At 41.3% G+C, this 101,623-nt stretch overlaps 4 protein-coding genes across 5 annotated transcripts; all 4 read right to left on the bottom strand.

The window, feature by feature from the left end:
* Nucleotides 1–406: 406 nt before the first annotated feature.
* nlk1 (nemo-like kinase, type 1) lies at nt 407–19,773 on the bottom strand. Its single transcript, XM_030057241.1, has 11 exons — nt 18,386–19,773; nt 17,982–18,111; nt 17,761–17,816; nt 17,164–17,270; nt 15,278–15,363; nt 13,931–14,140; nt 13,308–13,409; nt 8,897–8,983; nt 7,397–7,595; nt 6,476–6,569; nt 407–5,340 (listed from the first exon to the last, which is right to left on the bottom strand). The coding sequence occupies exons 1-11, from the start codon at nt 18,691–18,693 to the stop codon at nt 5,292–5,294; spliced, it is 1,428 nt and encodes a 475-aa protein (XP_029913101.1). The 5' UTR covers nt 18,694–19,773; the 3' UTR covers nt 407–5,291.
* Nucleotides 19,774–19,956: 183 nt separating this feature from the next.
* On the bottom strand, nt 19,957–38,797 carry maza (MYC-associated zinc finger protein a (purine-binding transcription factor)). The gene is made up of 8 exons (XM_030057240.1): nt 37,647–38,797; nt 33,606–33,756; nt 29,935–30,338; nt 27,417–27,691; nt 25,627–25,690; nt 24,587–24,758; nt 21,887–22,370; nt 19,957–20,874 (listed from the first exon to the last, which is right to left on the bottom strand). The coding sequence occupies exons 1-7, from the start codon at nt 37,677–37,679 to the stop codon at nt 22,042–22,044; spliced, it is 1,428 nt and encodes a 475-aa protein (XP_029913100.1). The 5' UTR covers nt 37,680–38,797; the 3' UTR covers nt 19,957–20,874; nt 21,887–22,041.
* Nucleotides 38,798–41,942: 3,145 nt separating this feature from the next.
* Nucleotides 41,943–46,867, bottom strand: cdipt (CDP-diacylglycerol--inositol 3-phosphatidyltransferase (phosphatidylinositol synthase)). Its single transcript, XM_030058540.1, has 6 exons — nt 46,688–46,867; nt 45,466–45,600; nt 44,711–44,864; nt 43,455–43,536; nt 43,050–43,131; nt 41,943–42,315 (listed from the first exon to the last, which is right to left on the bottom strand). The coding sequence occupies exons 1-6, from the start codon at nt 46,728–46,730 to the stop codon at nt 42,170–42,172; spliced, it is 642 nt and encodes a 213-aa protein (XP_029914400.1). The 5' UTR covers nt 46,731–46,867; the 3' UTR covers nt 41,943–42,169.
* Nucleotides 46,868–52,570: 5,703 nt separating this feature from the next.
* On the bottom strand, nt 52,571–98,035 carry taok2a (TAO kinase 2a). 2 transcript variants are annotated; one of them, XM_030057644.1, is made up of 20 exons: nt 97,550–98,035; nt 90,388–90,528; nt 83,244–83,315; nt 79,352–79,453; nt 78,618–78,663; nt 78,398–78,494; nt 74,609–74,722; nt 72,833–72,924; nt 72,039–72,132; nt 71,819–71,900; nt 70,996–71,166; nt 69,591–69,800; nt 67,956–68,084; nt 65,077–65,313; nt 64,201–64,329; nt 62,984–63,187; nt 60,705–60,944; nt 59,053–59,274; nt 57,934–58,116; nt 52,571–56,810 (listed from the first exon to the last, which is right to left on the bottom strand). In XM_030057644.1, exons 2-20 carry the CDS (start codon nt 90,517–90,519, stop codon nt 55,911–55,913), a joined length of 3,456 nt encoding a protein of 1,151 aa, XP_029913504.1. In that variant the 5' UTR covers nt 90,520–90,528; nt 97,550–98,035; the 3' UTR covers nt 52,571–55,910. The 2 variants fall into 2 exon arrangements, with proteins under 2 accessions (XP_029913504.1, XP_029913505.1); XM_030057645.1 differs by having other exon boundaries at nt 59,062–59,274.
* Between the last annotated feature and the right edge of the window lie 3,588 nt (nt 98,036–101,623).

Here is a 101,623-nt window from a genome sequence, read left to right as displayed (position 1 = left end):
CTGTTGTGTTGTGGTTAAAGCTAATATACCTCTCTCCAACTTTTGTATTTTTTTTTTTTAACTTAAACATAGCCTCACAAGACATTTGCTCTAGTAGTCACTGATCTAAACTTTATTTTTTAACAAAATTTTGGGTGATTTTTGTGCTCACTTTGTTCCTTTTCCTTCTAATTTTCTTGCAAATTTATTTACCGATAAAAGGTTAATTAAATCTTTGTTAATTCACAGCAAGGTTTGTGCTGCTGTTGCTAACACAAATTGTGACACTGCAATTTTCAAATTGACTGCAAAAGAATATGAGCATCCTAGATTACTAATAAGGCTTAGCCGTGGGAAAAAAAAAAAGGTGATGCTTCAGATGGCAAAGTGAAACATGTTCAAGTGATGACAACACAGAGCACAGGGATATTATCCAGTGTCTATTTATTTATCATTCACTACTTCAACTCTAAACATTTTAAGAAATTCAAGTATTTGTTGGGAACACAAGTCAAAAAAACAAAAAAACAAAAACTTTTGCTAAAATGTTATGACAAAAACAGAACTTTTTTTTTTTCCAAAACAACATTGGTTTCATATTCATAATAAACACATATCAAGTTTCTTTTTATATCTGGGAAAAAATGTCTAACCTCTATAGATGACCAGTTGTCTGTCCACCCTGCTCGGCTCTACACAGCTTCCACTTCAACGTCTAATGGCGATAAACACTGAACAGACAAGAGCTGAAGATGCAACAGAGATCCTAAATGCACTCAACTAATGTGTGAAGTAAGTGCAAGGGAGAAGGGAGGAAAGACCAAACACAGGCCATCTATTTACAACTTACCTAACCTGAAAGGCTCGCTACAAACAAACAAACAAACAAAAAAACAAAAGTTCTAAGATGGGATCACCCAACAGAAACTCCAGAATAAAACCACTTCCTAAAATGAATTAAATAAAATTAAAAACACAAAATTTACGTTTGCTGACAACTCAACCATTGCACGGCATTCAAACCCAAACGCTCTCTGTGGGATAATAAATATACACATGCACATATACAAAGTTCAGTATTCTTTCAAGTCCCTACAGTGTCATCTAGTGGTGGGATGACAACGCTGGCGCTGAACTGCTGACGAGGCCTCCGTCTTCCTAGAAGGTGGCAGGGTGAGGTTTTCAGGGTACAAGAGTCTGCTTCAGGAAGAGGGAACTCCAACCTCTCCAGTGCCTCCTGGTGCCAGGGCCCATGCTGGTTGGCTGAGGGGTCCGTGATGCTCAGCGGTTCTTCCTGTTGGGGTTTAAGGGATGCACTGCTACCGATTCTGAGTAGGGATTGACCGATTGCCGGTCCCGGCCAATATTCAGAATTGTTCAATAATAGATATCACAACTTTGATTTACATGATGTTGATATGACGGCCGCTTGGACGACGCCTTCCTCCAGAAAGATCCGCCTTACAGACGGATGGGTTGCAAAAATCTCATCCAACATCACTGCACTGATCTGACCTTTAAATATATCATTTTAATCATAAATATAGTTTTCTTCTGTTCATTGCTTTTTGTGCTAATCTTTTTTTGGTTTCTAATACAGCAGATTTTGACACTGCAAATATCAAATTTACTACAAAGGAATATCAATCCTAAATATTGGTTATTGTTGTGGATTACTAGTAATCAGCATCTATCTTGGGAAAAAAAAAACAAAAAAATAAATAAAAACAATTTTGGTCGATCCATAGCTCTATTAAACTGTGAAGCACTGTTGTGGTAAACAACAGACCAAAGGCTCAAAGTGCGGTCCAGGGACCAGCAGGGGTCCTTAAGGGGGTTTGAGGGGACTCCCAGCAATATGAGGAATGGTTAAACTTCACTATACATGAATTCAGTAGAAATGATCTCAGTTACAGAATATATCACTTTTATAATCATAGTTTCACTCTCACCACTATTGTCTACCTGTGTTCAGTGCAGAACAATTCAATAGCGCAGCAGGAATGGCCCCACAAGGGCCCCTTGGACTACATGTTAAACCTGGGGCTGTGGCCCTCATGTGTGCCTCTGCAGGGTCCATGAAAATGTCCAGAGCCCCTGACCCAAAGTGAAACTTCAGGCTGTTACCCATTTAGTGAGGTTTGCTGCTCAAGGGGAGTGAAATACACCCTCCAAGTTTGGCTCATGGGCACCTTTTTTGGCCAACGTTCTGGTATTTTATTCATTGATTTTTTTTTTTTTGGGCTAATTTGTGCATCACCTTTTTTGAAAGAAATCAAGTGAATCTGCTCACGCTACAACATAACAATATGGACGAGTGATGATTTGTAACATCATGCTTGGATCTCACCAAGACATCGGTACCAAAATCATGTAAAGTGGAGGTGTGGGGCTTAACGAGAGTCAACTTGGAGCAGAAATGAAGAAGCCTTGAAACAGCTGCCATATTCAACCTACAGCGCTCCTAAATGGACTGGGCTCCACCTTTGGATTGAAACTAGCGGAGCGCTGCTGCATGGTGATACAGCTACACATTTTGAAAGAAATTAATTTTGACAATTTGGGAGCAATGGGGCTGGAAAGAGTATCAATAATGATTTAGTGACCAACATATGATGTTGTGTATCCTTAGACATTTTTTTTGCTTTGCCTTTCTGAATCATGTTGCTTTGCAGTCCACCTCTACTTCATTTTGCAGCAGTGCACTCGTGGCGAAGCTCTTATTGAGTTTTTAGACCAAACTTGGTGGATGTATTACACAGCAGCCAATACCACTATATGGCTAAGAATCCAAATGATCACTTTAATGTATTTGTTTGGGGTCACTTGACAAAGCAAAAACAAATCAAAACAAAACAAAAACACTAGGTATAATCTATTTTGCACCAATAGAGAGAACCAACACTCTTCTATGGGTGCAACTGAAAGTCATCTGGTATCAGGTGAAATCCAATACCGCTCCATTAGCCGTTTCAAGCGAGCTATCGGCCTGATATTCCATACTGGGATCGATACTGGTGCATCCCTCGTGTGGGTTTGTACAATTCATAGTCTGCAATGGGACACCTGAGCCTTAAACTGAACAGGAACTAATACAACAACCAAAGAAAGAAAGAAAAAAAAAGACAGCAGCATTTCACCAACAAGCTCCCTACCATCTGCATTCAAAACCTTTTGTCTCCCCTTTGGCCAACACTCAACGGTGGAACAAAAAGACGAGGAGTGACTGAAGAGGTAAAGAACAGTCAGTGAATCCAAAGGAATGACGTTGCAGTACATGGTAGGAGGATTTCAGTCTATAGATATGCACGCATCCCACGCGCACTCCGGGGTCCACACCCCTCCTTTCCCACCCCTACTGGTTTTGAGGTAACAAGATCACTGTGGGCAGAGGGCCGTGTACGCCAACAAAATTAAAAAAAAAAAAAAAAAAAAGACACGCATTGGTGCACATACACTCTTCAGACAGACACTCAATAAATTAAGTAATAAAAATAGGACAAGCATGATCTGCATGACACTCCAAAGCTGCTTACTTTTCCTCCCCCCTGCCCGGTCAGCCCACCATCACTTGCTTTTTTTTTTTTCTCTTGCACATTGCTTGGGTTTGGTCAGAAAGGCATGGCTGAGGAGGTTGAGCTGGGGCTATGTTCAGCAGGGGAAAAAAAAAATCGAAGAAAATGAAATTTCAGTAAAATGGCGTTCAGTAAACACCTGTTAGGATTATCATTTGCTATTAGCTGGTAGGAACAAAGTAGACAAAGTTACAAACTTGCACATTCTGGCATTAAAGATAAATGAGCTGTCGGGTCTTGATTTGGCATCTTTCTGTTTTGCAGAATAGTCACTTAGGATACTTGGATAAGCACTCAAAAAGGAGTCAGAATTCCTATAGCTGTTAGCATTAAAAAACAGTCACCAATACACATCCTGATGACAGGGGACTCATGCTTTAGTGTCCATTTCCATGTGTTTGCCTGCTCAACTGTTATCCATTTCCAGAGTTCCCACCCTTTTCCCCCAAGTAATTTTCCAGGATTTTTCCAAGGACATATTCTGTGACTTCCATACATGTTCACTGTTGCTCACAGGTCACCTCAGCAGGATTCAAACTGGACAAGGTCGCCAAACAGCTCAAAACTGAACACGCTGAGAAGAGGCTGACAGCACACAAATATGTTGATTTTGCACAATTGTGTGTTTTTGACATGTGGCACTACAGTATGGTAAAAGATGGCTAGTTTTCCATGACTGGAAAACCAGTCCATTCCAGGTTTTCCAGGACACATGGGAACCCTGACTTCCCAGCATTTTCTCCTGCTGAACATGGCCCAAGTCTTGGGAAGAGAAACACTGAGGGCCAAGGTGGTCTACCAACACTGATCCATGGTCTCTGACATTATCAACTCAGATGCTCGGGGGATGGGATTACAAAAGTGGTGGATCAATGGCGGAGACGCACCTCAAAAAGGTTGACTACCGAGGTGAAAACTGCTACATCTCTGGAAAAATTGCATCATCATCAACGCAACACTGAGGTGTCTGACGGGGGAACCCGAGTTGTGAGAACACAGTGCCGTGCTTGAATAATGCGTGCAAATGCAGTTTTGTGCTGCGTGAATCTTGGGATGGGTGGTGTCTGGAGGTGGCACAAGGTCATGGTGGGGGTTCGTTTGAAACCGGTTGGCAAGAGAGCCCACAGAGTGTTAGGACTATGAGGGTGCTTACTGTTTACCCCAGGTCTCTATCATTTGTATTTTTTTCATTTTAAACCATATTGCACAGGGCTGGAATGACTTGGAAAAAAAAAATCAACCAAACAATTATTCTATCAAACAATTAAAATTATTATTCCTTGATGTCTCCACTAACCTAGATGGAAAACCCAATCTAGCACTGAGTTCAGGAATTTTCCTCATCTACGCCTATATATTTCTCTTCCATTTCCTTCCTCCAGAACTTCAGCAGCATATATTTTTGTTTTGTTTCAGCACCGAAAATGCCTGTAGCATCAAGCTGTTCAAGTCTTTAGTTTGAAGTGGTAGTTTTCACGGAACTTGTACAATTTGTAGATTTCATTTGTCGGAAACAAAGATGAGGAGGTTTTCAAAGGGGGGCACAGGTGGGTCGGCTCTTTTAACCACGTGGCTGGGGCGTTGTCACTTTCCCCTCTGCACCTCATCATTTAAAAAAAAGAAAAAGAAAAAAAAAAGAGAGACCCAAATTCTTTGCTCCAGCACTTTCAGATGCCACGGCCAATGTAATTCCTCTTTCAAACTGCCGTCGCTCCTCTGTGCAGAGAGGAGGATCCTTCATCTCTCTTCCTTCCTTGATACCTTGGAGGAGTGCCATGCAGTGGACCTGAGGAGGATAGAGCAAACAAATGTAGAAAAGGGAAGGAGGACAGGTCAGGGCAAGGGAAAGTAGGAGTCACCTTCACTGATCTAATGCAACATACCCATTAGGGCTTATAATCACACATCATGCATATTTTATTTGTATTTTCTGTATTTTCTAAAAACCTCCCAAAAAGGTCATATTTTTCCTTAATTTTGTAATATCTTGCCACATTTTATTATAAAAATCTTGGATGCAAAATGTTAGAAATTCCCGCATTTTGTAATAACTTATCATAATTGTTATTACACAGACTAATTGTATTATTCTGACAAACATGTAATGATTCAGTGCATTGTATAATAACCTGCCACAGATTCAATTTATGGTTACATTAAGTGCCACACCTTATTATAAACTTAAAGTTGCACCAAGCGATTTCTGATCTGTAGAGAGTGCTGAAAGGTCAAACTATGCTTGTTGGTAGAGTCATGCCTGCCTCTGGGGTCATGGTAGATTATTTGTACAAAACCAAAAGTTTAGGCAAGACCATTTGTTTTTGGGATGGAACTGAAAAATACATTTCCCTGTCACAAGGCTCTTGATGGAATACTTGAATTATTTTTCTCTGGCTTGCTGATTGCAGCGGCTTTTCCACCCTGACAAGATCATCTTTGCGGGGAAAACACAATACTTCAAAGTTATTGGTCACCAACATACATCAAATAAAAACTCAAAAGCTAGTGAACAGCAGCACAGAATATCAGACAGCTTATTAAAAACAGTAAACAATTGGACAACACAAAATATCTGAAGATAGTACGTTGAAAAGGAAAACTACAATAGTAGAAACTGGAACTTTTAGACAAAATGTTTGTTTTTTTTTTTATCATACACCCTAATCAGACATTAGGGGGTATGATAAACATGAATGCCATACTTTAAGCAAGAGGCAATTAGCAAACATGTAGAGAAAAAACAATGCATAACAATAACCTGAAAATTACCAAAAAATAAAAATAAAACTACAACAAAACTACCCTACAACAAAGCATTTAATAATCTACACACAGTTAAGGAGGCAAGTACCGTGCAGTTTGATGGTTAGATTTCAACCTATAACTGTAATATAGCTGACACCTCTGAACCTGTCCCTCACCTGATGAAGGTTTTGAAGGCGGCACTCTGCGGGTTGATGCACAGCGGCACTCGTTTGCCCTGCTGGTGCTCCGTTATGAAGCGATGGATTAACTCTGAGGTTGGGACGAAGAGAAGAGGGAGTTAGGTTGTTAAGGTGTTAGCGTTGCCATAAACCACCACATGAACAGAAAGTGAGGCAACAGCTGGGAAACGCTTCTATGTCCTGGCACTGCACTTTTAGGTCTACTGACAAGCATAAAATTGATTTATTCTGGTTTGCAAACCTAATTTTGAACAGTTTTGAGCAGTCTGACCAAAAACAAATTTCATCAGAACCCGAAAGGTTAGTTTGTAGCTGCAACCAAAAAAATAGTAGGAAGAAGAGGGAACTACGATAACAAGGGAAAGATGAAGATGGCAGAGATACCCAAGAGTGTGCAGTCTGCTGAAGAAACAACTATTGCCCTCAATTTGGACATCTGAATTTCAGGAAAAGATGGTAGGGAAGACAAGAAAAAGTACTTTGTATCTCAAAACTGCTGAAGAGTTGGTGAAGACTGGGTTCAGTATAACTCAGGACGGAATTATCAACAAGTTTAAAAATTCCAAAAGGACCTGGTGGAAAGTGGTGCTGGGCAGAGTAATATGGGGAGTATTATGAACTCTTGGATGGTGTCCTGGGTCATAGAGCAGCAAACCAACAGAATGAGGCTGAATTCAGACACAAAAATGTGGTGGTTAGTGGTTAACATCTTGGAGACGCCTCCATCATAATGGTTCCACTCCAAACCGCTTCAAACGTGGGCTGGTTCTGTAGTTAGCACCTTGGTTGCAAGAATCCCAAATGGAACTAGTTTAAGCACCAGAACTGTTTTGGGCTGAGGTACTGTCCCAGCCGCACTGGGAAGAATGTGACTATTCAGTGACCATGGTATCCTACCTTTGCCCTGCCACACAGATAGCAGGCTGTTCTCGTAGCTGTGGCTGAATGGTCGCTCAGCAGGCGGCTCAAAGTCTCGAGTGTAAACTCGCCCGCTGGGAACTGAGTAACAGCACTGACACATGCAGGTGTGGTAGCGAAGACGACCTTCATCCAGGTAAGGGTGGGACAGGGCGTCACTTCCAGAAATCCTTTTAGCCTGGATGTGAACAGTGGGCAAAAATCACTCAGTGGTTGGAAACTAGAACTGCACCAACACCAATGTTTTAAGGAACTCACTTGACTACAGATGTATGGAATACTGAATTTGCACTCATTCAAGCCACACAGCCATCTATTTTATCTATTTTACTCCTTTAAATCCAGCTATGCGAACTGGTCACACAGGCTAACGAGCTCTAAAAAACAGCTTATTCAAAATAGGGTTAAATGATAAAGACAAGTATGTTAGATTAAGCCCAATAGATAAAACATTTTTTTCCTCTCACTGATGTTTATTTTAGCTTTATATTGCATCAAAGTGCCTGCCATTTACAGTGATAGTTCAGCCTCTTATCCATATAGTTGTATTTGCTACTCTATGCGAACACAACACATCCACCAAGCTTTGACCATTAACACCTTCCCTGTCACAAGAATGGGAGCTTCTTCAGGAGTGTACTGCCAAAATGAATGAAGATACAGACCGGAAAACAATGTGATTATGTGTGGTGACACAAAGCTGATATATAGTTTAAGGATGCACAACAACACACTTGTTTGCTATTTTGGAACCTAGACCCTACAGATTATCTGGCATCATCCTCAGATACAGAGCCCATCGTTTCCCCAGTCACTTCAGTATTGAGCCTGGTATTGATGTACTACAGGTTCCTGCCCGGGTACAACAGTGGACAGTCGGACAATCGTACATGGCTTTGAAAAACTAAGCTAATGTAGCTTTGTTCACTGTTGTAGCTCCACATCCACATCCAAGGATGATGCCAGAAAATCTGCAAATACGGTCTAGGGTCCAAAATAGCAAACCTGTCCATCAAGTTTCATTTTCATCGCTCTTTTCAGTCACCTGGTTTCCAAAATGGCAGACCTTTTTTTTTTTTTTGCCATAGCACTGCTACTGTATCCAAATGCAGCAGTGCTGTGGCCCCTTATTCAGTGGCAGTGCAATGAAAGAGACAAAAAATGTTCTGCAATTTCGGAAACAAGCTGGCTAAAAAGAGCCATTAAAGTGAAACCAAAACAAGCGTGTGTTGTTGTGCATCATTCAAAACAATTCTTCAACTCAAAATGGTGTTGTTTTCCCCGGTCTATATCTACTTCATTCATTTTGGAGCAGTACACTTCTGCTGAAGCTCCTATTCGCATCACAGGGAAGAACTTAATGTTGGTGATGTATTACATTCACATAGAGCACCACAAACAGCTACATGGTGAGAAGCTGATCACTGTATCAATATGAAGACAGCTCCATCTGTTTGTGTCTGTGCCATGTGTACTCACTGGATCGAAGACCAACATCCGACACAGCAGGTGCACCGCCTCATGAGTCGCGCCATCAGAGAGCATGTAGAGTACAGAGAGCGATGGCTGGGGAGGAGGAAACATGAACCTTTGGTTGGTGCACTGTTACGGTAACATATAGTAGCTGCACAATGTACCTTGAGGCTACCAGCAATGTTTCCTACAGGTTAACAGTGGTGGTGGTGGTGGTAGAGAGGTAGTGTGCAACACCTGAGTCACTGCTAAGATTATTCCTTTTCACGACTGAAAACCCTCTGAACAATTAGACCATCATGGGATGCTAACAGTCACCAGCCATAGTAAAGCTCTTGCTGGTGGACTCAAAGCAAAATACAACTGTATTGTTTTTCCTGACATCTGATATATAAATATAAATAATACCAATAAATACATTCATTAACATGGGGTGGTCTAGACTATCAGGACTGACAAGCAGTATATCTAATTTCCCTAAAAGGCCAAAAAGATGTCTTATCCTTTAAGGAAGGCTGTGTTCATTTTTAGAGGCTTAGCTTACATTATGTTTTTCAAAAAAAAAAAAAAAAAAAAACTTACTGGAAGTAATGCTGTCATTCAGAAGCAGTTTCTGTTCATTTGTTGTTCAGTAATCAGTAATGCTGTGGCTGCATTCATCATACTTGTTAATTTGTCTTGCTCAGCTGCATGTGCCAACTTTTTCAATTAATGAAAAAAACAAAAAACAAAAACAAAACAAAAACACACAACCAACCTGGGAGCAAATCTAAATAGATTAAATAAATAAATAACTAAATAAATAACTAAATATATAACATATGATTGAAAATATGTCATTTAAATGATCATCTTTCATCATAAGCACTGTATATTGTGGGTGAAATTACAGGTGGTGCAGCACCTCTTCCGATACATGATTTAACCTGTACCCTATTGGCTTGGACTGTGATTATTTCATTACTCTGAGTACTTGCTTGTACCTTTTTTTGCCTGTAGTTTGTGCACAGGCAACAAACGAAGAAGAAAAGCTGCCATCTTGAATCCCTGGTCTGGCCAAGCCACATAAAGATGACATTTTAGACTGCAATTATTTCTAGCAACAGAGGTTCAAGGATATCAGAAATGTCTTGACTCTTGCAAATGTTGCTCAGGAAACCTTGCCCACATGCAGTCAAAGTGATGCAACAGGCCCCAGTAACCCCTGATTTTGGGTCGATTCATGTACATGCCAGTCGGTTAGAATAAGCAGGGCAAGCTAATGCCTTGATCATAAGAAATGTGGGCTATCATTGATAAAAACTAAAATGTTAGGTTGCTAAAAACATCATGCGTGTATCCCCTGAATAAGATTAGGAAGTTGTGCCAAGCCAGTTTTTGCTATAGCAACAAAAATTGATAGATGTGTTTTAACCATAAACCATGCCCACACCTAATACTGAGAAAAGAAATAACTCTAATTGTAGCCTCAGGAGTGTTCACAAGAAAATCTGTACATATGGGGCAATGTGTGACAATGGCAAAGCATGCCATAGCACCAATTATTGTCTGATGGATTTTTTTTTTAAATAGAAGAGATCAACTTTTCTAAGAGAGGACAAGAATTATGCATGTGAACAACTTGAATATTCCACCTGTTCACTCCCAACAATTACCTAATTACTGAAATTCCAGTTAAGGATAGAGACATGCATAAAAAATATGATTGTTCAGGTTTCACCAACTGAAAAAAGTTTGAGTGACAACATATCAAATCAGCCATTAAAAGGATCTCACCAGTAATTCGGCATGTTTAGTGTAACATCTACAAAATGTATAAACTTCACATTTCTGCAAATATTTTCCCAAAGCAAGCAGTGGTATTTTAGAACTCCAATATTCTTGATAGACCACTATTTTTCCTGCTTTTTATCCAGCCGCTGGTTTTAATTCATTTTACTACGATATGAAAACAATCTTTCAGAGACTTCAAACTTTCTTCACAGTAGTATTCCATCACTGTAATAAAGTCGTCCACATTAGTTGTCCTAAAAGCAGCAGCACTGTTGTGTTTTGATGATTTGAAATTGGGCAGAGTGCCATAGTCTCTCTGCTGGAAAATAGACCCCAGGGAAACGTTTACTTTACAATTATTAGCTCTGTGGTTTATGACTAACTTTGTTAGTCACATAAGTTTATTATTAGTTGGATGTTTCAACCAAAATTTGAAAATGGAAGGATTTTGACAATATGTTGTGAAATCTTTGGTATCCCTGCATGATTAGCAAAATATTTTGCTGCGATATCAAATTTGGGTAAGCTGTAGTGAATGGACCAAGCATTCAAAATCACTGGTATGGTCCTTTCAATCTCCCAGCTCTGAGAGGCAGACCCTGGAAATAAAAAAGAAAAGGTCCAATATGAAGGTTGGCACCAAGATGCACACTGCTGGGCAAAGACAAGTGACCGTGCCAGTGGAGTGGACGAGGGGCACTGAAGCTCTCTTCACTGGACACACATCTTGCCTCCATAGTTCAGTCAGTCCTAATTAGTGGTACTACAGCAGAAAAACAGTGACAGCATCACAGCGTTAAGAGTGAGATGTGGCTGCTGCGCGTGACCCACATATTCTGAATGTGCCTTTTGTTTCTGTGAAGAGTGAGCCATGCTTTCAACATTTCACACTGCTTTGATGTGATGGGGAAAATGCATCGCAGATTTAACAGGCTTGCTAATTTTTTTCTGTAATTTTCAGACTCAGTGTACCAGAGAATGGATGCAATCGGTGGTGAGAGGGTTAAAGATTCCACTGCAATGTCTCCAATGCAGCCAGTTTGCCACAAAGGCAGCCGTAACATCACTGTTAGAATTTTTATAACAATAGAACATTCAATCTAATTTCCTAACAGTTTGAATTTGAGTTTTTAAATGATCTGGGATGCAACTCCTGAGCCCATGATGGCAGTTTATTACAAACGGGGAAATGCTTTTTGGATTTACTTGGTTAGGTTTGAGCTGCAGATAAATTATTTAGGCCCAGATGTTTCCTCTGGGATGTCATTATTATACTCAGTCTATTTTTTATCTTATTTTATTTTTTGCATGGACAGTGGTAAAGCTATACCCAACTCAGTCAAGTAATATTTTGACTGTTCATTTGCTTTTATTTATTTCATTTATAGTGCATCTGGCAATCAGAAAATGCATTGACACGAGTTTCAGTGTTGACAGACCATGTTAAGGCAACAGAGTCATACAATTATCTCTGAACATTTATAAAATATCTAAAATTCATCAAGACAGCTGCATTAAGATTTTAATTGTTGTCAAAGCTGAATTACCATGTGGCTTTGTCAAAATAATACAACACACAGGTGTGATTTGAGCCAATAAACTGGTGAGATGTTGGCGTCTTGTCCTTGGTGGGCTGGGATTTGCTACCTTTTTGCACTTCTTACGTGTTGGATATTGGGTTTGGCACTCCATTAGGAGTCATTCTGTTGAGGCGCAACCTTCTGCTCTGACCAACACACAGGTGTGTCTATTTAAAGTACGCTCTTATACCATACTTTTTATTTTTAAAACAAAAGAATGTAAACAATACAATTATGAAATAGCTTATGGCTACATTCTGGTACATTCAGTGTTTCTCCTTTAACTTTTATCACGGTGACGTACAGCTTGCACAATTCAAAAGACGGGACACAACTGAATTATTACAGAACTATAGGAATGACTCAGGTGGCAGTGTGTGTGTGTGTGTGAGACCACATGTTGCTGTTTGTCACTGTGATCAGGAAGGAAACTCTTACCAAATATTGCCAACATTTGATCTATTTTACTGTTGTATTGTGATGCACAATCATTAACAGCTTTAAACCTAAATGTATCAACAAAAACCATGTGGGAGCTGTCAGCCTGCTCACTGGTCATGGTCAGACAAATACTGCAAGGGTGAAGCATGGAGAAAGGAAATTTTTACTTCTAGGATGTTTTTCTCCTCTTTCACTTGACAGTACCACCATACAGAGTAACGACCAGGACACATTGGCACAGAGCACCATCAGCAGCATGGGATTTCTTCATTATTGTGCTGATTGGACTATATACCAAGAGGGCAAAGAATATCCTTATTGATCCTCCAATCTGCTGCTTTTAGGAAACCTAATGTGGACAACTTGGTTACAGTGAAGGAATACTGGTATGAAGAAAGTTTAAAGTCTCTGAATGTTCATTTTCATATCGTAGTGGAATGAATGGAAACCAATGGCTTTGGGGAAAAATTCGCAGAAACATGAAGTCTATACAGATGTAGATATTACACTAAATGTGCAAAATCACTGGTATGGTCATTTAAAAGTGTTTTCTAGTGGATGGCCAACAGCCAGGTTGCTCTGGAGCAGCCACTATGAGCAGGCCACAGGTTTCTGTCACCTACCGGTTTGTGTGGCCCCCTCAGGATGTGGGCTCTGGCACCTTCGCAGGCCGAGGCCATGGCAGAGAGAGGAGGAGTTCCCAGCAGGTCTGTGATCAGATCCAACTGAAACACAGGACGGAAACCATGTTTAAGACAACCAGATGACAGTATAGGCGATTCTTGTTTCAAGCGGACAACAGCTAGCAAGAGGCAGAACTGCACAACAACAGCTAGCAAGAAATAGCAGAAACAAATCTACATACGCCGCACGTCATTCGGGGTGTACATCACATATTAATAATGCTTGAAATTAAAGCACATTTTCATGTGATTCATATCCTGCTTTTTCTTCTCAATACCATCAACTGTTATGCACACGCTCTTTTTGTAACTCAGTTTTTTTTCCCTATCTAAAATGTTCTTGAAATGTTGCAATTGCTGTGTTATGTTATCCATTTGAAAGCTGAGCAAATTCACATCATTCTTTGCTAAATCATGGGAAAATTGGTACAAATTTACCTAAAATTTAGGAGGGGTAAAAAAAAAAAAAATTGTGAAAATTTACAAGAAAACTATATTTATAATTACATATTCAAAATTCAATAACCATATAAATTATGAGTTTGAATTTCCCCAGATCTTACCTGCTGGATGGGACTCTGGGCCTGGAACAGTATGCGTCTACCCAGCAGCTCTGCAAAGATGCAGCCCACAGACCACACGTCAATGGCTGAGCCGTAGTGCCGGCTGCCCATCAGCACCTCAGGGGCACGGTAGTATTGTGTCACCACCTCCTGGGTCATGTGGCGAGATGGGTCTGGCTCCTCCACTCGCGCCAACCCAAAATCACAAATCTGCCCGCAGGTTTGGGGAAAGTGGAAAATGCATTTTCAAAGCTGCAGTTGTGTTTGCTTTGGTACAAAACAAAGGACAAGTTGGTGATTTACTGCATTTACAAATTGTTCCATTATGTTTCAGGCCACAAAAAACAGTAGGAACATTCAACTCAGTCTCAGTCTCATTGGTTTGGTCTTTAAAAAAAAAAAAAAAAAAGGCCGATATCTGTGTTCTCCTGAATCCAAATAAACCCAACTAATGGTGAAAGTTCTCCAAGATTGTTATATAATGATATAAATAACTTCTCTGGCCAAACTTTGTGTAAAAATCATAATGTGACAGTTATGAACAGATGACATCACCCCAAGACTGTTAAGTCCTGATTCAATTCATAAAAGACCAGCGTCTTGGCATTTAAGATTATCTCTTTGAATCCTGAACAGATTCACTCAATTTCTTGCCACAGGAGGGGGCTGAAGGCGAAGAAAAACTATACGTATTACTACATATTTAAAATCGAATTCATCAATAAAATTTGGCTAACATTATAAATTTACCCAAACCTTTATGTAAAAAAATTCCATAAAATTTGCAAATATATCATTTACAAAAATTCAGAAATAAATACTGAAATTAGTCCATTTTGTTCAGGTCATTTGCTTTTACAAGGTAGCTATAGTGAAGAGACAGGAGAGGTGGTAAACCCTTGACAAGTGAAGAGGGTCAATACCTTTTCCTTCTCTTTGTAATGCCGTCTTCCAGCACCTTTTCTACCTTTCCTGTTATGTGTAGTGCTTTCATTTCCTATAATCCTCCACAGACTTTAAAGTGCATGTGATGTGTTCAACTTCAAACACTTGAAACGAGTAGGCTGCCCAATTCAGAAAGATACAGCGTAGCAAGAAAAAAACCCCAAAAGATTCAGTCTCCAATTTCTTAATTCAAGCAGCGGCATGCAAAATGTCCATAATGCATCCTTATGCTTGAGAAAACAAATAGAACCTGAAGAACTAATCAGCACGGGTTGGTTTTAACTTGTTAATTCACCCTGGGAGTAAGGTGGTGGTAAACTGTCAACATATTTTCATGATTCAGTCTATAGCAAATAAAGAGATAGTAATTAATCAAGTAATGCACACAAGCACAAGGGTTACCTTGAGCAGGCAGTTACTGTTGACCAGAAGATTTCCAGGTTTGATGTCCCGGTGCAGGATCCCAGCAGAATGAAGGTACTTCAAACCTAGCCAAGAAAAGCAACAATTACATTTCTCCTCTTCCTCCTGTGCTCTCTCACACTGGAGCCATCATACATGTCAAACTGCCCTCCTGACATGTAAATCAAAACACTGTGGACACCATGCAAATGTCAACAAAGCAAGTGTATCACCCATATTTAAATGCAGGATAAATGAGTGCACTTTTCTTCCAGTTGGCAGGGTTCCTACTGTATAAGATACCCTTCAAAGTCATCGAAAATTTAGTTTGCCTGGACATTCTCTGACTATGTCCCATACCCGAGGGTGGTGGCCCCTTACAACAAAACTACAAGGGGTAGGGATTGACACCTTTATCTAGGAACTGGGATGCCACTACAGGCTATTTACTAATGCAACAATCATGGAAGAATTTGGGAATTTCTTTTTTTGCTTTGCTTGCCTCCTCCATCTATGACAATAAGGCTATGACGGTAGTGATTCCGATTACATAAGTTGTTAGTTTCTCTGTATAACTAAGGAGAAATGAGTCTGATTAAGGCTTTGTAAAGCATTCTGAAAATTTTCTTCCTCTGCTTGTTTTTGAATGTGCATCTGGAAATACACTGTTTTTGAGGGCCATCTGGAGGGCTAAATTACAACTAACCCTTCATCCCAAAAAGAAATGGGATGTTCTACCTTATGTGGGAACATGCAAAATGGTGGGACCAAGGGCGGTTATTGGGATGAAGCTTCTAAAAGTCTAAAAGTTTTCACCACTGAAATTTGGATATTGTAGTACCATTCTGGAAAAATAAAAATGTGCCTTGACAAAGCTCCTTATTTCCTCCAACTTATATTTTAACCAGATGGGAGGAATTTGGGGGGTTCTGTTTTTGCTTCCCTCCATCCTGCAGAATATAGGCTACAGTGGATGACAACAAAAAAAACAACATTAAGTGTCTTAGTAGGGTGTTGGACCACCATGAGCTACCAAAACAGCTTCAATGCTCCTTTGGAATAGAGTCCAAGTTTCTGGAACTCTACTGGATGGAGCTTCATTCCTCCAAAAGATTCTGTACATAGAGAGGGATATTGTAGGGCTGCAGTGCATAAAGCTCTCACTACAAAGACAATGGACACATTAGAGATTTGAGTGGCACTGCTCTACAGAGATGAGCAGAAAAGTGATGTAGTCAGAGGAGTCAGCCTTCATATTCTGGACTACAGAATGCTGCAGGCCTGAATACTGGACCCCTACTGTGAGGGGGTCCGCTGGCTCTGTTATGCTGTGGGGGACATTTTCCACTTATCCACTGAGAAGGCTCACTACAAATCAATACAAAGTAATTGTGACAAAACCTTTCTATCCTAATAGGAGTGCTCCCTTCCACGATGACAACACCCCTATCCACAGGGTATGAGGGGTCACTGAATGTTTTTTTTTTTTTTTTTTTTTTTTTTAAATAGCGCTCATGAAATGTTGAAACCAGTGTTCTCCGGCACAATCATCAAAACACCACATGTGGGAATATCTTTTTAAGAATGGAGCTCCACCCCTCCAGGAGAGTTCCAGTGACTTGGAGAATCTATGCCAAGGAGCGCTGAAGCTGTTCTGGTGGCTTGTGGTGGCCCAACACCTTACCAGGACACTTCATGCTGCTTTTTCCTGTCATTTGTCACCTACCTGGATTTCTCTAGGGAAAGTATGAGGGCAAAAAACAAGTGGCCGGTAGGTGGATGGACCAGGATTCAAGCCAGAGCAAGGCAAGGTGGTGAGGGCCAAGTGCCAGCTATAGGTTGCAAAACTATGCATACACTGATGTGTGTACTCATAGTCGACTCACCTCGCAGGATCTGATAGAGGAAGACCTTGATGTGGTCAGTGGTGAGAGGCTGAGGAGACACGATCACTTTGTGGAGGTCACTCTGCATCAGTTCTGTTATCACATAGCTGCGGCTGTCAAGGAAAAACTCTGGGACAGACACACTGACCTCCTGCCAACATCAACAGGCCTATCTCTGTACACCAATCATTTTTCAGTTGTCAAAACACATCTGGCTGCATAACAGTGGAGTCTGGACAACTTGTATGTGACCCCATTATATGCTTGTTTGTGTCTGCTGTTACAAAAACAAAAATGACAACTACCCTTATTCAAAATTCACCAGCGGCCAGCACAGTGATGTGCTGAATTTAGACTGGAGACAAGTGGCTATATTAAGTGAAGAGAATAAAAAGGAGGTCATGACAGGGACAATTAATGAAAAGAAACTGGGACAGAAGGTGTGAGGATGGAATTTACGTGGTGAAGCGTACAGAAGTACTAGAAATATATAGTGAGCACATCACATTACCACTAGACAGATGAAGACTGTGCTTTGAGATGTGAAAGCCAAACAGAGTGTCACACCAGATGTTACTGACTGTGTGTAAAGGATACATTTCCTCAAAGCAATCAATCTGCGGGGGCTGCAGAATATCCAGGGCTGACAACACCTTGGGTGGACAGAAAAGGGAAGATGTTAACATTTCAACTAAAAATCACAATCACTTCTGTGTCCTTACGTGCAAACAGTGAAACATCACCAGTCCTTTGTCCCGTCTATTACACCTAGTTCCACCTCCCTTCACCACATTTCCTTTTGTCTACTCCAGAATTACATTGTCATGCTTGAAGAAGCACAGCATCCTCAGCTCTCTGAAGACCCTCTTGCAGGAAACGAGGTTCTGGAAGACATTGGGCATCTTCTTCAAAGCCACCTTGCGACCGTCACGAGGATCTGTAACTGACCTGCAAAATTTAAATGAGAGAGAGGCAGCATTTTCATCCAAGTTCCAGTGAGCAGAGCAATACAGCCTATTGTGTGCACGTGTGCATGTAACTTGGCCCCAAAGTTTTGAATACATGCTAAAGCACAAGGTCTCCGGCAGTACCTTGGCAATTTTCGAACAGAATTCAAGTGATTTATTAATTTGATAGATAAGTAGATGCATAGTTAGAAACTCTATTGATCCCAGAGAAAAAATAGGAAGTGTGACACTGTTTTGTAGGGACGTTCACTTACCAGACAACACCAAATGCGCCATAGCCAATGGGGCGATCTGGCTCCATCTCAGCTGGGCTTGGCACCTCACTAGCCGGGTTGCTGTAGGGCTGAGGCACAGCAGCCCCGCCGCCGGTGCTTCCTCCAAGAGATGTGGGGTGGCGAGGCGTCCCCGCCGGGGCCGTAGGTCCGGTCAGACACGGTGTAGCGCTGAGGCCCGTGGAGGGAGCTCCAGAGGAAGAGTTGACGCAGAAATACTTGTGGCCCAACTCGGAGCCCGGAAACAAGTTGCCACACACTGTCTGTCGGCCTGCACCATGGAATGCCATCCTCTCTCCAACCCCGACAGTCCACTTTGTCTGAGAGCTTCGCCAAGCTACTGTTAACCCAGCTAGGAGCGAGGGACATCCAATTCTTCAGCGAGCATGACAAATCAGTTCCCTAAGCACACATACTAGGCAGACTGTGCCGAACATGACATGCAAACAGCCGAGCTCGACGACAAGATGAAGAAAAGCCAAGCCGCTACAAACACTGTGGCCAGACCACAGCTAAATTAAATGCACTGGATCATCAGACACATAAAAACTCAGAGGTGTGCTCGCAGAACTAAATGCATGAAGCTCAGCCCTAGTCGTGTCGCACACCTAACTCACATACCGTCGTCGAACTTGAGCGGAGTTACCTTTGTTTATTGCGAGCTTTATATTAGCTGGTTAGTTAAGTTGCTCGGTTAAGTGAGCTAACAGAAGAGGCTAGTCAACGACGACTTCAAAATATGATAGAATTAAATGTTGTGTTTAAGCCAAATGCAAACCCCTGACAGTCCAGCTGCAATGTGAACTTTACAACCACACGCGCGTGAATAAACGTATTCAAGTTCTTCCCGTATGAAATGCCTTAAAATTAAATTTCTGTTTTGTCAGGCTAAGAGCTATTCTGCTAACCAGCTGTTCCAGCCTGCTAATATGATGTCTATGACCCATATATCTATCGTTAGCCGGGTGCTGTGACCTATATATTTTAGTAAAAAACCTTTCCACAGACAGCAAAGTAAAACCAGCGTACAAACCAAACACAGCCAACTCGATGGTACCACGACTCAGAAACAAATGTGAGAGAAGTAAAATATGAAGTTAGCAGCTCATCGTTGTGTAGGAAGCTCCCGCAGCTAGCTGAGATGTTAGCTAGCTTTGTAACGTAGCGAACCAGCTAGCGCCAGCGAGCTTTTGATTGCTCGCTAGCTGGCCATCGCATCTTAATATCCAGTGTTGAAATGTCCTATAAAAGCAGGTTCTTCTGTCTTTTGGATGAAGTCTCATCAAGCAGGTGCTTTGCTCTCAGTGTTAGTTTTTGCCGGTTGGGCTTATAATCACCTTTACAGCGACAGTTACAGTGAGCTAGCTTTGTAGCTGATTCGGTAGGAGGAGTTGTTAAAGCCGGGTGGGGGAGGGTTGGTGCTTCTCAATCAGCGGTGTAAACAATGCTATAGTGCTGGAGAGCATACGACGACAAATGAGAGAAAAATGCACATACAGTATGCAGTGAGCAGTGATAGACTGATCAACATCACTCCAAACTGAATCCACACATGCATTTTTACTGCCTTTTAATACAGTAGTAACGAGGCGCTATGCACTATGCATCAAATACAGTCAATATGCACAGCCACAGAAAATGTGTCACCAAGGTAGCTACAAATTACATGGCAATTTACCTTTTCAAGAATTACAAATCAGCATCCAGAGTAAGAACAAATATCATATGAGGCAAATAAGTTATGCACATTCAATGTCCATGGGGAGTATACACAAACAACCATCTGTTTACCTTTATCAGTTATAGAAAAGTGTATTTACATGATGGCCCTTCCACACAGTTGATATTTCCAGGTCATAGTTGGATGGTTCCCTGCACTTAACAAAGTAAATTCTGACAAAGGCAAACTAGGAAACTGTTTAATACAAGTTGGGACAGAAACGGGGCAAGCCAAGTTATTGTATTTCATAGCATACTGGACGTTTTTTGGTTAATTTCCCATCAGAAACAAACACTGGTATAACATGGAAAAAAACATATCTAAAACAGCAACTGTTTTACAAAACCATGACAGGCTGTGTAAGTCAATTGAAAATTAAAACGATTTAATGGCAAGTGAAAATAACAAAGCTATATGAATAGAAATCCACATTAATTCATGAGAACATTCCCTTGTAGTTTAATCCATGGTTTCCCTTGGCTTTGACCCACTGAGCTTGGATCACAATATCAGTTTCCTCTGTAGGAAAGACCCTGCATGTATGTAATGAACGTACCACAGGTGTGTGTTCCCCAATGTGAGCTGTAGGTTTGCTCCTACCACTGACTGAGCCGGGACTCAATGACAAAACAAAAGTTCAAAAGAGACACTGTCCTCACAAGACTGTGAGCGAGGCTGACCAAAGCAAGCATTTCCATAGCAAATTCCCTCCTGGTCTGTGTCCGCTTGTGGCAGCTGATGAAGAAATCTTCTGCAAAAAGTGAAAATAAAGCAGATGTTGATAAAGTGTTGCATTAAGACACAATGCAAACAGGAAAACTACGGCTGGACTAAAGTGTCAGGCTAATACTGCCCTTTTATTTTACAGATATCAGCAAGTCAGTGTCATTGCCCTCCAACATGACAGATGTAATTAAGTCTGTTAATTTAATCTGAACATGCATGAGTATGTCATGAAGGGATTCATGAGTTTCGCTGGTGAGTTTTTGCCTTAATGCTCTTCAGAGGCTTTTCTTTCATGACAAGAATAAAAGTCTGAGGAAGCACTGCCAGCAGCTGATGTTTTGTGCCTTTATGGCTGAAAACATCGCCTGCTGGCACCTTCAATCCAAACTCACATCATGTGATACCAGTGATTCTGCATGTTTAGTGTAATATCTACTATTTTGCTCATCTTTTCCCAAAGCAAGTGTAAATGTACAATTGTAAATATATTTTGTAATTTTGTAAAATCTCAATATTGTTTTCCTCCCTTTTCTCCAGCCATTGGTTTCCAGTCATTCCACTATAATATGAAAATGAACTTTCAGAGAATTCAAACTTTCTTCACTCCAGTATTCCATCACTGTAATAAAGTCGTCCACATTAATTTACCTAAAAGCAGCAGCACTGTTGTGTTTTGCTGACTTGAAACTGGTTGGAGTGAAATGCTCCCTCCACCAGTGAAAAAAGTCCTCAGGAAACATATGCATCCTACAGCCAATTATCAGTTCTGTGGTTTATGAATGGTGATGACTTTGTTAGCAGAGGCAGAACACTATAAGGTGGGTGTTTCACTGAAAGAAAAGTGAAAATTGAGGTGTTTTGATTCTATGCTGTGAAATCTTTAGCACCACCACATGATTTGCAAAATGGTTTGTTGTAATCTAAAATGTGGAGAAACTGTAGTAAAGGGGTCAAAATTTCAAAATTACTGGTATGGTGCTTTAAACCTGAATTAAAACCCATACACAGACAAACACTACACACACACAAACACACACCTGGTTTGGCTGCTGTCTTGCCAGCCCTGCCCTTTATGCATCCACTCTCTTCGGTGCCATGATCGCCCTAAATCCCGTCTCCATACCCACCCCCACCTGTCCCGCATCCCACCCTCTACCCCTTGTCCCCACCCCCTCCCACCCTTCACAGGGTGCTAGCTGTGGGGCTGGGGGGCGATACTGGAGCAGTCAGTTACCAGCAGTCCAACTGTGCTAGCACTGGACACTGTGACGGCAACACTGGTAGTGCCCACGGGGCTCGTGCTTGTTGGGTTGGGGCTTGGGTCACCCTGAGGATTGGCGTGGGTGCCCATATGACCCTGGAGCTGTGTGGCTGTCTTGCACTGCACCCCGCACAGCTGGCACAGCAGTACCCCGCCGGCACCTGTCCCCCCAAAGCCCCCTCGCGCCCCGCCACTCTCCTTCCACTCTTGCCCGTGGTGCTTCTGGGCATGGACACGCAGGTAGGTCAGGGTGGTGAAACCTGAAAAATATGAGACACAACATTTCAGGGGGTGCTCAGACCAAGTTTGTTTTGTGACCCAATTTAGTGCAGGGTGATATGGACAAAATCAAATATCACAATATGTTTGATGAAATGCCTTGATATCAATATTGTGCAGATACTGTTGGGATGAATGTTAGTGCTTTCATAAGATATTTGCACACAAGAGATTTCTGATAAGCAATCATTAGTAACAGGGATATGATGACCAAGCAGGTAGAAGCAAATAACAGCAGGAAGAACAGTCTAATAAGTCCAGAAAATTATATTCCTTTACTATATGCAGCCTTAAGGACCATATGACTGATTTGCTATAATTTTCCCACATTTTGTATTGTAACAATTTTGCAATTCATGCAGGGGTACAAAAGATTTCACAACATATACTCAAAGTCTCTTGATTTTTAAATTACATTTTTTGGTTCAAACAGCCATCTTATAACGCTCCACTTCTGCAACTAACAAAATCGTCAACATTCCTAAACCACAGACTGATAATTGGCTGTTTCCCTGTGGACTATTTTCTAGCAGATGAAGCATTTCACTCCACCCAATTTCAAAACTGAATCATTGTTTTCCTAAAAACATAGCAGTGCTGCTGCTTTTAGGGAAACTAATGTGGAGGACTTATTACGGTGATGGAATACTGGCGTGGAGAAAGTTCTGAAGTCTCTCAAAGTTCATTTTCATATCGTAGTGGAATGAATGGAAACCAATGGCTGGATAAGCATTATTATGAGACACCAATTTAGGGCAAGATGTACCCACAAAGTTAAGGTTTGGGTTATGACTGAATGAGGGCTTGTCAATTCTGATTTAGTGAATGAGCAAGAGGCCAACACATTTTATGCTGGTGGGCATATCTTGCCCAGAACTCTGGTGGGATTCATAATAACACACTGGAAAACAGGTATGAAAAATGATGGAGTTTAAAACAAGATTAGCAAATAGTGAATATATAGTATATACATTTAGTAGACATTATGCTAAACATGCACTGGTCTAGTCTTTAAAACTGAGAAAGACAACACTTATTATGATATTGTGATATTCAAACTGCCAAATTACATCTCGCCCCATAGTGGCCCACTGTAGAAAAGCTAACTTTGTGGCATTTTGTATTTGGTGCCCTCTGTCTGCTTACAAGCATGGGCAGGAGTTTTTGTTGAGGGTGGGTACAACTGGCCGGCACAGTTACACTCTGATTTCGTTTCCATTGTTTACTTCACGAACCAGCGTCTGATGTTCTGAGTTCAGAACATTTGGTAAAGGGGCGGCAGCAACGGGCATTTACAAAACACATAACAGGTGATTGGATCAACCATCCGTCTATCATTAGCTAACTCGTCCAATCAGACAACCAAACCATATTATGAACTATGACAGCGCAGAAGCTAGACAAACCACGGCAACTGTGATGGTGAAAGTGAGCAAACATATTGGTGAGCATATTGCTAGCTTGCTGGCATGGTGGTATATGATTCTTGCTATTTTTGCGAGGAAAATCTATATTGATGTTCTATAGTATTTATTTTCAAATTCATTACAGTGTTGTGTCTTACTGTCATCATCACCTAAGTCATGCCTGTACTTCCTTGAAGGATGATTATTGGTCCCGCCTTTTTGTGGCTTCCAATAACACTTCAGTTGGGGTGTGTTTTTCAAGTCAATAAAAAATGAACTTGCAAAATCAGCTGACAGTGAAAGGTTAAGAAAAATTTAGCCATGCAATGTGTAATTGTGTTATTAATTCTCAAAATCTTTAGCTCAGTTTGTTTGGCCAGATGAAAATAATGTCATCAAAAACTGCTAGCACTTTCTGACCAAAACAGTTCTGGTTCTTGAACCACTTCTGTTTGGCTTCTTGGAACCAAGGTGTTAACTAGCAGCAACTGCACGCTCTCTGATTTCTCTGTTGTCTCTAACCTACCCTATAGAATAAGACACACTCCCTGTTGTTGTTGTCGTCACAGTTCCCACTTGAGGTCCTACAATTTTTGGGTTCCAACTAGAAACAAACTTTTCAGGTTCTTAACCAATTTATTTTTGGTTGAAATGTTCAGAACGGTTCAAAATTAGGTTTGCAAACTGGAACAGAACTGGTTCCTTGTTATTGAAATGCCCTGGATGCCTGAAAAGTTTCTGTCCTGAAAACAAACTGTAGTGCTCAGACACAGTGTCTCAGTGTCACTTACTGCGATTGCAAAGGTGGCAGGCGTGATGCTGGGACTGATTGTGCACCCTCATGTGGTCGGTGATGTAGGCAGCAGACAGCAGCTTGCCACAGATGTGACATGGCACCTTCTCCTCGTGACGGATCAGATGGGCGCGAAGACGATCCCGTGTGGCAAACGCAGATGTACAGGTCTGTGAAAGCCATGACCATGTGCATATATATGCATATACACAAACAAACAAATGTTATTATTTTCCCTTGTACAATATTAAGTATACATGGAATGACTACCTGAAGGTACATTTAGGTCCAAAAGTATTTGGACAGTGACACTATATTCATAATTTTGGCCTTGGACACCACCACAGTGGATTTGAAATGGAGTAATCAAGACGTGATTGAAGTGCAGACATCCTTGGCTGTCTATGACTGCCTGAAGTAGAAATACTTAAGGACCTAGCTGTATATAGACAGGTAGATGGATATGAGGGAGTTAGCTAAAATTGGCCTTTTATGAAAAATCTGATCAGTCACTTTTGTCTTCCTTTGATAGACGACAGACGACAGTTTTTGATTACAACAGTATTTATTGTAGAACTGATTAATACTTCTCTGGTTGTCTATAAGAAGCGGTTTCCTGAACGGGTGCTTTTAAAATACTTGGATCTTATTCAACTTCAACAGAGCTTTAGTAGCACTGAGCAGCACTGTTGTGTTTTGATGGCGGTGCCCTGTGTGGCTGCGGCAGCACTGGCTCGGAACCTTTATCGCACTTTTATGTTTGACAATTGTACTTTTTAACTGCTGTTTTCAGCCAGTTGCAATGAAATTTCGATTACACGTGTCCTTGAAATGACAATAAAGTTATCTATCTAGTATCCTGTCATGTTCATGTCCTGTTTAAGATGATGCAAGAACAGAATTTTGACACTGAGTATTTGCATCTGATTGGCCTGAAAGTACTCAATATTAAGACACTGACCTACAGCACAAAATATTGGCCACTAGCCTTCGAAAACCTGCATCAGCTGAACCCCTGTAAGTAGATGTGGACATTACCGTGCACTTGAAGGGTCTCTCTGTAGAGTGCACCTGTCGTACATGACTGTTGAGGTGGTCTGGTCTGAAACAAACCCCAAAAAACATTAAAATTAAAGATTAAACAGCACAAAATATTTTAATGTTTACAATAGCTTATACTCACAAATCTGAAACGGACTGTCCACAATCAAATTCACTGAATTTTGGTTTTGAAATATGCCATTCTGATACACGAGAAAAAGATTGGCACTGATGGAGAGCAGGATATTTGTTAAAATTGCACAATTACCTGGATTTTAACAGAGCATCTTGCTAAATAAAGTAATAATAATAAAGTTTAGATGATGATGATTTTCTTGCTGACATGTGCTTAGATTTAACTGCTTTTATATAAAAAGTATTATGGATGGGATAAAAACAAACAAACAAACAAACAAAAAACAATGATTCATTTACAAATTCTGATTTTTTTTTTTTTTGGTTCAACAATTTTCATGTCATCATGCTGACCCTGAATTAATATGTTGTCATTAATTTAAATCAAATTAAACAAATTAATTAAATAATTAGAATTAAATTTCAAGTACTGGGAATCATGCCGATTCCCATCCCTAAAGGATATACATCTGATAAGAACTTGAATAACTTCATTCCTACCCCTAACTGTATATTCACTTCTGTCTCCCAGTTTACACATGTGGGAGGAGTTTGTCTGTCAGCTTTGCAGTGGCACTCAGCTCCACAGAGAATTAACAGGGAAGGATGGAGAATGTGACTGGATGGTATCTGGTGTGGAAATGACAGCACTACTAAAATAGAAAGTCCTTAGGATGTTGGAGTTCAGATGAATATTGTATGAGTGCGCAAAATCTGTCTCCTGTTCACTGTTAATAGAGCATGTGTAGCTTGTACATCAGGATTTCAGCACAGCTTTTTGGTGTTGTGGTTTCCAGTTTTGGCAGAAAGGCATTTATGCTCCTGAATCCTGATTTCACTATCCAAAACCACGAGTTGCCATGTGAGCTGGTGCATTCAGCGGGAATATCCTTAAATAATAGGCACATAAATGATGTCTGTGACGTCACTAAAGGGGAAAAACATGTTGGAGGTGTTTTTTTCCATGAGGATTTCACTCCTCCAACAATCTGCTGTTGCCATAAAGCAATCCAGCACATTTGCCTCAAAATCTGACCCAATGTAAACACAGTGAGGCTGTGTAGAGGCTGCCAACCTTCCTGCTGAAGGCCTTTTTGTTAATGGGAATTTGCTTATGTCTTAAATTTCATGGTTTCATGTTTGTCGGTGTTAAAGTGATAAAGTGAGGGCTGTATTCTTACCTGTATAGTGGTATTTGCTGCTCCATGTGAGCGTAATATATGATGCCCACAAAGATAAACATCACCTACTATAACTAGTTCGTGAAAAAGAAGAAAAATCTATTAAAATCATGAATCGTAACAAAGTTTGAATTTTTTTTTTTTTTTTTGACCGTATCACATTGCCCTATTTCCAAGTTCCAAGGCGATATAGTGCGAATTCTGGGGCAGAAACCAGTGCTGCCATTTTTGAAGCCAAGGGGCTGGAAAGAGCTCTGAAATGAAACCACATCAAGTGTGTGCTGTTGTGCATCCTTCAAAACTATTTTTCAGCTTCTGCTCCAAAAAACTTGCCACAGGGAAGGAGGTGTCTTGGTGGTCTTGGTGGATGTATTACACTTGCATGGAGCAATAAATACCACTATATAGGTAAGGATCCAAACTATAACTTTAACTTGCACTTTTAAAGTTTCATCCAATCTTCTGGTATACCTGGAGAAAGCCTTGGCACAGTGAGGACAGATGTAGGGTTTCTCCACTCCGCCTTGGTGTGAACGGACATGATAGCTCATTCTGTCTTTCCTCTTGAAGCGCTGTTGGCAGATGGGACAAGAGTAGGGCTTCTCGTCCGAGTGGGACAGGCGATGACGATTGAGGTGGTAGACATCTCTGAAGGCCTTTCCACAAGCCTCACACGCATGGTTCTTCCTCACCTGGTTGGAATTGGGGTTGGGGTTGGGGATGGGGTTGGGATTGGGATTGGGATTCTGCGGGACAGAAGCACAGGGGTTGTGAACCTTTGTACAAGTCCCTAGTTGAACTGTCTGAGTGTTTCACTGTGTTCAGTGGCAAAGGTAATGCTGCTACTGACACAGGTATCAGATATTACATGGATAACAAGCTAGTACAGAGGTATCAGAGGATTTTTCCCCCTACAAAAATCCAATATCAACAGCTAAATGTAATTTAACCCAATCAGACAAATCAGGTATTATGTCAGTGCTGGATACCGACTGGATGCTCCAAATGCTAACTGTTAGCCTCCTGCCATTGAGGTGGAGTTTCCCCGGCTAACATTCTTAACCTTCTGTTAACTTCAAATTTACTAACATTTTTCAATCATTTGGGGTTATTTGACCCTAGTGATTTAAACCTCCAAAAAATTATGATAATAAAAACTGTTACCCAAGTTTATGTGTCAAGTACTTTATGTTTCTTGTACTTTATGTTTCTTCCTCCTAATACATCAGAAGGATATATTGAAGAAGATTAAAAATGCCATGTTATAGTTTTTAAGTCTTCCAAAACAACTAAAACAAATGTGTAAAATGTCACAATTTCTTATGTTTCATACAGCTGAGAAGCCTGTGGTCAAATAGATCCCAATGAAACACCTACAGGACAGGACACCGAAAACACATCAGCATGTTAATTTCATGTTTATCCACTTGTTCCCATTAAATTAGGAAAAGTAGTTAAGTATGAAGCAAACAAAACTATGTTAACCATGTGTTTTAGAGATGTTAAACACTGAGTGGGGTCAAACTGGCCCACCACATGTTCATCCAGCCAAACTGTTAAATAAACAAAGTTTGAGTTTGATGATATGTAGCATATTAGAAAAAATGTTGCCCATTGAACTAAAAGGATCCATGGAAGAACTACTTTCTTGTACAGTGTAAGCTCTCTGTGCTGGTGCAGGAAACGTGTGATAGAGCGGAGTGGAGGAAAAGAAAACGTTAGCTACAACATTACTTGTCATTACTTTTAGTACTCCAAAGAAAGTTGTTATTTTTGTCCTGCAACATGTGTGCATGTGTTCTATGAAGAAAACAACTTATAGCAAACTCAAGCAATCTATTTCCTTTTCTGTGGTGGCTGCTGCTGCTCTGGTGTGGACTGATACAGGAGGTTCAGAAGTTACTGGCTCTTTCTGCATGTTGGCAAAAGGAAAAATATATCTTTAAGACCCGTAGGCTTGCCCTATAAACAGCCCATCACATGCTGCCTCAGTGTAAATGCACACAGGTGGGAAGTAGGAAGCGAGTGGTTAAAGTTTGCATACCTGCATACCAACTAACTACTACAGAATAGAATGTTTTTTTTTCCTTTGGATGCAACTTTGTGAGCTGTGTGCTTTAACTGCCTTGTACTGAGACCTAAGGTTTTTTTTTGTTTGTTTGTTTTTTTCAGTTTTTGGCGGACCTGTCCTATTGTGCGTTGGATCCACACCACTGCCAGCTCTCTCACTGTATATCACATAACGTCCTCATTTCAGCAAACACCATTGATTTGACATTGGACATTATCCTCTGTCCAGATTGTGAGCAGAGCCCTGATGTCCTTGTCTGACCAGGACTGCCACTTGCTCTCCATTTTTTTTGTCTGTTATTTTTCTGCTACAAAAGCGAGCTGCTGCGCTGACATCTGTACTTGTCAGCTGCACCGTCTCCCCGCGGTTGACCCTTAACTCCGCCTCATACCTCGGTTAGTCCTCTCTAAGCCATAGCCATTCGCTGGGCCATTAGCACCTAGAAGCAGCCCCACCAAAGTGACAATGGAAACACCACTGGCTGTGGCATGCACTGGCACGCCTGCCTTTGGTGCGACAGTAGAAAGTTGGCTAATGAGAAGAAGACAGCAGCACTACTGTCCTACATAACAGTTAGGGGGAAGTGATAGAATTTTTTTTTTAAAATGGATGCACTATCCCTTTACATGCCCACATGCTGCCATTTCTGGTCAAAGAAAAGTGACACTTGGGTTAAACACTTGTCTGACTTCTCTTGTCAGACATCCGCCATAAAAATAATACTAATGAAACATAATGACTAGCTGTGGTGACTGGCTTATTTTTTAAAGACCAGTAACTGCCAGACACAGTGATGTAACCACTGTGGCAACCATTTCTCTCATGGATATACATACAGTTACATATCTTTGCCTTTGTCTAACAATATTTTCTGCATTGAACTCTATACGCCCATTTCCTCAAAGCACACACACACACCTGCTCCATGGAACCCACAACAACAACAGCAGCTTGGATGGGTTGAGGTGGTGCAGCCATTGTTACGGTTGCCGGGGCGATGGACACAGAGACGGGCTGACCCTCCTGATTGCTGTGCTGCCCGTGCTGGGGCAAAGTCTCTGGTGCAGCCGGGGCGGCGGGGGGCGGAGGCGGCACAGGCGGCAGAGTCAGATGGAGCAGGGAGAGCGGGACCGTCTGCCTCTCCACTCGTCCTCCTCCTCCTCCTCCCTTCCCCCCCTCCTCTTTCTCGCGGGCGGCTCGGTCCTTCATCTTGATGCCCGTGTGTACCGACTGGTGCCGCCGCAGGTTGTAGCTGTTTTTGAACTGCTTGTTGCACGTGGCACAGATGTGAGCCGGCCGGCTGGGTTTGGTGACTGGTTTGACTGGAAGAAAAACAAAGGCGACAACACGGCCTTATATTTTACATTGAAATTTTAGGCAATGTGCTGGTGTGTCTAAAGTAAGAACCCATGCATTTTAATGTAAATAAGGGACTGACTGATACTGATTTTTCAATATTCATTTGAAAGAAATTTGAAATGTGTGTCGCAATTTACAGTATTAGAAATGCCAACACAAACCTTGCTTTGAATTAACTTATGTTTAATTAACATTAAATTATTATTATTTTTATTGTTATTATTATTATTATTAGTTTTTGCATTTCTACTTTATTTGACAGTCACAGTGGAGAGAGACAGGAAAGGCAGGGCAGAGAGAGAGGATGATATGCAGCAAATGGCCTGAGGTCAGATTCAAACCCAGTAGTTAATTTAAAAAAGAATAACCCTCCCAAAAAAACAAGAAAATAAATGCAGAAAATTCCGAAAAAAAAAAACAAAAAAAACTGAAAAGTTGATATAAAAAAGACAAGAAAATTACATTACTAATTACTGAAATTAAATATTTAAAGGTCAAATCAGTGATGTTGGATCAGGCTCCGTTCAGTCGCCTTTCACAAACATTTAAATCCAGTAAAAACGGAACCATGTTTTTTTCTGTTAAACTAAATTAGATATAAATGCACTGAAAAGGGAAATGAAAATTATTGCCGTATTATCAGAAACCGGTTTTGTTCCGCTGTCTTTCAGATGGAGAGGCAGAAGCTGAGTGGTTTTCATATTGCCCGTCATATCAATCAAAATTCCAAAAGGTTATTAAAAAATCCTTAATATCAGCCCCAATAATCAGCTGAGACTGATGAATGGTCGATCCCTAATTTTGCTACTGTTACTATAAATGAATGGCACCCAGCACTTTTCCAGCCTGATATTCAAAGCAAGGGCATGCTGGGTCATTTTGATTTTTCCCAGCCTCGTCCCTTTGTATTTCTACCATGCAGCCCCCCACCCCCCTCCCCCAGCTGTCACCAACACATGCAGATTACAGGCAAAGCAGGGAAGCAGAGAAAGCCATTGAGACTCTTTCTATAAAAGGCCAGACTTCAGAGACACTGAAGCAGTCTCGCACTTCACCTCTAATTTGTATGTCTGTGTGTGTATGTGTGTGTGTGTGTGTGTGTCCTAGCTTTGATATGCAAATTAAGGTGATTCTTCCCTAGCTATGGCTCTGGCAAACCGAAAGCTCAAATAGATTTGAAACTTCATGAATTTTGAGATCGGATCTCACTTTCCCGCTCTATTTGCAAATAAACACGCATCACTTTAGGGAGAGAGAGAGAGAGAAAGAGAGAGAGAGAGAGAGAATGTATGGTCATGCACAGTAAAACAGGCGGTTATGATATTCTTACTTTGCTAGTCATCCTTCCACACACACAAAAAAAAAATAAATAAAAATAAAATTTAAAAAATAAATGCTGACGTACAATAATAAAGTAAAAATAAAATGGCATTTAATTTTGATGTGTGTCAATTACTGAAGACGTATTTCACATCTGTAAATTATTACAGGCTCAACTCGAACACGTCAGTTGAGGCTCAGATTATTTGATGATTCCAGCAGGTGTGAGAGGGTCTCTGCTCAGGTGGATAGGAAGAGAGGAGGGTTCAATGAGCACACAACTGCACTGTCGCCTGTAATATTTCTGTAGTATCTGCAACGCAGCACGCTCATACTGCTGCCTGTAATATTTCTGTAGTATTCCTATAGTAACTCTATCGCATTTAGGGTTAAATGTGTCTAAAATGTGTCTAATTGTGCTTGGGCTCAAAATTTAAGAAAGGCGACCACCTCCCAGTTTTGTATGGAAAAGAAAACTCAACATATTGTCAATACAAATTTTAGAGACCCTCCCAGATTTCTCAAATCATGTCTTTAGGGGTGCTCACATTAAGAGCCGCCAAGTTGCACGTATTTTTTTCTTTTGGAAGAGTCAAAGTGTGGCCCACTATTAACCCTTTGAATTGTGGAAGGTTTTATTTCACCCTACTTTTGATTTTTTTAGGGGAATGTAAATTTGGTAAATTTCTTGTGCTATTATTATAATATTATTTAAAACAATTTTGTGGTAATTGTTTTGAGATAAAAATATATTTCTCTCTGTGTATATATTTTTAAATAATACTTTTTAAATGACAACAAACTATATGTATATATGTATGTATATATACATTTTTGTTCTAATTTTAAGGTAATTTCAAGTAATTGTTTGCTATTCTTTTTTTTCTTTTTTTTCAACTAATCTTTGGTCATTTTCATTTTCTGGTTATTGTCATTATCTTGTAACTTCTTACATATATCTTGCATCTTGCTAATTTGCTCATCACCTTTTTCCCATGTTTTTGCAGCTGACGCCCCTCATCACTTTCCATCATATTACTAACATGCGTGTTTAGCACTAAGCTAATTCTGCACTGACCAAGTCCAACAGTTCCATGAATCCCAGTCCCGGGCATCAGGTTCTGTGGCTTATATATATATATATATATATATATATATATACTGTCTATATTTACATAGGCTGTTTATATTTTTCTCTATATTTTTATATTTACTGCTTATATATATATATATATATTAATTATTTATTACACATATACTACTTACTTATATAGGCTGTTTATTTATACTTATTATATATATACTATTTATATTTATAGTTTTATTTATATTTTTATTTACATTTATATATGCTGTTTACATTTATTTACATATACTGTTTATAGTTTACATACTGTTTATATCCACACATACTGTCTATATATACTGTTTATACCTATATATATATATATATATATATATATATATATATATATTTATATACTGTTATATATCTTATATATCTTATATTCTATATTTACACTTATATTTACACTTCTTTTTCTGGTCTTTTTTTCGGGGGGGTTTTTTGGCTTATACCGGGACCTGAGTGCTAATTTCGTACCACTAGCATGTAAGTGTGAACTGGTATGACAATAAAGTTCCTTGAATCCTTGAATCCTTGAATCCTTGTGCTCCAGTTTGGTCCTGCACAGTTTGTGGGAAAGCTAAACAAACAATTCACCAACTTTCACTGGTAATTATCCTGGGTGCAGAATGTGTTCGGATTATTCCCATTACAGATTTCTGCCACCATCACTATCCCCCAACCTAGAGAGTAGACTGGAATACTATATCAGTAACAGAAATCTTTCTGTGAAGTGAAATGCTCTCAGCTGGGAGTGAAACTGTCTTCACGCTCCCTCCCTCACCAGGCAGAGGTTCCTCGTTCAGAGCGGCCGTGTCGACCGTGGACGGCGGCGGCGCGATGTGCTCTGCTGGCGGGCTCTGGGCCGAGCCTGTCAGCTCTGGCAGGAGTTCAGACTGAAGAGGCGTCTCGGGCTGGCTCTGTGTCGGAGTCGTCTTGATGGAGCAAAAGAATTAAAGAATGTTAACACTCCAATAGTTGGTTAAAATGCAAAATGAGGAATAGATTAATAGATAGATAGATTAATGCTTGTGAAATGCTTTCACTAGCATTTAAACACATAGAATGTTATCCTGCATCACTGATCTGCCTTTTGCATATATCAATTTAATCATGAATTGTCTGCTGTCTACTACTTTCTTGCATATTTTGGATCATTTCTTGCTAATTTACTCATTGCCTCTTTCCCCATGTTTTTTAAAGGACATCAAATGAATCTGTTTGGGGAAAGAGGTGAAATTAGCAAAACAAAAACAGAGAAAAACATAAAAATTTGCAAAACAATACTTTAAAAAAGGCAACCAAACGTCATGTATGTTATATTTAAACATTGGGTCAGTGATGCTGGATCAAAGTCAGATTTATGTAATTTAAATACTTGTGAAAAAACATCTCTTGATATAAGGGTCCACACAGAGCAAAATCACTCCAAATGGGGTCAGTGCCTTACTCAAAGTAAACCTGGGAGTCCAGAACATGAGTCAGGTTGAACACCCCTGGGCTAAGGGGTGGCAGGTGTCACATTTTAGCCCACCTCATTGACACCCATGAAATCTGATGAAAACTCAAATATGTGTGTGTATGTGTGTAAATGCATGTCAACTGAAAGTGAAAATCCTGCCTAATTGAATTCCTATCCAGTGATTTGTGAAGATCTAATCATACTTGCTATGTGAACATGGAAAAGCTGATCCCATACTGACTAATATTACGTCAGTGACAGTGACGATGCCTGGGTTTGATGAAGTCGGGTGGTGACATTCTGGGGAAGACAGCTACACTTTCTGGCATCAGTGCGACAAAAAAAAAAAAAGAAGAAGAAGAAGCTCAATCATCCTTCAAGTCCACACAAGTCATGTAAAAAAAAAAATCAGTGCCACTAAAGCAGCTTGAGGCTTCGTTCTGAAATGACATTGTGTGTTCAAGTGCCAATCGTGTTTCGACATGTTCGCTGAACTGCCCCAGAATGGTGGAACAACCTGTCAACTGTGTTTTTGGCTTGTTTTTGTGTTGTCATAGCTCAAGTTGTAAGCTCACATGGAAACTGAATGAACTGAGGGAAACCAGCGGTGTGAAAGACATTCATACCCCCCCTCAACCCCAGGACCCAACGGGTCATGCCAGGTTTGGACAAAAATTGGAAATTATGTTCAGGTTCAGGTCAGTTTCAGTCACGTTGATGTTATTTTAGTGAAATTTTAGAGTAAAATTTAAAAAATGATGGGCCTACTGTCTGTTCTGTGCAACTTCCTGCAGATTACGTGTTAACACTGAAGGCAACACATAGGCTATTTCAGGCAGTAAATATAACGTAGTGATGGAGGACAAGCAAAATCTGGGGCTTGGCTCGGATTCAGACACAAAAAAAGAATGCCTGTTGGGTTCGGGTTGGGCTTGGTTACTTTGCTCTCAGACTCGGGTCTGGTTCGGACAAGAACATGCAGCCCAATCCACACTCTAATTTGTGCACAGTAAGTCGGGTAAATCCAAATACGCTGTTTTGCGCTTCCACTAGGGATTGATTGATACTGAGTTTTCAATGCCAATACTTATTATTAGTAATCCAGGACACCAATAACCAACATTCAGGGCTGATAGTCATTTGCATTAGATTTGAAAACTGCAGTGTCAAAATTACAGTATTACAAATGCCCACGCAAAACTTAATTTGACCTAATAAATTTTCAGTTAACATTACTGCATTAGGTTATAATAATGACAGAAAATAATCACCTGAAACTTTGAAAAAAGAAAAAAAAAATGACCGGAAAGTACTTCATAAATGCTTAAATGCTTGTGAAAACATGAACGTCACCAAACGTCACCTGAAATTTTGCAAAAAAGAAAAAAAACTTAAAATGACAAAAAACTATATGTATAATTCTGGCATTTTCCACCCATGAAAAATGAAGCTTTTCAATAATGTGTGTCACTGGCGGCCTGCTGTTTCTGTGTGGACGGGAAAAAAACGGAGCTTCCTGAAAACAATGACCGGCCCCGCGTTCCAAATCACATACTTCTACTTTTTACTTTTAGTATGTACTGCAGCTGCCCTTACAAAGTATGTAGTGTAGTATGCAGTATGCATGCGAATGCATACTATTGGGACACACTACATACATCATCCCTGAAGTCCGACCCTCTCGCTCACTTCCGCTGCCGTCCGTAGAGGCATCTGATCTTGTCTTCCTGTCACTTCTTCATTGAACGACTTTTGTGTGATATGTGTGTCTTGTTGTCGTCCGTATGTGGGCGTGGCTTGTACACGCAACAAGTAACGCGCATAAGATTGTGGGTCAGAATGGCCAGAGTAGCATGCTGAAATCCATACTGTGAAATTAGACTTAGACTTAGAGACTTAGACTTCTTTTATTGTCATTGCACAAAAAAACACAGCAGTGAGATTTTGGCAACGAAATGTCGTTGCTTGGCTTCCGGATTACAGCAGATCTGACCGGATGTAGTAGAACATCCTGGTACTCTTGGCATACTGCATCTGACATACTATGTATTGGGACATACTAATTCTTTTTTTCCCTACTAAATAGTATGGTAGTATGAGTATTGGAACGCAAGGTGTAATGAATGTTGCATTGTGGAGTGGAAGTCACGTGGGCAAGCACGTACATATAGGGCTCAACAGGGGACTTAGCACATTTTCAGGTGCTTCAGTATGGACTTCAGTGAAGAAAATGAAACAGCTAAGGGTGGGAGGAAATATTGATACAGTATGGTATTGATATGATATTTTGTGCGGCAATATTACATCAATACGCAGATGGTAAATATCGATATTGTATCAGCAAGAACTGATGCAACATTTTTGACAGGTTTTTATGTCAGAGCTGGTCAGTCTGTCTGCTTGACTAACATTTTGCTGCAATAAAAGTGAGATAAACAGAATGAAAACTTGATCTTATCAGATAAAACAGATGATTCAAGATTCCACCAACTTTATTCATCCCCGCGGGCCAACTCAGTTCCAGTCTACCGGTCACGTAAGATAAAAACAGACAAAAACAAAACAACAACAACTGGCATTCAGACACCCTGTCAGTGAGCACAGATCAGCAAGGACCATGATTCAAGCGGAATCTGAGCCTGACCCGGCATTCTTTTTTTGTGTCCGAACCCGAGCAGGGCCCGGGATTTGCTTGTCCTCCATCTCTGGGTTACATTTACCGCCTGTAAAACATGTAGGCCTACATGTTGCCCTCAGCATCAGCACGTAAACTCCAGCACTATACAAGAAGTTGCAGACAGTAGATCCGTCGTTTTTATTTATTTTACACTAGTTTCACTAAAATGATGCCGTTGTGACTGAAACCGACCCGAACAGAACTTCTAAATGTTTGTGTGAAGCCGGCCCGACCCGCCGGGCTCCCACCCCTTGAAGTGCTGTGGGGCCCCTGTTGTTGTGCGGTCTGCACGGAGGGGCAAAACAGTAGGTTAGATGTTGCCCACATGACCTAAGTTTTGTTGACTGTTGCCATACTAAAGGCTTTTGAGGGTTGCCACCCCCGTCACATTTGACCAAAGCCATTTGCAGTTAAGAAGTGAAGCTGGCTGAAACAAGATCTGCTCCCCGCTACTCAACAGGAGATGCTGAATAAGGGATGGGATGGAGAGCTGGTGTAACTTTGCACTGACCCCTCGGTGACCTCCCTCACCTTACCCCCCCCTCCCCCCGCCCCCCTTTGCCAGACATACACCACTCCCTATAAACCCAACGCACTATACCCCCCACCCCCACCCACACAACACACACACCACCCCCCCACCCCCAAAACTACATAGCAGCAGCATCACATCAATTACCACTTACCTGAAAGAGAAAATTACTCCAAGAAGTATCCATTGTGGACAGGCTGGGGAGCTGGCACTCAGCAAAAACTAAAAGCTACCCAAAGAGGGAGGGAGGAGGGCAACGGAGCCGAGGAAGAAACACCAATAGCTGCCGTTTGCTGCTAGGAAAACAAAATCTGAGGCCTGTATCTCAGCTCCTCTGTGCCTGTCTGGGTTAATGGAAATGTGGAATGATATCGGATATACGTCTTTGACCAATTAACAGTGATTAGTCTGCTTTAAGTAATGATTTCATATGGTAATCTGCTGGCAATCCACAAGCACTGACAAAATGCTTTAGTAAATGCGACAAAATGGTTGGTATCATGCTTGCTTTAATGGTGCATTTTAATATACTCTGCTTATGTCTACTGTAATAAAATTCGGTGAAATGCATGCAAAATAGATATTATTTGTATACAGAAGTAGTAAAGAGCGTGTAGTCGAAACGTAATAATCATAGTCAGCAGCTGTTCGGGAGTCATTTATTTCGATAGCTCCGAAAAGGCCGAAACGACGGGTCCCAAATCCTCGGCGTTGCGTAAAACTCGTCCCCTAACTAGAGTACTCCTGGTCGGCCGCGGTCCATGGCTCCGCCTCGGTGTTTCAATCGACAGGATGACATCTTTCTTTTTTTTCAAATTCTCTCTCTCTCTCTCCCTCCCTCCCTCTCTGTCTTTCTTCCTTTTCTTTTTTTATCTCTTCTTCTCCCCCTCTGTCCCTCTGCTTTAAAGGGAAAGTATTTTGTGTATGCACCCTCCTCGCGGACCCCGTCTCGTGCCGTCCTCTCGCCCCCGCCACTTACTAGTAGGCCGACAAATAATGCAAGCCCGCACTACACATTAGCATCAAATAAAGTCACCTTCGCCGCGAATTCCTCGGTTCACGAAAGAGAAGAATTCGGCGATACTGTGAACGAACCTGCCAACCGGGTCGCAATAAACTCCACATACCACACTGTTAAGATGGTGGTGTCGGCTTTAAAACAATGCATTATTCCTTTTGCATCTTAAAGGTAACGATGCGCGCAAGTGCAACAGCTGGATCCAATGTATCTCAGATGAATGACGTTCCCTCCTGTATGACCTGGACGTCACAGCGAACTCCATTCAAAAAATGTGACAGTGTCATGTTGCCTTGGCGTCGGAACACACACCTGACTGATGGAGCATGACTTCACACTGATCAGCACGCGTAGGAAACACTCGCCAATTCGGCATACTTCTAATACTTCAAGCACCATTTTAGAAGCAACACAAAGTAGAACTTTTCCAGATGGTTCCTTATTGATTAAACACAAAGAGTCTCACACTTACCTATTATTTTTTAAAATAGATTTTCTGTGTTTTTTTTCCTATAAATGTTCCAGTGTTTTAGGGATAATTTGCTAATCAGCATTTCCTGCATGTTTTGAAAGAAATCAAGTGACTGCTTAGGTTTCAAAAGGTTAATTTTACTATATACTAGAAATCGTCATAGTACAAAACATATGAGTAACAATTTTAGCAGGATATTATAATCTCACCTCTCTGAATGTTTGTCAGCGTTATAGATTGGGAATTTAAACAATTTAATACTGAACAAAAAATATCTTATCAGGGTGCCCAAGGCAAGTCTGCAGCACAATGCAAGTCAATTTGAAAATTTTGAAAAGTTTGTTTCTTATGGAAGTAAGCCCATGAACTTGTGTGTTCATGGGCTTACTAGACTCCAGAGACCATACCATGCTCTACTTACTGTTCATATTCACACTGTAAATACTGCACTATAGATAATATACATACATTTTTATCTGCTGCACTGCACTTTGTTTTTTTTTTTGTACTTCTGGTTACATGCTAAACTGCATTTCGTTGTCTTAGTACTTCTACTTTGTGCAATGACAATAAAGTTGAATCTAATCTACTTGGTCAGTTTGGGAACAGAAGTATGATATCCATGATACCATACCTCTATTCCCAAGCTGACCCAAGTTGACCAAATAAAGCTGCGAGTCAAAAGGGGAAAAAAAGCTACTGTACCAGTTTAATTTCAATGTGTTTTATATTGCAGCTCCACCCTTTGACAATAAATGCAAGTCTAAGCCAGTGCATGGAAACAGTAGCCATATATTTATTTATATATCTATAATGACATAATTTAATTAACTATGAATCAGCCCATTGTCAGAGACCTGTATTTTATAATACATTCTAGCAAAATGAGTTTCTCAAAAACAGTATCATGAGGTGAACATTTATATATGAATGTTTTACACACATTCTGCATTGAAACATGACTTTACAACATTCAGCTGTCTGGTGCACACAGCATTTACTATTGGTCAGACTGATAATAAAATAATGATTAAAAAAAGCTTCTGAATTTGTAATACAACACCACAAACGATAATACTTAGGTATGTGCCACTCGTGATATGAACTGTGCCCTACAGAACTTTCAAGCAAATTCGAATATAAATAGAAAAACTTACTCTAAACACTTTTATTTAAAAAGCTGCAACATCATAAACACCAAGTAAGCCCCAAATACATCTTGTGCAACAATTACCCATTGTATCAACAAAAATGAATAGGAATCTCAGTACAAAATAAAAAGGAAAACAGACAGTGGTTGGAATGTCATAGTGGAAATATCTCTGAAGAAAAACACCACCTTCCTTATCTCTTGGTCAACTCTTGGTGCTGTGAGTATGAAAAATCCAGTGAACTGCGTGTTTGTCAAATGTTTAACAGACACTAGAATGTAACAAAAAAAGTCTTTAGACATCAACCAAGAAGTTGTTTAAATGTCAGTGTTGCAGATTTGGTGGATATTTTCATTATTAACTTGGTAATAGAACAAATGGTGAGTTGTTGGTGTTCACAAATCAGTGACGAAGTGCTCTACGTGGCTGGGCACAGATGTACTTCTACATCGCCTGCTATCTTGTGTGTCAGGGCTCCTCTGTCATGGTGGCCATGTCCCGCACTCAAAACACAACCTGTCCTGTGATGGCACTGCGCTCTGTTCTATCTGCTGCTCCGGTTATCTGTCCTCTTCTACAATGAATAATTGTTGAACAATGGTGCAAAATGGTGACTCTAGAGAGAAGCCATTGTTCTTTGATCATGAGAGACTGGCAAAAACATCGCTGAGACACTTTTTGTAGATCAAACTCCAGTGTAGCTGCTAGCCATGGTAACCCAGTTATCAAAGGGAATAAGAAATAACAACATGGGACCAAACACACATCACCGACTTCTAACACTATTAAAGTGTACACACTGGACTACAAAGATCTCAAAGGATCCAGTGGGCACCAGCAACATTATAGCTTTCATCTGAAAAGAATGTACACGCTGCCTTCGCTAGGCGGGGGACATATATCAACCGCTTTCTGAATGCACTGCTGCTGGCGCCTCTCAGGCAACAACGGCCACCAGTCAGCAGGCTGGTACAGTAAAAAACAAAATGTATTCACAAATATGACCAACAAAACATCACACTAAGGTACCTCGACACTGATGTCTTGCTGCAATGCACATACAACGCAGGGATGACTCAACCTGATGACAAAACAATAAAACACCATGACAATCATGGCAAAAAAGAAAGAAAAGAAAAATACCAGGAGGCCAAACTACTGCAGGTGTTTTTACAAGCCAGAAACTGACCAGGAAAGAAAAAGTTGTGTTATGCATTTAAAAAAAAAGTTACAAGTTGAATGACCATACCAGTGATTTTTACATTGCAACAAACCATTTTACAAATCATGGAGGGGTACTAAAGATTTCACAACATAAAATCAAAATCCCTCAATTTTCAAATTTGAATTTTTGGTTGAAACAGCCACTTTATAATGTTCTGCTTCTGTGGCTAACAAAGTCCTTAATATTCATAAACCACAGAGCTGATAACTGGCTGTGGAAAGCAAACATTTCATTATTTTATGGTGGAAAGACCACATCACCTAATTTCAAGTCACTAAAACACAACAGTGCTGCTGCTTTTAGAAAAGCTCGTGTGGAGGACTTTATTACGATGATGGAGTACTGGTACTGTGAAGAAAGTTTGAAGTCTCTGAAAGTAAAATTTCATGCTGTCGGAGAATGACTTGAAACCAAATGGCTCAATAAAAAGGAAGAAAAATGATTGGAGTTTTAAAATATGACTGCTTGCTGTGGAAAATAGAATAGCAGAATTGTGAAGTTTATACATTTTGTAGATATTATGCTTAACATGTAAAATCACTGGTATGGTCCTTTAAGTAACTAATTCATGCAGTCAGAAGTGACAGTGTTGTACAAAGTCTTTTTAATGTTTCCAAAGCAATGTTTTTTAATCTTCCACATCAGTGGATGCAGGAATTCCTTTCTCTCTCTCCAAGACTGAGACAGTGTATGCACGACAATCTGACGTGTGCACACAGCTCCACAATGTCTAGCTTTAAAAACACAAATATAAATAAATTAAAAAAAAGGGGAGAAGATTTGATGGCAGCGTTTCAGCTGTTGTGGCGTCTCACTGGGTCTTGGTCATGGTCTTTTCACGCTCGGCCGCGTCCACAGCAGCCATGTTCCTGGAGGCAGTGATGAGGTGCAGCACGCTGATGCCGGCCTTTAGGAAGGAAATCACAGCACACACTCCCTGCAGCCAGTACAGCCAGGCTGGAGCAAGGAGAAGACACACGCCGCTTTATGACAAACTGTTAGAACATTGAACCGAAACACACTCCTGCCTGTAATGACATTTTAGATCACAGCATTTCTCCAAGTCAGTCAAACTGTATTGTCACTCATCAGAAGGGTCATTAAAGCTATCCACAAAAACATTTTTACTAGTACAAACTGTACTTCAAGATATCTACATCTTCAGTTGTACACATCTAAAAATCTTTAAAAAGTATAAATGGCTGTTTTAAATGTTTTAACATTTAAAAGTTAGACTGGAAATATGTTACAGATTGCAGATAACAGCAATTCAATTCTTCCTCAAAAAGAATATTTCAGATATCCACAATGACATTTGTCCTATCCACAATCGTCACTTCAGATATCCACAACATTATTATTATGTTAAATTATGTCACTTTTGTCATTCATGTGTATTGGGCTTTCAGTTTCAGATATCCACAATTGCATTTTTCACATCTAGAATAAACATTCTGGATATCTGCCATATAATTCTTACTTTGGATTTGGATTACGTTCTTACTTTGGATTCTGGATATCCAAAATAATAATAATAAATACTCAATTGGCTCACTTGAGTTATGAGTAGTAACAACTAGATTGCAGATATCTGAAATGGGAGGCATTCCTTATAAGAATTCTGGATTAAGGTGGTTATTTTCAGGAATGTTAGCCGTCATATGTGAATATGCGGAGCAGTCCAAGCTTACCAGCAGGCTCTTCGATGTGATGGAGGACGTAGAGCAGGCAGAAGAACAGTTCATTCCCCATGCACATGACAAACAGCACGGGCTGTGGGAGACAGGCCGGTCAGAGGGACCAAAACAGACAGCCAAAGACCAGCTCACAGCTGCCTGCGCTTTTCACAGCTCACATATTTCTTGAAATGCAGCACATTCAGCTCCGTCATTATCCAGTGTGCTGGGTTCAGAGGAGCACACTTACACAAGAACAGAGTCACAACAAGACCGTTCTTCCCCTGTCGCAGCATTGCCAAAACCTAAATGGAAACTTTTCCACACTTAGCTAATGGGAGGGGAGGCGTATGGATAAGACATTTATATTCTTCTCAACACTGCTTTGTATTTCTGTGTGTGTGTGTGTGTGTGTGTTACCTTGGATGTGTAGTAGATGCGAAGGATGGGGTTGCCAGAGAGGTCAATGGTCTTGTGACTGGCTGCTCCTTTCATCATTGAACTGAGGCAGGCGGAAATAAAAACACAAAGAGAATAAGTGACCAGAGCAAATTAAGGCACAAAGATTCCCTTCTTAGTCGGGAGCCAGCAGCTACCAAATCTTCTGCCTGGTTTCTAGACAGCTGGAGTCAATACACTGTGAGGAGTGGCACATCTGAATCAGACTAGGGATGGCGAAAATGGAAAATTTTCTTGGTCGACCACCGGGCCTCATTAATCGGTTTATTTCGGTTAACCGAGAATATTATTTGACTGTCTGTAAAGTTTACTGTCTGTAAAGTTTGCAGGTGCGGATGCCCCATTTTTCAGGGCATTTTCAATGGAAAAAATAGCGTCTTACATTCGGATGAATACGGTAATAGAAAACTGCTTTGCAGCGCGGATGATTTTTTTTTTTTTTTTTTTTTTGCGCTCGTGCCGCCCCCGACGTGACATGAAAAAATGCCCGCTTCGCCCATGCCTAAACCGCTACTGATGACATACTTTGTTCAAAACTATACGTGATCACCATAAGCTTGGCTCGTTTCTCCGGTCTGTCTCTACCGAGCTGTGCTCTGAGCGTGATGACGTAATCCAAGCCCGCAGAGCGCCCCGTCGCCATGTTTACCGTATTACACTGTATGTGGGTTCATGAGCAACTGCTTAGCTTTCAAGAACAGTTGGAATTTTTCGATAGAGCAAACTTTACGGAAGTTACGGTGTTGACAATATGACGTGCGCATTTGTGTCGGCGACGACACGTTCGGCCTTAAAATTAACCGACAAGATTATTCGGTTAAAGTTCAAACGGTCAACAAGCGGTCAAACGGCCACCGGTTAGCATCCCTAAAATCAGACTCCCTGCTTATAGAATAGTACAACACCATATCAGCAAGTTTAATACTTTTTTAAGATCTTTATTATACTGTTTATGGAAGTGAATGGAAATAGAAATACAATGTTGTGAATTAGCAGGCCAGGGGAGCACACAGCAACTAATGAGGATATTTCAGCACCATGTGGACTCACACCTGAGTGACTACACTACCACCAGTCTAACCAAGATCAATTCTTCTGTAAAGCACATAGACCATCTACCACAAAGACACTGTGTGGTACTTCAGTAAAGCATTATTTTTAGATCAACAAAGTGTTTTAAGAGCCACGCACCGTCTGCCAGGGGAGCAGCGCAGTACCTGTGAAGGTGCAGCCAGTGGCTAGCCACGTCCAGAGTCATGCTGAGCTGGAAGAGGAAGGTGTAGGACGGGTAGAGCAGGGACAGGTTCACCAGGAGGCACATGGTGGCACAGCGATCTGTCAGCATGTCCAGCATGGCGCCGAACTTGGTAGCTTGTCAAGACACCAGGAGACTCGACGTTGGAAAAAAATCTCAGTAAACACGTGCATTTCTAAATGATACCTCTCTGGAAGCCATGAGATGACTGTTGGGGTCAGCTTCTTATACAAATGTGTGTCATACAATTTACAGAATATTAGAAAAAGCTCTCAGTAAAATGCAGTCCAGTCCAACAGCAGCACTAACTATGAGCTCAATGCCAAACATAGAAGTGAATGAACACCTCTGTTACCGTGACAACAAGACAAGCTGAGCATTATAGGCAGCAGGAGAGGAAACTTTGTGGCACAACAGCTTGTATTGTATTAGATTGTGCAAGTGGACCTAATAAACCTAATAAACTGGACACTGAGTGTATAGAGCTGGTGGAGGATGATGTATAACCTTCACAAGCCGGAACAAACACAACCTCCCACAGAGGGAGCTTCAGCACCACTATTCTCTCTAACTAAATCTGCTTATTCATCACCTCTGGGCGTATTAAAGTGACACCCCCTGATATGAGACTGTTGTCAGGTCAGAGTGCAAGCATGCTGAATGAGAAAGGGTTATTTCTTATACTGGGCCACACTGTGTCAGAGCTTCGATGCATACACTGATTAAGTGCCCTGGCAGCATGGCCGTCGAAGGCGTCCAGGAGCGCACTGAGCAGGTAGCAGAACACGGCGGGCAGCGGGCAGCATGGCATCAGGTAGAATGACAGCAGGGCCAACACGATCCGGGCATAACCTGCAGTTACAAGGAGAGAGCACGCTCAAGTCGGTCGACACCGTCTCCTTTCATCTGTAATCACCAGCATGAGGCTGAACATTGCTGCTGGCTGCCAAGGCCTCAGCGACCAATCATAAAACATTAGTGCATAGGCTTGAATGAAAGCTAAGAGGGTACACTTTAAAATGACATCAAAGAGAATATTATAACACTTAGAAAGGGAGAAGGAAGCACTGCATGACTCTAATGGCTCATATGAAATGTGCTCTTTAGTGGGGCAGTTTAAAGCCCAAAAGACAAAATCCTTGATATGAATCTGTAGGTGATGCAGGAAATAAACTAAGGCGCTCCATCCTTATATGAAGCAATACAATTTATTACTATTACTTTATTGCACATGGTTGTCTGCATCACCTATAGAATATTCTAAAACACTGATAAAGAATTGACCATGAGCCTTTGCAAGAATATGCACCAGTGTCTAAAATGCTACATACTGCTGGGAGTGGTTAATTTCATGAGCTGATCGCTATGCCTTTCCAATGATCATGTACAGACACGGATCTTTTCAAAAACTAGAGGTTTTGCCACCTTGAGTCTAGATTGGTTTAGCAGCAGCCCCAGGAAGAAACTGATACGCCGCCAAACACCACTGCAAATCTATCAGGCTAGTTCATTAGGCTGCCTGCTTATGGAGCTAACATTCACAAATCCCAGCACACGGCTGATGGCAATAATAGACTGGGCATACTCATGATCCACCAAGCAGCACTTCACCTGAATTCAATTGTGGCTTTTAAGAGCGGACTGAACTGAAGTGTTCCCCTCACACCACGGCGGAGGAGCACTCACAAGCTAACTAGTTCCACAAGTTTTCACGTAACTGACATCATTTGCTTCTCCTTAACTGTTACTTGTGAGCTCCTGAACTGGACAGTGGCTCGTACAGGGTGTGTGCAGCTGCTTATGAGGGAGGCCGTTTAAACTTGGCATAGTTTAGAACGGGACTGACAGTTTGGCCACACAATCTAAAACAAGCAGGCACCGGATCTAACCGAGCTAAGCTAACAGCTAGCTACGCGTTTCGGGGAGCGGAAAAACTCACCGATTAAGTTGGGAACGAAAAGGAAGATGTTTTCTTCGGCCATCTCTGAGGGACGGTGCTAGCTGCACCAGCGCGTCTGTTACCTGTCTAGTTTCCAAGTAGCGAAGGAATACCTGCTAGCTTTAGCTGTGTGCACTGGAGCTGACTGCTGTTAGGTGATTGACTTCTCCGAATGGTCAGTTCCGCTCGAGCGGAAACCTCGCAACTTCCTGCTATTTCAAAATAAAACCGTGAGAGTTCTTTGCCGCTTCAGCTCCATCTCAAAGACATTGAAATGTGGCTTGGAATCAAACCATTTCGTCTTATGGATGTAATATGTGCCAATTAGGATGACAAAATTAATAGTAATTCATTTCTTTGTTCCAATATTTTTGAACCTCATTTCAGCGTTATAAAATTGTGCAGGTCTTTCCCAAAACAATGTTCGTATGACATTTAACATCAACACATATTTTGTCATGGGGTATGATGTACTCATCGAATAAACCATGTGCAATATACTACATGTTATATTGACATTCTAGTTGGATTCCATGTATAACCCAGTGAGTCCAATGAGCATTACATTAGCGATATTTGTTATTGCACACGCTTTTAATTCGAAAACTTCCGGTATTTTCGACGGGCCTCGCTGTGTCTTGACACCTCTGCTTTCCGGACGAGTGACGACATAACTACATGCCTTGATGCTGAGCGCGCCTCCCCTTTAAATTGTACCAGAGAAAATTGAAAGTTATTTTTAGCCTCATGTCAAGCCCTCTATTCTTCATGCAGCTCATTCATTTTGTGGCCTCCTGTAATGCAGAATATATAAAATACTATCCAAAAAAAAAAAAAAAAAAAAAAAGGCAATCCAAACTTACTGTTGTCCCTGCATGAGGGATGAGGGCTCATTTATTCCCAATGACATGGTTTCTCTCTCATTGCTTTGCACCAGCCACTACAACACTAAGCCTACAAATAGCTGTGTACTACAGGATCGCTATGGCAATCTAGTGAGGCTCTGTTGGTGACCTTTGACCTGTAGCAAACCCTTAAAACTTAATGCCACACAATTAGAGTGAACAGTAACTGGGTATATTTCAATGGACACGTCAAAAAGCTTCACTTCTCCCCAGCTGTTACATAAGACAGAAATGGTGCCATCCTCCTCCCATCTCATTTGGAGCATGTCAGCCAATGGGAAGTGTACCTCAAGAGCAGGAGGCCGACTGTTATCATCTGGAGCATCGAGGGCATATGTTTACAGGGATAACAGGATTAAAGCCCACAGAGCCTCAGAGGTTGGAATTGAATTGAATGGAATGCCTTTATTGTTACTGCATGTACACATACAATGAAATCTGGTGACTCTTCAATTAAAACGAAAGACTCCAGGGAGTGGAGGAGGGGACTCAGCACACATCCCTGTGGTGCTCCGGTGCGGAGGGTCAGGGGTGGGGAGATGCGGGGTCCGAGTCTCAGCGTCTGTGGGCGTTCAATGAGGAAGTCCTTAATCCACCGACAGAGTTTGCTGCCGAGACCAAGATCCTGCGTTTCTGTGACCAGCCTGCTGGGAACGACGGTATTAAAGGCAGAGCGGAAGTCAACAAAAAGCATCCGTACACGACCCCTTCATTTTTATTGTTTTTCATCTTGTTTTTTTTTATATTTTATTCAGTATCTTATTCTTGAGTTATTTTATTATTGCTGTGTCTTTGTTGTTTTAAATCATTTCATATTGTTTTTATATTTTATTCAGTATCTTATTCTTGAGTTATTTTATTATTGCTGTTTTTTACTGTTTTAAATCGTTCCATATTGTTTTTTATATTTTATTCAGTATTTTATTTATTTATTTATTTATTTATTATTATTATTATTTTTTAAATTAACCATATTTTATGAGCGTGCATCGGTCTCCTTGTCCTTTCACTTCTTATTTAATGCTTATTTGTCAGTCAAGATGTAAAGCACCTTGAATATCATGCATTTGTTTGAAAGGTGCTATATATATCATATATATATATATATATATATATATATATCAGCTCCAAGTGGTTCAACAAATCATGGAGAGCAGTGTTTACGCCATCCTCTGTGGGTCTAAAGTGGAGGGGAGTGCAGGTTTGATGTGGCCTAGAACGAGTCTTTCAAAGCGCTTTGCTCTGATGGGCGTCAGTGCAACTGGTCTGAAGTCGTTTAAGGAGCTGGTGTTGTTCTGCTTGGGCACCAGAATGATGGACGTCTTCAGGCAGGCCGGTGCAGGAGTGTGGGCCAGGGAGAGGTTAAGGACGTTGGTGAAAACCTCAGCAAACTGATGAACGCAGTCCCTAAGAACCCTGCCCGGGATCCTATCTGGACCTGCCGCCTTCTCGACGTTGACAGCTCTGAGTTGGCTTAACCTCTTGCGTCTGGAGAGTGAGTCCAGCTTGCGTCCTCTCTTGAATCAGGCAAAGAGGCAGTTTAGTTCCTTGGCCAGTGAGGCATTATTTGCTGTAAGTGGATCTCTGCTGCTCCTACGATTAGCTATGTGCTGGCTGTCCTGCCACACACTGCAAAAACGCAAAATCTTACCAAGATTATTTGTCTTATTTCAAGTAAAAAATGTCTTATTACTAGTCAAAATATCTCATTACACTTAAAATAAGACATGATCACCTCAGAAGTAACTTGTTTTTAGACAATTTTCAAGTGAAAATTCACTTGAAACAAGTGAAAATTTTCTTGTTTCATTGGCAAAATTTGCCAGTGGAAAAAGTGAAAATTCACTTGAAATAAGTGAAAATTAGCTAGAAACAAGAAACAAATTTTGCCAATGAAACAAGAAAATTTTCACTTGTTTCAAGTGAATTTTCACTTGAAACAAGAGACAATTGTCTAAAAACAAGTTACTTCTAAGGTGATCATGTCTTATTTTAAGTGTAATGAGATATTTTGACTAGGAATAAGACATTTTTGACTTGAAATAAGACAAATAATCTTGGTAAGATTTTGAGTTTTTGCAGTGCATGTGCGCTGTTCCCTTGGAGGTGAAGCGATCCACAGTCTTCTCCTTGTGTGCAGCTGTTGCTGACTTTATGCCTCATTTGTGGTTGTGTCTGGCAGCACAGGTGCCAGATCTGTAAGCTGCATCACCTTCTCTCAGAAGAAGCTGGACCTCCTTTGTTCTCCATGGTTTCTTGTTTCAGAAAAAAAAAGGAATGTGTTTGATAATGGTGACCCTCTAATGGGGCAGTAAGCTGGGGCTAGAAGGTGACAGGTGATCACTGTCCCAAGTAAGGGAGGGGGGTGAGACTCTGTAGCCTTTAGGGATGTTAGAATACACAGCTCAGTGTGTTTTCCCCTCTGGTTGAGCATTTAACATGTTACTCAAACCCTGAAACTGACGATGACAGTCACCAGCCACAATGAAAACCCTGTCAGAATACACTACTCACAAAAAGTTAGGGATATTTGGCTTTTGGGTGAAATTTATGGAAAATGTAAAAAGTTCACGCTACAGTGATATTATATTATGAAAGTAGGGCATTTAAGTAGAAGCATACACTGGTGATTTCCTCATCTCAAACAATTTCTTGAAACAAAAGCCAACAACAGTGGTGGATATACCACAACAAAAAATGTCAGTGTCAATAACTTGTCATGTGCCCTTGAGCATCAATTACAGCTTGACAACGACGTCTCATGCTGTTCACAAGTCGACTTATTGTCTGCTGAGGCATGGCATCCCACTCTTCTTGAAGGGCGGCCCTCAGGACATTGAGGTTCTGGGGTACAGAGCTCCGAGCCTCTACATGGCGACTCAGCTGATCCCATAGGTTTTCTATGGGATTCAGGTCTGGAGAAAGTGCAGGCCACTCCATCTGAGGTACCCCAGTCTCCAGCAGCCATTCCCTAATGATACGACCTCAATGAGCTGGAGCATCAAACACCTGATGTGAATTTTGCCGTTAAACTCCTTGTTAGAGAACAGCAACTTGTGCAAAAAATACTGAAACATTGAACAGTTGGACATGTGCATTGTAATTAGGATAATACCAACAGGAACAGATGACACAGACACCTTTTTTTTTGGGATCATTTATTTTTCCAAAATTATTTTTTTAGGCTTCTGTACAACTATTTTTACGACACGCCTCATACCATTTTGCATTGAACCTGAACATTTAACCTGGCCTCTGTAAAAAAAAAAAAAAAAGAAAAGAAAAGAAAAAAGAAAGAAAAAGAAAAAAAATCCATTCATGTCTCTTCAGGTCTAACAGACAAACATCCCACTCAACAAGTTTGCAGCTGCTGACTCTCATCCTGACTGTGTAAGTCATTGTCACAGCCGATGATGGAACAGTGTCTCGGGTCTCTCGGTCAGGGTGGCATCTCCTCTCAGCTAATAGTTCCACAGGCCAGAGAGAACAGGTCAATGCGGGGGTTTCCCTGCTTTTGGAGAGGCAATAACTCTCAGCGAGGTGGCTTCGGACCAAGACAACAACTTTAAAGCTGCAAATCCAGATCCAAATGATTAGAGAGCTGGAACCGTCTGAAAGCTGTTTGAACGTTAGTACTGAGAGATCCTAGAAGGTGAGCTCAGTTGACTACATACAGTGCACTACATTTTTAACCATCCAAGCTGGTCTGGGACGCTTTACACCAAAAAAATACATTTTGGCCAATTCAGTGGAGATGGGATGCTCCTCACAGTTGCAGCCACACTTTAGACCAAGAAGGACAAGAAGGAAAGCACAATATGCCGAGTGTGAAAAAATTTCAGTGCTGTTGTCATTGTTTTGAGTGGGTTTGCCACCCGCCCATTTCTACCTTTTTTAACAGTTTAGTGCCCCAGCCAGGTGTGGGAATCATGAGGAATTCATCTGTTAACTATAGCAACCTGAAGAAAAATGGAAACCGTTGCAAACTTTTCCAAATCGTAACGCAATAGCGCAATGATGGTTCACAGTTTTCGGCTTGTAATTACAAAATCAAGGTGCGTTTCTGTGCTCGTACATATGGCAAATTAGACGATTCTCATGAGCAACTGAAGGCACCAAGACTTCTGATGGTTTACGACCAGTAACAAGGCCAACTAATGCGCAAGCAAGTGTGTTTTGTTATATACTTGAATTGACATATTGTCCCTTCTTTCTTTATACGTTCCTTGGTTTAAACTACCAACTGGTGTCTTTTTATACAAAAATCTTACCTAGTGCAGATTTAATTGGCAAAAATGATATCAGGACTGTCAGCCCTGGAATTTATTAAAAGTCATGTTTTTGAAAATATAAAAAAGAGAATACTGATAAATTGGCAATATGACATCTCACAGTTTCAACGATTCTTTTTGGCTAAAAAATAATGAGGTGGAAAAAAAATAGCAGGGAAACCCCTGGAAAGGAAAAAGTCTCACTGGCCGATACACGTCTCTCCTCCTTTGCCCCCCATGTCAGCTCCTGGAAGAGATTCCAACCAGACATTTCCCTCACTCAAGTCAATGTAACATGTTGGGCGACTTCTCCTGACCTGGCTCAATGTCTCTACCTCCCCAAAGGGTTACAGCCTCAGAATCAAGATCCAGCATTTTTTGTAGTCTTGTGAAAATGGTGGGAAAACTAAAACTAAAATAAAATAAACAAAACAAAACAAAAACAAAAGCACATGGCTGCCTATCCCTTGTGAGAAGCAAAGCAAGGGTTCCAGCTGTCAGTCTGAAGGTGCTTGCTGGACACCAACATGGCATATTAAAGGGGAATACTCCCTCCACCCCCCACTCTTCCACCTCTTGTCAACATTTGCACAGATGTGGGAGAAACAAAAACAGTTAGCAAAGCCAGGTCTGCATACAAGAAACTGCGTTCACCCAAACATTCTTTTACTATCAGTGCAAATGAGGTAGACATGACGACTAAGATAGCATCACGAAAAAAAAAAAAAAATCACCTTTCTCCAACAGTGATAGTGGTGTAATGCTAGAAGGCTGACCTTAGCAAGAGCTGGCTCTTGGCTCTGGAACACCACAATGACAAGTAAAAAATAAACATAAAAATAAGAAGCTGTTATTTCTTCCTACTGTATGGCCATGGAACTGTTTCACGTAAGAAAAAAACCTTTTATTTCTGAATTAATGACAATTATCTAGGAATTCTGAGAACAGTTTTCATGGAAAAAATATTTAGCTGTTTTTTCTGAATCAATGAGGAAATTATTTCAGAAATCTGAGGTAAGTATCACATTAATTCAGAAAAACAGAATCTTATTTTCCACAAAAACTTCCCAGAAACAAGATAATTACCTCATTAATTCAGACACAGCAGATTCATTTTCCATGAAGTCAATACAATACACTTCCGTACCACTGTGATGTATGACACACTTTTGGAGAAAGTGATTGTGTTACAGATGATCTTCCTTTTTCTACCCATTCTGACTGTGCAAAAACTCAAATGATAAGGTGTTCAAACGAGCCGTGGCAGCGGCATTTGCAGGTTACAGTGTTTTGGGAGTCTATGGGACGCACTGCTCAGAGTCCAGTCCGTTATGCATCGACTGAGAACAGAGTGTGAACTAAGGTAGAACATGGCACCTGATGTGCTGAAAGAATCCTGAAAAACATCTATTCAGCTAGACTGTGGAATGTGGATATTGTCCACATTTTAATACTGGCTCAAAAAAATAAAGAAATAAAAAAAATAATAAAAAAAAATAATAAATAAAATAAAACAACCCTGCCCAGTAGACTCCTACCCTGAGACCTCATCAGGAATGCTGGGAAAGGTAGTCCTTTTTCCTCCTTAAAAATCTAACAATATTTTCTGTATAGCTCTATCACAGTAACATTGCTCTTATTCCCCACCTAGTGGTCAAAATTGGCAATAAATTTTAAAAAACAGAAACTTAAAAATTAGCATACAACATAAATAATACAACTGCAGTAGTAGTAATAATAATGATAGTGTCTATTTGTCTGCATCTAGTACAAATTCGTATAACTCACGTGACAAAATAATCATTATTATTACTCTAACACTGTTTCAAAGTTAGTGCTTTTATGTACACTCGTAAGTACAATGCAAGTCAAAAGTGTTTGGACAGTGAACAATCTTCAATATACCTGTCACATTTACACAGGTATCTTACATTTATATGCATTTATATAAATAGGTAGTGTGCATGTTATTGATACAAATGCTGTCTGTACAGAAGATCCATGCACTGAATTGTACTAACTTGTATGCACATGTACATCTTATCTACAAATGCAGACAAACGTGGTGGAATGAGCTCTAGGTGAAAGAAAGCACTGTACACATACACACACATACACACACCCCACTTGCAGCATGTTCACACGCTATTTAGTGCTTGGCTCACTCAAAAATATTCTCTGGCAGCATCCCTTTAAGAAGACTTAAAGGGCAGTGGTAGAGTTGTCTTGGGTCAGCCCAAAAAACAGATGGCAGTGTTTCAATTGTCCTTTAAAATATTAATAGCTACAAAAAAAAAAAAAAAAAAAAGTATTTTCAAGACATCTGCCCTTTGTCATCCCTTGTGACATCTTTGCCCCCCCCCTGCCCCCGCTGAGCAGTATCAAACACTAAAATCAAAAATTCGGTTTACAGTTGAACATTATTCACATAGTTACAGTGGTTCTTAAGCACCGCAAAGTGAGTGGAAACTCCATGTTTCTCAGGTTTGTTCCAAATCATAAAAGGGACAGTTCACCCATTCAGAGAAATGTGATATTATCCCAGCAGACAGCTAACAGTGCTTCCATCCATTCAAACAAGGTCCAACATCACTTTAGAAATGGTACTTTCCAAAACTAAAATAGGCATACTCCTATGAGGTGCAAGCAGATGATAGTTTTGCCTTTTCCTCCACTCCCCATAATTGCAAGTTTCATATACCTTTCATGCTCTTGTCAGCCACCATGGGGAAGTCCAGCTCAATGGCAGGAGGCTAACAGTTAGCATGTGGAGCATCCAGCCAGTATCCAGCACTCAGTAACAATGAGAGGAAGAGAGCACCTCTACTGTCCTACACAACAGCTAGGGGGGAAGAGAAATATCACATTTTTTCTAAATGGGTGAACTGTCCCTTTGAAACAAGAAGCAGATTAAGAACTCAACTCACCACCTCAACTGCCACTCTCAATAGTCAAACATCTCTGCTTTGATGCAAGCTGCAAGTCTACTGCTTGTGCATGTGACTTAATTTTCTGCAGTGCAACCATCCCACTTGATACTGTGCTGTCACCAGCAGATCTGTTGTGTTACAAAATGGACAAATACTATAATCAGAAGTTCCTGTTGACTAGTGGATCTGACTTGATTCGACTTGTTCATTTTGCAACACACACATCACCTTCTGGCTTTTAGTCATGTTGTTGGTGTCGCCCTGGTGCTCAGTTTTTGCCACGGTTTTGATTCGTTGTGTTTTGACAGTGTTAATGTGCAAAACCACTTGAGACTGAGCCCAACAACGGAACGTGTCAGAAGAGATCAACTACGCCTGGAGCTGGAACTGGAATGCAGGGCCGGATTTCAGTCTTAGGTTTCTTTCACACCTGTTGTGTTTAGTCCAGCTGAATCGAACCCTGGTGCATTGACCCTCCTGCTGTGTTTTATCTGGATTGATGAGACCGTGCTAATTGAATCCTGGTGCACATTTGAAAGAGGAACCTTATCTCTTTATGCACTTTGTTCTCGGACTAATAATACCAAGCATGTCACTTTGATTTACATGTCATGGTTTTGCTTTGATTTGAGCCATGTGAGAGCCAACCAAGCCAGTGTTACAATGTGTCAAACAACTCGTTAGCCCAGACCATAGAGAAAAGACAATTAGGTATGAAAGTGACCTTAATACTCATGTTAATGTGTATGTGCCTGCATAATAAGCACTTTGCCCCTTCTAAGAACTGGGCAGCTGTCACATGACTCCAGTACGTACTCTCTTCCTTCCCTTGTGCAGCAAATGAAAACAGACTGCAAATTATTTTGAGGGGGGAGATGGGTACTTAAAAAAAATGAAATTATATATATATATATATTTAAGATCAATTTACCTATGCTCCATTTCTATGAAGCTTCTTGGAGAACAGATAAAAGTTAAAACTTCCCTTTCTTGTGTGGTTCTAGTTCTGCTTCTGCCTTATTCCTCCCCTCAGGTTAATGAAACACCTGTTAGCCATTTCAGTTGGAGAAGCAGAATCATGTGCACAAAGTCAGGGAGACCAGGAGCCATGTGAGCTCTATGAGTAGGAGAGGTGGGAGCCATTGGAGATGTGAGAGGTGACTGATGTGCTCCGACTGAGCCCCCCTTCGCTCCCCCCGCCACCACCCCCTGGCCCACCGGAGGCCGTCCTCCTTAGTGGCTGGGGGCTGTTCCTCAGGGCCATCAGACTGGGCCCCCTGACGCTCAGACCCCCGCCTCCATATCCTCCCTGAGACGAGGAAGAGGAGGAGGCAGAGGAGGGAGGGGAGGAGGAGGAGAGGGAGATGGGGGGAGGCGGCGGCGGGGGCGGCAGGAGGGACAGGGACTGGGCTGAGGCGTGGGAGGAGAGGTGGTGACGGCCTTGGGGGTGATGGGAATAGTGGCCTCCCCCTCCTGCCCACTCCCTGGCTCGCTCGCGCTCCCTGAGGTCACGCTCATGGGTGTCGCGGTACAGCTGCGGAGTGCTCTGGTGGTGCTGATAGTGCTGGGGGAGGTAGTGCTGCTGCTGGTGATGAGAGGAAGATGACGAGGAGGAGGAGGCTGAGGAGTGGCCCCGCCCACTCAGGCCCAGCTCGCTGTCCCGGCCCAGCCCGTGAGCCGAGATGATGGACTCCGCTCGGCTGAAGCCGCCGCCCCCTGCGGTGCTGTTCTGGCTGCGCCAAGAGGGTGGCGCTGCGGAGTTCTGCACGCTGTGGCTCCAGTGGCTGCCCGAGCGGGGAACGGGACGCGACGGCCAGGCACTGGACCCTGATGAGGGGCTGGGGTTGGGGTAGCCCTGGTTGAAGGCCTCGGCAGGGATCCCGGTCAGCGCCATGTTGCTGAAGCCAAGCCGCATGCTCTCCGAGTCGAAATTCTCAATTTCATGAGCCTGGCGCTCCAGCAGCGTCCGGATTCGCTCCGAACGTTCATTCTGCAGAGAGAGCATCTCGTCCTCAATCTGATGGACAGGAGACAAACAGATGTGAACGTTAGATATTAGATAGACACAGATAAAGTGATTTTCAAATTGATCATTATTTTGCTAATGATGAGGCCTTTTCAAAGCACCATACCAGTGATTCTACATGTTCAGCCTAATAGCTACAAAATGTATATACTTCACATTTCTGGTCATCTCTTCTAAAAGAAAGCAATGCATTGTATTTTGGAACATGGGTATTTTTCCTACCTTTTATTAAACCATCAGTTTCAATTCATTCCAGTACAATATGAATATTTATTTTCAGAGACTTCAAACTTTCGCCTCACCAGTATTCCATCACCATAACAAAGTCATCCACATTATCTTCCTAAAAGCAACAGCACTGTTTTGTTTTGAGGACTTGAAACTGGGCAGAGTGAAACGGTTTCTCTGCAGGACAACAGAAGAAGAAATGCTTGCTCATGGTTTCTGAATGGTGACAAGTTTGTTAGCTACATAAGCAGAACATTATGAGGTGGATGTCTCTTCCAAAAATTTAAAACTGAAAATGCTGGGATTTTGATTGTATGTTGTGAAATCTTTAGTAAGTTTCTTTAGTAGCAGTAACAGTAGAAAAGGGGCCAAACATTCAAAATCACTGGTATAGTAGTTTAAGCAAATGACATGTGGTGTTTTGGGTGTGGAATGATGATGTAATGTTTCTACAGGCAAATAGCTTGTATGCTGGCTCCATAGCTGTTCCTAAGTTTGCAGAGATGGATTTCTGTATTTGTATTTCCAAAACTTTAACGGTTGTGTTGCACTGCTTTTTCCTGTCTAATATCACCGTTCTATTCTTTGCATAGACAAATGTATTGTTTTCTTCATCTTTCCACCTGAACCTGTCGATGTTACCGTCATCCACCATGATAACATTTCTTTTTTGACTAAAAAGTTTATCCATCTCAAGAGAGCATATAAACCTTCTGTCGCATTTTTGAAATTTCTATTGACATTTGCTGTTTCCATCAAGCATTTTTTAATTTGATATGGCAAAATGTGCATGAAAAAATGGTTGATGGAAATGCGATTAGTGTGAAACTGGTTTGACCTGCAGTTGTGCTGCTGCCAGTCACAACCAGTTTCAACATGTTCATACCCTCTGCTCCAGCAGCGCTCTGCGGATAGACACCCTCTGCTCCAGATCCTTGGTCTCTCGCTCGTGCTGAGAGTCAGTGTGAATCTTAATCTTGCTCTGGTAGGCATTGAGCAGCTCCAGCTCCTGCTGCAGCTGCATCCGCAGCACCTGGTATTCTGCCTCCTGGGTTTCATCCAACCGCAGCTGTGGGAGAAAACGGGACCAAGCCTCCACATCAGTAGACAGCAATCTGCTGTGAGTTTTTGGGGCTAAAATGGTGGATGCAATGTTATAAAACACTGTTACTGAGCAATTCACTGGGGTCTGGACCACTGCTGGGCATACAGGTGCAAATACAAACCTTTTATCTAAATCCGGCTTTGGTTTAGAAATGTTGGGTTGCTAAATGTTAACATTATCAGTACAATCAATACAGCATATTAAAATTTTCTGATTCTCTTGAACATCCTCTTTTGCTGGGAAATCTCTCAAGTTAGGTAAAGGTTTTATTATTAGAATTGTTTCATTCTCAGTGCTTTCTGTGATCATGTTGAAGAGCAGTGGATTCTATGATCATGCTCACGATTAGTGGATTCTGTGATCATGTTGTTGAAGGGCAGCAGATTCTGTGATCATGTTTGGGAGCAGTGGTTTCTATGATCATGTGGACAATTAGTGGATTCTGTAGTCATGTTGAAGAGCAGTGGACTCTGTGATCAAGTTATGATAGTGGATTCTGTGATCTTGTTTATGAATAATGGATTCTGTGATATTGTTTATTATGATCAGTGGATTCTGTGATCTTGTTTATGATTAGTGGATTCTGTGATCATGCTGTTCAAGAGTAGTGGAGTCCACGATCATGTTTGAGAGCAGTGGATTCCGTGATCATGTTGTGGAAGAGCAGTGGATTCTGTGATCATGTTGTTGAAGAGCAGTGGATTCTGTGATCATGTTGAAGAGCAGTGGGTGCTGTGATCATGTTGTTGAAGAGCAGTGGGTGCTGTGATCATGTTGTTGAAGAGCAGTGGGTGCTGTGATCATGTTGTTGAAGAGCAGTGGATTCTGTGATCATGTTGTGGAAGAGCAGTGGATGCTGTGAGTGGGTTTGGTGTAGACGGTGCACGGAGGTTTCCTTGCCTTACTCACAGCCTGTGTGGACAGCATGTCGTTGATGGAGTGGTCGTACTGCTCAGCCAAAATGGCCAGCTTACGTGTTTGTTCCTCTTTGAGGCGTTTGAGGACGGCTTTGTGGTCAGATTTGGGTGTGCTCTCCAGCAGGTGGTTCCGAAGGGCTTTGTACTGTCGAGTCTGGATCTTACAAGTGTCCTGGAACTGACGCTTGATCTGCAGCTCTTTGGACTGTTGAAGTTAGTAGGAACTGGAATTAGTTCATCATGATAACTATAATTGTCGTATTAATCAAATTTTATAAGTACTCTAAAAAAAGTTCACAGAGATAACACCTTTACAGAAAAAAACTCTAGCTGCAAGCAGCAATAGGAAGAGGCCAAGCACCCATGTGGGACAGGAATATGGAATTTGGAAGAACTGGCGTGGATCATTGAGGACCTTTGGTTCACAGCATTTTGGTTCACTTTACCACGGCAACAGCTGTAGTGTTCACTAATGTCACCTCATCAGCAGAAGAGTTTGTTTGAATAACTTTTGAAATTGAAAATTCCCTAGTGACAAATCAAGCACCTGGTTGTTTGGTGCATTTCTAACTGTCACAGTGTGCATAGCTGGCAGCAACAACAAAGAGTTAAGTTAAAGTTAATGCACCAAATTAATTAAAAGCAGAATGAGTATGATTTCCCTAAAAAACAATATATAGACTCATACAAAAATAATCCCTGTCAATCATTACTTATGTCCCACTAGAAGTGTGTTGGTGTATCTCCAGAGACCCTGCCCTCTGCACAGATTTTCTCTTTTTGCTGAGGTCGGGACTCTTCTGGGTGTCTTTGGGAAGTTGGTGTGTAGCTGCCAGCCAATAACAGCGCACAGTGCCAGATCAACGCACAACATCCAATATGGAACTATGAAAATCATAGACGTGGACAGCAGAAAAAATGAAATCTAGTGAAGCAAAGCGCCAAGCAAAGTTTGTTCCACAACAAGAGTGAACCTGGGATTGGCTTTCAGCACTGAGAGACAGGATGAGAATGAAGAGCAAGGCACTGTTGGCCTGTTTTCTGCTGGACAGGTAGGTGCTGGCAGGCCAATTTTACTAGGACTGCTATAGAATGTTTTACATTTTAGATGGTCATTTCATTCCATCACCATCCTAGGAAACAAAACCTCGCGGCTGGTGGTTAACTTAGCCAGGGAGGGGGGCCATCTTTGAATGCTGTGTTTACAAACAGCAAGCAACAAATCCATCTCATTCAGCCTTTAAAATAATCTGCGTGCTATTAAAGTTATTTTAAAATTACTGAAAGCTAATTCATAGCAAATCTCAGGCTAACATATTTCTGTTAGCTGTGCATCAGTTCTTCCACAATAAACCAACTTTTCTGCATTTGGAAAATTGTTTGTATGTGGACCGCAAAAACTGTTTCATTGTATGAAATTTCAAATGTGTACTGAAGCCCCACCTAGCATAGTATTGCTCCAGGGGTCCATGGCTTGCCCATAGCACATGCCCCTGGTTTCACATCCCCTGTCCTTTTGTGGTCACCGTCATTATGTAACCAGTCCTTTTGTTTGCCAAGACACAGACACACACAGTCTTAAACATATTAGTGGGGCTGGGTACTAAAACTTGCTTTCTTCATCGTCCTCCTCACCTTGAGGCTCTTGGGCTGCTGCCGGACCTCCACAGTGTGTTTCTGCCGGAGCTCCTGCTCACGTCGCTTGTTGTACTCCATCTGATTGGTGAGCTCGGTCTGGTGCTGTGTTCGGATCAGTTCGGCTCGAGTTCGCTGCACTGAACCCAGCTGCCTGAATTCTAGCTCTTGGGTAGATTCGTGGTGCCGCAACAGCATGGCACACTCCAGGTCCTTCTGGGTCTGTTTCTTGTTCAGGTCCTGGTGGAGGGGTGAGGAGAAACCAGGAGAGAAGCAAAAGTGATCACACCAAGAAGGGATAAACAAGTTTTGAACAAATACTAAAAGGGGAAAGCCTTGCAAATTATAGCCATATTCGGTTGTGCCCTGCTTTGCAGTTGTATTGGGAAAATATCTGAAGAAACTGCCCTTATTTTGAAAATGGATATTAATATTACTTACTGAGTTCATGTTGCTGGTGAAATCCCCAGTTGGGGTGGTCGATGGTGAAGTTGAATATCTCATAAGAATATTAAGAATTACTGCCTTGAAACTCATTACAAAAACTGGCCCCGGAAAATATTAAAAGGTGGGATCTAATTCAACAAATTAAAGATACTGAGAAATTAATATAGAAAATTCAAGGAGATCTAATGTATGAAAAAAGGTGGTCTAAGAGGGAGACTCTGGGAGACATCAGTAATAGCATGACGACATGGCGGCACATCTATTACAGGGTTCCCACTCTTTTCTAGAAATTATTTTCCAGGACTTTTCCAGGACATTTTCAGCTGCTACAGTATGAGTCAAGTTATCACACTGTACACTAATACATCCCTTGGCCCCAAGTGCTTTGGAGAAGTGTTCTTTTCTACAGTTGTACCTTACATTTTGTTCATTTACCCAGATTGCTATGTTTATTCCTCTCCCACCCCCAGAGGTCTGATTTAAAAGATGTGCAGTCTATGGCTATAACATATCTATGAAATAATCTCTTACATTCTTAGAAATTATGAGAAATTTATCATAGAATTGTACAATCACACCCACAGATTCCAGTGTCATATAACTAACTGAAGCTTTATCTATATTTTATTGTTTATATTTAAATAAATGATATTTTTATAATTAGATTGCATTGATTTTCTGTTTAAGTAGCCTCAATTTTATTTTACCATATTATATTTCTTTTTATCACCATTGTATTGATTTTTATCTTTTATTCCTGATCTTGCATTATTTTATGTACTCATATTTTATTGCTCAGTGTGCATTAGTTACCAAGTACATTTTTACTTTATTTCCTATGTTGTTTCATCAACCCCTTTGAATTACATTTGATTTGTTTAAAAGTTGCAAAATATTGACTGATTGATAGCTGTAATGCTAATTTAGCCATGTTGAATCCCATTCATGTATGCTAACAACATTAGCACAACATTTTCACTGCCTACCCTCCTCATTTAAAGGGTGCCTCTTCCCTGTGTCCCGGCGCTGTGCCGGCTAGAAGCAGAGAAGCACTGCAGCTCAATTTTGACTGGAAAATTGGTCAATTATTCTCCAGGTTTTCCAGGTTTTCCAGGACGTGTGGGAACCCTGTATTAGAGTCTGGCAGATAGGCAGATATTAGATGGATGTTTGAAATTTGTCATGTAATAGAAAATTATTGTTCAGACAAGAGCCTGCAGTCAGTATGGGAACATAAGGGTGGATTTATGTTGATTATGTCACAGTAAATTATTTACTTAATTTGAATTTATTTGATTATTTTCTCTCTTATGTGATTTTTTTTTTTTTTTTTTTTTTTTTTTTTTGAATTTCCAAAGTTTTATTCAAAGTCAACAGCAGGACAGCCAATGGCCTGGGCTGGATCTGAACCCAAGCCACTGCATTTAAAGGACTTCACCTTGACACTTAGTACACACCTCTACCTGGTGAGCTACCGGGGCACCCAACCTAATGTTTTCTGTCAGTTATTTGTAAATATTTTTAATCATCTACATTATTATGACTCAGGCATTTCCACCAATCTTAATTTTTAATTTATATATGTATTTTTTTCTGTGACTTTGACTAATGACAGCATCAAAAGGAACGGGAAAAAAGTTACAGTCGGGTGCCAAATCACACGTGATCTAACAAATGCATGCATATAGGTTGTGTGGCACGTTTTTTCCCACGCTGCACAGCCCGGTCTGGAATGTCTTGTGGACCGGTACCGGTGGTTGGGGACTACTGAGCTAGACAGCCAGATCTGTTTTGGTCAAGAAGAGGTCCTGGTGTGCAAGTGAGCAGTTTACCTCTCTGAGCAGATCCTGCTCCAAGTTGTGGCGGGCCAGAAGCATCTTTCTTTTGTACTGGCGACACTGCAGCTCATAGTATTGCCTCTGTCTCCTCAGCAGGCCGGCCTCCTCTTCTGCCTGCATCTGCTGCAGACACTCCTTCTGACGCACCAGCCACTCCTGCTTCTCCCGCTTAGGTGTTGACTGGTTCTCGTTCAGCTCCTGCTTGGCAGAGGGAAAAGACGAGGAGAGGGTAGCAGAGTGTGAAAATTCAGTGCCACAAATCCAAAACAACATATCAGGATGACAACTATCACAAAGCTCAGGACAGGCCTGTAACAAATTGCCTGACAGAAGCTACGTGACGGTTCATTACATCACCTCTGCCTGATTGAGCATACTGACACTAACATTAACTAGTACTTGCAACCTTTTGAAATTCAATCGACAACTTTCAAAAAAATATAAATATTTCAGATTAAATTGGAAGAAAATTATCAAAAAATTCACCGAAAATGTTGAGAAAAATAGATAACCAGAAAATTAGCAAAAAATATATCTTTTAAATTATAAAAAATTCTAAGAAAACCACAAAATCATCAGAAAATTGCCAAAAAAAATACAACAAATTATGAGAAAATTCTCCTAAAATTATCATTTTTTAAAATAATTACAAAACATTAACCACCCTCCCACAAAAGAATTCAAAATATAGTAGTATATAATATATAAGTATATAATATATACAATTCTAAGTATGTAATTATAATAACACATTCTATAATAATAGTAACAATAATAAAAATTTATAATATTAATAAAAATATGAAATATATAATATAAATAAGACTATATAGTAACTTTATAATATATGTATATTAGCATGTTTTTAATGTTATGATAAATACTAGGGTCCAACTGATGTGGATTTTTTGAGGCCATTACTGATGTTTTTGGGCTGAATGTACTGATAGATGATATGAGCCAATGTTCAAAAGCTTTAAGATAAAATATCCATAAAGCTGTTTCGTTGAATCATTTCCTCTCATCAATCATATTAGCAGAGGAGAAAGGTGGAAGATGTACACATATGTGGCTCTAACCTCAGCAAATGTAAACTCCTGTGTAAATAAACTAAAACCTGTGTTAATGTTTGATGAACATGTGCAACATGAGTGCCCTGGGATTTAAATGGCAGGAATGCACCAGTATGAACATTGGGATTTGGCTCATGCCTCTTTCAGCTGCTCCTTGCGCTGGCGGTACTGCCGCTTCTGGGACTCCAATAAACTAGTCAGCTCTTTCTTCTGCTGGCCCAGGATGTGCTGCTGGAACTTCTTCTCTTCTGCCAGAGCCGCCTTCGTCTGCAAGGAGACACATACCAAGGCTGGGATTATCGCTAGGAAGGTTTTGCAAGGGTATGGGTACACAAACACATTTTTTGTAAACAAGAGCCCCTACAACTAGGGATGGGAAAACAAAAAATGGCTGATTCAGTTCCAAATCATACATTTTTTGTTTGATGATTTTTGTATCACCATTATGACCCTGATTCAATACAGACCGATATATAGGAAGGTCCATAAGTATTTGGACAGCGACACAATATTTATAATTTTGCCCTTGTACACCACCACAGTGGATTAGAAACGGAGAGATCAAGACGTAACACACACACACACACACACACACACACGCATATTTTCCATCTCCAAGCTATATAAACTTGAATGCTATAATTGGATTTAAGCATTATGAGGTGATGTGTATTGTGAGGGAGAGTGTGGCCTAAAGTGATCAACACCCTATATATAGGTGTGCATAATTATTAGGTAGATTCTTTACCTCAGACAAAATGAGCCAAAAAAAGAGATTTAACAGACTCTGAAAAGTCAAAAATTTGTAAAATGCCTTTCAGAGGGATGCAGCACTCTCGATCAATTTACAATTTTTGTCTTTTCAGAGTCTGTTAAATCTCTTTTTTGGCCCATTGTGCCATATTTATTACTATTATCAAAATTATTATCGATGAAAACATTTACAAAAAAATGACCAAAAATATGAACAATAATAGTAATAGCAGGCCTATAAACTTGTGAAACTGGACCCACCTCTTTCTCCAGGATGGCCTGGTGCTTCTTGGCTAGCTTGTCAGCCTCTGTGGAGAAACTATTCCTCTGGTTCTCTAGCTCTTTGTCCAACCTCAGCTGGTGCTCGTCCATCTCGGCCTTCAGCTTGTTCTCAAGGCCCATCAGCTGCTTCTGGTGCTGCCGCCTCATACGTTTGTACCCCGACATCTGCTCTCGCAGCGCAGAGCCCTGCTCGTGTTCCTGGATCTGTCGGGTTACCTGCAGGACAATTAGAAGAAGAAATCTGATGTTGAGGGCAGCACCTACATTTAACCCACAACTAACCAGTGAACCTGTGTTCAGTTCTGATGATAACAAGCAAATTTTAAAAGCAAACATTGAAGTACACATCTATTACATTAGTACAGTGTTAGACTTTCTGTAACCCCAACACACCAGGCAGCTGACACCATCTTTCCACATGACAAAGATTTCCACAAAGATTTGCCATGTTAAGTGATTCAGTTTGGAAGTTAAGCGCATTTTGGTGATAGGCCATGCCCACTATCACACCTCATTTTGGCCAATCACGATGAAAAGCTAATCATCTGTTCTGTGGCTCATGTTTGCATGATTAATCATAACATAAAAATCACTATCTCACTTCATACAACTTTTTTTAAATTACGACAATTACCTCACTCCTATTCCCCTATGTGTTCGCATCACACAGCTTTCGTGTTGAATTCTTTGCTTTGGAACAATCCCAGTTATATCAACCACGCGAACACAACGTAAAATACAATACGCTAGTAATGCAACATTCATACATACAAATCAATCTATGTTCTCTCATTTCTCCTTCTCACTCATAGCGCTCCGCTAGCAGTCCCCAATGCTATAGCAACCAGACATGGCACATGTAGCCAGCGTCCTCGGAGGAACTGGTGCCATAACGTTTTCAATCAACAGACCAAAAAAAAAAAAAAACACTGAGGAAAAACCCGGTGGTGTGGCCAAGAATGATGTCCAGTGTGTGGAACGAATCTCCATAACCATCGCAAAGGTCACCATGAAATCCAAATGACAAATGAAAATCCCAACTGCCAGACCACACAAACCTGAATAATGCAAATATTGTACTTTGCATCACCATCTAAAATATAGAATTAACTGTTTTAACACAGGAGAGCACAGAGACTTGAGGGATTTTTTTGTTACAAGAGATTTTCAAGGTTAAGTCAAACACTTTGATATGTGCTGTCGTCTGTTTTAAGTCCTGTGTAGGGCAGGCATCTCAGACGCATTTTTTTTTTTTACTGGAGTATCTAAGGGTGAAATCAATATTTTTATTGAAAAATAAAGAATCATGTGAAAGAATGCTCTCAATTCTTTAAGAAATTCTTTCATGCCCCATGACCAAGCTTTCCAGCAAAGTCAGCCTTTTCATGTCAGCTAGTACTGAAACATACTAACAAAACCCAATACCAGCAAACATTTTTCTACTATGCTAATGACTGACATTGTAGTGGAGGGGTAGTATGATGGATAATGGCATTGGCTATCAGCAATCTGTACATTCTTCTCAAAGCCAGAATGATTTGTTCCGAGGTAAAAATAGTGCTATAAATCCACCGTGAGGTGCCACATTTCCTCTGTCAATTACACTTGTTTTCCTCCTACATAAGGAACTCTTCTTTTTCCTCTGACACCTCTTTAGTCTGCTGCTTTATAGACTGTCTGCTGTCTGTGTCCTTCACACAACAAAGTTGTTGATTTTTTGGCGACAGTCATCCATCTTGGTCTTTTCAAAGACCGATTAAAGCTGTGTAGGAAACTTTTTAGAGTTGGAGGACCTTGGTCAAAAATTTGAACTCAAACAGCATCCACATGCATGCTCAGCAACTTGTCCAAGCCTCTCCTACCCTCATGCACACTTGTGCGTGTGGCTCCAATTCTCATGCAAAAAGGAAGTAGGAACTGCAAAGCTGTAGTAAGTTAAAAGCCCAATGGCATGAAAATGCAATTTTTGTTGTTTTTTCGTGATAGGGAAGGTCTCAGGGCCACATAAATACTGTTCCATACATTAAACCTGTGATAAATGGAGAAATGCACACAGCCCAATCTTTGAAACTCTCCCTTTGAGACGAGCGGACAGCACTTCCTCCTTTCTGTGATGTCACACATAAGGCTACTCCGCTGTCCTGACAGGTTGGAGTTTGTGCAGCCAGCACAAACACAATAATTTACCATGATGATAAATAAATGCTATGTAAAACTACTGAAAACAGACCAATTCACTATACCACGACCGCTCAGACTTACTACCACCTACGACTGCGCACTAAGCTGGAGCAGAGCTGAGGAGACCAACTCCCTCCCGTTATATCATATGACGCGATGTTGAAAAAAAAAAAAAGTGTTTTTAGGAGCTTTGCTCAAAACGGCCACTTTATCCTCTGAATATGTGCCCTTATATCTTGTAAAAAATATTAAATCCTGCATTAACCTTTCAAATGGTCATTTTCACACATGGTTAAGTATAAATTTTGTAAAAATTTTAACCTGCAATATGCTCTTTAAGCTAAATTACTATAGCTAAGCAAGGCTAGGTGAAGTTTTCTGGGGGAGGGAAAGCAAGCATGCACGGCTATGGTAACCGTGCATGCTTGCGGGCTTTTTTGTTTCGACCTGAACAGATATTAACAAGAGACATTACAGCCACATGTGCAGGCCAAAAGACCAGATTTTCTTCCTCATTGCATTTAGTTTGGATCAGAGCCTTTTCTGTGTAATGGTAATTTGTCAAAATTATGAAGAAAAGAAAATATAAAGTGGAAGGAAGGTTGAATGCCACCCCGCTTCCCTGTTCTCTTCTCTTGTATAATATAACCAGGTCAGTGCTGGAATTTTGCACTTACCAAGGAGGCAGTCCGGATGGTGGCAAAGTGGTCGCGGTTGCGGTAGTAGGCCCGACGGCGGCCAGCAGAAGGAGCCTGGAGTTGGTCCATCTCTGGCTGGTAAGGGTCATCATAGATGTTGTCCTGACCCTAAGAGAGGGAGCAGGGTGGGGTGTCAGACACAGACACTTGGCAAATACATTTGCACACAAATGGAAAAAATGACAATATGCATTCAAAGAGCCAGTCAATTTTCATGCTCAGAGAACAGCCCACAGATCAAATAAACTGTTTATTATAAATTATTTTGCTCCCCACTAGCTGTTGTGTAGGACAGTAGTGGTGCTATCTTCTTCTCATTGTTACTGAGTGTTGGATACAAGTGAATTATTGTGCACATGCCCAATAAAGTGGCCACTGAGTGTGTGTGTATGTGTATGGATATATGTATGTATGTATGTACGCACACACACACACACACACACACACACACACAGTGGCTACTTTATTAGGCACACTTGTATAATCTAATGTGGTACAATGCACTGCCATAAGTTCTACCTTTTAAGAAAGTTTATAATGATCAGGTTGTAGTTTGCAGAGGTCTTGTACTGGAATAGACTATAGGCCCGTTTCCACCGCCGGAACTTCGGGGTAATTTTACGGGGCCGTGGCCGTTGTCGCGTGTCTCCACCACCGGAACTACCCCGAAAGAGAGAGTTCAGGAACCTTTACAGGGGCTAAAAAACGGCCCTGCCTCGAGGTAGGGACTCTGAGCGGCCCCGAAAAAACTCCTGGGTTTACTCACAGCGTGATGTGATGTCAACAGAAAGCAGGCGTCCCTAGCAACACGGCCAACGCTACCAAGCTAACGCTAACGTGCTAGCTAACGCTAACAACAGGCTTTTTTAACAACACGCATTTTGATGCCCCGGTCATGGTCGTGCAACCGCCCGGTAACTTTACAGGAACCTTCCTCCTCCTCGGCCCTCTCAGTGGAGACACGGCAGGTGAGAGGGCCGAGTGAGAGGACGTTCCTGTAGCAGCCCCTGTCCCCCAAATACTACCAGGAACATTCTGGTGGAAACGGGCCTTATATTAAGGTGTTTCTAATTTTTTGTTCTCCCTATTAATATACATGAGGAGGACAGAATACTAGAAGCAGCTCTAAATAAAATGCAGTCCACAGCACCAGCACAGCTCAAACAAAGAACATAGAACATAGAACTGAATGAATATTACTGTGACAAAAAGAAAACCTGAGTATTATAGGCATCAGAAATGGAAACTTTATAGCAGAACAGCTGTAATGGATTGTATTAGATTGTACAGATGGGCCTGAGATGTATCTAATAAAGTGGCCATTGAGAATGTATGAATATAGCACTTTATTATTTATTTATTTACTTGTTTCTTTTAAAATTTATTTTCAATAGATAAATATCCTTGTAATACCACTTTCGTAATCAAATGGTCATCTACAAGTGGGAGTTGGGCGGAGGGGGACTGCACTCATGTCATGTTTACTTCCTGTATTTTTGTACTGAAAAACTTGGAGTTGTTTCAAGTTTAAAGCTGTTAAGAAAGCTAAGGTAGGCCTGGTTCAACATATTCAGGTGGGACTGGAGCTGGAGCTCTGGGCTGCAGGAGGTTTACCGTGGGCCGATGGATGATGGAGCTGTTGGAGGTGACGGTGTGTTCGCCCTCCTGCATCATGGCCATCTCGCTGCTGCTGTCGTCTGAGGCGTCGGCGAGGCTGTTGACCGAGCTGCTCTGGGAGCTGGCTGAGATGGACATACTGGGCACCGACTGGGAGCTCTCCATGCTGTTGACTGTGCCTGTCCGCATCAGGTACTGCTCCGCCTCCTGACACACGCAAAATATCATTTCACATTGTTTTAAGTTTGGGTTTTGAGATTTTTCTTTTAAAAATCCATCAACTTATATCCTTCCAGCACAATCTGCTTTGCAATGTTTATTTGCGGACTAAAGCTGGGTTTCATCGACATGGATTCATTTAATCAAACATTAGTTCTAATCAAGAGTTTAGCAAAACCAGGTTTAAAATGAGTAAATAAACATTTAAAATGAAGACGATAGTTTTTATTGTTTTTACTTATTTACAGTTTATCGTTCCCATGCATTTAAACAATGGAAATCTGATGTTAGTGTTTTACTAAAATTATGGTATTTTTTTTAATTACTGCTTTTCAGATATTTAAAAAAAAAAAAAAAAGAATTCCAAAAAAATAACTAAAATAACTGATCATTTCCCAGTATTTTTTATTATGTTTTTATTGATTTCTTGCTAATTTAGGGTAATTTATAGCTAATTTGATATTCACCTTATTTCCCCATGTTTTTTTTTTTTTTTGTTTTTTTTTAAGAATTCAAGTGAACTTGTTTAAGTTTTAAAGGGTTAACAGTTAAACCTCCAGTTAATGCCAGATCATAATTTAAATTTGAGTTTAAGGTTTTGGCGCAACAGGATTAAATTTCATCTAGATTTAAGAGGTTTAAAATGAAACTTTCTTCATTTAAACCAGTTTTAAAGTGTGGTGCAAGAGAATGTAATAGTAAACCAAAATGTAATATGGTTTAAAAATGAATCCTTGAAAAACTGAACCGGTCAAGTGCACCATTCTAAATTCAATGCAAAATCAGTGATCAAAAATCAAAACAATGCTCATGATCACACTAAAAAATGCTATGCTAAAACAATATGTAAATCTTATACATATATGCAATGTATCAAAGTCAAAACACAGTAGCATTTTCCCCAATCTAAGCCTCACAACAACTTTTATTCATTCAAGGTTTCTCATTCTCACCTTTCCTTTCTGTTCCTCTCTTCTTGCCTCCCTTTCTCTGTGTTTAATGATCCTGTTCACCTCCCTTTCCTCTTTTTTCCTCTATTTTCATGCTACCTTCTCCCCCTTCCTCCATCTTCATCCCTGCTTGCCACCTTCTCTGTCCTCAGCCTCCTCTCTTCTCACCCTAGCCTCCTTCCTCCTCTCCATTCTTCCACCTTCATTCCCTCTCTCCTGCCGAAAGCACCCACCTCCTCCTCTTCCCCTCCCTCAGACACAGGGCCATTCTGCTGGGTCTCCTGGAAAAGGATCTTCTTCATCTTGCGGTACTGCAGGTTGTCCAGCTCTCGCACTGCATCCTTGGTGCGAGCTATCAGGTCCATGATGACCGTCAGTGGACGCTCACGGCACAAGAACCGATGCTGAGGGGCGATAATGGAAAGGACAGTGGAAGATTAGAGCAGCTGTACTGCAGAGGATGTGTTAATGTGCTAGCATGCTTTGTGCCCTGATGTTAGGTGACCGGATAAGAAAAAAAAAACTGATTCAGTTTGGGTTTTTCGGCCAACAAGGACCTAGTTCACATTTGCAAACCTAATTTTGAAGCTTCTGGAGAATTTCAACCAAATATAAATGGTTTAAAACACCAAAAGTGGGTTCCTAGCAGGAACCAAAAACAACAACGAAAAAAAAAGGGAACTGTGACAACAGGATCAGATGTGTATGATTCAAAAGGGAAAAATGGAGACGACAGAGAAATCAAACGGCATACAGTGGTCTGAATAAAAGACCATAGCAGTGATTTTTAGCAGCACATTTACTACAATTTCACCAAATTTTTTACTTTGCAACAAACTATTTTGCAAATCATGAGGATGTACTGAAGATTTCACACCACATATTCAAAATTTCTCGATATTTCATATTATTCAGTCTCTGAATTTCAAAAAAAGATGAAAAGGAATACTAGAAAAAGTAAACTATATCTCAAAATTGCTGAAAGTGGTTCAAGGACTAGAACTTTTTTGGTCAAACAGAGGTATGTGTGTGTGTGCGTGTGTGTGTCCTCCTCACATTCAGTAGCACATCAGAGGTAGGCCGGTCCTGGGGAATCTTCTGTAGGCAGGAGTCAACAAAGTTGCGGAAGTAATCAGACCTAACGAGAAATACAGGAGTATATCATTACAAATAGAAACAAGTCAGAAAAGTGGGAGTAAAAATAAACAGAAAAAATGAGAAACTGGAGAGGCAACCAAACTGAGACCAGAACGCTGAGAGGACAAAAAGTTCTCACCAGTGATTGGACTGAAGGATTGGGCTCTCATTCTGAGCGATGTGGTATAAGGCACTCATAGCATTCATGTTGAACAGTGGGGGCTTCCTCTCCGCTATAGAAAAGGCAGATAAGAAAGGCCAGTAGTACCACTGAGAATAACATCACATTGTATCTGGCTTCAACCACATACAGGTCACATCTGATTATCTAAGGTTGCTTTCACACCTGCTGTGTTTAGTCCAGTTGAATCGAAACCCTGGCATTCTAATTGAACTCTGAGTCCACTTAAAACAGGTTGCCCCAGATCAGTTCTAAGTGAATTCTGGTGCAGTTCATTTGAAGTGAGAAAGGTAACTGTAATAATGGTGCGGATTGAGAAAAGAATTTATAACATTCTCTGGGTCTTTGGTATCCCTCGTTATGAAGTTATAAAAACACTGCTGTAGTGTCTCTAGCTTTCTACACTGGTACCAAGACCTGATGGCAGTGTGAAAAACTGATTGACTCAAGAGGCTGCAGGTTTTCATTCCAACCAAAAACTACATCAGGTGATTTCACTGATCAGTTCCTCCTCTCTGCTTAAAAACATATGGTTGCCTACGCCTGAACTATGGTTGATTTGAGACATTTGAAAGCCAGCCGAACCAAATGAATGAAATAACAATGTTTCCAACAACTTGTTAGTCTGAATCACGCACACGGACTACTGGGTGTGAAAGTAACCCAACCTTCAAGATTGAGACTGTTTTTGGCATGCTGACACAAATGTGCATTTCTACGGCTGCAGCGGTTTCCCCAGTGGTAGTTCTTACCCAGCTCTATGCAGGTGATGCCAAGGGACCAGACATCCACCTTCCCGTCATACTGGCCCTCGTCCATGGCCAGGATCACCTCTGGAGCCATCCTGGCAAATGGAAGACCACAGCGGTGAGTTATGCAGAAAATGGCAAAAATATTTCAATGTGACCAGAGGGCTGCTTTATGGCAACCGCATGCCCTTCAAAGAATAACCTGAAGAGCCGACAGTCTGCAGGTTTTCATTCCAACCAAAAACTCCACCAGGTGATTTCACTGATGAGTTCTCCTCTCTGCTTGAAAGTAATCAGTGAAATCACCTGGTGGAGTTTTTGGTGAAATGAAAACCCACAGCCTCTCGGCCCTCCATGGCACATGGTTGCCTACCCTGCTCCAGGATTTCGTGAGGGCTGTTGCTCATGATTATATCACTGAGTTTGACATAGAAAGTACATATAAGCCAATGAGAAGCTTTCTGTAAATTTTTTGGTTTGTTTTCATTCAGGTATCTAAATGTTTACTTCAGCATGCAAAATAAGAACGACAGATCACGGTAAACACAACAGTAAAACGGTTTGGTTACAAGCAAGCCCAAACAGAATCCGGACTTTTTTCTGGTTTTCTGTGGTGATTCAGGAGGAAAATCTGTGGGATTCTGTGGAGTGATTTTTTTTTCCCTTTTAAGGTTTTAGACAGTTATCCCGTACTATAATCAATGTGTTTGGAGCCAAAAAAAAAAAAAAAAAAAAAAACTCTCGCTCTCTCTCTGTTAGCTGTCAGCATGACAGAAACTAGATCAGTGGTGATGACGGCACATTTTAAATGATTTCAGACCGTTAACCAGCTAGCAGGTAGTAGATGTTACTTAACCAAACCACTCTTCTTTCTGTTGTTGTGTCTTTGGGACTTTAGATGCTCCACAATGGTCTGTTTCCTCAGATAATCCACCAAGTGCTGACAAACTTTACGGTACAACACTTCCCTGCTCTCATAAAAATCATTGGCAAAATCATACGACCTATCTCTGGCAGTGATCCATGTTGCTAAATGACGATACCTCAGCTCCTCTGCTGTATATTTGATTTTCGACATCTTTCAGTTGTTAAAACAAGTTGTTTTCTCCTCTGTTGTTCCACCTCACGACATGACATTAGCCACAGACAAAGGGGGGAGGGGCGGGATGCGTTTAGGTACACTGCAACGGGTGCTGCAACACTATTGTGTTCAAATTCCGCAGATTTTCAGCAGATTTTTTGTAGAAGCACCGTAGGCTCGGATTCCGTTCGGGCCTGGTTATAAGGTATATATTATCAAGGAAGGGAGTGACATGTGGCTTGACATTTTCGGCGGGAGATCACCATGTTTGGTGAAACTCATAGGAAATGACGATAATTACTGTGACTGGACAAAATTGCAAGGTTACAGAGACTACCTCAATTTGCACCGACTGACTGTTGCGATCCTATCATTATGAAATGATTACGAACTGGATTTGAAGCTGATTCAACAAGTTTGGCAAGTTGGTACTCCATGGGACATGACTGCCCTAAACTTCTCTATATTATCACGGTGTTACTGAAAATACTAAGCAAAAGCAATTGGCTCAGAACTACAGAACAGGGGCCTTTTCACAAACAGACATTGGAAAACATTTTTGGCAGCATTTACCTGAAGTTAAAGACATAAGACCTCCACATCTCCAGGTCAAAGTCTAAGTGCCTTGCTCTTCCTAGCCTATAAAACACTGCCAGAAAATCAATTTAGGCCTAGTGGCCTACAATACCAGCACTCACCAGTACGGGGTCCCCACAAAAGAGTTGGCTGGAGCCACAATGGAAGCAGAGCCAAAATCCCCCAGCTTCACCTGGCCAGGCTCTGTCAGCAGGATGTTGCCTGCCTTTACATCCCTAATGGACCAGAAGTTAATGAGTACAGAGATTTATATTTACATTTACATACACAATAAAGAAGCTACACTACAGCATTTTATTACAAGTTTGAGGGTACTGTTGTGACACAAATCTAATGTTATATGCTCTATGCTGATACACATTGTGTTGAACAAACACATGTGCGGTAAGCAACTCCAAGTAGATATTGTCCTCAAATTATGTCCTATTACAGAGAAAGGATTAATGTGATAGCTCATATTTTCACACATGTTATAGATGTATTTGTTGCTCTATGCAAGTGTAATACATCTACAAAGTTTGGTCCGCACTTTATATCGGCGTTTCGCAATCGTCTCTTAGTCGCCTTCAACTTGTGCAAAATGCCGCTGCCCGTCTTTTAACTAACACTAACAGACGAGAGCACATCACTCCTGTTCTTAACTCCCTTCACTGGCTTCCCATCTGCTACAGAATTGATTTTAAACTTTTAATGTTTGTTTTTAAAGCTCTTAATGGCCTCGCACCATCTTATTTATCTGAGCTTTTAACGGTTCGTGAGCCTGGAAGAGCGCTGAGGTCGTCTAACCAACTGTTGTTGGAAGTGCCCAGGTCAAAATACAAACACTGGGGCGACCGAGCCTTTTCTGTTGCTGCTCCCAGGCTCTGGAATAAGCTCCCCGCTGAAATGCGTCTGCTTTCTGACCTGGGCCTCTTCAAATCAAGACTAAAAACCTATCTTTTTAGGTTGGCTTTTAGAAACTAGTAGCATGATGACATTTTAAGTTTATTTTATTGTATTCTATTTATTGTATTTTATATTTGGTTTTTTTTTTTTTTTTTTTTTTTTTGTCTTTATTGTCTTTATTGTCTCTCACTGCTTTTATTTATTCCTTTTATTGTAAAGCACTTTGGTTCACCGAAAGGTTTGTTGTAAAGCGCTATATAAATAAAGAACATTTACATTTACATTTACATTAACTCATTAACAGCATCACTGGGAGTTAACTGCTCCTAACTGAGTGATTGAGTAGATAAAAAAAGAGAAAAACAACACAATTCTGAGTGGCAACACAAAGCTGAAAAATTGTTTTGGAGGATGCACAACACCACATGATTGTTTTGGTTTCACTTTCAACACTCTTTCCAGCCCCTTGGTTTCAAAAATGGTGGAACAGCTTTCTGCTGTACACCCTGGAGGTTGAATAAGGGACTGCAGTGCTGCGAATTAGCCAATGCACCGAATATTAATATGAAAAGCTTCAGGAGTCAGCGATGGACCGCAACCAACCAGCTAAGGTACCAGCAAAACAAAAATACACTCAGCAAAGTTTGGCAGAGTCATTCTGCAAAAGAGTGTCTTACGACAAGGGCAATAGATGGCAAGAAATAACAAACGCCGTCACCAGTTACACTGCAGAGAATATGGTTCCAATTCAAGCAGCCAAGAGAGACGGTTTCAAATAACTTGGACTACTTTGGACAGTCTGCCTAGCCAGAAATATTTCAGTCATGCAGCTATGCCTAAACTGTATGATTCATGTCGCAAAACTCTGGAGCGTAATCTGCAGAGGGTTTCATATTTTGTCACAAAATGATGATAACATCATTACGAGCATTTAATGTACTATTAACAAGAGAAAGCTAGTAGAATACAAGACTTTTACAAACACATTTGATTTTTTTTTTAATATTGTCAATTATCGTTATCGGCAAAATCCCAAAAAATATCGAGCTATTATTTTTTGTCAATATCGCACACCCCTATCTACAGAACTTGTTTTCCTAATGTAAGAAAACTGGGGTCTATTTGGTAAAGACCCCAGAAAAAAATAAAAAACTGTAATGCAAAAATCATTCATGCTAAAATTATCGCAATTGCAATATCTGTTAAATTGTTCTCAATAAGATTTTTTTTTAGTAATCTGAACCATCACTTCAAATACAACAGCCCTTCTGCTTGGATGCTACAGGAGAAAACTGGGCATTAACCAGGGTTTGTACAGATTAAGAGTAAAATTCTAGCACTTTTTAAGCACTTTAAAACGGTACTTAAACCAAACATTTTCCGATTCTCAAAGCCTTTATCATCACATCTAAATTGTTACTAGGGCTGGGCAAAATGATTATATTTTAAATGATTAATCTAGTGATTATTTTTTCAATTAAATGATTAATCTAACGATTAATTTTTCAATTACCTAATGATTATTTTTTCGATTGTTGATTATTTTCCCATTATCTGATTAATATAGCATTTTAAGGTTGATTATGATTCTGAGTAAGAGAAACTTACGGGGGGGGTGTGCGAACCTTGCGGGATATCTGCGACCGCCGCAGAGACTTGCCGCACACCTCCGAAAAATTTTAACTACGCGGACCCCAAGTAGCCCCCATGCAGGCCCCCCACAGACAACAAGAGCTATGATTGGTCCGCCGAACTACATCATTTCCGGGATTTCGCCCCTCCGGCGTCACATCCTGTTGTGCCAGCAGCGTCATTTTTAAAAGAACTGCTGTTGTGCAGTTCAACTGCGTGCGCGTTGCGTCAAGCGTCCGCAGAACCATAGTCCGACCTTTAAACATGCTATATTATGAATATCAATGAAAAAACATTAATTTCTTAACATTTCAATATTTATTTGACTTTTTTTAATACAATTAATACAACCTTTGCTCTTAAAATTTCCGAATTCTAAAATAAAATTCAAGTACGAACAATTAAGTAGTGCAAAATAATGTATTCCCATACTTTAATGGGAATGCATTATTTAAGGGGCTTTCACATAGTGTGCGGTTTGGGCTGTGCTCTGCGCTGGGTACGGTGTGGACGGATGCAGAGCAATGTGCACATGCGCACAGAGTAGGGTATAGTGCAGAAAAAAAGAAAAAAAATCTCGCCTATAGTGGAAAGCAAAAACATCATATATCTCTGCCAGTTTTTAAACACATCTGGTTTTTCCAAATTGTTGGATCTCTCTCTCCATGCTTGGGCTTTTTTAGTGAGATCACAGTAGCACTGTAGTCTGCACATACAGAAACAGCCACACTGATGCTTTCCTCCATTGGTGTTTTGCCGTTCTGCCAAAATCTGCCAGATTTTTTTCAGATTCCACTATTCTCTCATATTGGACGTGTCGAGGTGTCATCACAGAGCGCTGTGCCCAAGTCAAAAAATTGTCAACTTGGGCGCAGTGCGCACGGGCACGGGCACCAGCCTTGCCCTACGCTCAGCACAGACCGGTGCGCCCTTGCACCCCGCGATCACATACACAGTGAATGGCTGTGCTGGCCGAGGTCTGCGCTGTGCGTGCACTATGTGAAAGGCCCATTAGACGAACGAGTACGCGATTTCTTTGATTGTTGAAGCTCTGAGGAGTCAGTATTATTATTATTAGTTACTGTTGTTAGAAGTTTACTGTTGTTAGGCCTACAAGTCAAACAGTACAAGTACTTGCACGGTCTACGAGACGAGGCAGCAACATCAAATCCAATTGCATGCAAGTTGTGTCGCTTCACAGTCCCTACATAGCCACATATAAGCTCACAACCGTAATCTAAGTAATGCAAGTTAAGAAGACGGCAATGGGAAAGAGTGATCACAGACCATATTTTCACAGTTTCAGTATTACTTCTGGTATTAGTATTTAGTATTATTATTTTTTTATTATTATAACGTGGGGAAAGATTTACCTGTGAATCATATTGTGAGAGTGCAGATATGCCAGGCCCTGCAGTGCACCATGGGTAATAGCAGCTATTTCAACTTCCTGGAGAGGCTTCTTGTGAACTACAAGGACAGGGAAATTAAGAGTCAGACAGGTGTATGAAGAGAGAGGAACTAAAAAATAGTGTTTCAGTCAGTGAGAACCCCATGACTCAGTGTCACTGTTTGTTCTGGTGCTTAGCTGACCTTCAAGGAGATCTGAGGCTGAGCCGAGACAGTACTCCATCACCAGCTGAGTAGAGAGGAAAACATTTTGTGAAACCGATGATCAGCAGACAGACAAACATAAGCATCATTAGAAAAACACAGCCAGGGTGGCAAATTCACTCTTTGCTCCAGCTGCCAGTGTCTGGTGGATGCCTAAATTGTATCATACACTTTTTTTTGACAATCACATTTTCATGACAATGTAGAATTGCATTTATGGGCTGGGTGCGGCAAATGCCTCTCACCACTTGAGAGCATGGCTAACTGCTACTTTTGAAATGAATGAATCATACAATCAATACATACAATACTATGAATCATATACAGGACAAATTAGTTCACAGAAAATCGAACATCAGACAATTTCCTATAAAATTTGGACAAAATGACTTTTATGTTGTCAAGTCAAGAAAATGGATTCTCTCATTCTTAGTATAACCCTGTGGAAGAAATTTAAGAGTCTCTTCTTTTTGAGAGCATTAATTTCTCCTGAGTCAAGAAATTTAGAAAAAGAATATTCCAAGGTATGAACAGTCGATTGATCATATTGAAGGGCCAACGCTAAGTCGACTCAGTAAATTTTGAGTTGTGTGAAAAGTATCAGTATCAACCTTCTTCATTTGATAACAACTATAGAAAGCTACTCTTTGTAGTTAGTGGATTTATGTTATATATACATATCCTACAACACAAATAAACTCCCACGCACATACCCATGCTGTGTGCTCTCTCAGGTAACATCCTCGGTACTCGATGGTGTTGGGGTGGCGGAGTTTCTGTAGGAACTTCACCTCCTTAATAATGTCCTGCCATTTCTGCAGACACAGAGAAGTGTAACTCCCTGTACACAACAAAACTCAATCCACCACCCACATATTTCTCAACACATTTTGAAAACAGCGTATTACAAGAGACATGTATGCTAATTATCACACTGTTAGCATGCAATTTCCTGAACACCTTTAAAGAGCTGAGAGAGAAAAAATCCTTTCTGTAGTTAAAATTTCAGAAATTTTTCAAAGATCTCAGAAAACAGTGGTTATAAATTTGAGAACACATTACTAACTGACAAATGTTTCAAATTTTTGTGACCTTTATGAGTTGCACGCGACTTGAACAGCCCTCATATAGTTATGAGTGACAGGTTTCAATTCCTGGAGTAAATGGAGTAATCAAGACTTGACTGAAGTGCATCCTTTCAACTTTAATTTAAGGGGTTGAACAAAATTATGGCATTAACCATTAAGGAATTACAGCCTATACATGTAAAGGCTCTGTTCCCACCTAGAATTAAAATGCATCATTGGTGTTCCAACACAAGTGGACAGCTGTCAGTCTGTCCATATACACCTGGCATTACCATGTGTCTCCACGTCCCACCCGCACACTTACGATCAGATCCCACTTTCCCTCTCTATATACAGATAAAAACTTATCATTTCAGAGAGAGAGAGAGAGAGAGAGAGAGAGAGAGAGAGAGAGAGAGAAACCATAAAATGAAATTCTTACTTTGCTAGGAAAACTTTCAACCCCAAGGTACTTGAATTGTTTAACAATAGGGATATAGGATGGTAATAAACTTTGTGTCATGCACCGATTTAGCGGTAACAGCGCTGAGTTTGTCCAATTTATCTTATAACCTGACAAGGAGCTAAAATTTGCAAATGTACTTAAAATGTAAGGAATGGAAATCAGAACATTAACAATATATATTAAAATGTCATCGGCATACAAGAGAACTGAATGACTAGTGTTAGTAACTGGAAAAACGGATTTTCTCTAATAGTTTGCACGAGTGGCTCAAGTGACAGGGCAAATAAAGAGGGACTAAGGGGCAGCCCTGACGACCAGAACGTGTGATTGAAAACTAAGGGGAGGTAATACCGCTGGTAACAATCATAGTGGAGGGAGTCCATAAAGTATGTGTCATTTTGATGAATTCTGATCACAGTCCAAATCTTTTCAGCACTTCCCACAAAAGGTCCACTCCAGCCTGTCAAATGCTTTTTCCACATCCGGGCTAAAAACAGCACATGAAGATGATGCAGCGTGTATAATGTGGAGAAGTCGGCGCATGCTGTCAGAGGTTACTTGTGTTTTGATGGCACCTGTCTGGTCACAGTGTACCATCTTGGTCATATATGGTTCAAGACAGGAGGCCAGGACACAAGCAAAAACTTGAGTGGTCTGTAACTGCTATATGAAGTGGGATCCTTGTTGGGTTTAGGTAGCACAGATATTAAGACCAAATTTATATCTTAGAAAACAACCCTTTTCAATAGAATAATTAATCACATCCAAAACAAACTGACCTCGCGAATCCCAGAACATAAAATAAAATTCTGGGAGGATGCCGTCCCATCCTAGAGGTATACCTCTTTTCATCCCTATAATAGCTGCTTTGAATTCAGTTAGTGTGATGGGTGCTCCTAAATCACCAGATTCATCAAAAGAGAGGTTGGGAAGAGACATTTTGTAAAAAGTACTTTCTGGTTAGAGCAAATATATGTAATGCATGAATGTTTTTCACATTTCTGTAAGATTAAGGCAAGGGGGTGGCTTGATCTGGAACCACTGAAAAAATAATTTCTTCTCGATATTTATATCAGGAATTCTGCTCTAATTCTTAAGAGAGTGTTTAGTTCTGTTTTAGTGGATTAAATTTGTTTTCCCTTTCCTCTGTAAGAGCAATATTTTGTTGATCATGCTCTAAAGAGTTTAAGGTAGTCTCTATGTCATTGATTTGGCTTAATCTGTTTTTAATGAGATGAGAAGAAAATGAGATTAATGTACTTAATCTTTATTAATAATCTTTAAATGCACTTCAAAGAATCCGTGGATCATCCCGGCAATCTCAGAAATAAAAATAGTGAAGGCTGCTCTTAAATGAGTACATAACTTTTTGTTTCTCAGTAAGGTTATATTAAAGCGCCATCTTATGGCTTTAGTGGGTGTATGGGCAATGGTTAATTTAGATGTGACAACACTGTGATCTGATAACGGACAGGGGGTAATGTTAACATAGTGAATTTGAGAAAATGTATTTGAACTGACCAGCAGCTGATCTATTCTGGAGTACAATTTGTGTCTGTCCATCCGAGCAAAAGCTGTATTGTTTAGTTGTAAGGTTGATAGCTCAAAATAAATCTATAAGACTGAAGTCAGAAATAAGGCCACTGAATGCAGACTTAGCGCAACTGTGAGTGTGCAGAGATGAATGACCAGAGCGGTCACGTACTGGGTCCAAAATGACTTTCATATCAGCACCTATTACTACAGAGAGGCTCTGCAATTTGGTTAAAATGTTAATATTAATAAAAAATTTGGACCAAATTTGTTAGGAGCATTAAGTGCTACAAATGCTATTTTGCATCCTACAAAGTGGTCATCAGTTCTGCCATAAGTTTCTATAATATTTATAGAGAGGTTGCATTTAAGGACCACTAAAACACCATAGCTCTTAGAGTTAAGTGAGGTTGCAGCAGCAGTATAATAGTTCAGGGTTTCCCCCAGTGCTTTATAGGCCTGGTGGGCCGCCAGGCTTTTCTTGCCCCCCCGCCAGGCTAAGCGTCGCTTGTTTATTTATTTTAAATAGTTTTTTTATGCACCAGAAACAGTGATACCAAAGACGGTATATAGAGCTTTTAACCGCATCTGGTGATACGGTTGAAAGCGCAATGGCGACATCTTATGGTCGATACGTGAACACTATCTTTTTCCGAAGTCGGAGGAGTGCTGGAGGAGACGATGAGCCCGCTCGTTCACCCCCAGGCCGAGGGGAGTGCATCCCCGGCGAGCCGACCGAGCCGCGGATCGATGATGAGGCAGAGACAGTGCGAGTTAGCACGGATGTTAGCACGTCGTCAGAGCAGAAATTACCAGGATAACGCCCACCAAGTTGCGCCGCTACGCGGAATATGGCAGGATTTTACATAAGTTGAATGAAATGTTGTTTTTGAGTGGAATATGAACGTATGTCTGGCAAAGGCACAGAAGATTTCCAGCTACTGCAGCGCACTGACATAGATTGTGTAACAATCTATAACAATCCATACTGCAAGTGGATGGTTTGTCTTTTTATTCATTAACAAGCTGCTTTATAGCCAACCTGCACTTGAGTTTGCATTTGATCCATCAGCTGACAATGCAGCTGCACTGGACAGTCACAGATATTTTTTCTAATGGAAAAAAGACGGTCTGGCCAGTGCTGGGGTGTTGGGCTGGACAAGACAGAGGACGTCAGGTTAGGAGGCAGTCCCTCAATATTTCCTGGAACACATGTCTGATTACAATTCTGATGCAATACGGATACATGCATTCTAGGCCAAATCCGAACATGGCCTGAGATCTGATCACTCAGGACACACTGCTGCTGTTTACACTTGTACTTAGGTGTCAGCTTGTGTTCAGATTTCACAGTACAGTTGTTAATACCAGGTGGGAACAAGGCTTAAATGTCACTTTGACTTCACTGAGGCCATAACATTTCAATGTGAGCTTTTGCACCCAAAACACATTTAAACAAGATGAAAAAGGTTCAGCTGCCTTTGATTTACTACATCCTGATATACAATGACCTGGATGACTGAGAATCTTCAGACACACCTCATTAGTCTGCTTGCCGCTGTAGGACATCTTCTTGATGGCCACCACCTCATTGTTGCGCACATCTCGAGCCTGTTGGACACAATATGAGAAAGCAATTACACATTAACTAGACAAAATTGATTTTTCCCCATCCCTAACCTAAACCTTCTTGGGTGTGTTCACTAGGGGTGGGACAATAAATTGATAATGCAATATACTGTAATACTTCCTCTTGTGATATGTTATCAATACACTTATGCCAAGTATCAATACTTGAGTTTTCAACTTAATTTGCACAGACGCACATTTGTGTTCCTATACTGGCTTAGTTGTTCCCTGCCTTTAGGTATTCAAATGGAACTGTTCATGCTGCAGTTGCTTTGCATATTAAAACACTGAAACACTCAATTTCCAATAACTCCTGGTTATTGGAAATTGAGTCTTTTCCAGCATTTTTTTGTGTGTATTGTGATACCATCATTATTGTGGGTAAAATATCCTGATAGTACCCCATCACTAATTTCCCAGTGATTCCTAAACCTAGCGTTCACAAAACAGTTTGACAAGTACCTCACCATATGGCCCTTTTCCACTAGTACCTACTCGGCTCGACTTGGCTCGACTCTACTCGGTTTGAGAGTTTTTCCATTAGGTGGTAGTACCTGGTAGCACGTCCCATTTTAGGACCTACTCAGGGGTTCCAAGCGAGCTGAGTCAAGCTGAGTCGAGCCGAAAATGTGACGGAAACACCGTGCAGGCAACTGATTGGACAGGGAGTGACGAGAGCGACTCCTGCACGAAAACAAAACCCATATCCATTATGCTGACTCAGTTATTTGCGCCTGGAGGTGTGTCCGTGGGCGTGTTTCATGCGCTATCCCTAAAATTGCTATCTTGCGCACACACTTTAGGGAAATCCCTATCCCTAAAGTTTGGGCTGTTACGAGAGCGTGCCCAGGCGGTTTCAATGCACGCCCCGACAGAGCCTCGCCACGCACACGGTCGGACTGATACCGGGACGCCGCCCGAATGGACAACATAAATGTGCAGTGCGCTCCAGAATTGCACCATTGGATTATCTGATAAAAAGAAATACAGCTACAGTGGCATGACTGTGAACAAAATGATGATGTCATTTTAAATATTGTTTTAATGTCACATTTTAAAAAATGGGATTTTCTTGTAGCTAACATTCTCCTAGGTCACCTAAGGTTACATAAAAACTACCCAAAACAATTTTTTTCTGGCCTAATAAGTATCTTTGCCTTGGCCTACTAGGCAAGGCAAACAATTAATAGCACAAAATCAGAATGCTGACTCACTTTTCATTTCGGTGAGTGGTGGCTTACTGCCTATTTACAAATACCCCAAGAATTATTGGACTCTCTTGTAAAGAGGTGTACAGTTGCATTTGGCACAGGCAACAGACAAAATTATATAGCCTAATTTTAAAAAATGTTATTTTCTTTCATTTTTGTTCATTGTACCAAACCAGGGGTAGCCTACATAAAAATGAAGTTAAAATGCTGACTTAGCCTACTGTTATTGCTGGTGTGGTGAACGGTGGGGAAAAAGTGTTATCACATTCAAGACTATTTAGTTCAGGATGAAGACATATGTAGGCAAATAAGTTACCAAGACACATTTTCTCATCCAATCAGTGTAGCCTAGCTAGTCCATACAATCAATGTCTTATAAATGGTAGCTCCACCTGTGTTTAATGCAAACTGAGACGGCCATAGAACATAATATATTTATAATAAAATAATAAATAAAATAATAAAATATTTTATTGACGTTTTATTATTTAATAAGATCTACCGAAGTTGGGTTGCCTTAGTTAGCCTATTCACATTATATAGCCGAGACGAGTGTTCTGAAAGCAGTCCAGCTTACCGCAGGTTCTACATGTTCCTGGACACTGCTAGAACTGCTGCCGGCACCACTGTCATCATCAGCCACGGGAAATGATGATGGCCCTGCCATGGCAAACATGTCTGTAATTTTCGCACATTTGGCAGCATTTGCTTGAAGAGCAAGTTTCTTTTTTTCTCGCAGTTTCTCTGCGCCACCTTGGCATTTTCTCTCCATCTCAGTAGATCCTATGAGATAACGTTCAACCCACGTTGCACTGCACACGGCGCACCGAGCAAAAGGCTTGTGATATCATTGGGCCAGCGCCGTGTCAGTGAAGAAAAATAACCAATGGGCCGCAGAGCAGTGTGTCTCGAGGGCCGGCCCGGTGGTTAGTAAACAAACTCTTGCAATGACTTTATTTGCCGAAATCATTATGCAGGCGGGACCAAACTACGCAAAAGGGGTTGTTTAGCAATGTGACTGGGGCCAGCCCAGTGTCAATCGGGCCGCTGATCTACTGGTTGTATAGGCCGGTCAGCTATTTAAATAATAATAAAAAAAGGTGTCGGGGACTGTTGGCCCACATAGCCAGTCCACCCCTGGCCACTAGTCATTTCCACTGGCACGTCACCCCCTCTTTTGCTGATTTCTGTCCAGTTACATGAGGAGGCTAAAACTCATCCCATTATTTTTGCATCCACATGTGCTGTGGATTTGAAAAATAAAAGTATCTGCAGCCGATAAATCATTAAATTAGTTGAAATGTGAAATTATGACAACTTAAAACTGAATGTTTTTATAAGTAAATACTTTATTTAAATCTCAAGATGTCACTGTATCCCTATCTAATGGCACAATGTGCAGCCTGCCTAAGAGCACTTTATCTTTCTTGATCTTTTGAAAAAGAGCTCTAAGCTTAATTGATCCATTTTGGGTCCCAGCCGGATTCCCTGTGCTTACTTTTTTTCTTCCCTCTCTCTCCTCCTTCACTCTCTTCTTCCCTGATGCCCTCTCCTGCCTCACCATGCTCACCTGCAGAGCAGGAACATGCAACCTCCTGCACTGCGCCTCCACTTTTCTCTCCTCCACTCACCTCCTCCACTATTTCTGCCTGTGCACTTGTAATATATAATTGGGAACAAGTGTTAGATTCTCTCACATCACCAATATCACGCAGGTAACCTTAGGAACATTTATATATTACACTGAACTCCACGGTACACATCAGTATCATTTCTATTCCTCAGAACTTGAGGGCATAACGTCAGGATAAATCAAGAACATTGAGCCTCCTTTATCTAACATTATGTGACTCTCTTCACCGGGAACCTTCCTCTTCTTATGAAAATATTTTAATATACTCATCTGAAAATGCAACCAGGAATGAGTCATTACAGAAAATTACCTGACATTAAGCTATGTCGTGCCGTTTTTCAAAACGTATGTGAAACGTAACATGTTAACGCCAAAGTGTGCATCCTTAACATTAAACGTTACTATCAGTAACAATGCAATGTTAACATTAACAATGACATTAGGGTCGTTTTCACAGGCTTGAACAAAAAATGGATTAAACCTAATCTTGCTTAGGTACCTTTCTCTCGCCCTTTTCTTTCCCTCTGCGCGCAGCAGTAGAATCAAACAGGCGGGTGATGACTCCGGTGTTCATTTTTCAAAATAAAGTTAATTGCAGCGTAGTGTAACATTTAATGATATTTAATTATCATTTCAAACTCTGATTATAGTAAGTACACATGCGCAAATGTAAGCTATATATATATATATATATAAATAAACACACACACACACACACACACACACACACACACACACACACACACACACACACACACACACACACACACACACACACACACGCATATCCATTCATCATTCCGAAGGCGTGGCGGCTTTTATTTTGCCATAGCGGTGCGCCACGATCAATTACATGTAGCGGAAACCCTGTATACAATAAAATACGATACAATGTCCAACAAAAGTGAACGTAAACTGAATAAAAACAGAATTAAATAAAATGATAAAAAGTCAGATCCTTACTTGTTTCCTTCAACATGTTTATGGCATAAACTAAAGATCCCTATTGCTAAGAAACCGTTTTATTGTTGTTGTTTTTTTAAAATTTATTATGATGTGTCTGTGCTTCAATCTTTCACCATGTTGAGGGAGCAATATGGTATACCTCAGAATCAAATCTGGAAATACCTCAAAGTGATATAATTATATAATTTTTATGTAATTATATAAATTATATAATCATACCCTCAGGTGACTCTAGCAAGACTTGATACCCATAGTGCAGCTGAGAGGCTGCAGGTTTTCATTCCGACCAAAAACTCCACCAGGTGGTGGAGTTCACTGGTCAGTTCCTTCTCTCTGCTTGAAAGTGAGGTAATCAATGAAATCACCTGTTGAAGTTTTTGGCTACAATGAAAACCTGCAGACTCTTGGCTCACTATGGCACATGGTTGCCTATTCCTGCCTTAGTAAAATACTTGCTGCCTCAATATAATACTTGGCTTGGCTGGATAAATCAGGCGAGCAGACATGGGACAGATCGCTATCAGACATTAAGTGACAAGGAATGGAACGCCATTTTTGCATCATGCTGGACCTGTGCTTATGAAGAGCTGTCATACAGGATGGTAAACCATCTAGAATTGTACCATGCTAACTGGGGGAAATATATTCATCTTATCACAGGGCCATGATGCTCAATTCGGCGCGCCAAATATGAGGCTATGGTCGATCTTCTCTGATAAACAATCTTCTGCTAAACAATTGACTCATCCTGGTTTGGTTCTGGAGGCTCTTTTTGCCCCTGTAGTCTGATGCTGACACTTAAGTTTGCAAACAGTAGACAACTTAACAATTGCATGCAGTTTGTTTATATGTGTGTACACTCTCTTATTTTTTTTTATGTATATTATTTTATTTATCTTCTTTTTTGGCTATGTTTGGAGCATCCAACACTCAGTAACAATGAGAGGAAGATAGCACCACTACTGTCCTAAATGGGGTCCACAATGGTTGAAGTATCCCTTTAAGTGGCAGTGGCAGTGCACTTACATTGCACTTGTACAATAAAATAATGGCATCATATTTGTAAATTTAATTACTAATTTAATTACAACTATAGACAACTACTATGTTGCCTATACTGAAGCGGAAAAAACAATCTGCTATGGAAAAACTGAACAAATAGGCCTGTCATACTGTAAAATGCACCTGACCAAAAGAGACATTTATTGGACTACACAAACAAGCATACAAACAAAAACTGATTTCTATTTCGATTTTACGATTTTATTTTCACAACAATTCCCCCAATGCCACTTGGCCAGCCAGACTGGGTCATCTGCACAGGCGTCTCCCAAGGGATCAAGGTCAAGCTCAAATTAATATTTATTTGTCCTCGGAGGGTAAGATAAAAGATTAACACATTTTTGAGTCGCTATTTGTGTCACAAAACGGATTAAAACTGACCTACAGAGCAAACTCTCTCTCTCCTGGGAATGTATTTCAACAGTGGATCTTTTTCCTACACCAACTAAACATGACACAAAATCACATGACACCAAGAGATGATCTAATATATAGGGAGTTGTTCCACTTAGGGATGTACACGGATAGCCGGTTAGCCAGTTAACCAGTTGTTGTAAATGAACCAGATATTCAAAACATAAAATTAACATTAAAAGGTTAATTAGTATTTTTATCTCCATTTTATTTTTTGCATCCATTTTATAGGATGAATGTATAAAATGTTAAATAAAATAAACATGAGAGATGAGATTTAAAAAAATGAGCAGGAGCACCAGCAAAATGCTGCTACACATAAAAAACAAGCACCCAACCCATCAAGAGAAGGCCACACAACAAACCACCCTCATGTCATTCTTACTGGGGCCCGCAAAAAGGTGTGACTCGTGCTGTGCTGAGGAAGTCACCCAGAGGATCTGCAGAATGATTGAGGCTGGCATGCTACAGGTAAGCATTGTTGAAGGCGAGGGCTTCCATCAGCTCGTAAACTACCTCGAACCACAGTACAGTATGCCAGCAAGACAGACGATAACTTCCCAAACTGAAAAGCACTACCAGGACAGCTCACGTGCCTTAAGAGAGGAGTTAGCTACTGGGAATATTGCACTGACTACTGACTGCAGGATGACTCTTACCGCCAAGAGCTACATTACTATCACATGCCTTTATATTGACCAGGACGGGCAGATAAAATCAGCAGTGCTGCTGACACAACATCTGGCAGAGAGACACACAGCCAAGAATCTCCCAGAGAAATTTAACGTTGCTGCTCAAACTTGGGGACTGATCGTGGCATGCATGCCACGTTGTTCTTGCCAGCTCACTTGATATAGATTACTATTATTCCTTTCGGGAATAACAGCTGTTCTGTCTTTCACACACACCAGCTTATAAACTCGTTCTGACTTGTAGGCTAATTGAAACATTTAAAAGTTATGTGCTTAAAAAAAAAAAAAAAACACTCTCCCAGTTTGGAGGTCTCCACCCTGAGTGCTCCTACTACCACGGGGGCCACACTAACCTTCACCTTCCACATACGTTCTAGCGGCTCTTTCAGCCCTTGGTACTTCTCAACCTTTTCATGTTCCTTCTTTCTGATGTTGGCGTCGGCTGGTATCACCACCACCCTCTTCTGCTCTTTGTCCACCACCACTATGTCCGGTTGGTTAGCCGGGAGCTACTACTAATACTTTGTCCTTAAAATCAAAGCAAAAGGAGTTCTTGGTTCTCTGGCAATGAGGAAAAATGTGTTCTCTACCTGTTACCACCTCGAAGAAATCACTGCCATGAATGACTAAATAAAATAACGATTTTGTGTTGTATGTGGTGGTACTATTCTGCTCACATTTATCTGATTTTTTAAATGATTAATTTATACCTGTTTGCAGTGCTGGGAACAGGGGAAGTGTCTGCCTGCCAAAAGTCCACTGTGCCCAACTTAAGCACACATAGAACCATCATGGTTACACTTTCAGCAAGACAAAACATACGTTAGGACCACACAACTGACCGGCCTTTGTGTGTCTGTCATTCACTGAGATTAAGTGACGACATGCTTAAAAAACTAACAGTGGTTGTACTGTATTTCACCATGATGGTTAACTTTTGCAAAATGATCCACAGTTCTTGTGTGCCAGACCATGTGGGGTGATCTGTATGGATCACACCAATAGCCACAAATCAGCTGTGAACTTCTGGGCAATCTCCCTCTATCACAACACTGACATCCCTCAATACTACTCACAAAGTATACGGCTCCAAAGCTCCCATGGCCGATCTCTCGGAGGTCAGCAAAGAGCTTCTCGGGGTCATCTCGGTAGAAGAGATCTGCCACCTCCGGGTCCTTCAGATTGCCCGCCCGTGCACTCGAGGGCATGGCCAGGGCCTGGAAAACAGGGAAAACACTGTTGAGGACTGGGATGCTGCACTGACAGGTGGACATACACAGCTTATAGTGTACATACACTATGGTCAAGAAAGTGCTAGAGCAACCATCTTGTGGTACATAGTGCGTTTTGTTGCAAGACTTTGCTAATCTTGTATAGAGTAGGTTCCAGTCACTGCTGATCACCACTGGAAGGCTCCCGCTGTGGCCCTGATAAAAAAAAAAATTCCATGACTATTCCATAAATATGGAGCAACCCTTCCATTAATGTGTCTTCAATCTGACTGAAAAATCCCCGGAAAAACTTGGAGCTGAACAACAGTGGTGAAAAAAGTGCAAGGAAAAATGAAAAATAATGAACAAATAAAAAGTGAATAAAAAGTGATGTGAGCGGCAAAGAATGACCGGAAATAGTGAAATGGGACACAAAATGACAGCTGGTTTTCACAAAGTACACTTTAATGTGTTTTAATTATTCAGTATTCACTTGTGATGTCAGAGCAATAACCCCCGTAAAAGCCCAACTACATGCAAATAGTAAAGGCACCCCAATGCATTAGCTCGGCCTAACTGCCTCATTTCAAGCACAGAGGAGGAACTAGTCAGTGAAATCACCTGGTGGAGTTTGTGGTTGGAATGAAAACCTGCAGCTTCTTGGCTCCCTGTGCCACATTGTTGCCTACCCCTGATTTAGGCTTATTTAGGTCTTTAGTTTGCAGTCACTCTCAGGGTGTTTTTACACATATATTACACCAAGAGTGCACACCAGGTGGGAAAACGATAAAATGATACATTGTTTCATCTGTCAGCTAGTAGGGATGGTACCGATACTGATACTGGTATCGACCCGATATAGCCTTTTTTTTGGTAATATCAGAATCGGCGAGTATGCCCGTTAATGCACCGATACTACCACCGATACCACCACGTGACGCGGATGCACGCAGGGCACCGCTGTGCAGGTAAGCTATTATTGCTTCCGTAGGAGATCCCTTGTAAGGGAGCGCTTGATTTCGGTGCAAAGTATAGTTACTGACAAAACCATGACGGAGGCTTGCCGTCTCAAGCGACCTTGAGCCGCATGAGGCCCCACCGAGCGAGCTAAAGCGAGCGAGTCGCCGAGCATTGCGAAGCCTGATGCACTGGCCGGCTTGCCTGATGCCGGCCAGTGGCTTTTTTATTCAAACAAGATTTTGTCCATATAAAAAGTATTTTTGCAAAAAAGGGTGTTGAAAAAGAGGGATCGTCTTGAAATCAGGGTCGTCTTCTATGCAGGTCAATACGGTAAGTTGCAAAATGTCTGCCATTTGGCAAAGCGGTTTAAGAGTGTCTAGACCAGGGGTCTAGACACTCCCTGTGGCCTTTGAAAAAAATTAATGAGTAGCCTATTAAATTAAAATGTATTTTATTTTGGTTTGTTCGTTTGTAAAATTTAATTCTAAATTTGAAGATTATGGTGATCTTGTAACATCTAAATAAAACGTGTTGCTCTTAAAAGCAAACACTGGGCACACGCCTCACAGATGACAGCTTATGATCCTGCAGATGAAGGTGACGGGATAGCCTACAACCCTGGGGTCCGTTTCACAAAGCAGGTTTAGTGAAAACTCTATAACCCTGAAGAGAGGGAGAGGGAGGTAACTTAAGCTCTTGGTCAGTTACCACAGACTCCATGAAACTAACCTGGTTGGGACCAGGTTTTTCTCATGAAACCTGGAGTTTCTCTCTGTGTCCGCCCTCTTTCAGCCACACACGGTATTTAACTTCCTCATTCATTCAGTCAGCAGGCGAGTTTTGGCGTGGCGTATTAGTTCTGCCGTCTGCTATTTTAAAAAAAATAATAATTTAAAAAAAAAAAAAAAAAAAAAAAAAAAAAGTCAGTAGGCCTTTGTTAGAAGTCCATTAGCAGTTAGGTGGCGACATTTTTTCACGAACATGGCATGTCCTTTCGACAACGATCCCGTGGATGAAGGTGCAGTGTTACTGCGCAGAGAATTAAATATTCGTCGGGAGATGGTTATAAGACCGCGCATAGATGTTTATGCCGAGGTCTTACCTGTTTGAACAATGTTTTTATATTTCATCTTAAGCTGCTGCCAAGTGCGCTTCTCCCCCGCGGGATTGCACCTAAATGAAATAAATTAATAGGCAACCATTCAAGCAGTTTTCCCCTGTAATATTATTGTGATTGCAACGGACTACATTTAAACTTACGCACTGACCCGAGCAGCAATGTTCTCCCACGCCATCTCCCTCTCCTTTGCCGCTGCAGCGGTGTTGCACTTAAAAAACATGTTCAGACTCGCTGTATGAACGCATTAAGATTTTCAATTCAACTGGGGTGAAAAACGCAGCCTGACGCTTCCCCGTTGCCATGGTGACTCGTCAAATTGGGGCTCCATTGACACTGTCTTTTTATAGCTGTGGTGCACGTGCTTAACTCCAGGTGAAACTACTCCGAGTTGATCAAACTAACTCAAATCAGCTGTTCTGGAACCGAAAACTCAGAGTTTCCTATCTCAGAGTAGATCAACTCAGAGTTCGGGGTAAGACTCGGAGTTTGTTGAACCTGCTTCGTGAAACGGACCCCAGATGTGCAGACGCTGTGCGCTCAGGTTCAGGAGCAGAAATCACATTAACCAAGTAGCCTATGATAAATATTTTAATTGCCTATTATTTTGCATATATTCATATTTTTTCATTGTTCAGTGAAATAGTCCTTTTATTATTCAGGTTGACAGCTGACTGCACGTGCCAGCAAAAGGATGATGGCACACAGAGAGAGGACGGCATTTTTGGTTTGCTGCCGGTGGATAATTTAAGTTCAGCGTTTTTTTCATATACAAGAAGGACTCAAACAGACATTGAGTGTTCTACTTTACTATTTGAAGTAACCTTCAACCCAGCGTCTTTTTTCGGAGTTCAAAATGTTTTTGTTGCATGCAGAAATGTAATTTTGTTTTCTCTGCAGTCGTTCATTGATTTCATAAATGCAACACATTATGGTTTGTTTAGCTATATATAGCATAAAGGCAAAAAAAAAACCTTTATATGCAGTGTTATTTCATTATAAATGTCAAAAGGGTTTTGTGGCTCCCAGTGTTTTCTTTACTGTGGGAAACGGGTCCAAATGGCTCTTTGAGTGCTAAAGGTTGCCGACCCCTGGTCTAGACTGTCAAACTAAGTTGGATAATAAAAGATCAGTTCTGTGGCATTCATTCTCTGTATGTTCTTTCATGTTTTACAAAGGGTTTAACCTGATGACAGCAATCATATCATGTAAGGTTGGTAGTGTAGGCTAAAGCAGAAGCACGCTGATATTGGATCGGAATCTGATCTGTATCGGCTTTTAGGCAGAAATTATTATCAGAATCGGATCGGCAAGGAAAAAAATGGTATCGTACCATCCTAGTGTGGTTTGCTTTCACACACACGTTTTCACTCTGGTCCAAACGCTGCACCACTGGCGGAGCATCATGTTTCCATGACAACAACCATAAAAAGAATGCACTGAAAAGTAAGGAGAAGTAAACTTGAACAATGGATACACCAAGTTTAGGGTTTGTTGGTAGCACTGTTCATTTCATTCTATATTGTCTGTATTTATCACTCTCAGCAAATGATAGAGTTCAAAAATCAGGTGCAGATACTGATGAACTGGGTAAGTTATGCCTTTTTAGCTCAAACTTGTGGAGTACACCAGGCAGTTGGGGCGGATCGAGGTCCGGCTGTGTTCACATCACAAATGAAGCACACCAGAGTTTGACTATAGTCGAACCGAGACTACCTCTTCAGGGCGGTGTCAGTATGGCCGTTTTGGTATGCACCTGAGGCGAATGTTGTGTTCACACTGGCCCAAACGAACCTCACTTGGGCCTAGACTTCAACTGGGCCGATCTAAATACTGCCTGTGTGAGAACACCCCCGGTCACCTGGTCTAGACCATTTAAAAAGAAGGGTCTGTCTGAGTTAGCAGCAAGAAAGTAAACACAAACCCAGAGCTCTTCTGACAACATAATTCTAAGAACCTAATGTCCCACTCACATTAGGTCCATTTGGCCCGTATCGTGCTAAAGCCAAAATTCCTCCCTCTCCAGTCCCCGGCTGGCCCGCACTCACATTACCTAAAGCCCAAACGCGCCCAAGTGCGATTGCCCCCGGTGTGTACGTCATCACCCCCCCCCTAAAATTGTGTATTCTGAGCGTGGCCTAAAGGACGGATTATGGTTCTGCGTACGCGAAGCTTACGGGGGGTGTGCGAAGCTTACAGGGGGTTGTGCAACCGTCGCAGAGACTTGCTGCGCACCTCCGAAAAATTGTAACTATGCGGACCCCACGTAGCCCCCACGCAGGAACCCACTGACAACAAGAGCTATGAATGGTCTGCTGGACTACATCATTTCCGGCATTTCGCCCCTCCGGCTTCATGTCCTGTTGTTGTGCTAGCAGCGTCATTTTTAAAAGAACTGCTGTTGTGATCGCATCTTGACTCGTCGGTTGATTTCAAATTGTTTGGAGAGTTTGGATCATGCTGGATCTGGACCTACCGCTGCTCCTTTTAAAAATGGCACCACCAGCACAACAAGAAGAGCAGCGACCATACGCCACAGAGTCTAAGTAGGTCTGCAGGAAAAAAAAACGCGCCCCATAGCGTTTTGGCAGAGAATTGCTTAGCATTTAAAGCAGAGGTATATTGGGCACACACCATCTGCGTCCGCAGAACCATAATCCGGCCTCAAGTCTACTCTACCCAGATTGGTTGGTTAAATAGTATACAAGTTACACTGCTGTTAGCTGTCATCTTTAGAAAATTTAAACAAATAAGCAAACATTGGTAAAGACTCTAAAAATATTACAAAGATGATATCAATAAAAATTTGCAATTTCCTTTCTTTCCAATTTCGCCTATGGTTCCACCTGTATCGTGCATCTGGAGGTCTGAAAGCAGAGTGTTTAACTAGGAAAACTAAAGCTAAAGCTTATCACCATGATTAATTAAATTAAAGGAGAAGACTGTTATGAATACATGAAGATTCCAAAATAAGCCAAGTTGAGCTTCACATCAAACCATCTCTCTGATTAAAATCAGTCAGTTTTTACCATTTTAGCCAACACACTTAGCCATGGTTACTGACAAATGTAACATTGTTTTATAATATGATTAATGTAACTGCTTGTCCTTGAGAATCAGCTGGCTCCTCGGGAGACAGCGCGAGCAACATCACATTGCCTTGACAATTCAGTGAGTGCATGCAGACGTAGCCTTAGGGCTTCTGTTTAATGCAATACTGCATGAGTAGTTCCTTTGGAAGCGACTCTCTGTAAATACTACTAAATGCCATGAACCATTTTGCAGTTATACATTATGTGGCAACCCAGCAAAGTTTGTAAAGGCCTCGGTCCTTTGTGAATTTTAGCAATTGTTGACAACTTGCACTCAAGTCGAACAACAAATGTGAACAGTGATTTCTCTATCTACCATGAGATGGATTTAAAAGAAGGCAAAAGATGTTAAGGTGCTTTCTCAAACAGTTCTTGTTCAACAGAATGGGCTAGTCATAATTTTGTGTGTCAGTGGCGCCTCATGACCAGGATCACATGGCTGAACCAAGCGGAGACATAGGTGGCTGTGATGTGTAGCAGCTGAAGAGAGGTGAGTTACGACATTACTTCTGCCCAGTGCAAACTCCTAATGGAAACAGCCTACCTTAATCTACCCCAAAACTGATACCTATTGGTTGCATGATTAAGTCAAATGGTAACATGAATATGCACATAAACCCTAATAGTCACAACATTCAAACAGGTTGGGGTTCTGGACAGAAAAGCATTCATCACTGCCAGAAACCATCGCCTTAAACAATGACATGGAAATATTCAAATGAAACAAGGAGCTGCTGGAGCAGACACAGTGAGCACCGGATAGTTTTCACTGGGTGTGGCCAAAGTTAAAAGAAACATTTATGGCAAAATGGTAAATCTTTAATCTAGAAGCATACAAAGACTGAAACATCCACAGATTACATTCCTAACAGCAAAATAAATAAATGTATGCTCCAAAAGCTTTGAACTGTAGAGTAAAGAAATTTTAAAGCTATCAGGCAGGCCTACCTATCACTTAGTCCATGACTGGATGTCAAATACCTCCTTCAGTATTAAACATAAAATCGAATCCATCTCAAATTATTCGAGCAATTTAGAAAATGGAAGAAAGCTTTGACTTTGTCACTGAATAGATTTCCCACTGGCACGCATGTCAATGCTTACTTCCTACAAATAAATCTCAAATCTATAAAATGAAAACAGTTTTATGCAACGATTACAATATCACAAACAGGCTCCACTTTGTCTCGCTAAATATCGTCAGAAGTCTGAAAATGGGATTGTTATTTAGATTATAGATAATGATGGCTGCCGTGCAACATCATCCCATTTGACATCAATTGATTTAATGCAAATTAACAGTGCGTTAGTTAGGATTTAGAGAGGAAGAAGAAAGAATCAAATGCCTCGGGGTGTACTGGCTTAGCTGGGCACTGAATATCGATGGTTATGTTGCTAAATTTATGAATGTTGGCAGCTACTGAATTGTTAGCACTAATATAAGCAAAGCAAAGCCCAAATGAGAGCGGTACCTAACGTTAGCTAGGTTAGACTGGAGGATTCTCAGCAGACACCAGACAAACATTCGACCCCATATTATAATACAACTGCATCAAAGGTGCAGACGCTTGTTGTTGCACTGCTAATGAATTGTGTAACTGCACTCTACCTTAAGCACTGACAACGCAACAGCATTGAGTGCTGCCTTTGATTTATCAAGTCCGCTTTCTCCAACTGGGACAAGCTGTAATAAATTGAAGTATAGCGAAATTACGTTGTTTTTATTTAAGCCAGAGCCCTTGAAAATGTTTCAAGGACCTCAGTCTGTCCTCGGAACCCAGTTTGAAAACCCTCATTTTAGCTAACCGGGTTAGGTAGCATTGCAGCTAGCTACAAGGCTAAATCAAACATTCCTTACCGCGGCTTATTGGGGTTCCGCTCTGGCACAAAAAACAAGCGTTAGCAGTCAAGCTAGCAGGCTTCAATCCTCATAGCCCGAGTGCGCTCACAGTGTTTGATCAATAAGATGTTTGGTCCATTTCCATTGAGGTCCCCCAGGTTTCACAGCGACGACACTAATGAACGGCTTCCACACTAACACAGCTGCTAGTTTAGCTAGCTCAAATAACATCTGCAAGCCCGCTAACCGTCTCTCACTGGTTGCTAGCCTTGGTTTATTGGCAATCTTAGCTTTGCTAGCTTGCAAACTAACGTTAGCTGTTCCTACGGGGTGTGGCTGCTGTTTCTACTCGGCTCCCCGCTTTCATACATAGTGCCCCGTTCCGCCAAACCTCCTCAAATGTTGTACTCTTAAAAATTTACTTTTTCGTCTGTGCCTCGTCCTTACATTTAATTTCTATCTATCACCGTTTTTGTTCTTGCTAAATACAAGATGGCACAGCCTTATGGGGCGGGACTCAAGTGTGTGGACCGGAAAACTGCATGTTCTATATCCTGTGAGGTTTCGAACTCACAAATAAGAGTAAAAATAAATTGCCCTAGATAATATTAATAATCTAGTACAAAGGCTCGAAGGCTGGATTTTTTTTTAACAATACACCAAGTCTGTGAATGACATTTCTTTATTCTAGGGTTAGCAGGTGATGCACCATGCAGCTCCATGAACTAAAGGGAAATTTCGCACAAGTAGGCTGCGTGAATGAATGAACGAACGGTTTTAACAGCCATTTCTGAATTGGTTGAAAAATGGGAAAGCTGAATGCCCATGGGTATTTTGAAGTGGTAAGAGTATATTTACTGCCTTAGAACTGACTTAACCATGAGATGTTCAATGCACTGCGTTTATAAGTCACCACATCCTTTGAAATCAGCGTGACATTTTACATTTTAATAATACTACAGATTATAGTCTCAACAAGTGAACAAGTCGTCTACTGATCTGTAATGCCACACATTCTTGTAAACTGACTTCCAGTCTGAGAATTTCAAGACAAGCAAGCACCAACATACACACAATCAATTACACTTTTAAGAAAAGAAATGACCTTTTTTTTTTTTAAGACTATGTTCACTTTCATGAGATCGATGGGCTAATATTCTGAGAACAAAAGATTTTAAATAAAAAAAAATCACAAATTTATGGGAAAAAAACAGGAAATTCTGAGATTATAAAATCACAAATTTGCAAGAAAAAACTCAGAAATTCTCAAATTAAAGTTGTAATTTTAGGAGAAAAAACCCCTCAGATTTCTGGAAAAAAAAACAAGCTATTTTCTCAGATTATTACTTCCTCCTCCCCAGTTTCATAATTTTTTCCCCTACAGTGGCCCTAATACGCCATTATGGAGACAGCCAGAGCCAAGGTAGAGAGAAAAGATTTCCTAGTAATGCTGCTGTGAAGGGTTATGTAATATTGGTAAAGGTGCTATATGAAGGTCTATACGAAGGTCTGTGTCTTATTGTCAAATACATTTGAAGACCATGATAAGTTTATCGTAAATGAATGACACCATGATTTGGAGGCTGTAGCTCTAGCTCACTTCTCAAAACTAATATAACATTTCTCTTGAAAAATATGATATTATTTCACTCCCCTCCAGCTGTTCTGTAGAACAGTAGTGGTGCTATCTTCCTCTCATTGTTACTGAGTGCTGGATACTGGCTGGATGCTTCAAATGCTAACTGTTAGCCTCCTGCCATTGAGCTGGCCTTCCCCCCAGCTAACATTGTCAGGGTTGGGTACCGAAACACGGTGCCAATAGGGCACCGGTTCTGACGTAAATGGTAGTAACGAGACCGAATAAGAACAAAAATTTCGGTGCCTCATTTCGGTGCCGGCCACTGGTGTTCCGGCGTCAACTTGCGGTTGTTCAACATGACGTCAGCACCGCTACTCAGCACACTTGTTGATCAGAACTGATAGTGAGAGGATCAATAAAAATGCCGAAGGAAAAACTGTCAAAACTTAGACTACAAGGGATAGAACCCAAATGCTCGACTCTCAGGAGTTCAACAAAAGTCTTTAATAACTAGGAAAACAACTTAAATATCAATACAAAGTAACAACAGAAAATCACTCTTAACGAGGAAATAATTTCAAACGAAGGCAAGACAAAGTAGCAAAGAAACATAAAACTTAACAATAGCAAAATAGCAAAGTATCAAAGAAAATACAAAACCTGGCGTGGCGTGACTTGACGAAACATGAAGCAATGATGAACACTTAACAAAGCAGGACCAAACAAGACAAAGCAGGATGAACTCGCGCAGGACAAAGGGAAACAAGGACTATATATACACACACAAGGTAATGGGGAACAGGTGGAAACAATCAGGGCATGGCAGACAATCAGACTAGAGGGAAACACACAAGGGGAAGGGCAAGTGACCTGACACAAGAGGAGAGTGGGATTTCAAAATAAAACAGGAAGTCACGAGACAAGACACAAGAACAAAACCTAACAAAACAAAACATAATTTCTAAGACATGACACAACAAAGCCTAACAAAACATAATTTCAAGGACATGACAGTACCCCCCCCCCCTCTAGGGACGGCTCCTGACGTCCCAAAGAGTCTTAAAGGCATTGATGGATGGCCGTCAAAAGACGGGGGGAGGAGGAGGCCAAAACAAACAAGGATCTCCAGGGCAGAAGTCTATGGACGAGGCGGTGCTCTGGCGGACGGCCAGGGCGCAGGGAACCATGGACGAGGCGGTGCTCTGGCGGACGGCCAGGGCGCAGGGAACCATGGACGAGGCGGTGCTCTGGAGGGCGGCCAGGGCGCAGGGAACCATGGACGAGGCGGTGCTCTGGCGGACGGCCAGGGCGCAGGGAACCATGGACAGCGGCGACGTGGACTCTGGACCGCAGGACAGCGGCGACGTGGACTCTGGACCGCAGGACAGCGGCGACGTGGACTCTGGACCGCAGGACAGCGGCGACGTGGACTCTGGACCGCAGGACAGCGGCGACGTGGACTCGGGGCCGCCGGGCAGCGGTGGCAGAAACGTGGACTCGGGACCGCCGGGCAGCGGCGGCAGAAACGTGGACTCGGGACCGCCGGGCAGCGGCAACGGCAAGGTGGACTCGGGACCGCCGGGCAGCGGCAACGTCCACTCCAGGCCGCCGGGCAGCGGCAACGTCCACTCCAGGCCGCCGGGCAGCGGCAACGTCCACTCCAGGAACTTGGACAGGGACTGGGGTCTGGGCAGCCAGTCGGGCTCGGGGAACTGTGACATGGACTGGGGCCGGGACAGCCAGTCGGGCTCGAGGTACTGTGACTGTGACATGGACTGGGGCAGTGGGTCCGGCTTGGGGAACTGTGACAGGAACCTGGGCAGCCAGTCTGGTATGGGGAACTGGGACAAGGGCAGTGGCTGGAACACCCAGTCTGGCTCGGGGCACTGGGACAGGGGCAGCCAGTCCGGTTCGGGGTACTGGGGCAGGAACCAAGACCGGGTCCGGTACAGCCGGTCGGGCTCGGCAAACTGTGACATGGACTGGGGCAATGGGTCCAGTTCGGGAAACTGGGACTGGTGCGGCTTGAGGTTCTGTGACTGTGACATGGACTGGGACAGCCGGTCCGGTTCGGGGAACTGGGACTGGTGCCGGGGAAGCTGATCCGGCACGGGGGACTGTGACCGGGACCGGGGCAGTCAGTCTGGACCTGGGAACTGGAACCGGGGCAGCCACTCGGGTTCGAGGTACTGTGACATGAACCGGGACAGCCTGTCTGGCCATGGGAACTGGGACTGGGGCAGCCAGTCTGGTTCTGGGAACAGGGACAGGTACTGCTCGGCTGCTAAGGCTAGTAGCTGGGCTTGCCAGTCCACAGAGGCTAGTAGCTGGGCCTGCTAGGCCGCTAGGGCTGCTATGGCTGGTAGCTTGGCTGCTTGGACTAATAGCTAGGCTGCTGGGACTGGTAGCTGGGCTAGCTAGGCTGCTTGGACTGCTGGGAGTAGTAGCTGGGCTAGCTAGGTTGCTAGGGCTGCTATGGCTGGTAGCTGGGCTAGCTAGGCTGCTTGGACTGG

The sequence above is a fragment of the Myripristis murdjan genome, chromosome 8, assembly GCF_902150065.1.
Source record: "Myripristis murdjan chromosome 8, fMyrMur1.1, whole genome shotgun sequence".
Classification (NCBI taxonomy): domain Eukaryota; kingdom Metazoa; phylum Chordata; class Actinopteri; order Holocentriformes; family Holocentridae; genus Myripristis; species Myripristis murdjan.
Note: the sequence above shows the minus strand (reverse complement) of the source record. Positions and strands in the feature narration are given on the sequence as shown.

Coding starts and splice junctions, on each gene's coding strand:
- maza (XM_030057240.1), bottom strand. CDS start 37,679: ATGGATACTTCTTGGAGTAATTTTCTCTTTCAG. Junction 25,691..27,416: donor TGTGCCAAGGCTTTCTCCAG/GTATACCAGAAG, acceptor GGTTTGTTTCAG/ACCAGACCACCTCAACAGTC. Junction 22,371..24,586: donor CTGCCACCTTTGCAATCGCA/GTAAGTGACACT, acceptor CATATTTTTCAG/GTTTCACCACCCTGACCTAC.
- taok2a (XM_030057644.1), bottom strand. CDS start 90,519: ATGCCCTCGAGTGCACGGGCGGGCAATCTGAAGGACCCGGAGGTGGCA. Junction 83,316..90,387: donor GCTTTGGAGCCGTATACTTT/GTGAGTAGTATT, acceptor TGTGTCCAACAG/GCTCGAGATGTGCGCAACAA. Junction 63,188..64,200: donor GCAAGGAGCAGCTGAAAGAG/GCATGAGCCAAA, acceptor TCTGCCAAGCAG/GAGCTGAACGAGAACCAGTC.
- cdipt (XM_030058540.1), bottom strand. CDS start 46,730: ATGGCCGAAGAAAACATCTTCCTTTTCGTTCCCAACTTAATCG. Junction 45,601..46,687: donor TTTCGTTCCCAACTTAATCG/GTGAGTTTTTCC, acceptor TTGTAACTGCAG/GTTATGCCCGGATCGTGTTG. Junction 42,316..43,049: donor TCACATCGAAGAGCCTGCTG/GTAAGCTTGGAC, acceptor TCCTTGCTCCAG/CCTGGCTGTACTGGCTGCAG.
- nlk1 (XM_030057241.1), bottom strand. CDS start 18,693: ATGGCATTCCATGGTGCAGGCCGACAGACAGTGTGTGGCAACTTGTTT. Junction 17,271..17,760: donor ATTGATTGCTTTGAGGAAAT/GTATCCTTTACA, acceptor TGACAGCCGCAG/CTATGTGATAACAGAACTGA. Junction 8,984..13,307: donor TGAGGGGGCCACACAAACCG/GTAGGTGACAGA, acceptor CCTCCTCCCCAG/CCATCGCTCTCTGTACTCTA.